Source organism: Bufo gargarizans, chromosome 4 (assembly GCF_014858855.1).
Source record: "Bufo gargarizans isolate SCDJY-AF-19 chromosome 4, ASM1485885v1, whole genome shotgun sequence".
NCBI lineage: Eukaryota > Metazoa > Chordata > Amphibia > Anura > Bufonidae > Bufo > Bufo gargarizans.
In genome coordinates, this window is record NC_058083.1 from 29,560,709 (window position 1) to 29,704,887 (window position 144,179).

A 144,179-nucleotide genomic window follows, 5' to 3' on the forward strand; every position below is an offset into this window, starting at 1 on the left:
ACGAGAGTAGATATATAACTAAATAATACAAATATAAAAGAGTAATAAATACAGATGCAGCCGAGCTAAACTTGATGGTTAACGCATTAAGTAAATAATAGGAAGAGAAAGGTAACTAACATTTCAATGGATTTCAATGGCTTTTGTCACGAGAAAACCAAGATAAGACTGTGCCATGTGTTATCAGAGTCAAGTTTAGCTCGGCTACAACTGTACATTGAAACACAACTCAAAATTCTCCTGTACAATGTCTTCTTATGACCCTTATATTGGACTTTGTGTTGAGTTCTGGTCTCAGTAGAATAATGTAACATTTGGGAATGAAGATACAGCCCAGAAGTCCAGCACTGGAACATGAGATGGCAAAAACTTCCACAGCCACCATGTACTTCCCCTTGGTGCTGAGGTAGGCCGGGATGAAGGAGATCCACACACTGCAGAACACCAGCATGCTGAAGGTGATGTACTGAGCCTCATTGAAGGTGTCTGGAAGTCTTCTGGCCAAGAAAGCTACAATAAAGCTCATCATTGCCAGAAATCCAATGTAGCCGATGGACAAGTAGAAAGCAATGGCAGATCCCTCAATACATTGTAAGATTATCTTTCCAACCTCTATTCCAGTGTTATAATCTGGGAATGGTGGAGAATAAAACAACCAGAGGACACAGATCAAAACTTCTCCAGATGAACCTATAACAAGTAAGGATGTGGAGAGGTGTCTCTTCATCCACTGCCTCAGTGTCCTGCCTGGTTTAATGGCTTGAAAAGCCAAGACTACAGTCACTGTTTTAGCTAAGACTGAAGAAACTGCAAGGCTAAAAATGATTCCAAAAGCCACTTGTCGGAGGAGACATGATATATCTGAGGGACGTCCAATGAATAAGAGAGGACATAAAAATGAGAAGATGAGTGAGAGGAGAAGTATGAAACTGAGATTCTGGTTATTGGCTTTCACAATCGGAGAATCTTTATTTTTTATAAATATCCCAACACAACTATAGTCACAAGGCAAAATGTAAGATTTATAATAATTAGAGATGACCCCAGTGTGTCTCCATAAGACAGGAATTCAATCGGTCTTGGAACGCAGGAATCTCTTCTTCCATTTGACCAGTGATCGTTAGGACACACTAAGCATGTTCCCATATCTGCAATCAAGAAATGATTATATTTTACCATTGTCAATTTGGCAGAAATGTCAATTTATAGTAGTAGTCATGACATTACTGGCCTGCGGGAAACAGCAAGAAGGCCACGGTGCTACATCCAGCGCCACTGCCTTCTCAAACAGCTGATCGGCAGAATTCCCGGGTGTCGGACCCCCACCGATCAGATGCTGATGATCTCTGCAAAGGATACATGACCAGTAATAAAAAGCTACAGAACCCCTTTAATGACCCACATTTGTGTCCTTTGAGGATGTAGCCAGGTTTTCTCATTTGCCTCTTTGCATTGGGGCTCCCAGATTCTTTGAACCTTTTCCCTTATAAAGCTTCATGAAGTTTTGCTTTTTAATAGGATTAGATGAACTTTCCCATGGTGCTGAGCTGGATTAAATATCCTTTCATTACATGTATTTATTTATTTATTTTTTATCTCAAAAGGAAATTTTAATTGTGATACTTATTTTATGACTATAATGAAGTGTTCTGATAGTATGTGATCGGTTGTTGGGATATTTGGAGAGGACATCTGGACACTGCACTGCGGCCCTTCAATAGCTATACATAATTTTTACCAAACCTAATTATATGATAATTCCCCTGTTACACGGGCGGCTCAAGCTCACTGCTGCTGCTTTACATCCTAATCTTCACCAACCAATGACTAGCAACCAGTAGATATTTAAGGCACCTTCCCTGGTAGGTGTGCCTACCTCTGCCTGTTTCTTGATTGTTTCTCTGTTGCCTAACCTGACCTGTGCATGATTTTTCATATTGATCCAGTGCCGCTTGCCGTGACCTTGGTTATGGTTCTCAAATTTGCATGTATTCTGCCTGTCCTGACCTTGGCCTGTCACTGACTATGAGTTTGATTGATCTCTCGGTGCCCTGAACCAGTGTCTCTGACTCCCAAAAGTCAGCTACCCAACCACATTGGGATTATTCCAGAAGGTAGCGGCCTGGTGGTTCCCTGCAGTGAAGTCTAAATCCCTGTTTGGGGATAAAGTGTAAATACCTGCGGACTGGCTGGATAACACCCTTAGATCTAGCCCAAAGTCAAACCGGTTGGTTGGTACAGTGTTTCCACACCAACTGCCATAACATTCCCTTGATTACAATTTCTTTGTATTTCATGGCCAGTTTTTATACTGACATGTTATGGTGTTAGAACAACTGGCCCATTTACTCACATTTATCTTAGGATACATATACATTTATCAGCAGTTGCTTCATTAGGTTGGTGATAAACATCTACTGTCAACAATAGCAGATCTATTCATTGTCATCATGGTAAAATGTGTGCAAATCCTCATGCATCCATGTGTCTGATTCATTTTGATAAAGGTAATGTTTTTGACAATGGTGCAGGACAATGTTGCCTATTTGGGTGTAATAACGGCACCTGCCGAGCTGAAACCTCTCTCTGAAATCACAGTGAAGTATTGACAAGACAATTCAGCAATAGCAAAGTGGGCTACTTCTAGTCACTGTTTCAATTTTCCTCCCCAGAAGTCCATGGGGTCAGGAAATAGTGTTGTACTGATATCCTTTGCCCACCGCTGCCTCACTCCTTCCTGTAGGCACAGGCACTGCACTACTCACAGTGGCCCCACTCCTCTTCCTTCCACAGCTCTGGTTCCACCCACCATGGTCTTCTGCGAGCCAATCCTACTTTAAAGGCTTCCAGGCCTGCTCTATAGTGCACATGCATGCTTACTCTCAGCCTCTTGAAAGGTCAGCAGTGCACGTCCAAATCCTTTCCCACCCTGTCCCTAGGTATTTAAGTTGCCCTCCCCTCTGAAAGGGAGCTTGAGTTTTAGGTTTTCTAGTCTCTAGTAAAACCCTAAAGTGTATTTTCTGTCTGACTACCCATTTACCTTACTCCAGCTTGACTACTGACTCTGACTTCTATTTGCCTTCCCTGACCTAAACCTGTTTCTTGGATTACCCTACTGCCACCTCTCCTGATCTCAGCCTTGTCTCATGGATATCCTTGTATGCTGCCTGCTCTAACCTTGGCCCATCTCCTGACTACACATATTACCTGATCCTTCAGTGCTTTTCACTGGTGTGTCCGACCCTGTTGGTCAGCCACTAAATGCACTAGAACTAACTGAATTGGTAGTGGTTTGGTGGCTCCTCCTTAGCAAAGTCCGGATCCAGGGGTTAAAGAGTGAATACCTCAGGACTAACAGGATCATGCCCTTAGTGTTACTCCTAACCAAACCGGCTCATTGGTAAAATGGATCCACACCCACTGCATGTTAACAGAGTATGTGCTGGAGGAAGGGCACACACAGTCATGTAGACAACGAGACAATTTAAAAAAAATGTTATGTACTTAAAACTGTACAGATGGCTAGAAGTTACATAGTTAATACGGTTGAAAAAATATATAAGTTCATCAAGATCAAGTGTGAATATCATATAGCATAATAAAATATGAGTAAAGACGTGGAACTGTGCAACATTTTAAAAATGAAACAGTTTTTACAGACAAATGGCCAAAAGCACCAAAGCCATAGAGAAGAATTACATTTCTGTGAAGGTGCTGAACTGGGCAACATTTTCAAAGCGACAGATTTTACAGAGAGCTGAGAAGAAATACTGCTGCCATAAAGGACAATAACAATTTAGACAAATCACACAACTGTGCAACCTGATTGAGAAGAGGACAGTTTTATACAGAAAGCCGACCAGAAGTATTATTGTCATGTAGCAGAATTACATTTGAGTGAAGGCATGGAACTGCGTGAAATCTTAAAAACTAGACAATTTTTATATACAGCTATTAATGCCACATTTATAGCAGAATTACATTTGGGTGGTGGCGCCACTTGCCTCACTGAATACCCGTTATAAACAGTATACTGGAGGCTGGACCAGATCTGGTACAATGATAGCACACTGGGCCATTTCCAGCCACTGTCCCAATCTGCCTCCCAGAAGTCCACAGAAAGGGCACAGTCATTTCGAAAAGGAGATAAATTAAAAGGAAGTCCATAAGAAACTTACCAGTCCGGGTTTCGGCGGTGCTGGAGCTACGCCCCGCTGGTGACGCAACAGCATCCTTAGCAACAGGATCCAATACTCTGTTTCTCCTTGCAGCTGCCGTGTGCTGGGGGCTATTAGCAATGGGCTGAATGCTCAGCTGCTCTATTACTGTGTGCTAGTGTTTCTGACTAATGGAGCTCCGAGTAATGGACCTATCAGGTTCTGATCCAGGGACTTGTGCTCTATTTAAACCTGTTCCTGGCCATACACCAGTGCAGTGATAGTCTCTGACTCACTAGCTGTGTTCCTGGTTCCTTGCTTCTGTGCTTATTGGATTGCTCGTTCCTCTGACTCTTCTGACCACTCTCTGTATCTGGTTTGGTACTCCATAGCTTGTCTGGTTCTGACCCATGTATGTACGACTCTGGTATTTTGTTTGTCTGTCTTGTTTGTTAGTGCATCTCTGCACTTAAATAGCGTAGGGACTGTCGACCCGTTGCGGTCTAGCTATATAGGGCTTCTACTGCAAGTAGGTAGGGACAGCGGGCTGGGTTCCCACCTTCTAACTGAGTCTGTCATGTAAATTTCACTAATATAGCTACCAGCAATGGCCATAAGAACATTGCAAAAGCATTATAACCATACCTTTATGTCATCTGGATGTGTTTTCATGTCCAGGAAAAGCACTTTTATTCCTATGTAAAACAGCCTCCAAGTTCCCATTGGGCAGGCTTTCCTGACAGTGCCTAAGTCGGCCACATTTCCCCGCTGTCTGCTATTCCCCTAACTTCCCAAGGCTGCCTCCCCCGACATCACAGTGATGCAGGGAAGAAGCCTTGGGTGGGTGGGGAGAAGGCCTTTCTAGAAACACACTGATATTGATGCACTGAAATGTGCTGAACAGGAGCAAAATTGCAACTAGTTTGTAAAAAAAAAAGGGCAAATGCACAGAATATCCAGCAAAACGTGTGCTGCTGGAGGTACTGTGCATATGCCTATAAAACACTAACTATTGATGGTGAGGTTTTATGAATAAAGATAAAAAGGCTAGCTACTCATGCACAGAATAAACATATATCTTTGGAGGCTCTGCAAGATATTTGTGATTGCAGTGCATTACATGAACAGCTCTAGATGCCCTCACTGTAAGGTAAACACACAGAACAATGCCCCTATGTTCTCCTCCTCTACTGATAAAACCCTGACATTTCTACCTATTAGTTCAATCTACCAAACTAAGTATGTCCCTATACTATCCCTGCAATACCCTAAGATGGCTGCTTGAGTTTGTCATTGGGGTCTGCCGAGTCAGACAGACTCATGTGACACAAGTTCACAATGGCATCTGTGCTTCAGACATACCACAGAGCCTGATGGGACAATGTCTATCCAGCCACATGATAGGCTGTCTGCAAAGCCCGCCAGCCAGGGCTTCTCCCAGTCATGTGATCTGTCTTCCCCATCCTCCCCGCTCTATTTCTCTTGCATTTTAACAATAAAATGGCAATCACTGTTTTGGCAATTCCTAAAAAGCTAATTGCCTAAACTACAGATTTGTTTGGCAGAAGAATTTTTGTGAAATTTATATTGAATCTGAATAATTTACAATCAATTCCATCTTCACTACTTTTATCCCTTTTACAAAAAACCTTCTATGGAGAATGATAAAAATATGGATTCCTCTATATGATATTCATATTAAACACCTGGAGGAATGGAAACTAGCAAAATGGCACCTTCCAAAATATGACTGATCTACCCGACATACAGATGTAGCCAATGTTATCTTGACTGGCTTAACGCGTTAATGCAACAAAATGACATTACAGTGATCTTGTTACAGTGACCCTCCTGGCATGCCCGGAGCCAGGATAATGTTGGCTACATCTGAACACATCTTTTTTTTCTTGCAATAGAGCTCAAAATGAATGTTGTCTGATCGGTGCTAATGCCCATCTTGTAGATTTGTACTTTCATGTGAAATTGTCCCTACTCACCAGTCTGGTTGGAGATCTCGCCTTCTGCACAGGGGGCACAGTAGTAGCAGCATTTCGGTTTTCCTTCCAGTAGGACTTTCCAGTATCCATGGAGGCAACTCTCACTACAGATGGAACGCGGTGTCTGGAAAATTCATATACACATATACATATTTAATGCTTGCCTTTTGAGACATAAATGTACTCTCCCTTTTTTAATATAAAAACCCCAGATATTGGGACCTGTAGAGGAATCCATACTCATCCAGTCCCTGCTACTCAATTATGGCCCTCTGACATCCAAGCTGTCTGCACTGCACTTCTGGTCCCAGACAATTACTGGTCTCAACAGTGATATGTCCCAAAGTGGCACATCACTGCTGGTTGATGTACTGCTTGGAGATACAGTTGCAAGAAAAAGTATGTGAACCCTTTGGAATGATATGGATTTCTGCACAAATTAGTCATAAAATGTGATCTGATCTTCATCTAAGTCACAACAATAGACAATCACAGTCTGCTTAAACTAATAACACACAAATAATTAAATGTTACAATGTTCCTGTTGAACACACCATGTAAACATTCACAGTGCAGGTGGAAAAGTATGTGAATCCCTAGACTAATGACATCTCCAAGAGCTAATTGGAGTGAGGTGTCAGCCAACTGGAGTTCAATCACTGAGATGAGATTGGAGGTGTTGGTTACAGCTGCCCTGCCCTATAAAAAACACACACCAGTTCTGGGTTTGCTTTTCACAAGAAGCATTGCCTGATGTGAATGATGCCTCGCACAAAAGAACTCTCAGAAGACCTACGATTAAGAATTGTTGATTTGCATAAAGCTGGAAAGGGTTATAAAAGTATCTCCAAAAGCCTTGCTGTTCATCAGTCCACGGTAAGACAAATTGTCTATAGATGGAGAAAGTTCAGCACTGCTGCTACTCTCCCTAGGAGTGGCCATCCTATAAAGATTACTGCAAGATCACAGTGCAGACTGCTCAATGAGGTGAAGAGGAATCCTAGAGTGTCAGCTAAAGACTTACAAAAGTCTCTGGCATATGCTAACATCCCTGTTAGCGAATCTACGATACGTAAAACACTAAACAAGAATGGATTTCATGGGAGGATACCACAGAGGAAGCCACTGCTGTCCAAAAAAAAACATTGCTGCACATTTACAGTTTGCACAAGAGCACCTGGATGTTCAACAACAGTACTGGCAAAATATTCTGTGGACAGATGAAACCAAAGTTGAGTTGTTTGGAAGAAACACACAACACTATGTGTGGAGAAAAAGAGGCACAGCACACCAACATCAAAACCTCATCCCAACTGTGAAGTATGGTGGTGGGGGCATCATGGTTTGGGGACTGCTTTGCTGCGTCAGGGCCTGGTCGGATTGCTATCATCGAAGGAAAAATGAATTCCCAAGTTTATCAAGACATTTTGCAGGAGAACTTAAGACCATCTGTCCACCAGCTGAAGCTCAACAGAAGATGGGTGTTGCAACAGGACAACGACCCAAAGCATAGAAGTAAATCAACAACAGAATGGCTTGAACAGAAGAAAATACGCCTTCTGGAGTGGCCCAGTCAGAGTCCTAACCTCAACCGGATTGAGATGCTGTGGCATGACCTCAAGAAAGCGATTCACACCAGACATTCCAAGAATATTGCTGAACTAAAACAGTTCTGTAAAGAGGAATAGTCAAGAATTACTCCTGACCGTTGTGCAAATCTGATCTGCAACTACAGGAAACGTTTGGTTGAAGTTATTGCTGCCAAAAGAGGTTCAACCAGTTATTAAATCCAAGGGTTCACATACTTTTTCCACCTGCACTGTGAATATTTACATGGTGTGTTCAATACAAACATGGTAACATTTAATTCTTTGTGTGTTATTAGTTTAAGCAGACTGTGATTGTCTATTGCTGTGACTTAGATGAAGATCAGATCACATTTTATGACCAATTTGTGCAGAAATCCATATCATTCCTGTCACAACCAGACAGCTGAGAAGCTCTGACAGAGGCCTTTCAGAACCTCCTCCTTGAGTTTCTGTGTTGTGGTATTCAGCTCCTCCTCTCGTTAGCCTCTCTCAGCTGTCATGTGTTGCACTAATTGCTTCCCTTTAAATTCTTCCCCAGAAGGCTTTTCTGGGCGGCTTATACTACTTCCTGGAGTGTGTGTGCACGCTGACTCTGTCCTCCTGTTTGCTTCAAAGCTAAGTGTTACCTTTATCTGTTATTTTCTGTTTGCTGGATCCCAGGTGACCCTGACTCCCTCCGTATCTTGTGTAGGGAGCCGGTGGTCGTGTCCCCTCACTATTGTAGGGTGCTCAGGGCTTTATAGTCAAGGTTCGTGGATATGCAAACCTCCACCATTTCGGATCTTTGCATAGGCTGAGCAGCCAGGGAAAGTGCCAGGTCTTCTGCAGGGGTCTCCCTTGGTTCCTTAGTTTTTGGATCCAGCGAGTCGTTTATACATGTTGCTTTGCCTTGTTTCCTGTACACCGTCCGTGACATTATAAGCCGCCATAACCGTCTCAAGCATGGATCCGGTTTCACTTTTGGCTGAACGCCTTCAGGGTCTTTCATTGGAGGTAGCTGATCTCCGTAAGACTTTTTCTCAGCTTCAAGTGACCGGTTCAGCTTGCGTTCATGGAGTTTGTTCTGAGCCTAAGATCTCGCTCCCGGATACGTTCTCCGGGGGTAGTGAGAATTTTGTGCGTTTTAGAGAGGCTTGCAAACTCCATTTTCGCCTTCTTCCCCACTCCTCTGGTGATGAGGAACGGAGGGTGGGGATCATTATATCGCTGCTCAGAGGTAACGCTCAGTCCTGGGCCTTTTCGCTGCCGGAGGGGGCACGGCCTCTCCGTTCAGTGGATGAATTCTTTTTAGCCCTGGGTCAGATATATGATGATCCGGATCGTATTGCTCTGGCTGAGTCTAAACTACGTCTATTATGCCAAGGTAAACAATCCGCAGATATATACTGCTCAGAATTTCGGAGATGGGCAGTTGATACTGGTTGGAATGATGCTGCACTCCGAAGTCAATTTTGCCATGGTCTTTCAGAGGGATTGAAAGATGCATTTGCCTTTCATGAGAGGCCTATTTCTTTGGACTCTGCTATGTCTCAGGCCGTTCGTATTGACAGGCGTCTTAGAGAGAGAGGAGAGATGTCCCCTTCCTGTCATACTCAGTCCCAGGACAGTGCAGCGGTCCCGTTCTGTGCGCAGGGGTCTCAGTCGCCGTCAGCCCCTTCTGAGCAGGAGCCCATGCAGCTGGGGTTGATTGCTTCTGACAATAGAAGATTCAGCCCGCATGGGAGGGTTTGTTTTTGTTGTGGAGGTATAAATCATTTGGCAAATATTTGTCCCTCTAGGAGATTCAGGCAGTTTTCTGGGAGTAATAAAGAAACAAACAGGAAAAAATCTTTTAAAAATGTTCCGTCTGTTACTATTGGCAGGGTTGAGGCGGAAATTGAAGGTTTTCCATTTGCTTGTAGTTCCCGTTTTGTCCTGCCGGCTAGGGTGGCGCTAGAGAGCAAGAACATTTTTTGTGAGATTTTTGTGGATAGTGGAGCAGCGGTTAATCTCATTGATAATCAATTTGCGATAACTCATGGTTTCCAGGTGCGCACTTTGGGAAAGGATATTCCTGTTTTTGCTATCGATTCCGCTCCACTTTCTCAAAATCATTAAAGGGCATAGTTCACAATATCCGTTTAATTGTGAGTGATGCTCATGTTGAGGATGTGTCATGTTTCGTCCTTAGCGGTTTACCCACCCCTCTGGTGTTGGGGCTGCCCTGGCTCACTAAGCATAACCCCACCATTGATTGGCAAGCGAGGCAAATAAATGGTTGGAGTGACTTTTGCAGAGAGAATTGCCTCATGACATCTGTTTCTGAGGTTGCTACTAAGACTGTACCATCTTTTCTCTCTGAATTTTCAGATGTCTTCTCTGAGAGTGGAGTTCAGGATTTGCCCCCGCACAGGGAGTACGATTGCCCTATTAATCTCATCCCAGACGCCAAGCTGCCTAAATCTCGTTTATACAATCTTTCCCAACCTGAGAGGATCGCTATGCGTGCTTATATCTCTGAGAGTCTGAGAAAGGGACACATACGACCCTCGAAGTCACTTGTTGCCGCTGATTTTTTCTTTGTTAAGAAAAAAGATGGTTCTTTAAGACCTTGTCTGGATTTCAGGGAGCTGAACAATATCACAATTCGTGACCCTTATCCGCTTCCTCTGATCCCGGACCTATTTAACCAGGTTGTTGGGGCTAAAGTCTTTTCCAAATTAGATTTAAGAGGGGCATACAACCTGGTCAGGGTCAGAGAAGGGGACGAATGGAAGACGGCCTTCAATACCCCTGAGGGCCATTTTGAAAATTTGGTTATGCCTTTTGGTTTGATGAATGCCCCAGCCGTTTTTCAGCATTTCGTGAACAGCATTTTTTATCATTTGATGGGAAAATTAGTATTGGTGTATTTGGATGACATTTTGATTTTTTCTCCCGATTTCAAAACTCATAAGGAACATTTACGTCAGGTCTTGCTCATCCTGCGGGAGAATAAATTATATGCGAAACTGGAAAAATGTGTGTTTGCGGTTCCAGAAATTCAATTTCTGGGGTTTCTTCTCTCCGCTTCTGGTTTTCGCATGGACCCCGAGAAGGTCCGCGCTGTGCTTGAGTGGGAGCTTCCTGAGAATCAAAAGGCGCTGATGCGTTTTTTGGGCTTTGCCAATTATTACAGGAAGTTTATTTTGAATTATTCTTCTATTGTTAAACCACTCACTGATATGACCAGAAAGGGGGTAGATGTTTCTTCTTGGTCAGTAGAGGCGCGTAAGGCTTTTTCTGATATCAAGGAGAGTTTTGCTTCCGCTCCCATCTTGGTGCAACCTGATGTTTCTTTACCCTTCATAGTTGAGGTTGATGCTTCTGAGGTGGGTGTGGGGGCGGTCTTGTCTCAGGGTTCCTCTCCTGCCAATTGGCGACCGTGTGCCTTTTTCTCAAGAAAACTCTCCTCCGCAGAGAGAAATTACGATGTGGGAGATAGGGAATTGTTGGCCATCAAGTTGGCTTTTGAGGAATGGCGCCATTGGCTAGAGGGAGCCAGACACCCTATTACCGTATTTACTGACCATAAAAATCTGGCCTACTTGGAGTCAGCCAAGCGTCTGAACCCGAGACAGGCCAGATGGTCGTTGTTCTTTTCTAGGTTTAATTTTGTTGTCACGTTCCGCCCTGGAGTTAAGAATGTGAAGGCAGATGCCCTGTCACGTTGTTTTCCGGGAGGCGGGAATTTTGAAGACCCGGGTCCCATTTTGGCTGAAGGTGTGGTGGTCTCTGCTCTTTTTCCTGAATTGGAGGCAGAGGTGCAGGCAGCCCAGTCAGAGGCTCCTGATCTTTGTCCTCCTGGGAGGTTGTTTGTGCCTCTCGCTTTAAGACACAAGATTTTTAAAGAACACCACGATACGGTCCTTGCTGGGCACCCGGGGGTAAGAGCCACACTGGATCTCATCGCTCGGAGATTCTGGTGGCCTGCGCTTCGTAAGTCGGTTGAGGGTTTTGTGGCAGCCTGCGAGACTTGCGCTCGTGCCAAAGTCCCTCATTCACGGCCATCAGGTCCTCTCCTTCCCTTACCCATTCCTTCCCGTCCTTGGACACATCTGTCCATGGACTTCATAACGGACCTGCCTCGTTCCTCGGGGAAGACTGTGATTCTGGTGGTGGTGGACCGTTTTAGCAAAATGGTGCATTTCATCCCTTTTCCTGGTTTGCCCAATGCTAAGACGCTGGCGCAGGCATTTGTTGATCACATTGTCAAATTGCACGGTATTCCTTCAGACATAGTCTCTGATAGGGGCACGCAGTTTGTTTCCAGATTCTGGAAGGCTTTCTGTTCTCGCTTGGGGGTTCGGTTGTCATTCTCTTCTGCTTTCCACCCGCAGTCGAATGGCCAGACAGAGCGCGTCAATCAGAATCTGGAGACATATCTGCGTTGTTTTGTGGCGGAGAATCAAGAGGATTGGTGTTCTTTTTTGTCCCTTGCTGAGTTTGCTTTAAATAACCGTCGTCAGGAGTCCTCTGATAAGTCACCATTTTTTGGTGCATATGGGTTTCATCCACAGTTTGGGACTTTCTCGGGAGAGGGGTCTTCTGGTTTACCTGATGAGGACAGATTCTCCTCGTCTTTGTCATCTATTTGGCAAAAGATTCAAGATAATCTAAAGAGCATGAGTGAGAGATATAAGCGTGTGGCTGATAAGAGACGTGTGCTTGGTCCGGACCTGAATGTTGGTGATCTGGTGTGGTTGTCTACCAAGAATATCAAATTGAAGGTTCCCTCCTGGAAGTTGGGTCCTAGGTTTATTGGGCCTTACAAAATCCTGTCTGTCATCAATCCTGTTGCATACCGTCTTGATCTTCCTCAGACTTGGAAGATCCATAATGTTTTTCATAAGTCCTTATTGAAACCTTATGTTCAACCCATTGTACCCTCGCCTTTGCCTCCTCCTCCGATTATGGTTGATGGGAATCTTGAATTTCAGGTCTCTAGGATTGTGGATTCTCGTCTTGTCCGCGGTTCTCTTCAGTACCTTGTTCAGTGGGAGGGGTATGGTCCTGAGGAGAGGATGTGGGTCCCAGTGACGGACATTAAGGCCTCTCGTCTCATCAGGGCTTTCCATAGGTCCCATCCTGAGAAGGTGGGTTCTGAGTGTCCGGAGTCCACTCGTAGAGGGAGGGGTACTGTCACAACCAGACAGCTGAGAAGCTCTGACAGAGGCCTTTCAGAACCTCCTCCTTGAGTTTCTGTGTTGTGGTATTCAGCTCCTCCTCTCGTTAGCCTCTCTCAGCTGTCATGTGTTGGACTAATTGCTTCCCTTTAAATTCTTCCCCAGAAGGCTTTTCTGGGCGGCTTATACTACTTCCTGGAGTGTGTGTGCACGCTGACTCTGTCCTCCTGTTTGCTTCAAAGCTAAGTGTTACCTTTATCTGTTATTTTCTGTTTGCTGGATCCCAGGTGACCCTGACTCCCTCCGTATCTTGTGTAGGGAGCCGGTGGTCGTGTCCCCTCACTATTGTAGGGTGCTCAGGGCTTTATAGTCAAGGTTCGTGGATATGCAAACCTCCACCATTCGGATCTTTGCATAGGCTGAGCAGCCAGGGAAAGTGCCAGGTCTTCTGCAGGGGTCTCCCTTGGTTCCTTAGTTTTTGGATCCAGCGAGTCGTTTATACATGTTGCTTTGCCTTGTTTCCTGTACACCGTCCGTGACAATTCCAAAGGGTTCACATTCTTTTTCTTGCAACTGTATGTCACCTTTGAGGCCACTCAGTGGAAGCTGAGGATATAGTGACCCTGTCCATGAAGGAAGTTGACATATAGAGACCAAAAGTCCAATGAAGAGTCCTGGAGCGAGGGAGTCAGACCCGAGCAATGGTGACTAGATGAGTATAGATTTCTAAGCAGGTCCCAATTTCTGTGAGTTACATAAATACACAACTGACAATACTAGCTAATTCCTCAGGCCGATGTTAAAAGCTGAGAACTTTGCCAATATCTTCCAGTCAGGAACATATCGGAGCCCCTCATGCACCACATCACGGTGTCTCAGCAAGCATGGGGTCCTACCACTAAACTACCTGTGTTGTGTGAACAAGGTCTGAACAGTGCTAAAAATCAACTCACAGCCAGACTCTCACATGCCTCCACGGTGGTATCAGCAATGCACTGTGCTGAGAGTTGGTTTATAGCAATGTTCAGACCTTGTTTACACACCACAGGTAGTTTAGTGATAAGACCCCATGCATGCTGAGACACCGTGATGTGGTGCATGAGGGGCTCCGATGTGTTCCTGACTGGAAGATATTGGCAAAGTTCTCAGCTTTTAAAATCGGTTTGAGGAATTAGCTAGTATTCTCAGTTACGTATCATTTTGGTGCATTTTTTGCAGTGATTTTTGTATTTATATATTTTTTCATCTGCACAATGTATCATTTTGTGTAAGATATCCTTGTGGTGCATGCGGTCCGCCCCTGCACTCTCCATTGTATGCATTTTTTGCTGGGGATTGCTGTTATCTGCGGACCGCATGCAGAGGAATTACTCACCCGGTTATAGACACGCTACAGTGTTTGGGTTTGGAGCATTTCCACCTGTTTAGGCTACTTTTTTCAGTGAGTTACATAAATAAAATAAAACAAAAATCTGGAAACGCCTTTAAGGTGTGTGATATTTTGCTCATGGGAGCAGTGCTAGCCAATCCAGGAGTAGGGCTGGATAAGCAGGACATGTCCTAGGCTAGTTTCACACTACCATTACCATTCTCCACTAGGCTGTTCCAGCAGAGAACAGCATAATGGAGTTCTCTGTTTTTTGGTCCGCAAACTATGTATCGTCAAAATATGCATACCGGCAGTGTACTGTACATGTCATCATGTTCTTTCTCCCTTTTATAGAAGTGTCCTATCCTTTTCTGCATAACGGACAAGTGTAGCACTTTTTTTTACTATTATTATTTTTAGCAGAACTGCAGCACTGAAATACTGTGGGTTGTCTACCTTTTTTGCAGACTATTGAAATGAATGTGCCCGCATTTGAACTGCTAAAAATGTGGATTAGATGTGGAAGGAAATCCGATGGTGCGCATAAGGCCTTAAATAACAAGGAAACTATGTCTTGCAGATGGAAGCAAAATACAGTAGAAAACATAGAACATACATAGAATGTGTCGGCAGATGAGAACCATTTGGCCCATCTAGTCTGCCCAATACACTGAATACTATGAATAGCCCTTGGCCCTATCTTATATGAAGGATGGCCTTATGCCTATCCCATGCATGCTTAAACTCCTCCACTGTATTTGCAGCTGCCACTTCTGCAGGAAGGCTATTCCATGCATCCACTACTCTCTCAGTAAAGTAATACTTCCTGATGCTCTTCTCTGAACTCTTTCCAAAATATCAATATCCTTCTGGAGATATGGTTTCCAGCAGTGATGGCCAGTTCGCAGTGTTTGCCAGCAAACACATGCGGGCTGCCATCTTGACTCACCTGTCCGTCTGAAATCAAATGCGGTCACCGGGAGCAGGCAGTTCCGAGAACAGCCCAATAAAGGCCCCCGGCGGCTGTTCTCGGAACTGCCTGCTCCCGGTGACCGCATTTGATTTCAGACCGGCTCCCGGCACAGGCACAGGTAAGGGTTTACCTGTGCATCGCCGGACGGGTGAGTCAAAATGGCAGCCCGCATGTGTTCGCTGGCGAACACTGCGAAACTGGCCATCACTGGTCTCCAGTACTGCGCACAGTACTCCAAATGAGGTCTCACTAGTGCTCTGTAGAGCGGCATGAGCACCTCCCTCTTTCTACTGGTAATGCCTCTCCCTATACACCCTCAGCCTTGCTAGAATTTCCTGCTGCTCTATGACATTGTCTGCCTACCTTTAAGTCTTCGGAAATAATGACCCCTAAATTCCTTTCTTCAGATACTGAGGTTAGGACAGTATCACTGATTTTATATTCTGCTCTTGGGTTTTTACGTCCCAGGTGCATTATTTTGCACTTATCAACATTACATTTTAGTTGCCAGATTTTTGACCATTCCTCTAGTTTTCCTAAATCCTATTCCATTTGGTGTATCCCTCCAGGAACATCAACCCTGTTACAAATCTTTGTGTCATCAGCAAAAAGACACACCTTACCATCGAGGCCTTCTGCAACTTCGCTTATAAAGATATTAAACAATATGTGTCCCAGAACAGATCCCTGAGGTACCCCACTGGTAACAAGACCTTGGTCTGAATATACTCCATTGACTACAACCCTCTGTTGTCTGTCCCTCACCCACTGCCTAATCCATTCAACAATATGGGAGTCCAAACACAAAGACTGCAATTTATTGATAAGCCTTTTTATGTGGGACAGTATCAAAAGCCTTGCTAAAGTCTAGATAAGCGATGTCTACTGCACCTCCGCCATCTATTATTTTAGTCACCCAATCAAAAAAATCAATAAGATTAGTTTGACATGATCTCCCTGAAGTAAACCCATGCTGTTTTTCATCTTTCAATCCATGGGATTTTAGATGTTCCACAATCCTCTCATTAAGTATGGTTTCCATTAATTTCCCCACTATTGATGGCAGGCTTACTGGCCTATAGTTGCCCGATTCCTCCCTACTACCTTTCTTGTGAATGGGCACAACATTTTCTAATTTCCAATCTTCTGGGACTTCTCCCAGCCATATGGTGTCATCTTCAAGCGGATCCGTCCCCATTGACTTACATTGTAAGTCGGAACGGATCCGCTCGCCTCCGCACGGCCAGGCGGACACCCGAACGCTACTTGCAGCGTTCAGGTGTCCGCTCACTGAGCGGAGCGGAGGCTGAGCGCTGGCAGGCGGATGCATTCTCAGTGGATCCGCCTCCACTGAGAATGCATTAGGGCCAGACGGCTGCGTTCAGGGCCGCTCGTGAGCCCCTTCAAACGGAGCTCACGAGCGGACTCCTGAACGCAGGTGTGAAAGGAGCCTAAATCTGTTCATGGTTTTGCTAGTTCAACACTAAGCTCTTAATAGCTTTGGGTGTAAATTCAAAAGGAATTGGTCATGGAATGCTAAGTACCCCAGAAAAAATTAATGTTCACAATTTAGAAATACCTGTAAATGACGAATATTATGTATGTTCCTAAACTATAACATTTATATAATTTTAACAAAGTGAAAAAAACAGCAGAGACTGTACACACGGACAAAATAAGGAGATTTAACAAGCCAGGCATCTCTAACACCAGTCTTGGTCTGAAGTGCTGTAGCATGAGATACCTCAAAATAATAAAAAAAACTGAGATGAGCGAATTTCTTGAAATTGGTCATAAAATTTGATTTGGGTCATGAGATGAGGAAATCTTTTCGACACTAACGGGATTCTAAATGAATCTCACAAAATTTTTCTTCCAAATGAATGATAATTGCCTAAATAAGCGCTGATCATTTTACTTTCAAAATTAAGTACAATAAAGAGGGAAACAGGACAAGGAGTATGAGGATGAAAATATTTTCTGGTCTATTAGGCTCTCTTCTAGCTGTGAAGCTCAGTCACTGATGTGAAAAGATGTGTTTGCCAGACACTGATTGTAGACATAAGCCAGCCATCTTAGGTTCTTGCAGGGACAGTGAAGTTGAGTTAGGTAGATTAAACTACTAGGTAGAAATTCAGGTTGTATCAATAGGAAGTGCATAGGGACAGTTACTGTACTGGGACTGGATGTCTTACGGGGGGGGGGGGCTGTTCATGGCTAGCACTGCAGACACAAAGACCCTGCACTAAGATCATTCAAAGAGACAGTTGTCACAAGGTAGGGGGAAGGGAGGAACACCAGAATGACAACAGAAGGAAAAAGACCAGAAACTAGGCCTCATGGCTAGAAAAAAGGGTAGAGATCACCACCTAGGAAACCCTAAACCTAGCCCTGACTCCTGTCAGAATGAATAGACCCTGAAGGTGGGAATGTTCATACACCGGAAACCTAGGCCTTAAAAACCCTGGAAAGCACTACGAGTAGTGACTGGGTCTGAGACCACTGGTTCCTTCCCAGATGAACGAACCAGCGTCTCCCTGAGGCCTAGTAAACAACGAGCAAATGGTAAAAACAAAATACAAAGACAAGTACACTTATCTTCAATAGAAAATGGATGAGCAGGAACACAGATGAGGAACTCACACCAGCACTTCTAACTCCAGGCAGATAATATCAACCGCATGGTAAGAAGTGTGAGTCCAGACTAAATAGAGATCAGTAATGACCACAAGCTACACCTGGGATAAGAGGTGTGGCCATTACTAACAACAACACTGCAACAAGTGGAATACAGAGAGACTGTCAGATAACCTCACGTGCCGCCAGTCTCTCAGAGCTTCTAACCTTTGTTATAGGAGGGACCGTGACAACAGTACTCCTATTTTCTGTGCATGAGTCAGCCTTTTTTTTTCCAACAATCTGTTAGCTGCTTCAATTAATAAGTGTTTTACAGACATATTCTGAGAACCAATGTTGCCTTTTTGTTTCCAAAAAACATCAGCAATTTTGAGAATATAAAAAAATTGCACAATTCAGTGCATTTTAGGGCATCAATATCAGCATGCATTGTGTTTATAGAAGAGCATGTTTATTTTAACCAGTTAATTACAAAAAAATCTGTTACATTTTTCTACTATTTATAGTTGCACAATTCAGTGTATTTTAGCACGTCAATTCCAATGTGCAGTGTGTTCGTAGAAACGGACGTTTAATTATGCTTATATTAACTACAAAAAACTGTTACAATTTTGCTACTGATTATAATTGCACAATTCATTATATTTTAGTGCATCAGTACCAGTGTGCAGAGTGTCCATCGAAGGGCAAGTTAAATTGAGGTTGTGTAGAATGTGTAGAATGTGTAGAGTGTATGTAGAATGGCACATTTTATTGACCCTATGGTAATTACAAAAAAAGCAAATCCAATTTTGGTACCGTTAATACTTTTCAAAATTCAGTGTGCAGTGTATTTGTAGAAAGGATTGTTTGATTGTCTGTTAATTACAAAAAAAAACATTTGCGATTTTAATACCATTTATACATGAGAAATTTTAACGCATTTTTGGTGCGTCAATACCAGTGTGCATTGTGTTCATAAAAGAGCCTGTTTAAATGAGTTTGCGTGAATAAAAAAAAGTTTCAGTTTTGTTACCATTTAAAATTGCACAATTCAGCACATTTCAGTGTGTCACTACCAGTGTAAAGTTTGTAGAAGGGAGCATTTATTTGCGCCTGTGTTTATTACTAGAGATGAGCGAATTTTTTAAAAATTTGATTCGGCCAGTTCGCCAATCTTTAAAAAAAAAATGGTTCGATCTGAATTTATTTGCGGCAAATCAAATTAAAAAACAGCCATTTACTGGCTGCAGAGAGCCTTTTTGGTGTTGTAGAACACTGTGACTTGCAGTAACACGCATAGGGAGTCTGCTGTGGCAGTGAAATAATACTGTGAGTCAGTATGACATGCAGATGACAGGCGTCACTCTTAGAATCACTGCACACTTCACTTATTTAGGCAGTCACAGGGCCAAAATTGACCAAATAACTATGAACTCAGCCTTACAGGTCGATGTTAGCGCCAAGAAGAAGAGATCTCCTTTTACACCCTCGTCATCTGATTCCACATAGATGTCTACAAAACCTGTTCTTTTAAACACTTACATAAGTAGAGCCCCACAGACAGAGTGGAGAGGGTGTCAACCATAAGTTTGTCTTGACATTGCTGATTATTTTGCCCTTCCTCTGATCCGTCAGAACAATAACCCCCAAAAAACGGATCCTGTCTGTGGAGCATCCAGCTTCACTCGGTCAGCATTTGGTCAGTATTCCATCAGTATTGCTAATGCCAAAAAAAAAAAAACAGGAGTGGATCCAAAACAGAGATGACACATGAATAGAATATCTGCATGTCTTCTGTGCTTAGTACCCACTCCTGCTTTTGGCTACCAAATCACAAGCCAATTCTGATGGGACCACACAGGCATTACAGCTGCTACATGGAAAGGATCCGTTGTGCGTCTAATTTTTCCTTCCTTCTGACAGATCAGAAGAAGTGTCAAATAAATGATGATGTCAGCCAAATAGTGGCCCAATCATGAAGTGGGGAGGTTGGGAACAGCATGAGAAGTCCACAAAGTGGCCCTATGACATAGTGGTGACGTGGAAGCAGCATAAGGAGACCACAGAGTGGCCCAATGACAGAGTCTGGAGGTGGAAGCAGCATCTGGAGAAGGCCACAGAGTGGCACAATGACAGTGTGGAGGTGGTGGCAGCATCAGGAGGTCACAAAGTGGCACAATGACAGAGTGTGAAGGTGGCAGCAGCATCAGGAGGAGGTCACAGGTTGGCACAATGACAGTGTGGAGGTGGCAGCAGCAGAATCAGGAGGCCACAGAGTGGCACAATGACAGTGTGGTGGTGGCTGCAGCAGCATCAGGAGACCACAGAGTGGCAAGGTGACTTAGTGTGAAGGTGTAAGCAGTATCAGGAGACCACAGAGTGGTAAGGTGACATGGTGTGGGGGTGGTAGCAGCATCAGGAGACCACAGAGTGACCCGGTGATAGAGTGGGGAGGTGGCAGTAGCATCAGGAGACCACAAAGAGGCAAGGTGACATAGTGTGGAGGTGGCAGCATCATGAGGAGACCACAGAGTGGCAAGGTGACATAGTGTGAAGGTGGCAGCAGCTTTAGGAGACCACAGAATGACCCAGTGAAAGAGTGGGGAGGAACATGGCAATCCGAGTACCAGCTGAAGATTGTGGGTGAAAGAAGGAGCACTTGGCATCAGATGTGTGGCATTAGGCAGGTGGCAGCATCAGAATAGTAGCTGAGGCAGATAGCCAGAAGAAACCGGTTTCTTTTGTCAGTGTTGGTGTGGCACCATGGATGATCTACTCTGATGCATCAGGCATTGGTGGGTGGAAATCCTGGCTGATCCACGCCTGATTCATCTTGACAAACGTCAGTCTCTCGACATTTTGGGTAGACAGGCAAGTTCTTCTTGGGGTAACTATGGCCTCTGCCGCATTAAACACCCGCTCTGATGCCACACTACTGTCTGGGCAGGACAACTTTTCCAGGGCAAACTCGGCTAGTTGCGGCTTCAAATCCCGTTTGGCTGCCCAGTAGTCCAGCGGATCTTCAATGTGGGGTGTCAGGGTGCTGTCCAAGTATGCCACCACCTGCTGGTTCAAGTCCTGCTCCAGGTCTAGCTGCTGCTGTTGGTGAGTAGTTTCTTCACTAGGCAGGTGAAGAAAGCTGCTCATCAGCGACTCAACTCAAATTGCTGCTGATGGAGCTGGAACTGTTCCTATCCCCCACCCTGCCACAGCAGCCATGGCAGAGGAACGTGAGTGTAGAGCCCCCCCCCCCCCACCCCCCCCCCGTCAGACCTATATTTGCTGCTTAGCAGTGCAGTTATCTGTTTTTGCCATGTATAATATATATTTTCCAGTCAGCGGTGCTGTTACCGTATATGTTTTAAAGCTTTTTGTGGCGTGTATTACCGTAAAAAGAAAAAATATATTTGCCGGTCAATGGTGCAGTTATCTGTTTTAAAGCCATTTTTGCCGTGTATTAGTTGCAAACCAATAATATATTTGTCGGTCAGCGGTGCAGTTATATGGTTGGAAGCCTTTTGTGGCGTGTATTACTGTAAATAGAAAAAATATATTTGCCGCTCAGCATTGCGGTTATCTGTTCTAAAGTCATTTTTGACATATATTAGTGGCAAACCAAAAATAGAATAGAAGTTGGAGGGCACTCAAGTATCTGGTCACACAGAGTACTCTAATTTATGGTAATATAAACACATTTATTGACTAAAAATTTAAATTGATAAAAATACACATAAAACACACCGTACTGCTAACGGATCAAATATCCTATGTAGTAACTTGTAGAATATTAAATTAATGTGCAGTTGATATTTGTAGTGCCCTTAATCAAAAACCAATAATCATTTCTTTTGAAATGGTTTGTTCAGAGAACGATGATAAACATCTGTTATTGGTTGAAAGAAGCAGAAAAAGATCCTGAATATTGGTAAGTATAATATCTTAATTGTTCATATTGTCAATTATAGGTTCTCCACAATAATACACATTTCTATTGCTGATTCATTTAAAAAATAAAGAATAAAATAAAAATTGATGCAAAGAAAATAAAATGTCGTCTAATTCAGTTTTGTGCATGTATATAGGATCAGCTGGACCCAATGCTGAGTGTAGGTTCAGTTCTTAGATAGCAGACAATGGGTCAGTCTCTGATAATGCTGGTCTGAATTGAAGCGTTCCGCTGTTGCTCATATATTTGGCGGGTAAATGCAGACGGCAAGATTCATATGTATTAAACCATATTCAGTGTGTGGCCACAGCAAGTATACATGAATCACTGATATATTTATAATAGAGCAGCGTCAGTAATAAAGTTGTAACATGTTTGTAACTTGATACTCCATATGGTATTCATAGAGACCTGTATATAGGAGACCGCTGTATAGAGAAATTACAGTCTCTTATAAATCACCTCGATATTGGTTGAGTGGCAATAGTAACAATTCATAGTGTGTATGGCAACACGTAGTAATGATAATGGTTACGGGACCAATAGTGATGAGCGAGCATGCTCGGCCGAATACCTGTTCGGCTAGGGCATCGCTATCCTCGGCATGTGTTCGAGCGCCATGCTCGAGTCTCCTTCCCGCACGTTTTGCGTCTGCTAAACAGCCAATAAACACGCAGGTAAGTACTGCCATCACTGTAATGCCAGTAGCCATGTTGGCTGCTGGCATTACAGTGATTGGCTGGCCGGTGTTGTGTCATTCTGGTGGACCTTGTCAAGATGTGATTCTCCTCTAGCTGCTTTCACACACCATGGAATCCACCAATCAGCAGCCTCACACACAGTAACACACCTCTTCAAATGCTCCAATCACTATCCTGACACTTTGTACTATATGCATGTCCTGACTCATCTATATTAAAATACAAGGACCCGCCCACATTTGCATAATTCATGCTCAGTGTCCTGTGTGTTGAAAACTGCTGTATCCAGCTAGTAGTCCTAGGTGATAGAGAGAGACGAGAGGGGGGGGGGGGGGGGCCTTGTGCTTAGGAGGGCTGTGCGCTTATGTGATATGGGGGCTCTGTGTTCAGGGGGCTGTGTGCTTATGTGATAGGGGGGCTCTGTGCTTAGGGGGGCTTTGCGCTTATGTGATAGGGGGGCTGTGCTTAGGGGGGCTGTGCTTAGGGGGGCTGTGCGCTTATGTGATAGGGGGGATCTGTGCTTAGGGAGGCTAAGCCCCCTAAACACAGAGCCCCCCTATCACATAAGTGCACAGCCCCCCTAAGCACAGATCCCCCCTATCACATAAGCACACAGCCCCCCTAAGCACAGATCTCCCCTATCACATAAGTGCAAAGCCCCCCTAAGCACAGATCTCCCCTATCACATAAGCACACAGCCCCCTAAGCACAGAGCCCCCCTATCACATAAGCACACAGCCCCCCTAAGCACAGATCCCCCTATCACATAAGCACACAGCACCCCTAAGCACAGATCCCCCTATCACATAAGCACACAGCACCCCTAAGCACAGAGCCCCCCTATCACATAAGCGCACAGCCCCCCTAAGCACAGAGCCCCCCTATCACATAAGTGCGCAGCCCCCCTAAGCACAGAGTCCCCCTATCACATAAGTGCACAGCCCCCCTAAGCACAGATCCCCCCTATCACATAAGCACACAGCACCCCTAAGCACAGATCCCCCCTATCACATAAGCACACAGCCCCCCTGAACTCAGAGCCCCCTATCACATAAGCACACAGCACCCCTAAGCACAGAGCCCCCCTATCACATAAGCACACAGCCCCCCTGAACTCAGAGCCCCCTTTTCACATAAGCGCACAGCTCCACTAAGCACAGATCCCCCCTATCACATAAGCGCACAGCCCCCCTAAGCACAGATCCCCCCTATCACATAAGCACACAGCACCCCTAAGCACAGAGACCCCCAATTACATAAGTGCACAGCCCCCCTAAGCACAGAGCCCCCCTATCACATAAGCACACAGCACCCCTAAGCACAGAGCCCCCCTATCACATAAGCACACAGCCCCCCTGAACACAGAGCCCCCCTATCACATAAGCGCACAGCACCCCTAAGCACAGAGCCCCCCTATCACATAAGCGCACAGCCCCCCTAAGCACAGAGCCCCCTATCACATAAGTGCACAGCCCCCCTAAGCACAGAGTCCCCCTATCACATAAGTGCACAGCCCCCCTAAGCACAGATCCCCCCCTATCACATAAGCACACAGCACCCCTAAGCACAGATCCCCCCTATCACATAAGCACACAGCCCCCTGAACTCAGAGCCCCCCTATCACATAAGCACACAGCACCCCTAAGCACAGAGCCCCCCTATCACATAAGCACACAGCCCCCCTGAACTCAGAGCCCCCTTTTCACATAAGCGCACAGCCCCCCTAAGCACAGATCCCCCCTATCACATAAGCGCACAGCCCCTCTAAGCACAGATCCCCCCTATCACATAAGCACACAGCACCCCTAAGCACAGATCCCCCCTATCACATAAGCACACAGCACCCCTAAGCACAGAGACCCCCTATTACATAAGTGCACAGCCCCCCTAAGCACAGAGCCCCCTATCACATAAGCGCACAGCCCCCCTAAGCACAGATCCCCCCTATCACATAAGCACACAGCACCCCTAAGCACAGATCCCCCTATCACATAAGCACACAGCCCCCCTGAACACAGAGCCCCCCTATCAGATAAGCGCACAGCCCCCCTAAGCACAGATCCCCCCTATCACATAAGCACACAGCACCCCTAAGCACAGAGCCCCCCTATCACATAAGTGCACAGCCCCCCTAAACACAGAGCCCCTCTATCACATAAGTGCACAGCCCCCCTAAGCACAGATCTCCCCTATCACATAAGCACACAGCCCCCTAAGCACAGAGCCCCCCTATCACATAAGCACACAGCCCCCCTAAGCACAGATCCCCCTATCACATAAGCACACAGCACCCCTAAGCACAGATCCCCCCATCACATAAGCACACAGCACCCCTAAGCACAGAGCCCCCATATCACATAAGCACACAGCCCACCTGAACTCAGAGCCCCCTATCACATACGCGCACAGCCCCCCTAAGCACAGATCCCCCTAAGCACAGAGCCCCCCTATCACATAAGCGCACAGCCCCCCTAAGCACAGATCCCCCCTATCACATAAGCACACAGCACCCCTAAGCACAGAGACCCCCTATTACATAAGTGCACAGCCCCCCTAAGCACAGAGCCCCCCTATCACATAAGCACACAGCCCCCCAAAGCACAGATCCCCCCTATCACATAAGCACACAGCACCCCTAAGCACAGATCCCCCCTATCACATAAGCACACAGCCCCCCTGAACACAGAGCCCCCCTATCACATAAGCGCACAGCCCCCCTAAGCACAGATCCCCCCTATCACATAAGCACACAGCACCCCTAAGCACAGAGCCCCCCTATCACATAAGTGCACAGCCCCCCTAAGCACAGAGCCCCCTATCACATAAGTGCACAGCAGCCCCCCTAAGCACAGAGCCCCCCTATCACATAAGTGCACAGCAGCCCCCTAAGCACAGAGCCCCCTATCACATAAGCACACAGCCCCCCTAAGCACAGAGCCCCCCCATCACATAAGTGCACAGCCCCCCTAAGCACAGATCCCCTATCACATAAGCACACAGCCCCCCTAAGCACAGATCCCCCATCACATAAGCACACAGCACCCCTAAGCACAGATCCCCTATCACATAAGCACACAGCACACCTAAGCACAGAGCCCCCCTATCACATAAGCACACAGCCCCCCTGAACTCAGAGCCCCCTATCACATACGCGCACAGCCCCCCTAAGCACAGATCCCCCTAAGCACAGAGCCCCCCTATCACATAAGCGCACAGCGCCCCTAAGCACAGATCCCCCCTATCACATAAGCACACAGAACCCCTAAGCACAGAGACCCCCTATTACAAAAGTGCACAGCCCCCCTAAGCACAGAGCCCCCCTATCACATAAGCGCACAGCCCCCCTAAGCACAGATCCCCCCTATCACATAAGCACACAGCACCCCTAAGCACAGATCCCCCCTATCACATAAGCACACAGCACCCCTAAGCACAGATCCCCCCTATCACATAAGCACACAGCCCCCCTGAACATAGAGCCCCCCTATCACATAAGCGCACAGCCCCCCTAAGCACAGATCCCCCTATCACATAAGCACACAGCACCCCTAACCACAGAGCCCCCCTATCACATAAGTGCACAGCCCCCCTAAGCATAGAGCCCCCCCTATCACATAAGTGCACAGCAGCCCCCCTAAGCACAGAGCCCCCCTATCACATAAGTGCACAGCAGCCCCCTAAGCACAGAGCCCCCCTATCACATAAGCACACAGCCCCCCTAAGCACAGAGCCCCCCCATCACATAAGCACACAGCCCCCCTGAACACAGAGCCCCCCTATAACATAAGCGCACAGCACCCCTAAGCACAGAGCCCCCCTATAACATAAGCGCACAGCCCCCCTTAGCACAGAGCCCCCCCTATCACATAAGCGCAAAGCCCCCCTAAGCACAAAGCCCCCTTCCAACACACAGGACACGGAGCATGAATTATGCAAATGTAGGTGGGTCCTTGTATTTTAATATAGATGTGTCAGGACATGCTGTCATGGTCTTACCTTCTTGCTGTCCTCCTTCGTTTGACATGTGCTGGCGGCCATCTTTGTTTCTGGGTTTCTTGTAGCCTCCCACCCTGCGGCTTCTCCACTGGGAGGAGCTGGATGCCAGCTCATATATATAGGAGGTCTGTGGCTTCAGTTCCCTGCTTGGTCCTCCTGTGTTCACATGCTTCTAAGACTGCTGCTGCTTCTGGTTCCTGATCCTGGCTTCGTCTGACTACCCTTCTGGTTCCTGATCCTGGCTTCGTCTGACTACCCTGCTGGTTCCTGATCCTGGCTTCGTCTGACTACCCTGCTGGTTCCTGATCCAGGCCTTGTCTGACTACCCTGCTGGTTCCTGATCCAGGCTTCGTCTGACTACCCTTCTGGTTCCCGACTTCTGGCTTCGCAAGACCCTGCTTCGGTTTAGCCATCCGCTTGGACTTTTGCCTTATGGCTTGACTTTCAATAAAGCCTTCTTATTTTCACTATCTCTTGTTGTACGTCTGGTTCATGGTTCCTTGACACATGCATATAGTACAAAGTTTCAGGATAGTGATTGGAGGATTTGAAGAGGTGTGTTACTGTGTGTGAGGCTGCTGATTGGTGGATTCAGTGGTGTGTGAAAGCAGCTAGAGGAGAATCACATCTTGACGATGTCCACCAGGATGACACAACACCGAAACGCGTCATGCTATATAATCCTAGTCAGGGAGAGCAGCGGGTAGGAAGGGAAAGGCAGTGTAGGGAGCGAAATTCTCAGTTATTATTCGTAGAAAGCTTTTCAAGGACCCAAAAGTCCTTTTAAGGACTACTGTGTGTGTGTTTTAGAGCAGCAATATATTTTTACCTGCGCTAAATAGATTCAGGGACATCCGCGCTGAGGAAGGGACAGATAGTGCAGGGAGAGAAATGTGATGCTTTTACTACCAAAAGCTTTTCAAAGACCCCAAAGACTACTGTGTGTGTTTGACAGCAGCAAGATATTTTTCTTTAATACCTATTAGTGACATATACTGCACATCATCCGCAGACTGTCATTTTGCGTAAATTCAAATAATCTGGCCCTAATCTAGTGTCCATAGTGTGTTGTTTTCTGTGACATATAAAGTACGCCACCCGAAAACTGTATCTATAGGGCAAATTCCAATAATCTGGGCCTAATCTAGTGTCCATATTCTGTGTGTTTCTGTGACATATACTGTCCTGCATCTGAAAACTGAGTTTGTATTGCAAATTCCAAAAATCTGGGCCTAATCTAGTGTCCATAGTGTGTTGTTTTCTGTGACAAATACAGTAGAGTTGAGCGGACACCTGGATGTTCGGGTTCGATGGGTTCGGCCGAACTTCACAAAAAAGTTCGAGTTCGGCCCCCGAACTTGACCCCGAACCCGAACCCCATTGAAGTCAATGGGGACCCGAACTTTTGAGCACTAAAATGGCTGTAAAAATGTCATGGAAAGAGCTAGAGGGCTGCAAATGCCAGCAAAATGTGGTTAAGAGCATGGCAAGTGCTCTGCAAACAAATGTGGATAGGGAAATGACTTTAAATAACATAAAATACGTAAAAAAATAATACATAAAATCTTGATCTAGGAGGACAAGGTCCATATGGAGTAGGAGGTTGAGGAGGCGGTGGATGTAGCGGTGTAGGTGGAAGCGGTGGTGGATGAGGAGGAGGTAGCCTACACTGCTTTTTTTTTTATTATTTTATTTTTTTATTAGGGTACACCCCAAAACATATAAATAACCTGTGATAACTTCCTCCAGTCGTGCTAAACACACATTCAGACAATACACTGGCTGCAGGGAAGGCCAGCACCTCCAAAGCGTAAAGGGCAAGCTCAGGCCATGCGCCCAATTTGGAGACTCAGAAGTTGCAGGGGGCAGAACCATCAGTCAGTTTGTGTAGGCGTGTGCAAACATACTGCCCCACCATGTTGCACGTCCCAGTGATGTCCACGATCCAAATGGATATCTGCTCTATCAACTTTCGATGTTCTTTTCTGTGCCTACCATGTTGATCACGGTTAGCGGCGAATCAGGGTTCCACCCCAGAGAGGGAGCGTGAGAAAGAGAGACCACATCCAAGGGAGATCAATGGATGAAATTTAAATTGTGACTGAGCGGAAATGTGGGAGAAGCTATTAAAACGGGAGAATTGAAGGAAAGGAGGGGGCGTGCGGCAATTACCCACTAACAACTCGGGGTGTTAGTGACGATAAATAACAATACAGGACTCTTAAGATGGACTGTTATTGGAATGATTAATAAAAAATTATAGGGACCATCACTGGGGTATTTAGGATTTGGAAACGTTAGACAGTAGATGCCCCGCTGCCGCTTTGTTAACTCTAGATAACTTCTGCCTGATAGCATATCCCTGTGACGTCCACCATCCATTTGGATATCTTCTCTATCAACTTTCGATGTTCTTTTCTGAGCCTACCATGTTGATCACGGTTATCGGCGAATCAGGGTTCCACGCAGGAGAGGGAGAGTGCGAAAGGGAGACCTCATCCAAGGGAGATAAATGGATGAAATTTAATTTTAATCTAGCGGAAATATGGGAAACGTTATTAAAGCAGAAGGATCGAAGAAAAGGGACAATTAAAGACGAAGTTTAGAAATTTAAGTCTCTGTCACCTATGCAGAGTAGGGGTTTTTCATCGCCAGAAATGGCTTAATGTCACCCACCAATGGAACAGATTATTTTTAAAAATTTCGGTCCTTGTCGCCTATGCAGGTGTGTATTCACGTCAAAAATTGTAAAATGTCAACCCAAGAATGTAACAGAACAATTTGTCAAATTTATGCACACATACTGCCCCACCATGTCGCACGTCCCTGTGATGTTCACGATCCAATTGGATATCTGCTCTATCAACTTTCGATGTTCTTTTCTGCGCCTACCATGTTGATCACGGTTAGCGGCGAATCAGGGTTCCACCCCGGGAGGGAGCGTGAGAAAGAGAGATCACATCCAAGGGAGATCATTGGATGAAATGTAATTGTGATCGAGCGGAAATGTGGAAGAAGCTATTAAAACGGAAGAATTGAAGGAAAGGAGGGGGCGTGCGGCAATTACCCACTCCCAACTCGGGGAGGTAGTGACGATAAATAACAATACAGGACTCTTAAGATGCCCTGTTATTTGAATGATTAATTAATAATTACAGGAATGTCACTGCAGTATTTTAGATTAGGAAACGTTAGACAGGAGAGGCCCTGCTGCCGCTTTGTTGACTCTAGATAACTTCTGCCTGATCGCAAGTCCCTATGACGTCCACCATCCATCTAAATATCTTCTCTATCAACTTTCGATGTTCTTTTCTGCGCCTACCATGTTGATCACGGTTATCGGCGAATCAGGGTTCCACGCTGGAGAGGAAGCGTGAGAAAGGGAGACCTCATCCAAGGGAGGTTAATTGTTTCAAATTAAATATGATAGAGTGGAAATATGGGACAAAGTATTAAAGCGCAAATGTGGGACAACTTGTTAAAGTTTAAGCATTGAATGAAAGGAGGTGGCGCGCATCAATTAACCACTTCAACCCCCCTAGCTGAAACACCTTTAATGACCAGGCCACTTTTTACACTTCTGCACTATACTACTTTCACCGTTTATTGCTCGGTCATGCAACTTACCACCCAAATGAATTTTACCTCCTTTTCTTCTCACTAATAGAGCTTTCATTTGGTGGTATTTCATTGCTGCTGACATTTTAACTTTTTTTTGTTTTAATCGAAATTTAACGATTTTTTTGCAAAAAAATTACATTTTTCACTTTCAGTTGTAAAATTTTGGAAAAAAAACGACATCCATATATAAATTTTTCGCTAAATTTATTGTTCTACATGTCTTTGATAAAAAAAATATGTTTGGGTAAAAAAAAAAAGGTTTGGGTAAAAGTTATAGCGTTTACAAACTACGGTACAAAAATGTGAATTTCCGCTTTTTGAAGCAGCTCTGACTTTCTGAGCACCTGTCATGTTTCCTGAGGATCTACAATGCCCAGACAGTGGAAAAACCCCACAAATGACCCCATTTCGGAAATTAGACACCCTAAAGTATTCGCTAATGGGCATAGTGAGTTCATAGAACTTTTTATTTTTTGTCACAAGTTAGCGGAAAATTATGATTTATTTATTTATTTTTTTCTTACAAAGTCTCATATTCCACTAACTTGTGACAAAAAATAAAAACTTCCATGAACTCACTATGCCCATCACAAAATACCTTGTGGTGTCTTCTTTACAAAATGGGGTCACTTGTGGGGTAGTTATACTGCCCTGGCATTTTAGGGGCCCAGATGCGTGAGAAGTAGTTTGCAATCAAAATCTGTAAAAAATGACCGGTGAAACCGAAAGGTGCTCTTTGGAATGTGGGTCCCTTTGCCCACCTAGGCTGCAAAAAAGTGTCACACATCTGGTATCGCCGTACTCAGGAGAAGTTGGGGAATGTGTTTTGGGGTGTCATTTTACATATACCCATGCTGGGTGAGAGAAATATCTTGGCAAAAGACAACATTTCCCATTTTTTTATACAAAGTTGTCATTTGACCAAGATATTTATCTCACTCAACATGGGTATATGTAAAATGACACCCCAAAACACATTCCCCAACTTCTCCTGAGTACGGCGATACCACATGTGTGACACTTTCTTGCAGCCTAGAAGCGCAAAGGTGCCCAAATTCCTTTTCGGAGGGCATTTTTAGACATTTGGATCCCAGACTTCTTCTCACGCTTTAGGGCCCCTAAAAAGCCAGGGCAGTATAAATACCCCACATGTGACCCCATTTTGGAAAGAAGACACCCCAAGGTATTCAATGAGGGGCCTGGCGAGTTCATAGAATTATTTTTTTTTTGGGCATAAGTTAGCGGAAATTGATATTTTTTTTTTTTTCTCACAAAGTCTTACTTTCCGCTAACTTGGGACAAAAATTTCAATCTTTCATGGACTCAATATGCCCCTCAGCGAATACTTTGAGGTGTCTTCTTTCCAAAATGGGGTCATTTGTGGGGTGTTTGTATTGCCCTGGCATTTGAGGGTCTCCGCAATCATTACATGTTTGGGGTTTCTGCTATTCTCCTTATATTGAGCATACAGGTAATGAGATTTTTTTTTCCGTTCGGCCTCTGGGCTGAAAGAAAAAAATGAACGGCACAGATTTCTTCATTCGCATCGATCAATGTGGATGAAAAAATCTCTGCCAAAAAAAAAAAGGAGGGGAAAGGCGTCTGCCAGGACATAGGAGCTCCGCCCAACATCCATACCCACTTAGCTCGTATGCCCTGGCAAACCCGATTTCTCCATTCACATCAATCGATGTGGATGAATAAATCATTGCCGGGATTTTTTTTTTTTATATATACAAAGTGTTTGCCAAAGCATATGAACACCGCCGCCTCCTCAGCTCATATGCCTCGGCAAACGTATCTTTTACTGCAGAGGAGAAATCTCGTCTTGCAGCGCCGCATACACCGACTTGTGTGTAATCTGACAGCAGCGCAATGCTTCTGTCAGAATGCACATCAGTGCTGCAGCTAGTCGATCGGTTGGTCCACTTGGAAGGTAAAAAAGAAAAAAACAGGCCGCAACGCAATAAATTTTATTAACTTTATAATAACTTTAGAACAGAACATATAAACTTTATTTAACTTTTGAAACTGAACGTTAACTTTTTTGCTTACTGGTGTTTTTTTTTTTTTACCTTTATAGGACAAACCTCTCCTTCCCCATGGGACAATGTGCAAAGCGCAAATCGCCCAAAGATGTGGCGAAGTGCGTTATGCACTTTGTCCCAGGTGAAAGGAGAGGTTTGCAGCAGCTGTGTGTGAATGGGCCCTAATAGCCCTGTGTGCCTGTCGTGGTGAGATGCAATCCCTATGCTAGGTGTACCTGTGTGTGGTACTTCCAGAAACACTCTCCAAAGCATAGGGCAGGGTGGTGAGGGTAGTCAGGACAGAAATAGCGGGTGTCACGCCTTATTCCACTCCTGCTACAGACACAACATCTTTTTCGGGGTGACGGTTGGGTTGAGGTACCAGGAACAACACTGGGGAAATGTCGCTCGTGTAGACGGCTAACTACACTGGTGGATGGGGCCACGGAACCTCCTGGGTACAAGAGGTTCTCGATGATCTCTTCCTGAAATTTGAGGAAGGATCCTGTTCTCCCAGCCTTACTGTAGAGAACAAAACTATTATACAGAGCCAATTGAATTAAATATACAGACACCTTCTTATACCAGCATCTGGTTCTGCGGGAAACTAAATACGGAGACAACATCTGGTCATTGAAGTCCACCCCTCCCATGTGAAGGTTATAGTCGTGGACTGAGAGGGGCTTTTCAATGACACGGGTTGCTCGCTCAATTTGGATTGTCGTGTCTGGGTGAATGGAGGAGAGCATGTAAACGTCACGCTTGTCTCTCCATTTCACCGCGAGCAGTTCTTCGTTACACAAGGCAGCCCTCTCCCCCCTTGCAAGACGGGGGGGAAGCCCGCGCGACTAGTTCGCGCGGTGCCACAGCAGCCAATCTGTTCTAGAAACAAATGCCTGAAGAGGGCCACACTTGTGTAGAAATTGTCCACATAAAGATGGTACCCCTTGCCAAATAAGGGTGACACCAAGTCCCAGACTGTCTTTCCACTGCTCCCCAGGTAGTCAGGGCAACCGACCAGCTCCAGGGTCTGTTCTTTTCCCTCATAGATCCAAAATTTGTGGGTATAGCCTGTGGCCCTCTCACAGAGCTTATACAATTTGACCCCATACCGGGCGCGCTTGCTTGGGATGTATTGTTTGAAGCCAAGGCGCCCGGTAAAATGTATTAGGGACTCGTCTACGCAGATGTTTTGCTCAGGGGTATACAAATCTGCAAATTTCTGGTTGAAGTGGTCTATGAGGGGCCGAATTTTGTAGAGCCGGTCAAAAGCTGGGTGGCCTCTGGGACGGGAGGTGGTGTTGTCGCTAAAGTGCAGGAAACGCAGGATGGCCTCAAATCGTGCCCTGGACATAGCAGCAGAGAGCATGGGCATGTGATGAATTGAGTTCGTGGACCAATATGACCGCAATTCATGCTTTTTGGTTAGACCCATGTTGAGGAGAAGGCCCAGAAAAATTTTAATTTCGGAAATTTGGACTGGTTTCCAGCGGAAAGGCTGGGCATAATAGCTTCCCGGGTTGGCGGATATAAATTGTGTGGCATACCGGTTTGTTTCTGCCACAACTAAGTCCAAGAGCTCCGCAGTCAAGAACAGCTCAAAAAATCCCAGGGCCGAACCGATCTGAGCTGTCTCAACCCGAACTCCAGACTGGGCGGTGAAAGGGGGAACTACTGGTACGGCTGAAGTTGGGGACTGCCAATCAGGATTTGCCAGCACCTCAGGGATTCTAGGGGGTCTACGGGCCCGTCTGTGCGGTGGCTGCGACGGGGTAACTAATGCATGTGCCACCGTACCAGCTTCAACTGCCCTTCTGGTGCTCGCCACTTCACCATGTTGTACGGCAGTGCTGGTACTAGGTCCAGAGAGGGCTTTGCTGCTGGTGTATGCCTCACCACGTAATCCGACAGCGCCAGCCCCTCTCTGCTGCCCTTGAAGCGGATCCTGCGCAACCTGTGGTTTAGCGACACGGGGCCGGGTACGCCTGGTGGTATCAGGGACCTCAACCTCCTCCTCCGAACTTTGGGTCAGAGAGCCACTGCTTTCTACAGGTTCATATTCTGACCCGCTGGATTCGTCAGATGAGGGTTCCCATTCCTCATCCGACTGGGTCAGAAGCCTGTAGGCCTCTTCAGAAGAATACCCCCTGTTTGACATTTGGGCAACTAAATTTAGGGGTATTCCCTGAGACTACCCAAGAAAAAAAGCAAGCCTGTCTTACAAATGGGAGGCTAGCGAAGTACCGGAGGCCGCTGCGGTTGATAAAAAGTGATTGTGCAGTGATCAAAAAAAATAATTATTTTTTGTCACTGCGGTGGGCGGGCGTGGGTGAACGCACGTGTGGGCGACCAATCAGGCCTGATCGGGCAAACACTGCGTTTTGGGTGGAGGGCGAGCTAAGGTGACACTAATACAATTATAGATCTGACTGTGATCAGTTTTAATCACTTACAGATACTATAAAAGTACAAAAGCTGATTAGCGATACTCTAATCAGCGAATCAGTGACTGCGGTGCGGTGGGCTGGGCGCTAACCGATCCCTAAACTACCTAACCAAGGGGCCTAAACTATCCCTAAAACCTAACAGTCAATACCAGTGAAAAAAAATGTGACAGTTTACACTGATCACTTTTTTCACTTTCACTAGTGATTGACAGGGGCAAGAAGGGGTGATCAAGGGGTTAATTGGGGTGCAGGGGGGTGATCTGGGGCTATGTGTAGTATTTGGTGCTACTCACTGTGAAGCCTGCTCCTCTGCTGGAACCAACCGACGAAAAGGACCAGCAGAGGAGCAGGGAAGCCATTTAACACATCATATTTACTAATATGATGTGTTATCTGGCTTCTGATTCGTTTTTTTAAAAATCGCCAGCCTGCCAGCCACGATCATTGGCTGGCAGGCTGGTGATGTGACCCCCCTCGAACTTTTGCTGGCTCGCGTTGCGCATGCGCGGGCCGGCTAAGCGTGTCATCTCGCGTCTCGTGAGATGACGCGTATATGCGTGACTCTGCGCAGCGCTGCCGCCTCCGGACCGCGATCCTGCGTTAGGCGGCCGGAGGCGGTTAAAGAAGAATCAAATTTCGATGTTCTTTTCTGAGCATACCATGTTGATCACGGTTATCGGCGAATCAGGTTCCACGCCGGAGAGGGAACATAATAAAGAGAGACCTCATCCAAGGGAGATAAATGGATGAAATTTAATTTTGATTGAGCGGAACGGCCCGCACTTTATGCAGCAGCTCTGACATATCGGGGAAATTTTTAAGGAATCTCTGCACCACCAAATTCAGCACATGCACCAGGCAAAGGATATGTGTCAAACCGGCTAGTCCCAGAGCTGCTATGAGATTTCGACCATTATCGCACACCACCAGGCCGGGCTTGAGGCTCAATGGCACCAACCACTCATCGGTCTGTTGTTCAAGGCCCGTCCACAGCTCCTGCGCGGTGTGGGGTTTGTCCCCCAAACAGATAAGTTTTAAAACTGCCTGCTGTCGTTTACCCCTGGCTGTGCTGAAGTTGGTGGTCAAGGTGTTACGCTGACCGGATGAGGAGGCGGTAGAGGATGAGGAAGCAGAGTAGGAGGAGGAAGCAACAGGAGGCAAACTGAAGTGCCCTGCAATCCTCGGTGGTGGAAGGACATGCGCCAAACTGCTATCCGCCTCAGGCCCAGCCACCCCTGCATTTACCCAGTGTGCTGTTATGGAGATATCACGTCCCTGACCGTGCTTACTGGTCTACATATCCGTAGTGAGGTGGACCTTGCCACAGATGGCGTTGCGCAGTGCACACGTCAGTTCATGTAGGTGTGTATGCCCCAACATGTCGTACGTCCCAGTGATGATCACGATCAGAGATCAATGGATGAAATTTAATTTCGATCGAGCATAAATATAGGAAAAGTTATTAAAGCAGCAGAATTGAAGGAAAGGAGGGGGCGCGCGGCAATTACACACTCCCGACTTGGGGAGGTAGTGACGATAAATAACAATACAGGACTCTTAAGATTCCCTGTTATTGGAATGATTAATAAAAAATTATAAGGAATGTCACTGGGGTATAACGTTAGCAAGGAGAGGCCCTTCTGCCGCTTTGTTGACTCTAGTTAACTTCTGCATTAATGTCACCCACCAATGGAACAAATTATTTTTTTAAATTTCGGTCCCTGTCACCTATGCAAAGCAGGGATTTATTCACATCAAAAATTGTAAAATGTCAACCCAAGAATGTAACAGAAAAATTTGTGAAATTTATTAACCTGTCTATTAGGTAGAGTAGAGGGTCTATCACAGCCAAAAATTGTTCAATGTCACCCGAAAATGTAACAGAAAAAATAGTGAAATTTATTAAGCTGTCAACTAGGTAGAGCAGTGGTATATTACAGCCAAAAATTGGTTAATTTCACCCAAAATTGTAACAGACAAATTAGTGCAATTTTTTTTTTTTTTTTTTACCGGTTTACTAGGTATAGCAGTGGTTTTTCACACCCAAAAATTGTTGAATTTCAACTGAAAATGTAACTGACAATTTTTTTTTTTTTTACTGGCCTACTAGGTATAGCAGTGGTACATCACACCCAGAAATTGGTGAATTTCACACAAAAATGTAAATGACAATTTATTTATTTTTTAACCGGCCTACTAGGTATAGCAGTGGTACTATACCCCAAAAAATTGGTGAATTTCACCCAAAAATGTAAATTACAATTTTTTTTTTTTTGTAAACCTGTCTACTTATTATAGCAGTGGTACTATACACCCAAAAATTGCTGAATTTCACCAGAAAATGTAAAATGATATAAAATAAAATACGTACAAATAAAAAAAATAAAAGATTTATGAGGTGGAGTTCCATATGGCGTAGGAGTTTGAGGAGGCGGTGGACGTAGCGGTGTAGGTGGAAGCGGCGGTGGAGGAGGACGAGGTAGCCAATACAGGTAATTAGTTTTAATATTTTTTTTTTAAATTAGGGTACACTCCAAAAGAGTGTGAAACTTCCAAAATACAAGAATGAGCAATTGCGCTGCAGTATAAAAATGGCTGGTTAGTGCCGGTATATATGTCTATTCTGCACAAGGTACAGACAAGTCCTGTGGGATCCATGCCTGGGTCATTTTAATGAATGTGAGCTTGTCCACATTGGCTGTGGACAGGCGGCTGCGCTTGTCTGTGAAGACACACGTTCAGATAATACACTGGCTGCAGGGCAAGCCAGCACCTCCAAGGCGTAAAGGGCAAGCTCAGGCCATGTGTCCAATTTGTTTGGAGACCCAGAAGTCGAAGGGGGCGGACCTATCAGTCAGTACGTGTAGGAGTGTGCACACATACTGCTCCACCATGTTGGTGAAATGCTGCCTCCTGCTAAGACGTTCCATATCAGCTGGTGGTGCTGGTTGTTGTGGCGTGCTGACAAAGCTTTTCCACATTTTGACCATGCTAACCCTGCCTTCTGAGGTGCTGGTGGTGCCACAGCTGCGTTGGCGACCTCTTTCTCGTCCTCTGCCTTCGCCTTGTGCTTCCACTGTGCCCCCGCTGTCAAGTGGGAATGCCACCAGCATTGCGTCTACCAGCGTGCGCTTGTACTCACGTATCTTACGATCACGCTCCAGTGAGGGAATTAAAGGGACTCTGTCACCAGTTTCTGACCCCCACTTTTAAAAATATGGTTCTGTGCATGGAGCCCTTGTGATTACTATTGTGGTGTTATAAGCTAAATCTGCAGGCTCATTTAGTTAAAAAAACGTTTTATCTAACCTGTCAGTCATCTTGTTAAGGTGCCCAGGGCGTTGCTCATGGCTTGAAGATGAGCGAAGTGCGCACGCGCGGGATCTTAGAAAAGAAGGAGGGGGGAGTGAGGGAGAGCCGGAGGCGTGGGTACAGGGTACAGTCTCAGGGCCCTTTAAGGTGTTGCAACTCACGTACCAGGTGAGGAATGCCAGAGTGGTGTAATGTCTCTGTGTGGTAGTAGGTATAGCGTCAACAGTGTCTCCTACCTGGGTATGACTGGACTCCTGGATCCTGGCTCACTTGCAATCAATGAGTGTGTTGCTAGTAGGAGTAATTGTGGAACTTGGCAGCAATGAATGAGATCCAGACTTGGAATATAATTCAACTTGTCTTTACTGAAGGCAGCATAAATCCATACAAGATACAGCAATAGTCTTGGGTCCCAGTCTTGGCAATGTATGGCAGGGATCAATATCTCTTCTGCTCCTATCATGTGCCTGGAGAATATGGCAGGAATCTATATCTTCTGCTCTGTCTATCTTCTGCTGTGTTAGGGACTGACTAGCTGAGGAGGAATTTGTCTTCTCCTGGTCTCTGGATGTTACTCACTGTTATGCTCACAGGGGATGCTTCTTCCTGGAGTTCTGGAAGTGCTGCTTGCTGGTCACCAGTTGAGGCTGAAGGGCTCAGACTGGAAACGGTGATGTCACGGCCACGGTTATGGCCGTGACTCCTTGGGAGCCGCATACTGTTGCCCACGGTTTTTGTGTTGTTGTTTCAGCCGCAGCTTGAGGCGTCATGTTGTTGGCCTCAAGTGCGGTTGCCCCAGACAACAGCTATGTGTGCGGTTCCCTTGGAGTTGTGTGCATCTTTGTAAGCACTTGTAGTTTGTCTGTGTGCACTCTGTGTTGTGTGTGGTGTGCACTGACATCCGTTCCTTCACTGTGGCTGCCCGTGGCAATGTTTGGTTGATTGTGTACATGTGGTGGCAGTGTCCCGGCCTTTGGGCTGACTCCCAGGACACGGTTGCCACCCATGTCATTGCCTGCGGCAACAGCCACAGTGTGTTTGTTGAGTTGGACACTTCCTCTTTAAGTTGGTGTTTTCCCTTCTGTGGTGTTGGAAGGGTTAACTCCCTTCCCAGTGTGTGTGTGTGTCACTGGGTGTGTCCGACTGTGGGGTGTGGCTTCTTGGCCTATAAAGCCTTAGTGTTTGGCATGGCTCAGGTGGTTGCTTCAGTCATGCTTTGCTGGAGCAGCCTCCTGTGTTTCCCATCTGCCAGTGAGAGCCACCCCTGTGGTCATACTGTCACGGCTGAGGATGGGGGAAACCCTCAGCCGTGAGATGCCAGGTGTTGTAATGGCTACTCGGCCATGAGAACAGGATAGGGCGCAGGTCACCTCCTCACGCATCCCTAACCTGACCCTAACTCCTACCTGCATGGGCCGACCTTGATGGTAGGAGGACCCATGCGCAGGAACCTCGGAGCCCTGACTTACCCTCCGCAGGTCCCTGAGCTAGGAGCTGGGTAAGACGACCTACTCCTCCTAGGCACGGACGAGCAGGAGTCTCAATGGCCAAGCTGTTGGGAAAAGGGGAACACAAACAGCAATACGGGAATGGCAGGCGAACGAGAAGTTCCACCAACCTGCCACAGCCTTGCTGACTGGATCCCTAAGCAGACAGGAATCCAGAACCGTATGCTGCACCAAATACATAGGAAGGTCCCAACAGAATATAACATACTACATAAACACACAGGCAAACTTAAACATAGCGACAATACTTTGTTTAAGTTTGCCTGTGTGTTTATGTAGTATGTTATATTCTGTTGGGACCTTCCTATGTATTTGGTGCAGCATACGGTTCTGGATTCCTGTCTGCTTAGGGATCCAGTCAGCAAGGCTGTGGCAGGTTGGTGGAACTTCTCGTTCGCCTGCCATTCCCGTATAGCTGTTTGTGTTCCCCTTTTCCCAACAGCTTGGCCATTGAGACTCCTGCTCCTCCGTGCCTAGGAGGAGTAGGTCGTCTTACCCAGCTCCTAGCTCAGGGACCTGCGGAGGGTAAGTCAGGGCTCCGAGGTTCCTGCGCATGGGTCCTCCTACCATCAAGGTCGGCCCATGCAGGTAGGAGTTAGGGTCAGGTTAGGGATGCGTGAGGAGGTGACCTGCTCCCTATCCTGTTCTCATGGCCGAGTAGCCATTACAACACCTGGCATCTCACAGCTGAGGGTTTCCCCCATCCTCAGCCGTGACAGGTGATCTTTGGTCTCAACCGAGACGAGATCCTGGTTTGGGATCCCTATTTCTGGGAGCTCCTACTTGCACAGTCTTCCCCTTGCAGGGAGAGCTGGAACACACCAGATCTAACTGGTTTTTCCCTCCCTTGCCGCAGGGCGTGGGAAACTCCACTTCCCTTAAGCAGGGGGGACAGAACAGAACTGGAATGTTCCATTCTGAATGGCCATAACATTAAAGCTATGCCTACCAACGATGCTGCCACCTGCTGGTAGACCTGAAACATTACAAAGGAAATATAACATTTAAAATGGTTTCATCTGCACAGTTGTGAATGACATGAGGGAAATCACATCAGATGACAATAATAATGCTCTTAGCAGATTGTTGTGGGTTAAAAGCGTTTAGTAACCCCACTCTGGGATGTTAAAGAGACACTGCAGCATGTAATCGCTCATGTGTGCCAGGCTGCCCAGAGGCAATGAATGTCCTCTGTGGGAGGTGTATCGTCTGTGTCCTCTGTATCCCCCCATCCATGCACCAGTGATGGCCATGAGCTGGTCTGGGTGCCAACTTGCTGTGAACAAGGTTTCTCCTCCATCTCCTCCTCCTCATCCTCCACCTCGTCATCCTTCAGAACTGTGCCCTGGCTGGACAATTGTGTACCTGGCGATTGTGGGTGCAGGAACCCACCCTCGGAGCCACTTGGGAATGACTGGCCAGAAACCCTATGAAATGATCCCTCCTCCTCCTGTGCCAAATCCTCTTCTATCATCGCCAGCAGCGTTTTTTCAAGGAGGCATAGAAGTGGGATAGTAACTCTGAGAATGGCCTTATCGGCATTGGCCATGTTGGTGGAGTACTCGAAACAGCTCAACAAGGAACACAGGTCTCGCATGGAGGGCCAGTTATTGATGGTGAAGTGGTGCTGTTCCGCAGAGCGACTGACCCGTGCGCGCTGCAGCTGAAACTCCACTATCGCCTGCTGCTGCTCGCACAGTCTGGCCAGCATGCTCAAGGTGGAGTTCCACCTTGTGGGCATGTCGCATATGAGGCAGTGAGCGGGAAGGCCGAAGTTACGCTGCAGCGCTGACAGGCGAGCAGCAGCAGGGTGAGAACGCCGAAAGCGCGCACAGATGGCCCGCACTTTATACAGCAGCTCTGACATATTGGGGTTATTTGTAAGGAATCTCTGCACCACCAAATTCAGCACATGCGCCAGACAAGGGATGTGTGTCAAAACGGCTAGTCCTAGAGCTGTTACAAGATTTCGCCCATTATCGCACACCACCAGGCCAGGCTTGAGGCTCACTGGCACCAACCACTCATCGGTCTGTTGTTCAAGGCCTGTCCACAGCTCCTGCGCTGTGTGGGGTTATTCCCCCAAACAGATACGTTTTAAACCTGCCTCCTGTCGTTTACCCCTGGCTGTGCTGAAGTTGGTGGTGAAGGTGTTACGCTGACCGGATGAGGAGGCGTTAGAGGATGAGGAAGCTGAGTAGGAGGAGGAAGCGACCTGCAATCCTCAGTGGTGTAAGGACATGCGCCAAACTGCTATCCGCCTCAAACCCATCCGCCACTGCTTTTACCCAGTGTGCTGTTATGGAGATATAACGTCCCTAACCGTGCTTACTGGTCCACTTATCTGTAGTGAGGTGCACCTTGCCACAGATAGTGTTGCGCAGTGCACACCTGATTTTTTCCCCCACTTGGTTGTGCAGGGAAGGGATGGCACACCTGAAAAAGTTGTGGCAGCTGGGCAGGACGTACTGTAAAACAGCCACTGCCATAAGGCTTTTAAAACTCTCCATCTCCTCCAGACAGAATGACAGCATTTCAAAGTACAGTGATTTTGAAATGCTGGCATTCAGGGCCAGGGATCGTGGGTGGGTAGGGGGGTACTTCCTCTTCCGCTCCAGTGTTTGGGAGATGGAGAGCTGAACGCTTCCGTGGGACATTGTGGAGATGCTTGGTGACCCAGATGGTGGTGTTGCTGGCAGATCCTCTGTTTGCGGGGTGGAAGGTGGCACTGTCACTCCAGAGGTGGATGAAGAGGCCGAGACTGCAGCAGAAGAGGAAGCAGGAGGAGCCAGAGACCTTTCTTGGTTTTTGAGGTGTCTACTCCATTGCAGCTCGTGCTTTGCACTTAGATGCCTGGTCATGCAGGTGGTGCTCAGGTTGAGAACATTTATGCCTCGCTTCAGGCTCAGATTGCACAGTGTGCAAACCACTCGTGTCTTGTCGTCAGCACATTGTCTGAAGAACTGCCACGCCAGGGAACTCCTTGGAGCTGGCTTTGGTGTGCTCGGTCCCTTGTTGTGGTGGGCAGTAGCAGGCGTACTGTCTAGTGGACGGCCACTCCGCTTTTGCACCCTGCTCCCTCTTCTGCTGTGCTGGTGGCTCTGTGCGACCACCGCCTCTTCCCCTGAACTACACAGGTCACTCGCATTACCTTGTTTCCATGTGGGGTCAAGGACCTCATCATCCTCCACATCATCTTCCACCCAGTCTTCACCCCTGCCCCCCTTGACGGTCTGCACACTTTCGAAAGCCACAGCAGTTGGCACCTGTGTTTCGTCATCATCTGAGACCAGCTGCGATGGTCCTCCCATGTACTCATCTTGAAACATAAGTGGTTGGGCATCAGTGCACTCAATCTCTTCCACTTCTGGGGCAGGGCTTGGTGGATGGCCCTGGGAAACGGTGCTAATCATCAAAAAGCAGAAGAGACTGCTGCATGACTTGGGGCTCAGACTGCTTGGCTGATTTGCAAGGGGGTGAGGTGAAAGACTGATGGACATCGGCTGCAGGTGCCAACTCTGATCTTTCAGCAGGAGACTGGGTGGGAGACAATTTGAAGGAACTGGAGGCACTGTCAGAAACCCAATCTACTATCGCCTGTACTTGTTCTGGCCTCACCATTCGTAGAGCCACATTAGGCACGACCAAATACCGCTGCAGGTTCTGTCGCCTACTCGCATCTAAGGAAGGGGTTTCACTTGTGCATGTAGCTGGCACAAATCGACCACGTCCTCTCCCTGCAACAGGAGATCCACCAGCAGCACCACGACTGGGGCCACGTCCCTTATTTGACGCTCTCCTCATATTTATCAAATTTAGGATCTTGCCCTAAATGGGTGTTTTATTAATAGCAGAATTGAACCACAGTATGTAAAGAGTGTATCTCACACGTACAGATCCAGACTTTGCCGCAATGAAAGATTTTTGCCCAAAATGGGTGTTTTTTTTTAATAGCAGAATAGAACCACAGTATCTAAAGGGTGTATCTCACAATGACATATGCAGCAAAGGCTGCAAAATTAAGTTTTTGGCCCAAAATGGGTGTATTTTTAATAACAGAATATGACAGCAGTATATAACTCTTGAATTTTACACGTGCAGATGCAGTGAGGGCTGTAAAATTATGTATTTTGCCCAAAAAGGGTGTTTTTTTAAAACCCAGAAAATTATAGCTGTATTTCTAGCTTAAATTACACACTGACTTATGCTGCAAAGGCACCAGATGTAGGATATTGCCAAAAACTGATGTTTTTTTAAAACCAGATTATTATTGCAGTATTTCAAGCTTGGATTTGAATGTCACAAAAGCAGATATGCAGTGCTGGTGCACTGAGCTTGCATAAAATGGCCGCCGCCGCCGCCCACCTAACAGACGGATAAAAGTTATTTTTCTCTGTCACTGGGCTCAGGGCAGGGTAAAAAGGTTGTGCACTGCACCCACACAACTAAATCTATGTAGATCGCTGAGTTCAATTGGAGTTCTGATTAAAGATTCTGTCCTATTCTCTCCCTCACAGCAGCAGCATCCTCTCCCTACACTAAGCACAGCAGAGTGACGTGCAGCGCTACGTGACTCCAGCTTATATAGAGGCTGGGTCACATGATGCACTGGCCAATCACAGCCATGACATTAGTAAGCATGGTTGTGATGGATTCTAAGGTCACACAGTTAAACGCTTGTTGATTGGTTGCTCTGAAGCCTTTCAAAAAGCGCTAAGAAATCGCCGAACACTGAACCCGAACTTTGACTGAAATGTTCGGGTTCAGTCCAGGGACCAAAAATCCAAAAGTTCAGTATGAACCCGAACTTTACAGTTTAGGTTCGCTCAACCCTAGTTACTGGATTTCGGAATATGACAGAAAATGTTGGAAAAGTCTGAAAAATCTTACCTTCCATTTGACATTTTGGGTGGTAAATATTTGGAGATGTTCTTGTCTTTTATGTGAGTAGATCAGATGATGTAAGGCATAAGCCACAATATACACTGCAGAGTACACACTGAATGTGTAACGGAAATTGTCTACATCATACCGGGAGCGATCCACGTTACCTAGAACATCTCTTTCATTACATGGTCTATTATCTAAATACTGTTCAGAGCTGCAAGAAAGATGATCATACCATACTTCAAACATCAGCTCAACCCCTGGATATTTTAGAGGACCGGCTGTGAGTATTTATTCCTGTAAACCTGGAATCCGTCCCTTTTTGAAGAGTGAACTGCAAAGATCCATGAAATGTAGTAAATAAGATTAATCTTTCAAGAAAAATAACTAAGAGCATGATTACAACTCTTCCAGGATTTAAATCAACTGACAATATTGAGTCCAATGACTCTAAGCCATATGAGCTACCAACATATATAATCACATTGCAGTGAATCTTCTGTATTTGAAATAACACCTTCCTATAGGCCATAGATGTTATGAAATAGGCATACTTACTGACATACCTAATCCTTTAGTGATTTTCACTGGTGTGTCCGACCCTGCTGGTCAGCCACCAAATGCACTAGAACTATCTGAATTGGTAGTGGTTTGGTGGCTCCTCATCAGCAAAGTCCAGATCCAGGGGATAAAGAGTGAATACCACATGACTAACAGGATCATGCCCTTAGTGTTACTCCTAACCAAACCAGTTCATTGGTAAAATGGATCCACACCCACTGCATGTTAACATAGTATGTGCTGGAGGAAGGGCACACACAGTCATGTAGACAACGAGACAATTTTAAACAATTTTAATGTACACAAAACTGTACAGATGGCTAGAAGTTACATAGTTAATACAATTGGAAAAAGACATAAGTCCATCAAGTTCAACCAAGTGTGAATATCATATAGCATCATTAAATATGACTAAAGACGCGGAACTGGGCGACATTTTGAAAATGAAACAGTTTTTACAGACAAATGGCCAAAAGTACCAATGCCATAGAGAAGAATTACATTTCTGTGAAGGTGCAGAACTGGGCAACATTATCAAAATGACAGATTTTTCAGAGAGCTGAGAAGAAATACTGCTGCCATAAAGGACAATAACAATTTAGACAAATCACACAACTGTGCAACCTGTTTGAGAAGAGGACAGTTTTATACAGAAAGCCGACCAGAAGTATTATTGTCATGTAGCAGAATTACATTTGAGTGAAGGCATGGGACTGCGTGAAATTTTAAAAACTAGACTATTTTTATATACAGCTATTAATGCCACATTTTTTTTTTTTTTAAAGATTAATGCCACATTTTATAGCAGAATTACATTAGGGTGGTGGCGCCACTTGCCTCACTGAATACCCGTTATAACAGTATACTGGAGGCTGGACCAGATCTGGTACAATGATAGCACACTGGGCCATTTCCAGCCACTGTCCCAATCTGCCTCCCAGAAGTCCACAGAAAGGGCACAGTCATTTTGAAAAGGAGATACATTTAAAGGGAGTCTATAAGAAACTTACCAGTCCAGGTTTCAGCGGTGCTGGAGCCACGCCCCCTGGTGACGCGACAGCATCCTTAGCAACAGGATGCAATACTCTGTTTCTTCTTGCAGCTGCCGTGTGCTGGGGGATATTAGCAATGGGCTGAATGCTCAGCTGCTCTATTACTGTGTGCTAGTGTTTCTGACTAATGGAGCTCCGAGTAATGGACCTATCAGGTTCTGATCCAGGGACTTGTGCTCTATTTAAACCTGTTCCTGGCCATACACCAGTGCCAGTGATAGTCTCTGACTCACTAGCTGTGTTCCTGGTTCCTTGTTTCTGTGCTTTTTGGTTGCTCATTCCCCTGACTCTGGCTTTGGTACTCCATAGCTTGTCTGGTTCTGACCCATGTATGTACGACTCTGTTATTTTGTTTGTCTGTCTTGTTTGTTAGTGCATCTCTGCACTTAATCAGCGTAGGGACTGTCAACCCGTTGCAGTCTAGCTATATAGGGTTTCTACTGCAAGTAGGTAGGGACAGCGGGCTGGGTTCTAGACTAAGGACTCACTGTCCATGTTTGTCCCCACCTACTAACTGAGTCTGTCATGTAAATTTCACTAATATAGCTACCAGCAATGGCCATAAGAACATTGCAAACACATTATAACCATACCTTTATGTCATCTGTTTTTTTTTTCTTCTATGTCCAGGAAAAGTACTTTTATTCTTATGAAAAACAGCCTCCAAGTTCCCATTGGGCAGGCTTTCTTTTGAAAGTGCCTAAGTCCGCTACAATTCCCCGCTGTCTGCTATTAGAGTTGGCCTTGCGGTTCGCCCGGCGGTCATTTCACAGATAGTTTTGCTCATTTGCGATTCGCCAATCATGCGAACATATGGCGATGTTCGCATGCACCATATTCTTTTGCATTGCGCTGAACTTTGACCCATGACACATCCATCAGGTGGGACAGGACAGCAAATTGAGACATTTCTGCACATGGACACACCCCCACCCTATAAAAAGAACCTGATCTGGCAGCCATTTTACATTCTATCTTTTGCCAGTGTGGAGAGAGGCTGCTTTGTGGAGCAGGGAGAGGCTGTTAGGGACACCAAATGCTATCTGATAGGGCCGCAAAAGTCCTTTTAAGGACGTATAGATGTGCCATCAATAGGTGTTATATACTGAGGAGTGTGATATACTTATAATATAATTTCTAACATAGAAAGTATATTATGGTGCATTTTGTATTGTGCAGCAGTTGTATGCGGTTCTGCTGCGATACTGCAGCTATATAGAGGGACAAACGCTATTGGAACAAATAATTGTAACGGCTTCGACATACCTGCTTCCACAAAATACTAATTGATGGGTGCATCATACCTGCCTATACAAAATACTAATTAAGGGGTTATATATACCTGCTTCCGCAAAATACTGATTTAAGGGTGCGATATACCTGCTTCTACAAAATATTGATTATGGGGTTCAATATAACTGCTTCCACAAAATACTAATTGAGGGGTGTGATATTCTTGCTTCCACCTAATACCGATTCAGGGGTTCTATATATCTGTTTCAACAAAATACTGATTGAGGAGTGCGATATACCTGCTTCTACAAAATACTGATTAAGGGGTTCTATATACCTGCTTCCACAAAATACAGATTTAGGGGTGTGATATCCCTGCCTACGCCAAATATTGATTGAGGCCTGCCATACACCGGCTTCCACAAAATACTGATTGATGGGTGCGATATACCTGCTTTCACCAAATATTGACTTAGGGGTTCTATATACCTGTTTCCACAAAATACTGATTGAGGGGTGAGATATACCAGCTTCTACAAAATACTGATTAATGGATTCTATATACCTGCTTCCACAAAACACTGATTGAGGGGTGTGATATACCTGCCATTGTGCCTTTTCAGAACTGTAAACAGTTATATCTACTTATTCTAGTTATGATGAATAGTTTATAGTCACTTTTTGGTATGGACTTCTGGGAATTAGACTTCGTTCAGAGGAAGTTGTGTTTTTGTAACCAATATTCAATCGTCATTTAGACACTTAGAAGATACACACCACCTGTGGTAGTAGAGGCTTCATTGTGTTTCTTATCTGAACATAAATTCCACAATGTGAGAAGTGTCAAGATGTTCGTCTGAGTCTATATGATAGTTGGTTCATGTATCAAATTTTGTCCCTCAGCTCTGAGATAAGGCTTCCAGATGGCAGATATATGTAGTGTTGAAGATGTCAGGCATATATGAGTTAACCCTTAATGGTTTGATGCTTATAGCTTATACAACAGTGCCACCTAGGTATGAATAGGTAACACTACACCAGTAGACAGAAGTGCATTCTTGTTAGTGTTATGATGTCACATTCCTTATCAATGTACACGCCTATCCGACAATGATTGGAGAGTTCCAAACTAGGAAGGTGTGTTCATCTGATAAGTTTTTGGTTAATAAACCACACACCAAAAATGAAAAAAAGCAAGGATAAATAAAGAAGAAGAGGAACAAAGAAAGGGAGCCGGGAGAAGGATTTGGATTATCAGAAAACTCTTGAGAGCTGACTTCTTCTAGACTCTGCCTATCACCTACCTTCTCTGGTAATGTATGATTTTATGTTGTATATTATTGATAAATTGATTCGCTTGATATCTAGCCAAAATCCCCATTTTGTGTGGATATAGTCTTAAGGTGCTGTTCATTTACGATGCATATAACTGAATAAAAGATCTAGTATTGCATAATATTCTTGTGTTGGTTGCATAGTGTTGGTTGAATAGTACTGCATATCATTGTGTATCATTGAAATTTGCATTGATTAATTTTTGATTGTATTTTAAATTATTGTATAATAAATCATTTATATTTTTGCATAGATGCTTGTACCCTGTTCTTACTGATTGCACAAAATAATTAGGTTCTCGATTAAACTCTTTTGAGGTGTTTAAATGTCCACCTCGCGGATCAATGGCATTTGAATAATTTTTCTTTTTATCTATTTTTTTTTTTTTATATATACATAAAGCATTTGCTTTATATCCCCGACACTGCTTACACCAAATATTAATTTAGGCCTGTGATACACCGGCTTTAACAAAATACTGATTGAGGGGTGCGATATACCTGATTTCACCAAATATTGATTATGGGGTTGATTTTGGGGCCTGTACTGGCCTACAATAAAATTTTTATACAGTGACCGACTAATGTACCTGCAGCTAAATAATCACAAGTTTTTTTCTGTACGGTTAATGCCGAATTTTTGGGGCCTGTACTCCAGTGGCCTACAGTAAAATTTTTATCCAGGGACCGCTTAATGTACCTGCAGCCAAATAATCACAAGTTCTTTTCTGTCCGGTGAATGCCTAATTGTTGGGGCCTGTACTCCAGTGGCCTAAAGTAAAAAATTTCTAGACTCCAACAAGGCAAATTTTTGAGAGTTTTCCTTTAAGATGCATAAAAATCACCCCTGATTAAAATACATATTTTTGTGTGGGATTTTTTGCGAATGATCCCCCGCTGGTATGTCACTGTCCATGTCGTGAGACTATTTGTGCACTTCTAGTAAGTATTTGGTAATATGACCTGAAGGTTTTTAAGGTTCACCTGCCATTAAAGTCAATGGGGCCCGCTACGAACGTGCGGTTCACGAACATTTGACCCTGGCCAATGTTCGACCATCACTATCTGCTATTCCCCTAACTTCCCAAGGCTGCCTCCCTGACATCACAATGATGGTATTGGTATTAGTTGGCGTTTGACTGACTGTGGGGTGGACAGGTGTCTTTAAAGAGCTTAGACAAGTTACATTAATGAGTGGGTAGAGGTGGACTTTTTAAAAGGCACAGTAACAGGTCTTTGAGAGCCAGAATTCTTGCTGTTTCTCAGGTGTTCAAATACTTATGTGCAGCAGTGCAAGACAAATAAATTCTTTAAAAATCATACAATGTGATTTACAGATTTTTTTATTTATTCTGTCTCTCAGAGTGGTAATGCAACTACAATGTGAATTTCAGACCCCTCCATGATTACTAAGTGTGAGAACTTGCAAAATCGCAGGGTGTTCAAATACTTCTGTTCCTCACTGTATATGCCTATACTATCCCTGCAATACCCTAAGATGGCTGGCTTGAGTTTGTAATTGTTGTCTGCCAGGCCAGACAGACTCATGTGACACATGTCCTCTCACATCAATGGCTAAGTTCACAATGGCATCTGTGCTTCAGACATACCACAGAACCTGATGGGACAGCCAATATCTATCCAGCCACATGATTGGCTGATAAGCTGTCTGCAAAGCCCACCAGCCAGGGTTTTTCCCAGAGTCATGTGATCTGTCTTCCCCATCCTCCACGCTCTATTTCTCTTGCATTTTAACAGTAAAATGGCAATCACTGTTTTGGAAATTACTAAAAAGCAAATTGCCTAAATTATGGATTTGTTTGGCAGAAGCATTTTTGTGAAATTTATATTGAATCTGATTAATTTAAAGTCGATTCCATCTTCACTACTTTTATCCCTTTTACAAAAAACCTTCTATGGAGAATGATAAAAATATGGATTCCTCTATATGATATTCATATTAAACACCTGGAGAAATGGAAACTAGCAAAATGGCACCTTACAAAATGTGACTGATCTACCCGACATAAATACCATAATGTTAAAAGCCAATACCCCTTATTACAAATGAAAGAATAATCAAAAAGAAAAATTCAAAACCTCATATGAGATAGCTATTCCAATATCTGATAATTGTAGATCGATGGACAGACATATAGTGGGTCCAAGGTAGGGGCAATGTACCTAATACTGGCCCTGATGCTGTCGCCCTGCCTGCAAACGGAATAGCTGCCCCGATAGGGGCAATCCTGTGTCTCGTACCTCCTGATAGCCCTTAGATGACACTGACACGGGGAAGGAATTCCAACGATGTGGAATTAGGGCCCTAAGTTAGGATCCAAACTAAACTAAATACAACAAAACAACAAACAAATATATAACCCCTGGTGTGGTGACAGGAACCACCCAATATAGTAAGTGAAAACAAAAGATAATGCAACAAACTTAGAAAAAGTGTCCGTATGTATAATCCTAATTGATCCTACGCATTTCGCCTAGTTGATATCAGGCTCCTCAGGGGACATTCCAAACTTTACAGATCCCTATCACCGTAATTGTCACCAGAATTCAAAGGAAATGAATAAATAAGAAATTTTAATCTACTGATATCAAAGTCATCACTATTATACAGGATGCTCAGTAGAATGCTGTCACGGGTAAGGAAGGTAGAGAGGAAGTGCACCCCCTAAACTGCCACCCTCAACCCTGTCCCTGCCTACTTGCACCACCGGCCCTAGGTGACGGGGCGCAACTGGGCGACGGTCCCTGACCTACGTAAGTGTAGAGCAGAGCGAAAAGAGCAAGAGAGGAACAAACAGCAAAGGCAGAAGGCGGTACACAAGACTAAGGCAAACGGATAGACAGGGAGGTAGATAAGACAACAGTACCCAGTGATGGGAAAGGCAATGGTGGGTCAACTAGCCGAGGTCGGTCCGGGAGGTCACGTCAATACAAGGAATGAGGCAGGAGACAAAATCCGAGAACGAGCCGAGGTCAAATCCGAGAGATAGCGTAGGTACCAAGGAAGCGGGCAATGCGAGGTCAGGAAACAAACAAGGTCAATACCAGAGGTCAAGTAGGAAGCAATAATAATAGTACTCACAGCCCTAGAGACGAAAATCACAGGCAACCTGTAGCCAGCAGGCCGCCTGTATTTATAGTGGGGAGTGAGGGTCATGTGACGTGGCCAGCGTCACATGAACGACAGACAGACAAGTCGAGTACTGAGTGATCAGCTCGGCGCTCAAGGCAGACCTAGGAGCAGGGAGCCTCCCAGATAGCAAAGCCGCCCTAGGAACGAGGCCAAACACAGATCCTCGTTCCTGAAGCTAAGCAGCAGGTCTGCGGCTGATGGGAGACTTCGTTGCCCCGTTACAGTACCCCCCCTTTTACGAAGGGCCACCGGACCCAAGCATTGTGGACGAAGTTTCTCAGGTTGTTCCCGGTGAAACTTAGCAACTAACTTGGAAGCATGAATCCTGGACACAGGTACCCAGGACCTCTCCTCGGGTCCAAAACCTTTCCAGTAGACCAGGTATTAAAAGGAGTTTCTAACCTTTCTAATATCCATGATTCTAGAGACGACAAATTATTCCTGACCTTCAACCTCCATAGGTGGAGGAGGTTTTTTAGGAGGAACCACTGGCGACACATATTTCTTGAGTAAAGACTTATGAAACACATCATGTATACGAAGCGAGTTGGGTAGTTTTATACTAAAAGACACAGGGTTAATAGCCTCAATAATATTATATGGTCCTATGAAACACGGAGAGAATTTTCGAGAACAATGTTTCAAAGAAAGATTCTTAGTCGACAACCATACTTTATCGCCGAGTATGAAATTTACTCCCTTGGATCTTTTCTTATTGGCATGTCTATGCTGAAACTCCTAGGCCTTTTTTAGGTTCGCCAGACTGTGCACAATCTAGAGGTGAAAGTATCTGCCTGTGGGTTGAGTGAGAACGCGGAGGAATTAGAGCTAAAACGAGGATGAAAACCACTATTACAAAAAAAAGGAGATACTCCTGTGGACGAATTAACCCGATTGTTGATGGCAAACTCTGCCAATGGGAGATATCTCACCCATAAAAGCTGATTGTGCGATACATAATACCTCAGGAAAAGTTCCACTGCCTGATTTAACCGTTCCGTCTGCCCATTAGTCTCTGGATGGAAAGCAGACGAAAAGGATAAAGAGATGTCGCATCTTTGAGAAAAAGCTCTCCAGAATCCGGAAACAAACTGAACGCCCCTATCAGAGACAATATTTTCAGGGACACCATGCAGGCATACCACGTGTTCAATAAACAAGGATGCTAAGGTTTTTCGCATCAGGGAGCTTACTTAAAGGAACAACATGCACCATCTTGCTAAAACGGTCAACCACTACCCAAACCACTGGGCAGGTCAGAAATAAAATCCATGGAAATGTGTGACCATGGTTTGCAGGGAATGGGTAGTGGTTGTAGTTCACCAGCGGGATGTTTTCTCGGGGTCTTAGATCTGGCACATACCTCACAAGCCAAAACATAAGATCGTACATCCTTAGACAAAGTAGGCCACCAGAAGGACCTCAGTAGCAATTCTTTAGTGGCAGTGATGCCTGGATGACCACACAGAACAGAGTCATGACACTCACCCATAAGACGAAAATGAAAATGCTAGGGAACAAACAACTTATCTGAAGGAGTTTGAGGAGGAGCAAGTTGCTGAGCTCGTTGAATTTCAGAGGAAAGATCCGAGGATATCGCTGCCACAAAGATGCTTGCCGGTAAGATGGGTTCAGGAGGAGTGTCAGGAGGTTGGATGGCATTAAAACTCCGGGACAAGGCATCTACTTTAATATTTTTACTTCCTGGCCTGAAAGTGACAAAGAAGTTAAAATGAGTAAAAAATAGAGCCCACCTAGCCTGCCTAGGATTAAGGCGTTTAGCCGCCTCAAGAAACACTAAATTCTTATGATCAGTGAGGACCGTAATACAGTGTTTAGCCCCTTCTAAAAAATGCCTCCGTTCTTTAAATGCCCATTTTATGGCCAGTAACTCGCGGTTTCGAATGTCATAATTTGCGAGAGAAGAAGGCACACGGTCTTTAATTTGTGAAGTTGGAAGACCCCTGGGAAAGAATGGCCCCCACATCATCCTCCGAGGCATCCACCTCCACCACAAAAGGCTCCTCAGGATTAGGATTAATCCAACCACCTGGATCGGGGTGGACAATTTTAGTATTGAGATCCCTACCCGTTCAACAAATTTGAGATCAACAAAACTAAATGCTGACCCAGAATCCACAAAAGCACTTCCTGACCTATTTAAAACCCCCAAGGAAATTGAGACAGGCAACAATAGTTTGCTTTTTACTACCTCTGGGAATACCTTGTCCTTGGATCCCTCTGACTTGGATGATCTTCCGGAAGAAGAAGCTTTGGGACATTGACGAACCCAGTGGTCGGAATCGCCACAATAAAAACAAGGGCCACGACGGCAGTGTAGTTCTCTTCACGTCATCCCGAGCTGCATGGGTTCGTCCAACTGAGCCTCCATCTTGGGTTCGGTAGGAGAAGTCTCAGGTTTGAGAAGGGGGTGAGGAGAAAACAAATGCTCCCGCTCTCTCTCTCTTATATGTCTGTCTAATCTGATGGCTACGGTCATGGTCTCCTCTAAAGAGTCAGTACTGGGGTAGCAGACCAGCATATCCATCAACCTCTCTGTCAACCCTGCTCTAAATTGGGATTTGAGAGCAGGTTCATTCCAGCCCGAGGGAAAGCACCACTTGCGGAACTGGGTGCAATAATCTTCCACGAGCCGCTCTCCCTGGGTAAGGGCCTTTAGATTAGATTCAGCCACAGATTCCCGGTCAGGCTCATCGTAAAGGACCCCTAGTGCCTGGAAAAAGAGGTTGACAAAATTGAGACAAGGGGAGTCAGACGGCAAAGAAAAGGCCCACTCCTGGGGGTCCCCTTGAACCAAAGAGATGATAATCCCAACCCTTTGTGGGTCAGTGCCCGAGGAGTGAGGTCGTAGTCGGAAATAAAGTCTGCAGCTCTCCCTGAAAGCTAAAAAATTCCGGCGGTCACCCGAGAACCGATCAGGTAATTTAATATGCGGTTCTACCTGAATAGCGGCGGGAGCGAGAATGGGGGGTGTCTAGGTGGTCTCCTGTACCTGTAACCTCTCTCCTAATTCTTGCACAATCACTGGCAAATCATAAATCAATCACAGATGAAAACCACAGGCAACCTGTAGCCAGCAGGCCGCCTGTATTTATAGTGGGGAGTGAGGGTCATGTGACGCGGCCAGCGTCACATGACCGACAGACAGACAAGTCGAGTACCGAGTGATCAGCTTGGCGTCAAAGGCAGACCTAGGAGCAGGGAGCCTCCCAGCTAGAAAAGCCGCCCTGGGAACGAGGCCAAACACAGATCCTCGCTCCTGAAGCTAAGCAGCAGGTCTGTGGCTGATGGGAGACCGAGTGCGCCTTCGTCGCCCCATTACAAATGCACCATTAAATATACTAAGGCTACACTCCAGAGGTGTGTATATACAGTACATATTAAAAGTTTGGACACACCTTCTTATTCAAAGAGTTTTCTTTATTTTCATGACTATGCAAATTGTAGATTTACACTGAAGGCATCAAAACTATAAATTAACACATGTGGAATTATATACATAACAAAAAAATGGGAAACAACTGAAAATATGTCATATTCTAGGATCTTCAAAGTAGCCACCTTTTGCTTTGATTATTGCTTTGCACACTCTTGGCATTCTCTTGATGAGCTTCAAGAGGTAGTCACTTGAAATTGTTTTCACTTCACAGGTGTGCCTTGTCAGGTTTAATAAGTGGGATTTCTTGCCTTATAAATGGGGTTGGGAACATCAGTTGCGTTGTGGAGAAGTCAGGTGGATACACAGCTGATATTCCTACTGAATAGACTGTTAGAATTTTTATTATGGCAAGAAAAAAACAGCTAAATAAAGAAAAACGAATGGACATCATTACTTTAAGAAATGAAGGTCAGTCAGTCCAAAAAATTGGGAAAACTTTGAAAGTGTCCCCAAGTGCAGTCACAAAAACCATCAAGCGCTACAAAGAAACTGGCTCACATGCGGACCACCCGAAGAAAGGAAGACCAAGAGTCACTTCTGCTGCGGAGGATAAGTTCATCCGAGTCACCAGCCTCAGAAATCGCAGGTTAACAGCAGCTCAGATTAGAGACCAGGTCAATGCCACACAGAGTTCTAGCAGCAGACACATCTCTAGAACAACTGTTAAGAGGAGACTGTGTGAATCAGGCCTTCATGGTAGAATATCTGCTAGGAAACCACTGCTAAGGACAGGCAACAAGCAGAAGAGACTTGTTTGGGCTAAAGAACACAAGGAATGGACATTAGACAAGTGGAAATCTGTGCTTTGGTCTGATGAGTCCAAATTTGAGATCTTTGGTTCCAACCACCGTGTCTTTGTGCGACGCAGAAAAGGTGAACGGATGGACTCTACATGCCTGGTTCCCACCATGAAGCATGGAGGAGGAGGTGTGATGGTGTGGGGGTGCTTTGCTGGTGACACTGTTGGGGATTTATTCAAAATTGAAGGCATACTGAACCAGCATGACTATCATAGCATCTTGCAGCGGCATGCTATTCCATCCGGTTTGCGTTTAGTTGGACCATCATTTATTTTTCAACAGGACAATGACCCCAAACACACCTCCAGGCTGTGTAAGGGCTATTTGACCATGAAGGAGAGTGATGGGGTGTTGCGCCAGATGACCTGGCCTCCACAGTCACCGGACCTGAACCCATTCGAGATGGTTTGTGGTGAGCTGGACCGCAGAGTGAAGGCAAAAGGGCCAACAAGTGCTAAGCATCTCTTGGAACTCCTTCAAGACTGTTGGAAGACCCTTTCAGGTGACTACCTCTTGAAGCTCATCAAGAGAATGCCAAGAGTGTGCAAAGCAGTAATCAAAGCAAAAGGTGGCTACTTTGAAGATAAAACATAACATAAGATCGTACATCCTTAGACAAAGTAGGCCACCAGAAGGACCTCAGTAGCAATTCTTTAGTGGCAGTGATGCCTGGATGACCACACAGAACAGAGTCATGACATTTACCCATAAGACGAAAATGAAAATGCTAGGGAACAAACAACTTATCTGAAGGAGTTTGAGGAGGAGCAAGTTGCTGAGCTCGTTGAATTTCAGAGGAAAGATCCGAGGATATCGCTGCCACAAAGATGCTTGCCGGTAAGATGGGTTCAGGAGGAGTGTCAGGAGGTTGGATGGCATTAAAACTCCGGGACAAGGCATCTACTTTAATATTTTTACTTCCTGGCCTGAAAGTGACAAAGAAGTTAAAATGAGTAATAAATAGAGCCCACCTAGCCTGCCTAGGATTAAGGCGTTTAGCCGCCTCAAGAAACACTAAATTCTTATGATCAGTGAGGACCGTAATACAGTGTTTAGCCCCTTCTAAAAAATGCCTCCGTTCTTTAAATGCCCATTTTATGGCCAGTAACTCGCGGTTTCGAATGTCATAATTTGCGAGAGAAGAAGGCACACGGTCTTTAATTTGTGAAGTTGGAAGACCCCTGGGAAAGAATGGCCCCCACATCATCCTCCGAGGCATCCACCTCCACCACAAAAGGTTCCTCAGGATTAGGCTGAACCAAGACTGGGGCCACTTGAAAACAATTTTTGTAAAGTCTCAAAGGCCTGACAGGCCTCCAATGACCAGTTGACAAGATCAGACCCTTTCTTAGTTAAATCAGTAAGGGGCTTAGCGATAACAGAAAAATTCTTTATGAGTTTACGATAAAAGTTGGCGAATCCTAAAAAGCATTGAAGTGCCTTTAAGGAGGATGGTCTTACCCAGTCTTGGATAGCTTGAACCTTACTGGGATCCATTTTAAATGAATGTGGAGTAAGAATGTACCCAAGATAGGAAATCTCTTGAACTCCAAACACACATTTCTCCAATTTAACGGACAGATGATTCTCCCTGAGGATTCTAAGAACAGATCTGATGTGAGATACATGGGTATTCCAGTCAGGTGAAAAGACAAGAATATAATCAAGATAAACAATCATAACTTTGCCGATAAGTTCTCTAAAAATGTCGTTCATAAAGTTATGAAATACAGCTGGGGCATTACATAGACCGAATGGCATAACAAGATACTCAAAGTGTCCCTCTAGGGTATTAAAGGCCGTTTTCCATTCATCACCTTCCTTAATACGAATCAAGTTATAAGCCCCGTCAAATCGAGTTTAGAAAACCAAGAAGCACCCAAGATCTGGTTAAATAAATCCGGAATCAACGGAATGGAATATTGATTCCTAATAATAATTTTATTCAAGTTTCTATATTCAATGCAGGGCCTGAGACCACCATCATTCTTCTTAACCAAAAAGAACCCAGCTACCAAGGGCGAGGTGGAGGGCCTAATATGTCCCTTCTTAAGACTCTCATGGCAGTGCGTTCAGGACCAGAGAGATTGTAAATGCATCCCTTAGGAAACTTGGACTCGGAAACTAACTCAATAACACAGTCATAAGGCCTATAGGGAGGGAGAGTGTCGGTCTCAGCAGTGGAAAAAACCTTATGAAAATCAGCAAAAAAGTGGGGAATTGCATCAAAAGAAACTCCAGCTTGAACTACAGTTAAGCAAGAACTACAGTTGGAACACCATCTCTCTAACTCGCCCGAACTACAGTTTATGATTGGATTATGTTGCTGAAGCCAGGGCATGCCAAGTACTACTTGTACCGGAAGATTCTCTAAAATGAAAAAAGAACATTTCTCAGAGTGGCAGACCCCTACAGACAGGGTAATCTCGGGAATACAGAGTTTTATCATGCCCCCCAGGAGGGGAGTAGAGTTGATAGCAACCACCTGGATCGGGGTGGACAATTTTAATATTGGGATCCCTACCCGTTCAACAAATTTGAGATCAACAAAACTAAATGCTGACCCAGAATCCACAAAAGCACTTCCTGACCTATTTAAAACCCCCAAGGAAATTGAGACAGGCAACAATAGTTTGCTTCTTACTACCTCTGGGAATACCTTGTCCTTGGATCCCTCTGACTTGGATGATCTTCCGGAAGAAGGAGCTTTGGGACATTGACGAACCCAGTGGTCGGAATCGCCACAATAAAAACAAGGGCCACGACGACAGTGTAGTTCTCTTCACGTCATCCCGAGCTGCATGGGTTCGTCCAACTGAGCCTCCATCTTGGGTTCGGTAGGAGAAGTCTCAGGTTTGAGAAGGGGGTGAGGAGAAAACAAATGCTCCCGCTCTCTCTCTCTCTCACTCTCTCTCTCTTATATGTCTGTCTAATCTGATGGCTAAGGTCATGGTCTCCTCTAAAGAGTCAGTACTGGGGTAGCAGACCAGCATATCCTTCAACCTCTCTGTTAACCCTGCTCTAAATTGGGATTTGAGAGCAGGTTCGTTCCAGCCCGAGGGAAAGCACCACTTGCGGAACTGGGTGCAATAATCTTCCACGAGCCGCTCTACCTGGGTAAGGGCCTTTAGATTAGATTCAGCCACAGATTCCCGGTCAGGCTCATCGTAAAGGACCCCTAGTGCCTGGAAAAAGAGGTTGACAGAATTGAGACAAGGGGAGTCAGACGGCAAAGAAAAGGCCCACTCCTGGGGGTCCCCTTGAACCAAAGAGATGATAATCCCAACCCTTTGTGGGTCAGTGCCCGAGGAGTGAGGTCGTAGTCGGAAATAAAGTCTGCAGCTCTCCCTGAAAGCTAAAAAATTCCGGCGGTCACCCGAGAACCGATCAGGTAATTTAATATGCGGTTCTACCTGAATAGCGGCGGGAGCGAGAATGGGGGGTGTCTAGGTGGTCTCCTGTACCTGTAACCTCTCTCCTAATTCTTGCACAATCACTGGCAAATCATAAATCAATCACAGACGAAAACAACAGGCAACCTGTAGCCAGCAGGCCGCCTGTATTTATAGTGGGGAGTGAGGGTCATGTGACGCGGCCAGCGTCACATGACCGACAGACAGACAAGTCGAGTACCGAGTGATCAGCTTGGCGTCAAAGGCAGACCTAGGAGCAGGGAGCCTCCCAGCTAGAAAAGCCGCCCTGGGAACGAGGCCAAACACAGATCCTCGCTCCTGAAGCTAAGCAGCAGGTCTGTGGCTGATGGGAGACCGAGTGCGCCTTCGTCGCCCCATTACAAATGCACCATTAAATATACTAAGGCTACACTCCAGAGGTGTGTATATACAGTACATATTAAAAGTTTGGACACACCTTCTCATTCAAAGAGTTTTCTTTATTTTCATGACTATGCAAATTGTAGATTTACACTGAAGGCATCAAAACTATAAATTAACACATGTGGAATTATATACATAACAAAAAAATGGGAAACAACTGAAAATATGTCATATTCTAGGATCTTCAAAGTAGCCACCTTTTGCTTTGATTACTGCTTTGCACACTCTTGGCATTCTCTTGATGAGCTTCAAGAGGTAGTCACCTGAAATTGTTTTCACTTCACCGGTGTGCCTTGTCAGGTTTAATAAGTGGGATTTCTTGCCTTATAAATGGGGTTGGGAACATCAGTTGCGTTGTGGAGAAGTCAGGTGGATACACAGCTGATATTCCTACTGAATAGACTGTTAGAATTTGTATTATGGCAAGAAAAAAGCAGCTAAGTAAAGAAAAACGAATGGACATCATTACTTTAAGAAATGAAGGTCAGTCAGTCCAAAAAATTGGGAAAACTTTGAAAGTGTCCCCAAGTGCAGTCACAAAAACCATCAAGCGCTACAAAGAAACTGGCTCACATGCGGACCACCCGAAGAAAGGAAGACCAAGAGTCACCTCTGCTGCGGAGGATAAGTTCATCCGAGTCACCAGCCTCAGAAATCACAGGTTAACAGCAGCTCAGATTAGAGACCAGGTCAATGCCACACAGAGTTCTAGCAGCAGACACATCTCTAGAAAAACTGTTAAGAGGAGACTGTGTGAATCAGGCCTTCATGGTAGAATATCTGCTAGGAAACCACTGCTAAGGACAGGCAACAAGCAGAAGAGACTTGTTTGGGCTAAAGAACACAAGGAATGGACATTAGACCAGTGGAAATCTGTGCTTTGGTCTGATGAGTCCAAATTTGAGATCTTTGGTTCCAACCACCGTGTCATTGTGCGACGCAGAAAAGGTGAACGGATGGACTCTACATGCCTGGTTCCCACCGTGAAGCATGGAGGAGGAGGTGTGATGGTGTGGGGGTGCTTTGCTGGTGACACTATTGGGGATTTATTCAAAATTGAAGGCATACTGAACCAGCATGACTATCATAGCATCTTGCAGCGGCATGCTATTCCATCCGGTTTGCGTTTAGTTGGACCATCATTTATTTTTCAACAGGACAATGACCCCAAACACACCTCCAGGCTGTGTAAGGGCTATTTGACTATGAAGGAGAGTGATGGGGTGTTGCGCCAGATGACCTGGCCTCCACAGTCACCGGACCTGAACCCATTCGAGATGGTTTGTGGTGAGCTGGACCGCAGAGTGAAGGCAAAAGGGCCAACAAGTGCTAAGCATCTCTGGGAACTCCTTCAAGACTGTTGGAAGACCCTTTCAGGTGACTACCTCTTGAAGCTCATCAAGAGAATGCCAAGAGTGTGCAAAGCAGTAATCAAAGCAAAAGGTGGCTACTTTGTAGAACCTAGAATATGACATATTTTCAGTTGTTTCACACTTTTTTGTTATGTATATAATTCCACATGTGTTAATTCATAGTTTTGATGCCTTCAGTGTGAATCTACAATTTTCATAGTCATGAAAATAAAGAAAACTCTTTGAATGAGAAGGTGTGTCCAAACTTTTGGTCTGTACTGTATATAGCAAAAGATGTTGCTTATTTAATAGTAGTAGCTGATATCTAGATAATATACCTTTGTAAAATCAATAGCCCAGTTCAGAACGTGTGCATATATATTTTCAGTAGCCTGGGTCAAACGCCAAATGTCTGACCAACACATCACTAATATATTCAATAAAGAATCCTTTAACAGAACATATGATATATATATCCATAGACAGGATTAAACACATTTGTTTTCATGTTACCAAATGATTTAAACAGAGAGTTAAATATGTCCCCCATGGACCCCTTATGAAAGCATGATAAGCCAGATACTGGTGTATTACACTGGTCAGAGTAGCGGTACTTGCGTGCCCAAATCCATGCTTATATGAAGCTCGAGAGACCGCTCCTCCCTATTACAACCACAGGTTAAGAGAATGAGTCCTCAAGATCCCATCAGGATTATTGGTACATTTGACTCAGAGTCTCAACAAATTCGAGACATCTTGAGTCGCTATTGGTCACTCATCAAGACTGACCCTGACCTAACGGCTGTATTACCTAAGAATCCGGCTATTACGTTCAGACGTGGCCGCAGTGTAGGGGATACACTGGTTCATAGTCATCTAGACCCTCCAGATACTAGCACATGGTTATCCAATAGACAAGTGGGCTCTTTTAAATGCGGCAAATGCAAGGCCTACACATTTATATCCTCAGGGAAATAGTTCAGAGGATAAGTCATTTGATACCCGCAGCTTTGCAAACTGCAACACTAATGGAGTTATTTATTTGGCTTAATGTGACTACGGACTCAAATATGTAGGAAAAACCAAAAGGATCTTTAAGAAAAGAATCTTTGAAAATATTGGGGATATCCAGAATAGATGGGATAAGCCCATTTCTAGACATATATGGGCCAGCCATGTACGGTCCAATAAGGTCATTCACAGAGTATCTAATAGGGGTGGTGATTTTGATAAACTCCTAAAGCAAAAAGAGGCCAGATGGATTTTTATGCTTAATACTGTGGCACCCGCTGGACTCAATGAATCCATTGAATTTGCGTGTTTTCTCTAGGGGCCTTCTATATCTAAATATTTTTGGATCTATTGATTATCAACATCTTTCATACTCTACTAAAGGTGATTGGGAGGTGAACCTCTCCTAATAGATCCCCAATTTTTCCTGCAGCCAATAACCCTTATATGACATCATCAGTAGTCTACCAGCGCAGGGGGTACCATATGGCTATATTACTGGCTTGTCCCACTAAATCCCTCTTGTTATCAGATAGGGTATTATTTGCCTTCTTTACTAAAAATGATGATACGATCCACAGCAGATCCTGGCTTTCTGCACTATAGGGTCTGGCCATTAAATGTGGGCGTTACCATTTGACGGTCACAATATGTATTTATATATAAAACATAATGGGCAACCCTAAACTGCCATTATCCATAATACTACCTTGCTTTGTCTTTTATAGGACTTGGCTAAAAAAAATGTGGGCGTCACCATAAGTTGGCCACATTATCTATATAAAATACAAAACAATGAATTGACAATATGATATGTAGTGTAAGTTGATTATACTACTAACTGTGTATCTATTTATCTAATTTGTCCTCCCAATTTTCATCAGCTTTTAACTTAGCCTTTCCTATTGAGAGCGCTTTATTCAGCCGGCTGATGCGGTCATGTGATCGGCAGCAAGATCACGTGATTGCGGATGACGTCAGACAGCACCCGGAAGTAAGGCTTAAAAAGGGTGTACGCCAGCAGCGTCTTGCTGCTCCATCCATCTGACCAGTTCATCTTCGCCTGGGGTCCGGGATACATCTATATTCCTGCATAATACACTCAGCTGACATCGTAGGACATCTAAGGGACTCCCCCTTTGCTTCCCTCTATCCTTCTCGGAAACGTGTTAATACACCAGTATCTGGCTTATCATGCTTTAATGAGGGGTCCATGGGGGACATATTTAACTCTCTGGTTTTCTTTGTAAACCCTAGAAATGGTTGTGCGTGAAAATCCCAGTAACTGAGCAGATTGTGAAATACTCAGACCGGCCCGTCTGGCACCAACAACCATGCCACGCTCAAAATTGCTTAAATCACCTTTCTTTCCCATTCTGACATTCAGTTTGGAGTTCAGGAGATTGTCTTGACCAGGACCACAACCCTACATGCATTGAAGCAACTGCCATGTGATTGGTTGACTAGATAATCGCATTAATGAGAAATAGAATAGGTGTTCCTAATAATTCTTTAGGTGAGTGTATATCACTATATTCTAAATATTTGCAAATTCTCGAAGTGCCAATATTCGTGATTAATATACGTGTCACGGCTGGACTTGGGGAAACCCCCAGCCGTGCGGTGCCAGGAGATGGTAGGGTTACCACTTGGCCAAACAACACAGAATAAGGGAGCAGGTCACCTCCTGTTGCGTCCCTAACTCTGACCCTGTCTCCTACCTGCATGGGCCGACCCTGATGGTAGGAGGGCCCATACTCAGGAACCTCGGATCCCTGCTGACCCTCCGCAGATCCCTGACCTAGGAGCTGGGTGAGACGACCTACTCCTCCTTGGCACGGAGGAGCAGGAGTCTCAATGGCCAAGCAACAAGGGGAAACAGAAAACACCTTATGGCAGTGACAGGCAAACGCAATCAACACAACACTCACCTGCCACAGAACAACACAACCAGGAACCCATGTGCAGGTGCTGTTTGTTCAGGACACCAACAATGACAGCACACACAGACATCACACAGGGACCCAGACCATAAGCTGCAATGATACAGAAACCCCACACACACCTAGATAACACCGAATAACAAAGTTTTATGACCAGAAGGGAGGCCCCCACTGGTAGATGGTAATATACAGGAGGCTGCTCCAGCCATGCCTGGCTGAAAACAACCTACTGAGCCCAGCCAGAGAACGAGGCTTTATAGGCCTAAGTGGCCACACCCACCGGTCAGAACACACCCAGTGACATCACACACACTGAGAAGAGAATTAACCCTTCCAAGCACCACAGGAAAGGGAAAACACCAACTTAAAGGGGAAGTACACACAATACATAAAACACACCAACACACTCACCTGTTACCGCCAGCAACGGCATGCGTGGCAACCATGTTCTGGGGAACAGCCAGCAGGCCGAGACCCTGCCAACACATGCACACAGCAACAGACGTTGCCGCGGACAACCGCAGGTAAAGGAAGGTGTCTCCGTGCATACAACACATGACCTAGTGCACCACAAACAGACAAAGGGAGTGCACATAAAACACGTTGCCAAGGGCAACCGCACGCATGCCTGTTATCCGCGGCAACCGCACCTGAGGCAAACCACTAAGGGCCCCCAGCTGCGGTTGACACAACACCAAAACCGCGGGTAACTGCATGCGGCTCCCAAGGAGTCACGACCATGACCAAGGGTCGTGACAATACGCTATTCGAATATTCACGCCCAACTCTAATAGAGGCCAGAAGTCCAATAAAAAGGAGTCAGAACCGAGCAATGGGGGCTAGATGAGAATAGATTTCTAAGCAGGTCCCAATTTCCGTGAGTTACATAAAAAAAATTATAAAAAAAATGGAAACGCCTTTAAGGTGTGTGATATTTTGCTCATGGGAGCAGTGCTAGCCAATCCAGGAGTAGGGCTGGATAAGCAGGACATGTCCTAGGCTAGTTTCACACTACCATTACCATTCTCCACTAGGCTGTTTCAGCAGAGAATAGCCTAATGGAGTTCTTTGGATTCAGCATACCCAGATGTTACTGCAATGCCTGCTGGCCCCATTTACTATAATGGGATCCAGCGGAGATCCAGCCACTACCTGGCAAATATACGGAGATTCGGCTGGACAAAAACACTGCATATATACAGTACAGACCAAAAGTTTGGACACACCTTCTCATTCAAAGAGTTTTCTTTATTTTCATGTCTATGAAAATTGTAGATTCACACTGAGGGCATCAAAACTATGAATTAAGGGGGGCGGAGCTAGCGCCGGATGGAGATGGCTGCATAGTTCACAGCTCTCCTAAGAGGTCTGCTCATAACACCAGCTACCAGAAGCATTTTTGAGCGAGAATGGTTAAAATTGGTAACCCAAAGCAAGGTGAACATTCCACCACTTCTAAAACTCAAATTCCTCCTGGAGATATGGAGAAATTCCTTAAAAAAGCTGCCGCAACGGTTGCACAGAGAGAAGCCAAGATGGCGCCGACACCACAAGCAAAGGCGCAGAAGCGTGCTCCGGTTCTCTCTGAGGGAGAGAGTGAAGCAGAGGAACCGCAAGCTAGCAATGATCTTCCCCTCACCAGAAAATATCTGGATCGAGCCCTGAGCAGGGTTATGGAACCCATCCTCACGGAAATCTCTGCGCTCAGACAGGAGGTAGAGCACATCGGCGATCGGGTTGAAGTCGTGGAGTCACTCCAATCTGCGTCACTGAACCACCAAGCCGCAACGACAGATGCCCTAAACCGGTGCTCAATTTACCTGAATGGGCTTCACAATATGATCGAAGATCAAGAAAATAGAGGGCGCCGCAACAACTTAAGGATCCGCGGGATACCAGAAGCGATATCACCAGGTGACATCCCGGCAACTGTCCTCACTATCTGCAGCTCTCTACTGGGGCCTGACTTTCCACGAGAAGTGACCATAGAACAGGCGCACAGGGCTCTCCGCCCGAAACCCAAGCCCTCTGACCCACCCAGAGACATCATTTGTAAGTTTCTAAATTTTCCGGTCAAGTCCGCCATTTTAGAGGCAGCTCGCAACGCTACAGATTTATCATATGGGGACTCTAAACTTGAAATATACCAAGATTTGGCCCCCTCTACCTTGAAGAAACGCCGAGCACTAAAGCCCTTGACCGATTGGCTCCGGTCTAATAAAGTCCTTTATCGCTGGTCTTATCCATTTGGACTTTCATTCTCCTTCTCTGGGAAAAAAGTATTCATCACCTCCTTCACTGACCTGTATGCTACCTACGACATCCTAAATATTGACCCATTACCAATTGAGAACTGGGAGCTCTATCAAGACCTGAAGGATCTTCCGGAACTGCCCAGAATAGTTCCTTTTGAGGTCCCACGCACTCCGAAGAACTCCAGATCCAGGAAAAGAGGATTACCGTTTACACCAAGAAGCCTCTCCCAAGACCATTAGCCTAAGACTCAGGAGTTTCTTCTCATTATGACTGGGACTTTTTATTGCTTTCCCATTGCTCTTTTCTCTCCTGAGTAGGTCCCGGAATGCTTATCCAATAGCCTGTTATTATAGGCAATGCTGCTTAAATGTTTATTCCTGTTTATTCCTGTTTAAGTGCTCAGGAAGACTCTCTCTCTTTGACAATTTAATGGCCCTAGCTGAGGTGTTATATGACCTCTTTCTCGGTCACAAGACCACATTTCCCCCTCATGAATGTAGCATATGCATATATGCTTAGTTCCTTATCGTTTGTTATTTCTTGTTCTGTTCCATATTCTCACCCTGTTTCTTCCCCAAGGTACGAGACACTCCTTTCCATTACATGTGATCGTGGCTGCACTCTGATACTTGCTGCATATTTAGAGATGGGAATGCTTGACACCTTTTTACTCTCTTGGAGGAGACATCACCAGCATAGAGGTACTTGCACCTACACTTCACAGTATGGCTGACATACACATTGCTTCTTACAATGTCAAGGGCTTTCACTCCCCTTCTAAAAGGAGTCAGGTCTTTGCCATTCTAAGGAAAGCCAAGGCTGAAGTGGTGTTCCTCCAAGAGACACACTTTCGGTTCAATCGTTACCCCAACATGCAGTTCTCCTATTACTCTGATTGGCACCACTGTGGGGGTTATTCCTCAGCTTCATGTGGGGTTAGCATAGGCTTCAACAGAAAGATCCCATTTAAGCTCTCAGATCAAGTCCTGGACCCAGAAGGGAGGTATATGCTGATTAAGGGATTCATTGGCCAACAAATGTATACCTTCATCAACATATATAGTCCTAACACCAACCAACCCCAGTGGTTAGCTAATCTTGTCCCAATTGTCAACCCTTTCAAAGAAGGGATTGTGATAATGGGGGGAGACTTAAATGTGGCCCTATTCCCTCAACTAGATATATCTTCACGCAGATCTTCCCATTCAGGCAAATCCCTCAAATTTATCAGGAAGAAACTATGGGATCTTCACCTGGTCGACTCATGGCTGCTCCCTTCACCCCAATTCCCTCATCTTCTACTCTCCGGCTCACGACACATATCACCGGCTGGACTACCTGTTCATCTCTAAAGAACACCTCCACCTCTGCAACTCAACATCAATAGGTTCTATTCATCTATCAGACCATTCCCCTATATTTATTAAGATACTAGCTCCCTCTAAAAATCCTACATGTTTTAATTGGCGGAATGGAGAATTCTCCTATTGAGGAATATTAGACTCCACTTCAGTGAGTCTGCAACATTGTGTGCGTATAGTAAACAGTTCAAAGCAATGTAGCTGTTTCGCTAGTTGCAATAGTGTTGAAAGAGCTACTGGTAAGTACAGCGGCGTCCCGCTGTATATTCGGCAAGCGATCGCTATGAAGGCAATGTTTATCTTACCCGGCGGTCTTTTAGCTGGACAATACACCCTCGACTCGGCTCGTTTTGCTTCTGAGGTCCCGGTCTCAAGGGTTGCTGCTTTAGGTTTGAATCTTGGCGCCACTTGGATTTGTTTGGTCCACGTGTTTCTGGCGTTTCTGATGACGTAGTGGATAAGTTTAAATAGATCCTTTTTGTACTGCAGTGTCCAGATCGCCGGAGTTATAAGCCTTGCTTTCCTTAAGGGGGGGAAATGTGTACCAGATGCGTTTCGGGGATTTATAATGTTGACCCCTTCCTCAGTGGTTGACATCCCCCTTCTTTTCTCCTGTTTTTATAGTGGTTAAAGCATGTATGAAAGACTGGTCTGGAATATTGATTTTTCAGGATTGGATCCAAAGTGTATTGCTTTTCAGCTTGGAATTAAACATATCATTAAATAACATATTTACAGATGATATAACATAAAATACCTATATATAATTGGTCTCCATGTATCCTGGAATCGACCAATAGAAAAAACGCATCAATGCCGCATGCGGTTTCGGTGCGTTTTTGATGCGTTTTTTCCAAAAATTCGATTTTCATAAGTATTTCATCAATACAATTCATTACATACCTTCTATAATCATTTAAAATCATTTAAAAAAGAAAATGTTTAAAACATTTAAAATTTGTTCAAATTTTTCAAAACTTCAAGTGGGCATTGTTTCTAAAGTCATAATAATAGCAATGCATGGGGACTCTACAGACATATTAAAGGCTGATTTGTTTATTCCTTCCTCTTTCTAAATCATAGTGGAATAATAGTAGAATAACAAGGTGGAGACCAAGTGTAGAGGAGAAACTGGACCAAATTTATAATATAGTCCAGTTAATCATCGACAGATGGTGTCCACCCTATAGGAAACCAAATAGTTCGAAATCCGCATTCAGTCCCAACGGTTGTAAGGTGTTAAGTTCGTATATTCGTTTTGTTTCTAACCGTGACATTTTTTCTAAATGGTTTCCACCTCTCCAATCCCTCTTTACCCTATCGATGGCTGTGAATCTCAGTCCTGAGGGATCTTGGTTATGTACTGTTTTAAAATGAAACGATAGTGAGTGAGTTTCAAATCCCTTCTTTATATTGCTAATGTGCTCTGCAATACGTTTTTTAAGTGTCCTTTTGATTCTCCCTACGTATTGGAGTCCACATGGGCATTCAATGACATATATCACATTTTCCGTGCTACAAGTGAGAAATTCATCAATTTTATGGCTATAATTGTTTGTTTTTGATGTCACTACAGTTGTTTTTTTAGGAAACGAAGTAATTTTACAATTATTGCATCTTCCGCAACGGAAAAACCCTTGGATATTTGCCCAAGATTGGACCGTAGTAGTACATGTAGTCTTTTTCTGAATAGTAGGGGCTATTTTAATATTTAAATTAGGGGCTTTAGTAAATACTATTTTAGGTTTAGATGGTATTATAGTATTTAGTATTTTGTCTCTTTTCAGCAAATGCCAATGTTTGTGGATATTTTTTATATGGCAAGAAGAAGGGGACTCGTTAAACCAATTTTTAAACGATATTAACAATAATGAGTGGAATTTGTCTTTTACAGGAAAAACTAGCAAAACATCATTAGAATTTTTAGATTTAAAAATCTCCAATAAAGATGGCAGACTACAATGTACAACCTTCGTTAAACCCACAGCCTGTAACAGTTATATTTTATTTAATAGTTGCCATCTACCCAATTGGCTAATTAATATCCCACAGGGACAATTGAGAAGAGCCAAACGTAATTGCACACAGGATGAGGAATTTAAAAAAGAAGCCAAGACCATGACTGATCAATTTTTGGAAAAAAAATATCCCAAAGAAATCCTAGATGCGGCCCTTAACAAAGTAATAGAGATGGACAGGCAAGAATTTTTTGGGGAAAGAAAAGTTGTGAGAATTGAAACCACAGATTCTAGTCTACCCTGATTTTACCTTTTAATGGAGAGTTTGGGAAAGTACGATCTATTATCCACAAACATTGGCATTTGCTGAAAAGAGACAAAATACTAAATACTATAATACCATCTAAACCTAAAATAGTATTTACTAAAGCCCCTAATTTAAATATTAAAATAGCCCCTACTATTCAGAAAAAGACTACATGTACTACTACGGTCCAATCTTGGGCAAATATCCAAGGGTTTTTCCGTTGCGGAAGATGCAATAATTGTAAAATTACTTTGTTTCCTAAAAAAACAACTGTAGTGACATCAAAAACAAACAATTATAGCCATAAAATTGATGAATTTCTCACTTGTAGCACGGAAAATGTGATATATGTCATTGAATGCCCATGTGGACTCCAATACGTAGGGAGAACCAAAAGGACACTTAAAAAACGTATTGCAGAGCACATTAGCAATATAAAGAAGGGATTTGAAACTCACTCATTATCGTTTCATTTTAAAACAGTACATAACCAAGATCCCTCAGGACTGAGATTCACAGCCATTGATAGGGTAAAGAGGGATTGGAGAGGTGGAAACCATTTAGAAAAAATGTCACGGTTAGAAACAAAACGAATATACGAACTTAACACCTTACAACCGTTGGGACTGAATGCGGATTTCAAACTATTTGGTTTCCTATAGGGTGGACACCATCTGTCGATGATTAACTGGACTATATTATAAATTTGGTCCAGTTTCTCCTCTACACTTGGTCTCCACCTTGTTATTCTACTATTATTCCACTATGATTTAGAAAGAGGAAGGAATAAACAAATCAGCCTTTAATATGTCTGTAGAGTCCCTATGCATTGCTATTATTATGACTTTAGAAACAATGCCCACTTGAAGTTTTGAAAAATTTGAACAAATTTTAAATGTTTTAAACATTTTCTTTTTTAAATGATTTTAAATGATTATAGAAGGTATGTAATGAATTGTATTGATGAAATACTTATGAAAATCGAATTTTTGGAAAAAACGCATCAAAAACGCACCGAAACCGCATGCGGCATTGATGCGTTTTTTCTATTGGTCGATTCCAGGATACATGGAGACCAATTATATATAGGTATTTTATGTTATATCATCTGTAAATATGTTATTTAATGATATGTTTAATTCCAAGCTGAAAAGCAATACACTTTGGATCCAATCCTGAAAAATCAATATTCCAGACCAGTCTTTCATACATGCTTTAACCACTATAAAAACAGGAGAAAAGAAGGGGGATGTCAACCACTGAGGAAGGGGTCAACATTATAAATCCCCGAAACGCATCTGGTACACATTTCCCCCCCCCTTAAGGAAAGCAAGGCTTATAACTCCGGCGATCTGGACACTGCAGTACAAAAAGGATCTATTTAAACTTATCCACTACGTCATCAGAGACGCCAGAAACACGTGGACCAAACAAATCCAAGTGGCGCCAAGATTCAAACCTAAAGCAGCAACCCTTGAGACCGGGACCTCAGAAGCAAAACGAGCCGAGTCGAGGGTGTATTGTCCAGCTAAAAGACCGCCGGGTAAGATAAACATTGCCTTCATAGCGATCGCTTGCCGAATATACAGCGGGACGCCGCTGTACTTACCAGTAGCTCTTTCAACACTATTGCAACTAGCAAAACAGCTACATTGCTTTGAACTGTTTACTATACGCACACAATGTTGCAGACTCACTGAAGTGGAGTCTAATATTCCTCAATAGGAGAATTCTCCATTCAGTTAAAATACTGAAGCTTCACAAATAAAGACTGGTCAAGTTTGGAGATTCTGATATCTAAATAAATAAAAGACATTAACAGAACTATTATTTGAATGAACTTCTACCAGAGTGGAGAAATAATGAAATAATTTATTTATTCTGGGATCGATGTGTATGTTAGCTATTTAATATAATCTTAATACCATTTTTAGAACCAAAATTCTGTTTTATTGCTTATCTACTTTATCGATTATTAATTCTATTGCATTTCACTTGCTATATCAATTTTATTGTATTTTACATGTATTGTTGTAATAAAGATCCCTATACTTAAGAGAGTGCCCCACTTCTATCTATTATTTATTCCACTTTTTCAGACTGGGTGTCGTCTGTTAGTGGGAGCACCTCTGGCAGTCCCCCCCTCCTTCTAGTGCGACATTATTTTATATTATGTTTTAATTGGCGCCTAAACGAGACCTTGTTGGGATCCCAAGAATTGATGGACCAAGCTTCCAAACACCTAGCAGATTATTTCTTACAGAATGAAAATGCAGATATTTCTATTAATACCCTGTGGGATGCCCATAAACCAGTTATTAGGGGTCACTTTATTAGTATGGGCTCTTTTAAAAAGAAATCGCAAGAGAAAGCCATAGATGAGGTCCTCAAAAAAATACAAAGTCTTGAGTCTTGCCACAAATCTTCCCTCTTAAACTCACAGCTAAAAGAACTCTCTGAATATAGAGCGAAACTCCAATCCCTCCTTTCATCTAAAACAGCAAAGTATTTTATGAGCATACAACATAAGTTCTTTGCTCATGGAGATAAGGCTACAAAATTTTTGATGAACAGGATCAAGGGAAGGAGGTCTTCGAACTATGTTCATCAGCTGTCTTCTCTGGATGGTAAATCGATCTTTTCTATTTCCCAAATTGCTGAGCAATTCCGGGATTACTATAGTAACCTCTATAACCTTTCTCCCACAGAACCTACTGACAAACGTACTTCAGTTATTGGAAGCTTCCTAGACTCATCCAAAATATCACATCTCTCATCAGAACAGAAATTAAAACTAGAAGCCCCTTTTTCCATTTTAGAACTTAAGAACGCAATGTTACAAATGCCAGCCGGAAAAAGCCCAGGTCCAGACGGACTTCCTCTTACATATTATAAAGCCTTTCAGGGAATTCTCCTCCCCCGCCTTTTGAAGGTCTGTAACCAATCCTTGTTGGGAAGCCCACTTTCAAGAGACATGACCATGGCACACATTACCATTATACCAAAAGAAGGGAAAGATCCCAAACATTGCTCCAACTACAGGCCCATATCCCTCCTAAACATAGACCTCAAGCTCCTAGCCAAGATGTTAGCAAACAGACTAGCCTCTCTTCTCCCTATCTTCATACATGGAGACCAGGTTGGCTTTATTCGCGCAAGAGAGGGCAAAGATAACACATCCAGAGTGATAAATGTCATCTGTCATGCCAAGAGACTTTCCTCCCCTTTGCTCCTCCTTAGTACTGACGCGGAGAAAGCGTTTGATAGGGTAAACTGGCAATATTTAAAGCTGACTCTTCAGAGATTTGGCCTTCCTGGTCCCTTCATAAAGGCAACTTTTGCCATGTATGAACAGGCGTCAGCAAGAGTACAAATAAATGGAAGCCTATCTGCCCCTTTCTTGATAAGCAATGGGACAAGACAAGGCTGCCCCCTCTCACCCCTTCTATTTATATTGGCGCTAGAACCCCTTCTTGCTAACATAAGGAGAGACGAGGAGATCTCAGGTCTATGTTTGGGAGGCAGGGAGCAAAAAGTTGCTGCATTTGCGGATGATGTTCTCATGATGACAAACAACCCTAAAGTTTCCCTACCACGAATTCAATACCACCTAAATAGCTTCAGCTCAGCTTCAGATTTTAAAATCAACGCGGGCAAATCCCTAGTCTTTTGCATAGGGGTACCCCAATCTACAAAGAACCAGTTGATGGTAGACTCACCCTTTAATTGGTCCTCACCTACTATCACATACTTAGGGGTCAAACTCAGCCCTAATATTCAAGATCTCTTTTCTCTCAACTACACCCCTTTAAGGACATGCATATTTGAAGCTATAGACAAACTGGCGCAATCCAATCCAACTCTCTCGTGGTTCGGTCACAAAAACCTCCTCGCATCCCTAATCCTTCCGCGGCTAACTTACCTACAACAGGTATTGCCCATCACGGTCCCCAGACAATATTATGAGCAAATAGCCAAAAAGTTTAGAACCTTTATTTGGAACAGCAAAAAGGCAAGACTGTCGTATTCTCTGCTTACTAGACCCAGACATGAAGGAGGGATCGGCTTGCCAAACCCAGAAAACTATGGTAGGGCTATTCTTCTAGCCCGAGTAGTGGCATGGTTGCGGCCCTCCCCTCATTCGCTCTTAGTGGAAGCGGAAGTAGATATTTTAAAGAGATCCCCCAGGGCATTACTCCTTGGTTCCCAAACGATTATCCCAAGTCAATTTGCCCATTACCCATTAATAAAAGCTGCGCTAGAGGCATGGAAATGGTTCTTGTCCTCACATGGTACTATTCCATTTCCCTCCCCTCTTCTGACGGTAAAAGACATCATAGACACTGCCCCTTCCACCTTAAGATCTGCTACCTCCCAAGGGCTTAAATCCTCATTTTTACAAGTAAATGCCCTGGCACTACCTTCAGGTGAGTGGTTGGACCATCAATCAATGAACGCCCTTCTAAATCCTCGCCCATGTGATACCTTTACCATTACATACCTCAGAGCATATCTAAAACAGCACATAAATATAGGGGACTTACATCGTTCCATAGTGTGGTTTGAATCGATCATCTCTTCTCACTCCCCTCCCAAGAAACTCATCTCGATGATTCATAGCAAACTCCGCTCGCCACCTATGCTCGTTAAACAGTCATTCATCATTGGTTGGGAAAGAGATCTAAATATTGTTATTCCGTTTAACAGTCTTCCCAATCTCCTGAGTTCTCCCCATGAGACTTCCCGCTGCGTTCGGATTCAAGAGAATAATTATAAGATTCTCACCAGATGGTATAATACTCCGGACAAAACATCACTATATTCCAACTCTGCCTCAGACGTATGCTGGAGGTGCCAGGGGGAGAGGGGTACATTCTTCCACATATGGTGGACCTGCCCTATTATCCACAAATGGTGGACGGATATATTTGCCCATTCAAACAAGATTTGTGGGACCTCTATCCAAATTTCCCCACAGTTGGCTCTCCTTTCCCTTCCTTTAACTGGTCAAATGGTGAAACTTCCATATGTGTTTGCCCAAATGCTTATAGCGGCGCGCCTTTTGCTCCCCAAACACTGGCTTCAATCCCACATCCCAACCGTAGAAGACTGGATCCAAAAAATAGATCAAATCCATAGGTTTGAAGAACTATCTTCTTGGGAAATGCGAGCTCATAGCACCTTCCTGAAGAAGTGGCTTCTCTGGTCAGATTTCAGAAACCCCCAAAAGTGAACTGTTATCCTACACAACAACATTTTACTGCAGACTTAGGTGACTAACCTCTACACTACTTGATTCTCCTTTAGGAAGTCTCTACTTTAGTGACTAGGGGAGACGGGAACCAATCCAGTGAGACAGAATAACGTTCATAAAATTAGTCCCCCTCCCCTCCTTTGACGTAAATTGAGCCCTGTCTGATTCGAACCCTACATGCCTCAATACAAAGGCAAGTGTTGTCCCAAAGCCAGGTTGAGCTAATTTAATAGTATTTAATAGTATGTTATTCATTCTTCAGCATAAGGCTATATCACCTGACAATGTAATGCTTATTGTTGTTTTGAATATGCAACCTGAACCAATGCTGTACTTCTAAGTGAAAATGTATAGTACTCATCTCTAACTCTGAAAAGGCCTGCGTGCCTCTGCCTTGGTACCCTGTTACCCTCTGTTTATTGTTGGTAAACCAATAAAAACATTAAAAAAAAATATATATATGAATTAACACATGTGGAATTATATACTTATCAAAAAAGTATGAAACAACTAAAAAATATGTCATATTCTAGGTTCTTCAAAGTAGCCACCTTTTGCTTTGATTACTGCATTGCACACTATAGGCATTCTCTTGATGAGCTTCAAGAGGTAGTCACCTGAAATGGTTTTCACTTCACAGGTGTGCCCTGTCAGGTTTAATAAGTGGGATTTCTTGCCTTATAAATGGGGTTGGGACCATCAGTTGCGTTGTGGAGAAATGAGGTGGATACACAGCTGATAGTCCTACTGAATAGACTGTTAGAATTTGTATTATGGCAAGAAAAAAGCAGCTAAGTAAAGAAAAACGAGTGGCCATCATTACTTTAAGAAATGAAGGTCAGTCAGTCCGAAAAATTGGGAAATCTTTTAAAGTGTCCCAAAGTGCAGTCACAAAAACCATCAAGCGCTACAAAGAAACTGGCTCACATGCGGACCGCCCCAGGAAAGGAAGACCAAGAGTCACCTCTGCTGTGGAGGATAAGTTCATCCGAGTCACCAGCCTCAGAAATCACAGGTTAACAGCAGCTCAGATTAGAGACCAGGTCAATGCCACACAGAGTTCTAGCAGCAGACACATCTCTAGAATAACTGTTTAGAGGAGACTGTGTGAATCAGGCCTTCATGGTAGAATATCTGCTAGGAAACCATTGCTAAGGACAGGCAACAAGCAGAAGAGACTTGTTTGGGCTAAAGAACACAAGGAATGGACATTAGACCAGTGGAAATCTGTGCTTTGGTCTGATGAGTCCAAATTTGAGATCTTTGGTTCCAACCACCGTGTCTTTGTGCGACGCAGAAAAGGTGAACGGATGGACTCTACATGCCTGGTTCCCACCGTGAAGCATGGAGGAGGAGGTGTGATGGTGTGGGGGTGCTTTGCTGGTGACACTGTTGGGGATTTATTCAAAATTGAAGGCCTACCGAACCAGCATGGCTGCCAAAGCATCTTGCAGCAGCATGCTATTCCATCCAGTTTGCGTTTAGTTGGACCATCATTTATTTTTCAACAGGACAATGACCCCAAACACACCTCCAGGCTGTGTAAGGGCTATTTGACCATGAAGGAGAGTGATGGGGTGCTGAACCCAATCGAGATGGTTTGGGGTGAGCTGGACCGCAAAGTGAAGGCAAAAGGGCCAACAAGTGCTAAGCATCTCTGGGAACTCCTTCAAGACTGTTGGAAGACCATTTCAGGTGACTACCTCTTGAAGCTCATCAAGAGAATGCAGAGAGTGTGCAAAGCAGTAATTAAAGCAAAAGGTGGCTACTTTGAAGAACCTAGAATATGACATATTTTCAGTTGTTTCATACTTTTTTGATAAGTATATAATTCCACATGTGTTAATTCATAGTTTTGATGCCTTCAGCGTGAATCTACAATTTTCATAGTCATGAAAATAAAGAAAACTCTTTGAATGAGAAGGTGTGTCCAAACTTTTGGTCTGTACTGTATGTGCTGGGTAGCAGCCAGATCTCCATTGAATACCATTGTAGTTAATAGGACTTCCAGGGAGAGATGGGGTAGATAGATAGATTAGAGCATCATGGACAACATGTATATATCTATCTACCCCATCTCTCCCTGGAAGCCCTGCATTCTTCTCCCCCTCCAGATATCTGCATTGTATAGGACCAGATTACTGTATGTTTTTCATGAATCTAAAGGATATGAATTTCTATGTCAAATCAACAAAGATGAAGCAGAGCTGCATTCGTTTTGTGGGGTAAGTTTACCAGCAGTTCTATGTAACTCCAGAACACATGGTGCCTTCAAAAAAGACTACAAACTCTGCTCTGCTGGATCACAGTGTAGGTGCCTGTCAGCCCCTTCCTGTTGAAGTCTGCACTGAGCTGTGTGACACGAAGCCCTGTGTGTAGCCAAGCCTAGCAGCTAAAGGCTTATTCAGCAGCCTGACCTGTGATTGATGATCCGGGCTGCGCACTGGAGGTGTTACACACCAGAGTTATGTTACTACACTCCTCTACCCCACTACTATCTTCTAAGAGCTTGTATATTGTCATCGGATGTAATTTAAATTATGTCTTTACAAATGTGCATCTAAAACCATGTTAAATACAATTGTTCCTTGTAATTTTCCAGGTTCACCAGCAGGTGGCAGCAATGCATTGGCCAGGTACAAGTCCTAGTTTAGCATAGCTAATCTGGAATGGTTTATTCCAGCTTAGCTCCCCCTCTGTGAGTGAAGTGGGCTGTTCCCACATCCTGCCGCATGGGTGGAGAAGGAAGTTAGAGTTTAGTGTAGCCCACCCCTCTGCTAGTGGTAGGGTGTGTGTGTGTGTTAGGAGATCCCCTGTATAGGCAAGACAGCAAAGATCTTGTCTCGGCTGAGACCTGATCACATACCCAGACCGAGCACCTGCAGCCTTAGCTGGATAAAATGAAGCAGAAAACCACAGACAACCTCCAGACTTACAGGAAGAAAGCATCCCCTGAGAAATCATCTGTTAAGTCCAGAGACCTAGGACAAGCCATTCCTCCTCAGCTAGTCTGTCCCAACAAAGCAGAAGCTACAGAAAAGTGCTTAAGATTAGTTCCTGCCACAATTACAGAGCTACTAAGCAGACGACTCATCCTGCAAGCTCACATTTTAAAGAGCAGAAGCAATTATTTCCTGCCAATCATTGCTAACACCTGCTGGGACCAGAGACCAAAGCTGTATACTGCTTGGATACAAGTTATCTTCAGTAAAGAAACATTTCAACTATTTCTAAAGGTCTGGACCTCATTTCTGCTGCAAAATTCCTCTATTACTCCTACTATTACTACACTTAAATTGATTGCGAGTGAGCCAGGAGCCAGGAGTCCAGCCGTACCCAGGTAGGAGACACCGTTGACACAATTATCACCACCCTACAGAACCATTATAGGCCATTACACCACTTTGGCATTCCTAATCTTGGACGTGTGTTATAACACCTTGGAAGGGCCCTGGGGTAGTACCCTGCGCACGCTGCAATTGGCGTCCTGACAAATACAGACTATTATCCACCCGTCTCCTGGCCCACTGCATAAGTGGCGTTAGCGTACCCGTTCCTGGTTACGGCAGAGGCAGCCGCCGAGGACCCCGCCAGCAGCCGATGACCGTACCTGTGTCATCACTGAGGGGCGGGGAACTGATCCCGGGGTCAGAGCCAGGGACACTTTCTTAGTTTTGCAGGATATTATAGACGTTTCAACCCGCATTTTGCACAGATTGCAGATCCGATCAAGGAACTCCTGAGGGGGCATCCCAAAAAGAGTCCAAAGACTCCTATCCCTGTTGAATGGAATGAGGAACGGGAGATTGCCTTCCAGCTCCTAAAGAAGAAGCTGACCGAACCCCCTGTCCTGGCTTACCCAGATTATCAGAAGCCGTTCCACCATTATACAGATGCCAGCAAGAGAGGCCTGGGAGCCGTGTTGGCTCAGGTGCAAGACAACAAAGAGAGGGTGATTGCCTACGCCAGCAGATCCCTGAAGGGAGCTGAGAAAAACGATCAGAACTATAGTTCCTTTAAGCTGGAGTTCCTTGCTTTAGTGTGGGCTGTGACTTAAAAATTCAAGGACTACCTTGCTGCCACTCCATTTATCGCCTTCACTGACAACAATCCCCTGGCGCATCTGAATACAGCCAAGTTAGGGGCTCTGGAGCAAAGATGGGCCTGGCCAACTATGACTTCACTGTGAAATACCGGGCAGGCCATTCAAATGATAATGCTGATGCTCTGTCTTGGCTTCCCACTACAGAGGCCCCAGACGAACCAAAGGATGCCTGGGAAAAGTAGAGATGCCAGCGTTTTATAACAAGTTTGCTCAGCAAGATAATGTTCACACTGAACACAACTCAGCTGCTGATCCCTCTCCACCGAATAATCCTGAGTCTAGAGGCGAACAAGCAAGGTGGGTTAAGCTCCAGTCAGAAAGTAGAGTCCTTGGTGAACTGCTCGACTTCCTTACCAGAGGAAGAACTTCTGAAAGAGTCCGCAGGAAGAGTGCAGACCCAGAACTATTGAAATTGTGGAGACATCGCCACCAACTCTTCCTTCAAAAAGGACTGTTGCTAAGAAGGAGCCTGAATCCAGTGTCCTGCGATAGGGTGTACCAGATCCTCATACCACGTTGAGATGCCAGTCTGGTGTTAGAGATGTATCATAACCAGTCCGGACACCGGCAAGCAGAAAACTGAGGCCACCATTCGCAGAAGGTTCTATTGGATTGGGATGAGAGAAGAAATTGAAAAATGGTGCCGGGAATGTACTGCCTGTGCAGTCGGGAGAAGTGAACGCCATGACCAGAGAGCGCCTCTCCATCCTATAGTGAGTAAAACTCCCTTGGAGCTTGTTGCCATAAATCATGTGAAGTTGGAGCCAAGTCGCTCAGGTTATACCTTTGCCATGACCATTATTGATCACTTCACTAAGTTTGTTGTAGCAGTGCCCGTGAAGGACCTGACAGCCAAGACTGCGGCAGAAGCATTCTAGAAGCATTTCCTCCTGCCCTACGGCTGCCCAGAGAAAATCCTCACCGACCAGGGGTCTGCGTTTGAATCACAGTTGTTCCAGGAGATGTGCCTGCTACATAATTGCCAGAAGGTCCGGACCACAGCCTATCATCCGCAAGGTAACGGACTCTGTGAAAAGATGAATTAAACTCTCATTGAAATGTTGAGAGCAGTACCCCCTGAGACAAGGGGTAATTGGCCTACTCTGCTGCCACAACTTATGTATACATATAACAATACAATTCACTGTTCCACCGGGTACACGCCCTTCTACTTGATGTTCGGCCGTCAAGGGAGGCTGCCTGCCGACCACTCCCTGGATGTACAAGTGCCTGATGTTATCAACCCACTACCAAAGACTGATTGGGTGGTGGAGCATCAAAGACGTCTCCTTAATGCCAAGGAGATTGTTCGGGAGCGCATGGAAAGTGCCCGAGATCGACAGCAGAAAGACTATGACCTGGCTGCTCATGCAGAACCTCTAGTTTTGGGAGACATGGTGTGGCTGAAGAATAACCACCGAACCAGTAAACTGGACAGTAAGTGGGAAAGGACTCCCTACGTCATAACTGCTATTATTAATGCCGAGGCCCACATTTATCAAATTTCCAGGGAAGGTAAAGGCTCCCAAATTGTACACAGGAATCATTTAAAACCCTGCATAGAAGAAGAAACTGCAGCAGGGGACATTGAGCCAGAGTCTCCTGTGCCCGAGTTGTCAGCCCAACCTGTTGATCCTATGCAGGCTGTTGAAAACCTGTTACATGACAAAGAGCCACTTCATTGGTTCCTCACACCCTGGTTGAACTTGGTGGTACCGGCTCCAGTTCCTGCTAATCCTCAACCCCAGGATGACCGGTCCCAGGGTGTACTTGAAAGGGCTCCAGAGCCTGTGGATTCCTCTGGCCCCCCTGAATCAAGGCAGGAAGAACCTCTGCCAGTAAGAAGGTCCACGTGGCCTACTAAGGGGCACCCACCTGTGAGATTCGGAGACTACATTGTGGACCAGAGTAGCTCCTCCCTGGAAACCCCTGTTTAACTGTCTACAAGACCCGGGTACGGACTCATTTTGTTCTTTTGAGCCTCCAGGAACTTATGTTATTGTTATAATTTTCATTATTATGGACTATCCTGGTTATTCCTGATATGCTGTACCAGGTGAGCACCCCTGTTCCCTGTTCTATCCTGCATGAAGTGAACATCACCCCTTTTCCACCGCACTTGTTACTTTGCCAGCGGAGCTGCTTGATATATTTATGCTGCAAAAGTAGTGATTATTGTATATGCCTGCTTTGCATTTTTTGTCTTTCAGGTTGCAGTCTCCAGCTGGGTGGGCCCCCTATGTTGCGCCAAGGACGGCCAACCTCAAAGCAGCGGCGTATGTAGTGTCCCACTAGGTAAATGTGGGCACTACACAAGGGTCAATATGCCCACGTTATTCTCCACCTCCTGTGGAGCATGGTCATTGTATTTTATACGGTATTTTGTATTACATTATAGTGTGTATTTTCCTGTTATCTCCTGTACCAGGCCTGTTAGGGGTAGTTCCTCCTCCTAGACAGTAGAGGGAGCTAGGGAACCCCTAGTATATATAGTTAGGCCCAGACAGGAAAGAGTCAGTTCAGTTTAATCCAGGAGGTTAGTTAGTGCAGTCTAGCCTGCCTGAGTTCCCTGAGCAAAAGTAAGCTCAGAAGTTGCATCCGTCGGAAGGCTTTGCCTCCTAAAGTTCCCTTACAAGTACAGTGCAGAGCCAAGTTTATTCCAGCCAAAGAGAGAGCTGAAGGGCAGAAGGATATTCTACAGCAAGAAGACATATACCAGAGGAAGGTTTCCCTACCTGAGGATAAAGCCAGCAATAGGGCATACGGGTCTTGCAGAAATCCAGACAGGAACTGAGGAGAAATACAGCCTGATCTGTAAGTGTTATTCCCTCTGAGTACCTTGCAAGGACTTTGCCTGCCGTTTTATACAAAGCCTGCCTGTTACAACCTTTTACATGTGGAACTGACTAAAGACTGTAAATAGTTGAACTGTTCAGTAAAATGAAGTTCTGGTTCACTGCAACTTGTGTTCCTCAATTATTACTACAATAAATCAGTGTGCCACCGTTACCGACACTGGCGTCACAAACTTAAAGGGATCTTGCCACCGGCACATTAAACCTGCAACACCCAGGGCACCTCACCTACCACCCGGCCTGGTCCCTATACATAGAGAGTGCCCCAGAGGATCCATGTGCCAGCCTCTCCATCACTGCTGTACGCCGGCCCAGGGTATTTAAAAACCGTGAGTACCAAAAACACCCTGGGTTAGTAACTACCCCTGTGACCTCACATTCGCTCACCCTGCAGGGCTGCGTACTGCAATGGGTAAGTATTTTTAAAGGGGTTATCAAAACTAAACTTTTTTAACAGACCTTTTCAGTTTGGCTGGACCAGCGGTGGGGTTCATACTTACATGATCCCTGCTGCTGGATCCCGGCAGCATCACTCCATGGCTATCAGGTCCCGGGTCTCTGGGAATCAATACCCTATTGACAGGTGCCATTTGACCTCTGCAGCCAATCACTGGTACATCACCGTGATGCCCATCAACAGGATCTTCATTCCGAGAGACCTGGTACCTGCCGAGGCAGCCATGGAGAGCTGCAGCTGGGATCTAGAGGTGGGGTCCAGGTAAGTATGAACCCCACTATGGTCCAGCCACACTGAAGAGGTCTGTTAAAACGTTTTAGTCTTGGATAAACAGATGACAGTTGTTAATGTGTAATAAAGAATAAGACACTAAATTCACCTGGAGAAGTTGTGATTTCCAAATAATTGAGCTCTCATTTATAAGAAACTGATGATGACCTTTGTCTTCATGGAGATGTCCCACTGTTTGTTTCCACACGGTTTCGTTAGCAAATACGTGATAATTTACCAGATCAAATCTTGTCGGAAAGTTTCCTTTCTCATCAAGGTAAATGGAATCTCCACCAGAAGTTATAAACTGAACTCTTCTTAAATATTGGTTCAGCTAAAGGCAATAGACATGAGTCTGAGTCTGACATATTGATTTGTGCATTTTGTTACAGTAATCATATTCCTAGGAGTCTCTAAAATCTTTCCAAACCTTAGATTTCACAATAATTGTTAAACATTGATAATGTCTCCTAATGAGCAGTATAGCTCTCTCCGGGTATGGTACTGTGTCTCTTCTCTACTAATCCCCTCAATCTAATAGACTTGGTTGGATCTGCTTCATGGTGATTAGTCTGCTTCCTCAAGAGTCTACTCTGGTACTATATGCAGTTATTCCATACTCTCTCTTTCTGGTTCCATACTCTGCATTATAACACCTCTCCTGCCCCTTCCCTCAGTGGTTCGGCAAACTGCTCTTCAGCACTTAGCAGTAAAACACTGAGCTCTGCATGGGACTGCTGTGATGGTTGGCATCACCCCCAGTAATGCTGTCAGGGTAGGGTGGTGCCCTCGTTAACAAGTGGATTACAAAACTGTTATCAACATAAGGGCCAAAAACAAATGAGTGGCAAAATGGGGCACGTATGTGGGGCCACCATGTTGGGCAACCATGCAATCTCCTAATTTTCTGCTCCTCTCATTGACTAAGTAAATTTTATTAAATGAGGTATCCTTGCTTTAGTGATAGTGAGGGTTACAGCAAACAGTCACACAGAATTATGTGTATTACTAGTGTTACTGGAGTTTGGAATATGACAGAAAATGTTTGAAAAGTCTGAAAAATCTTACCTTCCAGTTGACATTTTGGGTGGTAAATATTTGGAGATGTGCTTGTCTTTTATGTGAGTAGATCAGATGATGTAAGGCGTAAGCCACAATATACACTGCAGAGTACACACTGAATGTGTAACGGAAATTGTCTACATCATACCGGGAGCGATCCACGTTACCTAGAACATCTCTTTCATTACATGGTCTATAAGATGAATACTGTCCATAGCTGCAAGAAAGATAAGTATACCATAAATCAAACATCAGCTCAACCCCTGGATATTTTAGAGGACCGGCTGTGAGTAAATATTCTTGTAAACCTGGAATTCTTCCTTTGTGAAGAGTGAACTGCAAAGATCCATGAAATGTTGTAAATAAGATTAATCTGTCAGGGAAAATAACTGAGAGTATGATTACAACTCTTCTAGGATTTAAGTCAACTGACAATATTGGGTCCAATGACTCTAAGCCATATGAGCTACCAACATATATAATCACATTGCAGTGAATTTTCTGTATTTTGTATAACACCTTCTTGGTGGCCATAGATATTATAAAAGGGGCAGAATTACTGACAGATTCTCTATAAGCTATGCAGACCCCGCTCCGTGTTATTACATTGTAGAGGTCCATGCCGGCTCGTTGGCTGCTCTCATCGTCTACTGTCAACATCCCCACCCAGCTCCAGCCAAAGTTCTCCAGTAGGAGGACAATGGCTTCATACTGAGTGGACCCATCAGGGACTGTGCGATAGAAATAAGGAAACAGCAGCTTGTTACTGAAGATGGGATCCATCGCTCCATAGCTGATCTGTAGGGAGAAAACAGGACAAGAAAACATCAAAGAAATGTGAGAATTGTGTGTTATCAAACTAAGAATGAGATGTGTATCCAATGGAGGCAATCCTCGGGTCAGACCCTAAAGTTATCTATACACATTAATGTCTGCCTGGGTTTGGTTTACCTCTAGTAGCAAGACTGGAGGTAAAGTTAGGTTACAGGAGACCCAATTACAACTTAGAAAGCAGATTAAGGATGATTTACCTGATTCTGAACTTATCAGATTCATTACCAATTTCACAAACATCCTGCTCTCAAACTAATCTGAAGTTTTGTGGATTTACTTCAAACACATAGCGCCAAAACGCTACCAAGGCCATTTTACTGGGGAAATTGGTAGGGGAAGATGAAAGATCACATGACCCTGGAGGGATGGGGAAGGAGGGTGCTAGCCCCGATTGGCTGAGAGGTTGATGGGCAGCCTGTCAGCCAGTCAGAGGGCAGCATTCTGTTCTTTTGCTCAGAATGCCAGAGACGCTAGTCAGTTACAGTGTGTGCGGTAGGTAAAGTATAGGGACAGTATAGGGACATAAATAGGTAGATTCAGGGTTTTATCAGGGAAAGCAGAGGAAGGGACGGGTCATTCAGAGAGGTCTGTGTCATATAGCTGCTGCCAGTGATAAGTTCATGCTGCACTGCAAAATCTGCAAGCAAGTAAATCCCACAACAACTATTTTTTATTTTTTTTCTGTAAATGGACAGCCTGCCTTTAAAAACAATTCAAGTTTCTACAGTTGATATGTGTTTTATAGGCTTATTGCTGGCACCTCCGACATCAGGAGCAAACATTCTGCTTAAAATGCTGAGCATTTTCCCCTTTTTATTCTCAAAACCTGTTTTAATTTAGCTACCATATACAAAAAAAAGCTATGGAACTCCAATTATACAAAAATATATATCAATCTTTATTTAATAATAAATAAAAATATATATATATTCTGAAGAAAAAAAGGCAAGATGGATATTGATACAGAGAACCTTGCAAGGGGCGTTATCCCCAATATAGTGACCCACGTCTACAAAATATACGATGAAAATAAATGGCGCTACGGAGCGTATCATTACCAAGATGATGAGATAAAACATCTCCAACAATCCCCAATAGATCATACAAGAACATCAATATGTTCAGTTATTTAATAACAAGATTGCCCCATAGGCCCCCAGGTATGTGGAATAAGCACAGTATTGCATTGGCCGTGTCATTGCTGAACAGGTCACTAAATGCAGATGTCAAAAGTATCACAAATAACAACTGCAACCTGCACTAGCATCAAAATAGTCATCTGTACAGCAGCGCTGCAAATGTATTATATTATATCTAGATACCAGGCATTACTAGCGAGTAACAATAATTTATATTCCTGTTTTAGTTAACGTATTATATTGCATCAAGATACAGAGCATTATTATATAATAGGTTATGCTGCAATAAAAGTATTTTTTACCAGTTTCAGATTTGCAATATCTCTTGTGGTTCAAAAGTTATCAACACAGAAAGTTCCAAACTTTTGAGCCTTCAGCTCTGTGTTCAGCACCAGGGACAACACCCTGAACAGGACAAATAGCTGTGCATCACAGGGAAGGTTCCTGGTTGTTGTTGTAAAAATTCGATCAACACAGATCCATCATAACAGTGTGTCATCCACAGATCCCCCATAACAGTGTCATCCACAGATCCCCCATAACAGTGTGACATCCAAAGATCCCCCATAACAGTTTGACATACACAGATCCCCCATAACAGGGTGACATCCAAAGATCCCCCATAACAGTGTCATCCACAGATCCCCCATAACAGTGCGTCATCCACAGATCCCACATAACAGTGTGTCATCCACAGATCCCCCATAACAGTGCGTCATCCACAGATGCCCCATAACAGTGTGTCATCCACAGATCCCCCATAACAGTGTGTCATTCACAGATCCCCCATAACAGTGTCATCCACAGATCCCACATAACAGTGTGTCATTCACAGATCCCCCATAACAATGTTATCCACAGATCCCCCATAACAGTGTGACATCTACAGATCCCCCATAACAGTGTGTCATCCACAGATCCCCCATAACAGTGTGTCATCCACAGATCCCCCATAACAGTGTCCTCCACAGATCCCCCATAACAGTGCCATCCACAGATCCCCCATAACAGTGTCATCCACAGATCCCCATAACAGTGTGACATCCACAGATCCCCCATAACAGTGTGTCATCCACAGATCCCTCATAACAGTGTGTCATCCACAGATCCCCCATAACAGTGTCCTCCACAGATCCCCCATAACAGTGTCCTCCACAGATCCCCCATAATAGTGTCATCCACAGATCCCCCATAACAGTGTGTCATCCACAGATTCCCACATAACAGTGTCCTCCACAGATCCCCTATAACAGTGTGTCATCCACAGGTCTCTCATAACCGTGTCATCAACAGATCCCCATAACAGTGTCATCCACAGATCCCCATAACAGTGTGACATCCACAGGTCCCCCATAAAAATGTGTCATCTACAGGTCCCCCATAACAGTGTGACAATCACAGGTCCCCCATAACAGTGTGACATCTACAGATCCCCCATAACAGTGTGACAGCCACAGGTCCCCCATAACAGTGTGTCATCCACACATTCCCCATAACAGTGTGTCATCCACAGATCCCCCATAACAGTGTGTCATCCACAGATCCCCCATAACAGTGTGACAGCCACAGGTCCCCCATAACAGTGTGTCATCCACACATTCCCCATAACAGTGTGCATGCGCAGCATTATCTCGATTCACTGCTATGTTTCTAAGAAGAGCAGAGCCAGTGATCAGCTGTTATCAGAACACTCATAGCATAATGGAGGATGACCGCGCATGCACACTGTGCTCTCCCTTCACCTCAAGGGCCCGATGGGACAACACCTTTTTTTGCAGATTGTGGTTTTATAAACTGCACCATGGAAAAGCAGAAGAGCCCAGGCCATTCATAACGTGGGGTCCATGTCAACAAATTCCATTGAAAATGGGAAGGACAAAATAAAGAATTTGCCGTGAGTTTCCATTTGTTAGTCAATTCTCTTGACCAATCCTTGACACACACAGAACGCAATCTACTGTCTGGGGAAATGTTTCCTCCATGTATTCCACAGCCAGAGTACTTTGTCATTCCTGCCCGAGCACCTTGCAGATATCTGTTCAGTGATGTAATTTCTGGATACAATGTTTATGATATCTTTAATATCCGGTATGACGGCCGTCTTCCAAGACCCTGTAATGAACCTATTTCCATATCTGTAGCAGAATCAAACGATCCTCTTACTTACAACAAATGTTGGTAGCATTAAAGATTGTCCACATGCCTGGTAATATCCATACATGGACCTCTCTTCATTTGTTTGTTTTGTTTTAACATATCATATAAGACTACATATGTGAGATATGATTGATAATATTCTCATGTGTACTATCCTCCCTTATGTTTTAAAAATTGGAAAAACCAATAAAATTACTTTAAAAGAAAGAAAATGGGAAGGAATGAAAATCCATGGCAACACTGCATCAAAAAGTCTATTATAAAATTAGAAAGAAGAAAAAAAAAACACATCCAAAAAAACTGATGCAATTCTGCATTAGGTTTATTAAGCAGAGAAAATACTCTGTGTGAACATACCCAAAGAGGCTGCAGGATCAGCAGCTTACAGTGGAAAGGCTAAAGAGATATAATGTGGCGTTCTACACTCAGCTGCTGTGGTTACAACCGCTGTCCGTGCCTACAAAGTTCTGTCAAACTGCTTGTCCAATATATCAAGATTTGGGGCCCCTACTTTCAATTTTGGCCAGGGTCTCACTTTGTCTAAAACCGGCCCTGCATGCAGCCAATCAGCAGACAGCCAGTCCCTGTGATGTCACAGCCCTATAAATAGCCTCAGCCATCTGGGATTCTGCCATTTTCCAGCGCACTTAGTGCAGGGAGAGACATCAGCAGGCGCTAGGGACAGTGCTAGAAAAGACTTCATTGTGCTGAAAAAATTATTTACATGTTTAGGGAAAGATTATTCATGCTGTAGGGAAAGGATAGGGAGTAGAGTTGAGTGGACACCTGGATGTTCGGGTTTGACGGGTTCGGCCGAACTTCACAAAAAAAGTTCGAGTTCAGGACCCGAACTAGACCCCGAACCCGAACCCCATTGAAGTCAATGGGGACCCGAACTTTTGAGCACTAAAAAAGCTGTAAAAATGTAATGGAAAGGGCTAGAGGGCTGCAAATGGTATCAAAATGTGGTTAAGAGCATGGCAAGTGCTCTTCAAACAAATGTGGATAGGGAAATGACTTTAAATAACATAAAATACGTAAAAATAAAAAATAATAATCTTGATCTAGGAGGACAAGGTCCATATGGAGTAGGAGGTTGAGGAGGCGGTGGATGTGGCGGTGTATGTGGAAGGGACGGTGGAGGAGTTAGCCTACACTGCTTTTTGGTTTTAAATTTATTTTTATTTTTTTAAATTAGGTTACACCCCAAAACATTGGGAAATATAACCTGTGATAACCCCTCCAGTCGTGCTAAACACACGTTCAGACAATACACTGGCTGCAGGGCAGGCCAGCACATCCAAGGTGTAAAGGGCAAGCTCAGGCCCTTTTGAAGACCCAGAAGTTGCAGGGGCTGACCCCTGTCAGTCAGTTCGTGTAGGCGTGTGCACACTTACTGCCCCACCATGTTGCACGTCCCCGTGATGTTCACGATCCAATTTGATATCTGCTCTATCAACTTTCGATGTTCTTTTATGCGCCTACCATGGTGATCACGGGTGGGGGGAAATCAGGGTTCCAGGCCAGAGAGGGAGCCTGAGAAAAGGATACCACATGCAAGGGAGGTCAATGGATGAAATTAAATGTAATCGAGCGGAAAGTATTGAAGCATAAGCTTCCAAGTTAAGGAGGGGGCGCACAGCAATTACCCACTCGGGGAGGTAGTGACGATAAATAACAATACAGGACTCTTAAGATGCCCTGTTATTGGAATGAGTAATAAAAAATTATAGGGAATGTCACTGTGGTACTTTTGATTTGTAAACGTTAGCCAGTAGAAGCCCTGCTGTCACATTGTTGACTCTAGCTAACTTCTGCCTGATGGCACGTCCCTGTGATGTCCACCATCTATATCTTCTCTATCAACTTCCGATGTTCTTTTCTGAGCCTACCATGTTGATCACGGTTAGCCACGAATCAGGGTTCCACGCTGGACAGGGAGCGTGAGAAAGAGAGACCACATCCAAGGGAGGTTAATTGTTTCAAATTAAAAATGATAGAGTGGAAATATGGGACAAAGTATTAAAGTGTAAATGTGGGACAACGTTTTAAAGTTTAAACATTGAATATAAGGATGTGGCAGCGCATCAATTATTGAAGAATTTCAGAAATTTTATTCCCTGTCACCTATGCAGAGCAGGGGGTTCTATCCAGGCAAAATTAAAAAATTATCACCTGACAATGCAACAGACGATTTTTTTAAATTTATGTTCCTGTCACCTATGCAGAGGTGCCCCAGTGACATCCACCATCCATTTGGATATCTTTTCTATCAACTTTCGATGTTCTTTTCTGAGTCTACCATGTTGATCACGGTTATTGTCGAATCAGGGTTCAACGCCAGAGAGGGAGCGTGAGAAAGAGAGACCACATCCAAGGGAGATGAATGGATTACATTTTTTTGGGATCGAGCGAAAATGTGGGAAAAGCTGTTAAAGCGCAAATATTGAACAAATTATTTAAGCGCAAATGTGGAACAATTTATTAAAGCGCAAATGTGGGACAAATGATTGAAGCGCAAATGTGGGACAAAAAAAGTAAAGCGCAAATGTGGGACAAATTAGTAAAGCGCAAATGTGGGACAAATTAGTAAAGCGCAAATGTGGGACAAATTATTGAAGCGCAAATGTGGGACAAGATATTGAAGCGCAAATGTGGGACAACTTGTGGGACAGAATTTCAGAAATGTTATTCCCTGTCACCTATGCAGAGCAGGGGTTTATTCACGTCCAAAATTGTAAAATGTCAACCCAAGAATGTAACAGAAAAATTTGTGAATTTCTTTAACCTGTCTACTAGGTAGAGGAGGGGTATATAACACCCAGAAATTTGTGAATTTCTTTAACCTGTCTACTAGGTAGAGGAGGGGTATATAACACCCAGAAATTTGTGAATTTCCCCTGAAAATGTAACAAACAAATATTTTCTTTTTCTTTACCTGTCTACTAGGTATAGCAGTGGGACATCACACCCAAAAATTTGTGAATTTCACCCGAAAATGTAACTGACAAAGTAGTGAAATGACGGAAAATAAAATAAAAAAATTTGATTTATGAGGTGGAGTTCCATATGGAGTAGGAGTTTAAGGAGGAGGTGGACGTAGCGATGTAGGTGGAAGCAGCGGTGGAGGAGGGCGAGGTAGCCAACACTGGTTTTTGGTTTAAATTTTAATTTTTTTAAATTAGGGTACACTCCAAAAGTGTGTGAAGCATCCAAAATACAAGAATGAGCAATTGCGCTGCAGTATAACAATTACTGGGTAAGGCCGGTATACATGTCCATTCTGCACAAGGTAATGACAAGTCCTGTGGGAGCCATGCCTGATTCATTTTAATGAACATGAGCTTGTCCACATTGGCTGTGGACAGGCGGCTGCACTTGTCTGTGATGACGCCCCCTGCCGTGCTAAACACACGTTCAGAAAAAACACTGGCTGCAGGGCAGGACAGCACCTCCAAGGCATAAAGGGCAAGCCATGTGCCCAATTTGGATACCCAGAAGTTAAAGGAGGCAGACCCGTCATTCAGTACGTGTAGGTGTGTGCACACATACTGCTCCACCATGTTGGGCAAATTTTGCCTCCTGCTAAGACGTTCCATATCAGCTGGAAGGCCGAAGTTACGCTGCAGCACTGACAGCAAGAGCAGCAGCAGGGTGAGAACGCCGAAAGTGTGCACAGACGGCCCGCACTTTATGCAGCAGCTATGACATATCGGGGTAATTTTTAAGGAATCTCTGCCCCACCAAATTCAGCACATGCGCCAGGCAAGGGATGTGTGTCAAAATGGCTAGTCCCAGAGCTGTTACGAGATTTCACCCATTATCGCACACCACCAGGCCGGGCTTGAGGCTCACTGGCACCAACCACTCATCGGTCTGTTGTTCAAGGCACGTCCACAGCTCCTGCGCAGGTGTGGGGTTTGTCCCCCAAACAGATAAGTTTTAAAACTGCCTGCTGTCGTTTACCCCTGGCTGTGCTGAAGTTGGTGGTGAAGGTGTTACACTGACCGGATGAGGAGTCGGTAGAGGATGAGGAAGCGGAGTAGGAGGAGGAAGCAACAGGAGGCAAACTGAAGCGCCCTGCAATCCTCGGTGGTGGAAGGACATGCGCCAAACTGCTATCTGCCTCATGCCCAGCTGCCACTGCATTTGCCCAGTGTGCTGTTATGGAGATAGAACGTCCCTGACCATGCTTACTGGTCCACGTATCCGTAGTGAGGTGCACCTTGCCACAGATTGCGTTGCACAGTGCACACCTGATTTTTGTGCAGTGAAGAGATGGCTTGCCTGAAAAAGTAGCGGTTGCGGGGCACGACGTACTGTGGGACAGCCACTGCCATAAGGCTTTTAAAACTATCCATCTCCACCAGACGGAATGACAGCATTTCAAAGGCCAATAATTTTGAAATGCTGGCATTCAGGGCTACAGATCGCAGGTGGGTAGGGTGGTACTTTCTCTTCCTCTCCAGTGTTTGGGAGATGGAGAGCTGAACACTTCCGTTGGACATTGTGGAGATGCTTGGTGACCCAGGTGGTGGTGTTGCTGGCAGATCCTCTGTTTGCGGGGGGGCAGGTGCACTGTCACACCAGAGGTGGATGAAGAGGCCGAGACTGCAGCAGAAGAGGAAACAGGAGGAGCCAGAGACTTTGCTTGGTTTTTGAGGTGTCTACTCCACTGTAGCTCGTGCTTTGCACTTAAATGCCTGGTCATGCAGGTTGTGCTTTGGTTGAGAATGTTTATTCCTCACTTCAGGCTCTGATTGCACAGCGTGCAAACCACTCGTGTCATGTCATCTGCACATTGTCTGAAGAACTGCCACACCAGAGAACTCCTTGGAGCTGGCTTTGGTGTGCTTGGTCCCTTTCTGCAGTGGGCAGTAGCAGGCGTGCTGTCTAGGGGGACGGATGCTCCGCTTTTGCACCCTGCTCCCTCTTCTGCTGTGCTGGTGGCTCTGTGCGACCACCAAATCTTCCTCTGAACTACATAGGTCTCTCGCATGATCTTGATTCCATGTGGGGTCGAGGACCTCATCGTCCTCCACATCATCTTCCACCCAGTCTTTACCCCTGTCCTCCTTGTCGGTCTGCACACTTTCGAAAGCCCCAGCAGTTCGCACCTGTGTTTCGTCATCATCCGAGACGTGCTGCGATGGTCCTCCCATGTACTTGAAACATAAGTGGTTGGGTATCGGTGCACTCAATTTCTTCCACTTCTGGATGGCCCTGGGAAACCCTGCTAACAGAGTCATCAAAAAGCAGAAGAGACTACTGCATGACTTGGGGCTCAGACTGCTTGGCTGATTTGCAAGGGGGTGAGGTGAAAGACTGATGGACATCGGCTGCAGGTGCCAACTGTGGTATTTCAGCAGTAGACTGGGTGGGAGACAATATGTAGGAACTGGAGGCACTGTCAGCAACCCAATCTACTATTGCCTGTACTTGTTCAGGCCTCACCATTCGTAGAGCCTCATTAGGCCTGACCAAATACCGCTGCAGGTTCTGTCGCCTACTCACAACTAAAGAAGGGGTTTCACTTGTGCGTGTAGCTGGCAGAGATCGACCACGTCCTCTCCCTGCAACAGGAGCTCTACCAGCAGCACCACGACTTGGGCCACGTTCCTTATTTGACGCTCTCCTCGTATTTCTCAAATTTAGGATCTTGCCCTAAATGGGTGTTTAATAGCAGAATAGAACGTCAGAATATAAAGGTTGGATCTCACACGTACAGATGCAGACTAGTCCGCAATTAAAAGTTTTTTGCCCAAAATAGGTGTTTGTTTAATAAGTGAATAGAACCACAGTATGTAAAGGGTGTATCTCACACGTCCTGATACACACTAGGCCGCAATTAAAGTTTTTTTTACCAAAATGGGTGTTTTTCAAATAACTGAATAGAACCACAGTATGTAAAGGGTGTATCTCACAATGACATATGCAGCAAAGGCTGCAAAATAAACATTTTTGCCCAAAACGGGTGTTTGTTTAATAACTGAATATGACAGCAGTATATAACCCTTGAATTTTACATTTGCTGATGCTGCAAGGCCAGAATTTTTATTTATTTTTTTCCAAAAAAGGGTGTTTTATTAATAGAAGGAAATAACCACAGTATCTAAATGGTATATCTCACACTGACTGATCCAGATTAGGCCACAATTAAATTTGTTTGCCCAAAATGGCTGTATTTCAAATAACAGAATAGAACCACACTATTTAAAGGCTGTATCTCACACTTACTGATCCAGACTAGGCCGCAATTTAAGTTTTTTGCTCGAACTGGGTGTTTGTTTAATGACTGAATATGACAGCAGTATATAACCCTTGAATTTCACACGTGCTGATGCTGCAAGGGCTGTAAAATTGTGTATTTTGGCAAAAAAGTGTATTTTTAAAAACCTAGAAAATTATGGCTGTATTTCTAGCCTAAATTGCACACTGACTAATCCAGATGTTGGCTATTGCCAACAAAATGTGTTTTTTTACTAACAGAATATGAAAGCTGTATATATTAAGCTTGAAGTTCACACATGCAGATCTGTAAAATAGTAGATTTTGCCAAAAAAGGTTGTTTTTAAAAACCCAGAAAATTATGGCTGTATTTCTAGCTTAAATTGCACACTGACTAATCCAGATGTTGGATATTGCCCAAAAACTGTGTTTTTTTTACAAAAAGAACATTAAGGCTGTATATAACCCTCGAATTTCACAAGTGCTGATGCTGCAAGGGCTGACAAATTGTGCATTTTGTCAAAAAAGTGTGTTTTTAAAAACCCAGAAACTTATGGCCGTATTTCTAGCTTAAATCGCACACTGACTAATCCTGCAAATGCAGCAGATGTAGGATATTCCTAAAAAAAGGTGATTTTTTAAAACCAGATTATTAGTGCAGTATTTCAAGCTTGGATTTCAATGTCACAAAAGCTTAGATGCAGTGCTGGTACACTGAGCTTGTATAAAATGGCCTTCGCCGCCCACCTAACTAACAGATGGATAAAAGTTATCTTTTTCTGTCACTGGGCTCAGGGCAGGGTATAAAGATTGTGCGCTGCACCCACACAACTAAATGTACGTAGATCGCTGAGTTAGATTCGAGTTCTGATTAAAGATTCTGTCCTATTCTCTCCCTGAAATCCAGCAGCATCCTCTCCCTACACTAGTAACAGCAGAGTGATGTGCAGCGCTACGTGACTCCAGATTATATAGAGGCTGGGTCACATGCTGCACTGGCCAATCACAGCCATGCCATTAGTAGGCATGGCTGTGATGGCTTCTAAGGTCAGACTATGTCATAGGGCCACTAGTGGACTTCTCATGCTGTTCCCACCCTTCCCCAATTCATGACTGTGCCACTCTTTTGCCTTTCGGCCTGGCTGACATCATAATGTATTTGACCCTTCTTTTGATCTGCCAGAAGGAAGGAATAATGAGACGCACAACGGATCCTGTCTGTGTAGCAGCTGTAAGGCCTGTATGGTCCCATCAGAATTGGCTTGTGATTTAGTAGCCAAAAGCAGGAGTGGGTACAAAACATAGAAGACATGCAAGTATTCCATTCACGTGTCATGTCTGTTTTGGATCCACTCCTGTTTTTTTGGCATTAGCAATACCGATGGATTACTGACCAAATGCTGACCGAGTGAAGGCGGATGCTCCACAGACAGGATCCATTTTTTGGGGGTTATTGTTCTGACGAATCAGAAGAAGGGCAAAATAATCAGTGACGTCAACACAGACTTACTGCTGACCCCCTCTCCACTCTGTCGGGGGCTCTACTTGTATTAGTGTTTAATAGAACAGGTTCTGTAGACATCAATGTGGAATCAGCTGACGACGGTGTAAAAGGAGTGCGCTTCTTCTTGACACTAACATGGACCTGTAAGGCCGAATTCACACGTCCGTGGAACACGGTCCATGAGATCCCAGCCTGAAGTCCTGCTGAGTGCAGAAGCTTTGTGCCTCCGCTGCTGTGCAGTAATACACTGGTATAGATCATACAGGTGCATTACTGTACAGCAGAAGTGGCACGAAGCGCACGGCGTCATAGCAAACAATGATACCCTGTGCTCCTGCACTCAGCAGGACTCCAGGCTGGGATCTCACGGACCGTGTTCCACGGACGTGTGAATTCGGCCTAAGGCTGAGTTCATACTTGAGTTATTTGGTCAGTTTTGGCGCTGTGACTGCCCAAATACGTGAAGTGTGCAGTGATTCTAAGAGCGATGCCTTTCATCTGTGTGTTATAGTGACTCACAGTATTATTTCACTGCCACAGCGGACTCCCTATGCGTGTTACTGCAAGACACAGTGTTCTACACCACTATACAGGCTCTCTGCAGCCAGGAAATAGCTGTTTTTTTAACATAATTTGTCGCAAATAAATTCGGATTGAAGCAAATCTTTTTGGGAAATTTAGCAAATCAAATTTTTTTGCAATTCGCTCATCTCTAGATAAGACAAATCGGACAAAAAATTGTATTAAGAAGTTTGTTCAGCTCTACAGCACAAGCTTACTACCATAGACTATAAGCCCTTCTTTCAGAACCAACGTTTCTACGAAGAATGAGATCAGGCGGGATTCCTACCTGGTACCTGGTACCCTGATGGCCATGAAAGAATTAGAAAAGGAGTACTAGAGAGGAATTCATGGATTTATGGGTGCCTCCGCTGGACACTTGTCCCCTCTGTCAGCCACCAGACCCAGAATGCTCAATGCTGGCCCAATCAGGGGCTCAGGTTATTTATACAGCTCCTAGCTTGTGGTTCTTCAGCTTTATATTATATTTATGCTGCACGGTTTTGTGTTTGGTCTTCACTCACGTTCTGGGGCCACATACTGTTATATGGAGACTCATTCATCAGACTGCCAGATAGAAAAGCCTGATTGGTCACTCCACAGAATATGTGTCCCTGGCTCCAGAGTCTAGTGGCACCATGCTTTACACCACTCCATCCAAGCATTGGACTGGGTGTTGGAAGGCTTGCACACAGCTGCTCGGCTATGGAAACCCATGTATGAAGCTCCTGGCAAAGTACAGTTTTTGTGCTGAAGTTAATTCCAGAGTAGGTTTGTATTGGGGTCAGCAGAGGGTTAGTGACTTTTATGAAGTATATGCCTCAGTGCTCAGCGACTCCATTCTCCAACTTTACGTGGTCTTCACTGCTGAGTGCTTTGGTTCCCCTTTGCAATTATATCACTCATTGAGATTGTTGTAATATCTAGGTGGGGGGAGGACATTTAGGGAACTGACTTGTGGCAGCAGTGGCCTCCGATTACAGGACCGCACTGAACTTCAGGAAGCTCTTTGGAGCCATTTCAAAAGTCATCTCTTTTATAGAGCAAATACAGAATCTTAACGGTCAATAGGTACAAATATGCAAATGAGCTCAGCCCAACCTGATAACCGGCCGCTGCTCTGTGCTGATGAGGGGTAAGAGCCCTGAAATAATGCTGTCTACAGGACTGTCTCTGGTTGTAATGGAGTGTTAGAGAGAGCCACTGTGGATACATTAACATAGATCTAGCAAGGAGAACCATACATTTCAGGTTTTTTATTACTGGACATATTGAGGGACAATACAGTACAGATGTAGTAAAGTTAACATCATGATTTATGTGTTATCTAAACTAAATGCGTTAAGCAAACACCTTCAATTGCTTTTCAATGGCTTTTGTATATTGGTTTCTACATTACAGTAAATTGGGGTTTCTACTTGAGTTCTCCATAGTTTGGACACTCTGTAAAACCTTTGAAGGTCTCCTTCACACATCATTCGATACAAAATAAATGAAAAAAACAGCGACTTTGGGCTGCTATGCTCTCTTCCAGGTGAAACATCTTTAAAACTGGCCTAAGAAAAAGCCATGTGAACAAAGCTAACCCACAGTGGTTGTATTTGATTACCTTATGACATATACAGTGCTGCCCATAATTATTCAATTTTGACTTAAAGTTACTTTTATTCAACCGGCAAGTCATTTTTGGATGGGAAATGACATCGGCGTCTCCCAAAAGATAATAAGACGATGTACAAGAGGCATTATTGTGGAATAAAAACATTTCTCAGCTTTTATTTACATTTGAGCAAAAAGTGTCCAGTCCAAAATTATTCCTACCCTTCTCAATAATCAATAGAAAAGTCTGTATTGGCTATTACAGCAATCAAACGCTTCCTATAATTGCAGACCAGCTTTTTGCAGGTCTCCACAGGTATTTTTGCCCATTCATCTTTAGCAATGAGCTCCAAATCTTTCAGGTTGGAGGGTCTTCTTGCCATCACCCTAATCTTTAGCTCCCTCCACAGATTCTGAATTGACTTCAAGTCTAGACTCTGTTGTTGTCTGCTAACCATTTCTTCACCACTTTTGCTGTGTGTTTTGGTCATTGTCCTGCTGAAATGTCCACTGGTGCCTAAGGCCAAGTTTCTCTGCAGTCGTTGAGACTCCTCATGTATTGCTCTTTTTTCATGGTGCCGTTTACTGTGATTAGGTTCCCTGGCCCATTGGCTGAAAAACACCCCCAAAGCATTAGGTTCTCACCACCATGTTTGACAGTGGGGATGGGGTTCTTTGGGTTGAAGGCTTCTCCTTTTTTTACGCCAAATGAAGGAAACATCATTGTGACCAAACAATTCAATTTTTGTTTCATCTGACCATAAACACAGAAGACCAGAAGTCTTCTTCTTTGTCCAGGTGAGATTTTGCAAAGGGCAAGCAAGCTTTTGTGTGCCTTATCTGGAGAAGTGTCATCCTCCTTGGTCTGCATTGTGCAGTGTCCATTAGATTGTCTGCCTTGATAAATTGCCACCAACAGCGCCCAGATTCTCCAGGATGGCCATGGTGGTGATCCTTGGATTCTTTTTCACCTCTCTAACTATTCTCCTGGCCAGCACAGGTGTCACTTTTGGCTTCTGACCACGTCCTCTGCGGAACATCTTGTATTTTTTGCTCAAATGTAAATAAAAGCTGAAAAATGTTTTCTTTTTTTTCCCCCCACAATAATGCCTCTTGTACATTGTCTTATTATCTTTTGACAGACACCTATGTCAATTCCTTTCAAAAAATTACTTGCTGGTTGGATAAAACTAACATTAAGTCATAATTTGCCAGGAGTATGAATAATTATGGGCAGCACTGTATGTTTGCAGGTAAGTTTAGCTGTTCTATTTTCATGCTTTATCATCTCTATTATAAGGATTTTACTATTTGTTTTTAGATGTTTTTCAGCAGTATACTGTAACAATGTTACTGGGCAGCAAATCCAACCAGGGGCAACATCTGCATGGAGTTTGTATGTTCTCCCTGTGTATTGCCAGGGTGTGACTGACTCCCTTGTTCCACAACCTTCCCTGCACCTTCAGTCCACTGTATAAGAAAAGCATATTGCACGTGTTTGTCCTTTTTTTACCTGAGGATAGCCATAGATCCCAGTTATCTCCGCTATGGACAAACTGGAGGAAGACATCAAGTGTCCGATAAAAGCCACCACGTTCTTCTCATCACAGCTGTAGTTAGGGACGGCTTCTTCTCGTCCTGACAGTATACTCAGTACACTCTGTACAGCTTTGTGTTCTAACACACCGGAGTCATAGATCTTGTATCCCAGAGTGATATTAGGTAAGAGGTCAGATCTTGTGTTTATTTCTTCTATGGCGAACATGAAGACCAGGAGATGTCTCACCAAATGAAGAGAGGGCCTACAAGATGTATAAACATGATTACAGTATATTGATCATGTGTCTGTATACCAAAGCCATGGATATTATTTTTTTTCTTTTCCATGCTCCATATTTCCACACCCAAAGTTGTAGCCATAGATCTATGCAAACAGTGAGGATACATTTAGAAACATCTCTTTCAGGAGCAGATAGACATTATTAAATTTAGAGGTACCTTGTTGCAGAAGAAATGCAACAATTACATAGTTACATACTTAACATGGTTGCAAAAAGACATAAGTCCATCAAGTTCAACCAAGGGATAAGTGGGGAAGCAAATTTTTGAAAAAGGCAAGTGAGACACAGATTTCTGCACATTTTTATAAGAATTACCGTATTTTTCGCCCCATAAGACGCACTTTTCCCCCCCAAAAAATCGGGGGGAAATGCCCCTGCGTCTTATGGGGCGAATGCTGACAATTTAACATCGCTGGATGCGATGTAGCGTGAGCTGGGGCCGGGGAGGGACTGGGAGGAGGAGCTGGGGGCCGGGAATAGCGGCGGGGCGGTGCAATCAGTGTAGTATAGCACCGCCCCGCCGCTCCAGTATACTAATATTAAATGTCTTAGTCGATTAAAATGTATTAGATATGCCCCCTCACTCCTATATTGATAATCGAACCTTAAATCCTCATACTAGGTGCTGTAATGCAGGCTGGGCGGGCGGCAGCGTAACTCCGATGTCACGTGCCTGCGCCGCCTACTTTATGAATAAAGCAGGCGGCGCAGGCAAGTGACGTCAGCGAGTGACGCGCCGGCCGCCCGGCCTGCATTACAGCACCTAGGATGAGGATTTAAGGTTCGATTAGCAATATAGGAGAGAGGGGGCATATATAATGCAATTTAATTGAATAAGACAATTAATATAAGTATACATGCGGCGGCGGCGGCGGCGGCGGCGGGGGGGGGGGGGGGCTCTATTGGATGATCGAGCTGATGGCACAGTTAAGGGGGGGGGTCTGTGGATTCCACTGTTATGGGCTGGGGGGCTGTGGATGGCACTGTCATGGGCTGGGGGGCTGTGGATGGCACTGTTATGGGGTGGGGGGGTCTGTGGATGGCACATATGTAACAGTGCCACCCACAGATCCCCCCTGTAACAGTGCCATCCACAGATCCCCCCTGTAACAGTGCTATCCACAGATCCCCCCCCCTGTAACAGTGCCATCCACAGATCCCCCCCTGTAACAGTGTGTCAGTCATCCACAGATCCCCCCCATAACAGTGTCCGTCATCCACAGATCCCCCCCCCATAACAGTGTCCGTCATCCACAGATCCCCCCATAACAGTGTCCGTCATCCACAGATCCCCCCCATAACAGTGTCCGTCATCCACAGATCTCCCCATAACAGTGTCCGTCATCCACAGATCCCCCCATAACAGTGTCCGTCATCCACAGATCCCCCCCATAACAGTGTCCGTCATCCACAGATCCCCCCATAACAGTGTCCGTCAGCCACAGATCCCCAGTAATAGTGCCACCCACAGACCACCATTAGTTCCAAACCCACCAAAAGCACACCTTTTGGTTAAAAATTTTTTTTTTCTTATTTTCCTCCCCAAAAACCTAGGTGCGTCTTATGGGCCGGTGCGTCCTATAGGGCAAAAAATACGGTAATGTTATTTACTTTTAAGAATGTATCCAAGTCCTTCATAAAACTGCCCACTGTTATGTTGTGACCACATTTTGAGGTAGACTATTCCATTGTCACTACCAGAGCTTTGAGACCTTCTCACAGCTCTGTTTCTCCACCCCTGTGATGATGTCACTACTAGAGCTTGGAGGAGTTCCCTCTGCCCTGTTTCTCCGCCCCTGTGATGAGGTCTTTACTTTCTGTTTCCTTCCTCCCAGCTGTCCCTCCTGTGTTTGATTTTGCTGCCCTTAAATCACCCCTCCTCCTTTGTAGAGGTGCGGATTATACTTTTCTTTTGAGCTGTATCTCTCGCTTGAGTAACTTCACCTGTGTGATATATTTTCACTAGATCTGTGTTCTGCTGAAGCAAGTACTTCGGATATTGTCTGCTGACTTTGGATCTGTTTTCACTGCAGCCGCAGCTCCTTCAGTTAAGTGTTCAGACTTTGTGTGTTTCTGTTTCTTTGCTGACTGGATCCGAGGCGACCCCGGTTCCGTCCATATACTGAGCAGGGCACCGGTGGCCGTGCCCCTTCCACTATTGTAGGGGTTTCAGTGGTCATCAGCCTTAGGTACGCGGGCATGTCTCGATCCACCATATGGATCTGGACATGTGCATAGCAGCTTAGGGAGAGCTTTTAGGGTCTGACAGGGGTCACCCTTTATCCTCCCTAGTTTGGGTCCGGTCAGTTGCTATTCACTGTGTAGGCTCTTGTTGCTCACTTACAGTCGTGACATCCATAGATTCACAGTTCTTACAGTAAAGAAGCCTTGACCTCTCTGGAGACTGAACTTTTTCTTCTCCAGTCGCAGGCAGTGCCCACTTGTCTTTTTAGGGCATTTTACATGGAATAGCTTTTCACCATATTTTTTGTATGGCCCATTTATATATTTGAATAGGTTAATAATGTTACCCCTTTAGATGTCTCTTCTCAAAACTAAATACATTTAATTCTTTTAATCTTTCCTAAGACCCTCCAGGCCCCTCAACAATTTAGTCGCTCTCCTCTGTACTTTTTACAGGTCCAGGGCATCTATTCTATGGACTGGTGCCCAGAACTGAACTGCATATTTCAGGTGAGGCCGCACCAACGCTTTGTAAAGTGGTAAAAGTGGTAATATTACATCCCTGTCCCGCGAGTCCATGCCTCACTTAATACATGAAAATATCCTGCTAGCCTTACAAGCAGCTGATTGACATTGTATGCTGTTATTTAATCTACAATCTACAAGTACACCCAAATCCTTTTGGAAAAGTGATTCTCCCAGTGTTACTTCCCCTAGGACATATGATGCACGTAGATTATTACTACCCAGATGCAGAACTTTATCCACATTGAACTTCATTTGCCAAGTTGATGTCAAAGTCAGCTTGAAGTTTTTGCACATCTTCCTTAGAATGCACAGTACTACATAGCTTGGTGTCATCTGCTAAAATAGAAATTGTGCTCATAATCCCATCCTTGATATCATTAATAAATAAATAAATAATAGAGGACCCAGCACTGAACCTTGGGATACACCACTTATAACCCGGGACTTATAACTCTCTGGACGCAAACTATACTTTCTAAGCTTATAGACCTTATTGTACCTATTAAACATCTACGGGAGACAGTATCAAATGTCTTTGCAAAATGCAGAAACACTACCTCCACAGCCGCCTCTCTGTCCAGGCTTCTGCTCACCTTCTCATAATCTCAAATCAGGTTAGTGTGGTTATCACTAACAATATTATTTATAGTCACATACTCCTCGATATCGTCCCTTAAGAGTCCTTCACACATTTTACCCACAATAGAAGTTTAACTGGTCTATAATCACCTGTGGAGGACCTAGAGCCGTTTGGCAACACATTTGCCTTATACCCGTCATATGGCACTATACCAGTCCCTAGAGAATTTCTAAAAATTATGACAGTGACACAGCAGTAACTGAACCGAGTTCTGTAAGAACTCTTGGGTGTAATCCATTTGGACCTGGAGCCAACCTAATAGTAATGTTAGTTAACTTAGCTTAGAAACATAGAGACATAGAATGTGTCGGCAAATAAGAACCATTTGGCCCATCTAGTCTGCCCAATATACTGAATACTATGAATAGCCCCTGGCCCTATCTTATATGAAGGATGGCCTTATGCCTATCCCATACATGCTCAAACTCCTCCACTGTATTTGCAGCTACCACTTCTGCAGGAAGGCTATTCCATGCATCCACTACTCTCTCAGTAAAGTAATACTTTCTGATATTACTTTTAAATAGGGTTGAGCTAACCCAAACTGTAAAGTTCGGGTTCGTACTGAACTTTAGGATTTTTGGACCCCGGAACCAAACCCGAACATTTCAGTCAAATCGCGGGTTCAGGTTCGGTGTTTGGCGATTTGTTCACGCTTTTTGAAAGGCTGCAGAGCAGCCAATCAACAAGCGTTTAACTGTGTGACCTTAGAAGTCATCACAGCCATGCCTACTAATGGCATGGCTGTGATTGGCCAGTGCAGCATGTGACCCAGCCTCTATATAAGCTGGAGTCACGTAGTGCCGCACGTCACTCTGCTGTGCTTAGTGTAGGGAGAGGATGCTGCTGCTGTGAGGGAGAGAATAGGACAGAATCTGTGATCAGAACTGCAATTGAACTCAGCGATCTACATAGATTTAGTCGTGTGGGTGCAGTGCACAATCTTTTTACCCTGCCCTGAGCCCAGTGACAGAGAAAAATAACTTTGATCTGTCTGTTAGTTAGGTGGGCGGCGGCGGACATTTTATGCAAGCTCAGTGCACCAGCACAGCATGTGTGCTTTTGTGACATTCAAATCCAAGCTTGAAATACTGCAATAATAATCTGGTTTTAAAAAAGCACCTTTTTTTGGCAATATCCTACAACCGGTGCCTTTGCAGGATTAGTCAGTGTGCAATTTAAGCTAGAAATACAGCTATAATTTTCTGGGTTTTATAAAATACACTTTTTGGGCAAAATACACAATTGTACAGCCCTTGCTGCATCTACACAAGTGAAATTCAAGCGTTATATACAGCTGTCATATTCTGTTATTAAAAAAAGTAATTTTGCAGCCTTTGCTGCATACGTCATTGTGAGATACACCCTTTAGATAATGTGGTTCTATTCTGCTATTAATAAGACACCCCTTTTGGGCAAAAATCTTTAATTGCAGCATAGTCTGCATCTGTATGTGTGAGATACACACTTTACATACTGTCATTATATTCTGCTATTTATAAAACACCCATTTAGGGCAAGATCCTAAATTTTAGAAATATGAGGTGAGGGTCAAATAAGGGACGTGGCCCAGGCTGTGGTGCTGCTGGTGGAGCTCCTGTTGCAGGGAGAGGACGTGGTCGATCTGTGCCAGCTACACGCATAAGTGAAACCCCTTCCTCAGGTGCGAATAGGCGACAGAACCTGCAGCGGTATTTGGTCGGGCCTAATGCGGCTCTACGAATGGTGAGGCCTGAACAAGTACAGGCAATAGTAGATTGGGTTGCTGACAGTGCCTCCAGTTGATTCACATTGTATCCCACCAAGTCTCCTGCTGAAAGACCACAGTTGGCACCTGCAGCCGATGTCCATCAGTCTTTCACCTCATTCCCTTGCAAATCAGCCAAGCAGTCTGAGCTCCAAGTCATGCAGCAGTCTCTTCTGCTTTTTGATGACTCTGTTAGCAGGGTTTCCCAGGACCATCCACCTAACCCTGCCCCAGAAGTGGAAGAGATTGAGTGCACCGATGCCCAACCACTTATGTTTTAAGATGAGTACATGGTAGGACCATCGCAGCACGTCTCGGATGATGACGAAACACAGGTGCCAACTGCTGGGGCTTTCGAAAGTGTGCAGACTGAAAAGGAGGGCAGGGGTGAAGACTGGGTGGAAGATGATGTGGAGGACGATGAGGTCCTCGACCCCACATGGAATCAAGGTCATGCGAGTGACCTGTGTAGTTCGGAGGAAGAGGCGGTGGTCACACAGAGCCACCAGCACAGCAGAAGAGGGAGCAGGGTGCAAAAGCGGAGCGGCCTTCCCCTAGACCAGGCATGTCCAAACTGCGGCCCTCCAGCTGTTCCAAAACGACAACTCCCAGCATGCCTGGATAGCTTACAGCTATTTGGGCATGCTGGGAGTTGTAGTTTTGCAACAGCTGGAGGGCCGCAGTTTGGACATGCCTGCCCTAGACAGTACACCTGCTACTGCCCACCACAGCAAGGGACCGAGCACACCCAAGCCAGCTCTAAGGAGTTCCCTGGGGTGCCATTTCTTCAGACAATGTGCTGACGACAAGACACGAGTGCTTTGCACGCTGTGTAATCAGAGCCTGAAGCAAAGCATAAACATTCTCAACCTGAGCACAACTTGCATGACCAGGCATCTAAGTGCAAAGCACTAGCTGCAATGGAGTAGACACCTCAAAAACCAAGAAAGGTCTCTGGCTCCTCCTGCTTTCTCTTCTGCTGCAGTCTTGGCCTCTTTATCCACCTCTGGAGTGACAGTGCCATCTGCCACCCTGCAAACAGAGTATCTGCCAGCAACACCACCATCTGAGTCACCAAGCATCTTCACAATGTCCCACGGAAGCATTCAGCTCTCCATCTCCAAAACACTGGAGCGGAAGAGGAAGTACCCCCTTACCCACCCGCAATCCGTAGCCCTGAATGCCAGCATTTCAAAATTACTGGCCTTTGAAATGCTGTCATTCCGTCTGGTAGAGACGGAGAGTTTTAAAAGCCTTATGGCGGTGGCTGTCCCACATTACGTTGTGCCCAGCCACCACTACTTTTCCAGGCGTGACATCCCTTCCCTGCACAACCAAGTGGGGGACAAAATCAGGTGTGCACTGTGCAACGCCATCTGTGGCAAGGTGCACCTCACTACGGATACGTGGACCAGTAAGCACGGTAAGGGACGTTATATCTCCCTAACTGCACACTGGGTAAATGCAGTGGCAGCTGGGCCTGAGGCGGATAGCAGTTTGACGCATGTCCTTCCACCACCGAGGATTGCAGGGTGCTTCAGTTTACCTCCTGTTGCTTCCTCATCCTCTACCGGCTCCTCATCTGGTCAGCGTAACACCTTCACCACCAACATCAGCACAGCCAGGGGTAAAAGACAGCAGGCAGTTTTAAAACTTATCTGTTTGGGGGACAAACCCCACACCGCGCAGGAGCTGTGGATGGGCCTTGAACAACAGACCAATGAGTGGTTTGTGCCAGTCAGCCTCAAGCCCGGCCTGGTGGTGTGTGATATTGGGCGAAATCTCATAGCACATCCCTTGCCTGGCGCATTTGCTGAATTTGGTGGTGCAGAGATTCCTTAAAAATTACCCCGATATGTCAGAGCTGCTGCAAAAAGTGCAGAACGTCTGTGTGAGCTTTTGGCATTCTAACCCTGCTGCTGCTCACCTGTCAATGCTGCAGCGTAATTTTGGCCTTCCCGCTCACCGCCTCATATGCGACATGCCCACAAGGTGGAACTCCACCTTGCATATGCTGGCCAGACTGTGTGAGCAGCAGCAGGCGATAGTGGAGTTTCAGCTACAGCACGCACGGGTGAGTCGCTCTGCGGAACAGCACCACTTCAGCACCAATGACTGGGCCACCATGCGAGACCTGTGTTCCTTGTTGCGCTGTTTCGAGTACTCCACCAACTTGGCCAGTGCAGATAACGCCGTTCTCAGCGTTACTATCCCACTTCTATGCCTCCTTGAAAAAACGCTGCTTGCGATGATGGAAGAGGATGTGGCACAGGAGGAGGAGGAAGAGGGATCATTTAGTAGGGTTTCCGGCCAGTTATTTACAAGTGGCTCCGTGGGTAGGTTCCTGCACCCACAAATGCCAGGTACACAATTGTCCAGCCAGGGCACAGTTCTGGAGGATGACGAGGTGCAAGATGAGGAGATGGAGGAGCAGGAGCCTTGTTCACAGCAGGGTGGCACCCAGACCAGCTCATGGCCATCACTGGTGCGTGGCTGGGAGGATACAGAGGACACAGATCATACACCTCCCACAGAAGACAGCTTTTCGATGCCTCTGGGCAGCCTGGCACACATGAGCGATTACATGCTGCAGTGTCTCTGCAACGACCGCCGAGTAGCCCACATTCTAACTTGTGCTGATTACTGGGTGGCCACGCTGCTGGATGCCCGTTACAAGGACAACTGTACCGTCCTTAATTCCCTCACTGGAGCATGATCGTAAGATGTGCAAGTACAACCCCTTTACGTCTTGGAGGTGCTGGTCTGCCCTGCAGCCAGTGTATTATCTGAACGTGTGTTTAGCACGGCAGGGGGCGTCATCACAGACAAGCGCAGCCGCCTGTCCACAGCCAATGTGGACAAGCTCACGTTCATTAAAATGAACCAGGCATGGATCCCACAGGACTTATCTGTTCCTTGTGCAGAATAGACATGTATACCGGCCTTATTCAACCATTGTTATACTACAGCGCAATTGCTCATTCTTGTATTGTGGATATTTCACACTCTTTTGGGTGTACCCTAATAAAAAAAAAATTAAACCAAAAAACTGTGTTGGCTACCTCGTCCTCCTCCACTGCCGCTTCCACCTACTCCGCTACGTCCACCGCCTCCTCAAAATCCTATTCCATATGGACCTCCACATCATAAATCAAGACTAATTTGTCTGTTACATTTTCGGGTGACATTCCACAATGTCTGGCTGTTTGACCCCTACTCTACCTAGTAGACAGGTTAATAAATTTCACAAATTTTTCTGTTACATTCTTGTGTTGACATTTTACAATTTTTTTTACGTGAATAAACTTCTGCTCTTCATAGGTGACAGGGACTTAAATTTCTAAAATTCGTCTTTAATTGGCTCTTTCCTTCGATCCTTCTGCTTTAATAATTTGTCCCACATTTCCGCTTCATCCCATTGCAGCCATTGACCTCCCTTGGATGAGGTATCTCTTTCTCACGCTCCCTCTCCGGCGTGGAACCCTGATTCGCCTGATAACCGTGATCAACATGTTAGGCGCAGAAAAGAACATCAAAAGTTGATAGAGAAGATATCCAAATGGATGGTGGACGTCACAGGGACGTGCGATCAGGCAGAAGTTATCTAGAGTCAACAAAGCGGCAGCAGGGCTTCTCCTGGCTAACGTTTCCAAATCCAAAATACCCCTGTGACATTCCCTATAATTTTTTATTAATCATTCTAATAACAGGGCATCTTAAGAGTCCTGTATTGTTATTTAACGTCACTACCTCCCCGAGTAGGGAGAGGTTAATTGCCGCGCGCCCCCTCCTTAACTTGGAAGCTTATGCTTTAATAACTTTTCCCATATTTCCGCTTAATCAAATTAAATTTCATCCATTCATCTCCCTTGGATGAGGTCTCTCTTTCTCACGCTCACTTTCCTGCGTGGAACCCTGATTCGCGGCTAACCGTGATCAACATGGTAGGCGCAGAAAAGAACATCGAAAGTTGATAGAGAAGATATCCAATTGTATGGTGGACGTCACAGGGACTTGCGATCAGGCAGAAGTTATCTAGAATGATACTAAAAATGGGATAAGTCAGCACTCACACTATGGCGTCAGATAATTAATTTATTAATATGAGTATATATATATATATATATATAAATTAGATGATTAAAATATATGAAAAATAAATTTGAATAATGGCAGCATACGTATTGACAACAGCAGCATTAATAAATAGCAGCAATCCAATGTCACAATAATAGCAGCAATAGTGGGTCACCAAAATGTTCCCAATACAAATCGATATAGATCGAATGGATTGGTGAGTATACCAAATAGGATAATATAAGTAATACAAGTGAAAAAATAATGAAAAATAGTGAAAAAAATTGTGAAAAAATGGTGGTGAATATAAAATAAGGTAAAAAATATAAGTATATAAAAGTCTCCAACACAATTCCAAAAATGAGTGTGTAGTTATCTTGATAATAAATATCCACAATAATCCTGGTCACACGTGATTGGTGTAAAAGAAACTCCAAAAATAAAATTGATATTTAATAATATCTAATGCATTGATTGTTTGTATTGATATATATATATATATATAAATATATATAGATGGCAAATGCGTATTGGCGTTCCAACTCACTATATAGATCTTAATTGTTGACTTTGGATTGTAAGCCAATACATGTAATTTGTCTTGCCTCCTTCTGTATATTCCGGATTGAGCTGCTGCCAATTTGTCCCAAGAGGTAAATAGTGCAATAGGTGCGGAGGGCCTATAGCGTCTCACTGCACGTATCACTTGTATATATTGGTGTATATAGTCATAAAGATAACAATTGCGTCTTGGTGTTCCAATTCGCTAAGTATAACTTGGGATATAAGCCAGTAAATATAGTTACTCTTACCTCCTTCTGTATATTTCAGAGTGGGCTAATATCAGATTGTCCCAGGAGACGTGCGATGCGAGTGGAGCGGAAAGTGCCGCCGTGTCTTGCTTCACGTGTCTTCCACTGGCAGCATCCAAGTATCGCGATGATTCAGGTGAGACTTCCGCTTTCTCTTTGTTAACGTAGTCTCAATGATAATAGGTAGCAAAGATCTGAACAATTGGAATCAATGTTCAAATTTTGTAAACTTAAGATTGCATGGTCATGCTTTTTGAGTTGTTTGTAGCGGAGGCATTACAAAGATGTCCAATATGAATCTACCAGACGCGTTTCGGGATGATTCCACATCACTTCCTCAGTGGTCATACTTGGAACTTTGAACCTCCTTCTTTTATATCCTTCTAGATCCTCCCTAAGGTTTGGTAACTGGATAAGAATCCAGAATTGGCTTACATCAAAATGGATGCTGTGATTTTGATGCGATATTGTTGCGGTTTTTCATTTGTATATGTGTTTTTTTGTATAATAGATACATCATGCTGCGGTAAATAACTGTATGTAATAAAAATTCGATCTGACATCCAGAACTATATAAATGTATAACATTTCCATAAAAATAGATATATAACCTTTTATTATATAAAATATCTCTAAAATAAAAGTTAAAAAATAAATAATATTTTATAGTCTGTATTAGACTAACCATTATAATTTTTGGAAAAGGATAGATTTCAATATTAATGAATAGCGTCTGCTCAAAGATGTATTTTATCTCATCCTGTTGTAAGGTATTGAATAATGAAATCATACAATAGACCCTGCGTCTATATGTCATATTAGAAGCCAACATTATCTTGCATCCACATGGATGCTGTGATTTTGATGCGATATTGTTGCGGTTATTTGTTTGTATATGCGTTTTTTTTATATATAATGAATATATCATGCTACGATAACTGTATGTAATCGAAATTCAATATGACATGCAGAACTATATTAATTTATAGCGTTGTCCTAAAAGTAGATGTACAACCATTATTTTATATAAAATAATTATAAAATCTTGCAAGGTCCATGAGTGGTTACCCATTAAATTGATGGAAAAAGATAGAAGCCAGTAAGAATGGATGGAATGTCTAATCAAAAGTGTACTCTATCTCATCCTATTGTGAAATATTTGATTTAAAAAAAATAATAAAATCGTGCAATATAACCTGCGTCTATATGTCATATTGTTGTAATGTCTATATATGAGATATATGAGTGTGATTTGCTACTGTAGATGTCTCAGCCTGATGATTAAATCATGTATAGAATAGCCTGTTCTATATCTAATTAGTATCCATTTGCTTCAAAGAAACAATTGATCTGGGCTTGTAAGTCGCACTTGAAACATTAGATGCTAACAGGATAGTGTTTTAAATATGAAGGGGCAGATATTGTATCAATGAGATACTGGACTCATCATATATCAAGAGGGTGAGTCGTAGAAGTAGGAAGAGGTCCCAAACCAGAGGGAAGGTCACAGTGCCGGTAAACGGCCAGAGACATGTAATCCACCATCGGAGATCGGGCATCGACCTAAAAGAAAACCAAATAGTTCTCATTCCGAATTCAGTCCAAATGGTAGAAGGGACCCGAATTCATATATCTGTCTAGATTCTGCTCTAGACATTTTTTGAATAAAATTGCCTCCTCTCCAATGTTTGTTAACCTTTTCTAATGCCATACATTTTATATTCAATGGGTTGTTATTGTGAGCCTCTTTAAAATGCTTCTAAAGAGAGTGTTTTTAGTAGCCTTTTTTGATATTCGCTATATGTTCATTCATTCTTATTTTAAGGGTTCGCTTTGTACGGCCAATATATTGTCGATTGCACGGGCATTGACTTAAATATATCACTCCCGAAGAATTACAGGAAATGCAATCTTTGATTTCCCATATAAAAGAATTTTGGGTAGAGTGGACCTCTAAGATTTTACGTGGTTGGTTATTCATTTTGCATCCTATACATCTACCGTATTTGTAGAATCCTTTCATATTCATAAAAGTGCCTAATGTCTTTCTTAATCCTATTTGGGACTAATGGAGCTATCTTCAAACCCAAATTGGGGGCTTTTGTGAAAGTTATCTTTGGTGCATGAGGCAGGAGGTGTCCTACTGTCTTATCACTTAGAAGATGCTGCCAATGTAATTTAATTATTCTCTGTAATTTCTTATAATTATCGTTGAAGGGGAGAATAAACCTGATATCCAAAAATTGATGTTGAGTTCTTTCTTGTTGTTAATCATTAAAGAACGATTTTATTTCTAGTTTTCCTACATTATCCAATGCTTTATCTATAGATTCTACAGGGTAGTTTTTATTTACAAAGTAGGATTTCATTTTAGTAGCCTCACCTTCAAATTGATGATCATCTGAGGTGACAACTAGAAAATTGAATAAAATTATTTGTCGCCGTAGGTTTCTGATAAGTGCTACAATAATATTTGTTAGCACGTTTGTTTATCAATAGATCTAAAAATTCAGTCTGATCTTTGATGTTTGAAGTAAAAATTAGATTCATGTCATTGATGTTTAATAATTTTAAAAATTCTTCCAGTTGTGACACTCCCTGTTTCCAAATAAAGATGACATCATCGATATGACGCCGCCATAGAGCCAGGTCCACCCCCAGTCTAGGTTCATTGTGGGAAGATTCCCACTCAGCCAAGAATAAATTGGCGTAGCTGGGGGCGAACCTAGTCCCCATGGCGGTGCCACGTCTCTGTAAGTAATAGTTGCCCTCAAAGTAAAAATAGTTGTGTTCTTAAATATATTTAATGCCTTCCCGTATAAAATTGATCTGATAATATGTGTGGTATCTTTAATGTAAGATTTGGTCTTTTTTACCAATGGTTGGAGATGAGTATCTATATATCTTGATAGATTAGAGGTAATAGAACCTATCCCAGAGACTATGGGACGGCCAGGAGGATTCTGTGGGTTTTTATGAATCTTGGGCAGACAGTAGAAGGCTGGTAGCCTTCCCTGTGTGCCCATGATGTGGGCACACAGGGAGGGAGGGAGGGGTGTGTTAGTCTATTCTCATTTTAGGCAGCTTGCAGTGAAGAGCATAGGAGACGCAAATAGCGGCATGGTCAGTCAAAGTGGAACGTAGTGAGCGGCCCAGTCACATATTACTGATATATCGACCTCTATCAAGTGTAATAGAAACCTCTAGTATAGCCACCAGCAGAGTTATCACGCAGATCTCTGGGCTAAGTGTTGACCTGAGGTCATGTAGTAACCAGCATCAACCCTAAAAAATACACACAGATTACGCAGAATTCTGTGTTAAGTGTCGATTTGGGGTTGCGGAGCAGCCAGCAGCAACCTTAAAGAGGCAGTAACATTGTTTCTACAATTGCAACCCTTTGTATAGGGATTAAATAGGAGTTGTCCTCCCACATTGATACAAATGCTATATAGATGGTGGAGCCTCTAACAAGGGGACTACAGGAAGATTTATCAACAATATAGCAAAAATAGTGGCAACCATCCCCATGAATAAAGTTGGGTGACATTAACCAACTAGGGGTTCATATAGAATTAATTAGATCCCATATCATGATAGTTCCAATTGTAATACACCCAAGTCCATGCACCCCAAAAGCATTGAATAGTAAGGAGTGGGTTGGAGTCGGCAACCAGTAGTGATACAAATAATCACCTCACACCTCACTGCATACTGATATTATGCAGTGATAACATTTATTTATTTTTTTGTGTGTTTGTTTTTAAATGAACTTAATAAAGATAAGATTTTAAACAAGTTAGAGACCCCTAAAGGGATTTTTGGTCCTATAGATATTTGATAAAATATTTCTTTAAACATATATTTCTAATACATTTTTGTATACCTATATAGGTAAAAAACTTATCAACTTTTGCAGTTGGGGCATACTTGAGGCCTTTATTTAATAATGATATCTGTGAATCAGTGAGTGTGGTTTCGTGAAATGTTATAAATTTATATAGTTCTGGATGTCAGATTGAATTTTTATTACATACAGTTATTTACCGCAGCATGATGTATCTATTATATCCAGTGGAAGACACGTGAAGCAAGATGCCGCGGCACTTTCCGCTCCACTCGCATCGCACGCCTCCTGGGACAATCTGATAGTAGCTCACTCTGAAATATACAGAAGGAGGTAAGAGTAAACTATATTTACTGGCTTATATCCCAAGTTATACTTAGCGAATTGGAACACCAAGACGCAATTGTTATCTTTATGACTATATACACCAATATATACAAGTGATACGTGCAGTGAGACGCTATAGGCCCTTCGCACCTATTGCACTATTTACCTCTTGGGACAAGTTGCCAGCAGCTCAATCCGGAATATACAGAAGGAGGCAAGACAAATTACATGTATTGGTTTACAATCCAAAGTCAACAATTAAGATCTATATAGTGAGTTGGAACGCCAATACGCATTTGCCATCTTTGTGACTATATATATATATATATATATATATATATACAGTACAGACCAAAAGTTTGGACACACCTTCTCATTCAAAGAGTTTTCTTTATTTTCATGACTATGAAAATTGTAGATTCACACTGAAGGCATCAAAACTATGAATTAACACATGTGGAATTATATACATAACAAAAAAGTGTGAAACAACTGAAAATATTTCATATTCTAGGTTCTTCAAAGTAGCCACCTTTTGCTTTGATTACTGCTTTGCACACTCTTGGCATTCTCTTGATGAGCTTCAAGAGGTAGTCACCTGAAATGGTCTTCCAACAGTCTTGAAGGAGTTCCCAGAGATGCTTAGATCTTGTTGGACCTTTTGCCTTCACTCTGCAGTCCAGCTCACCCCAAACCATCTCGATTGGGTTCAGGTCCGGTGACTGTGGAGGCCAGGTCATCTGGCGCAGCACCCCATCACTCTCCTTCATGGTCAAATAGCCATTACACAGCCTGGAGGTGTGTTTGGGGTCATTGTCCTGTTGAAAAATAAATGATGGCCCAACTAAACGCAAACCGGATGGAATAGCATGCCGCTGCAAGATGCTGTGGTAGCCATGCTGGTTCAGTATGCCTTCAATTTTGAATAAATCCCCAACAGTGTCACTAGCAAAGCCCCCACACACCATCACACCTCCTCCTCCATGCTTCACGGTGGGAACCAGGCATGTAGAGTCCATCCGTTCACCTTTTCTGCATCGCACAAAGACACGGTGGTTGGAACCAAAGATCTCAAAGCACAGATTTCCACTGGTCTAATGTCCATTCCTTGTGTTCTTTAGCCCAAACAAGTCTCTTCTGCTTGTTGCCTGTCCTTAGCACTGGTTTCCTAGCAGATATTCTGCCACGAAGGCCTGATTCACACAGTCTTCTCTTAACAGTTGTTCTAGAGATGTGTCTGCTCCTAGAACTCTGGGTGGCATTGACCTGGTCTCTAATCTGAGCTGCTGTTAACCTGTGATTTCTGAGGCTGGTGACTCGGATGAACTTATCCTCCGCAGCAGAGGTGACTTTTGGTCTTCCTTTCCTGGGGCGGTCTGCATGTGAGACAGTTTCTTTGTAGCGCTTGATGGTTTTTGTGACTGCACTTGGGGACACTTTCAAAGTTTTCCCAATTTTTCGGACTGGCTGACCTTCATTTCTTAAAGTAATGATGGCCACTTGTTTTTCTTTACTTAGCTGCTTTTTTATTGCCATAATACAAATTCTAACAGTCTATTCAGTAGGACTATCAGCTGTGTATCCACCTGACTTCTCCACAACGCAACTGATGGTCCCAACCCCATTTATAAGGCAAGAAATCCCACTTATTAAACCTGACAGGGCACACCTGTGAAGTGAAAACCATTTCAGGTGACTACCTCTTGAAGCTCATCAAGAGAATGCCAAGAGTGTGCAAAGCAGTAATCAAAGCAAAAGGTGGCTACTTTGAAGAACCTAGAATATGAAATATTTTCAGTTGTTTCACACTTTTTGTTATGTATATAATTCCACATGTGTAATTCATAGTTTTGATGCCTTCAGTGTGAATCTACAATTTTCATAGTCATGAAAATAAAGAAAACTCTTTGAATGAGAAGGTGTGTCCAAACTTTTGGTCTGTACTGTATATATATCAATACAAACAATGAACGCATTGGATATTATTAAATATCAATTTAATTTTTGGAGTTTCTTTTACACCAATCACATGTGACCAGGATTATTGTGGATATTTATTATCAAGATAACTACACACTCATTTCTGGAATTCTGTTGGAGACTTTTATATACTATTTATATTTTTTACCTACCAGCATTTTTTTCACCATTTTTCATTATTTTTTCACTTGTATTACTTATATTATCCTATTTGGTATACTCACCAATCCATTTGATCTATATCGATTTGTATTAGGAACATTTTGGTGACCCAAAATTGCTGCTATTATAGTGACATCAGATTGCTGCTATTTATTAATGCTGCTGTTGTCAATACGTATGCTGCCATTATTCTAATTTTTTTTTCATATATTTTAATCATCTAATTTATATATATATATATATACAGTGGGATGCGAAAGTTTGGGCAACCTTGTTAATCGTCATGATTTTCCTGTATAAATCGTTGGTTGTTACGATAAAAAATGTCAGTTAAATATATCATATACGAGACACACACAGTGATATTTGAGAAGTGAAATTTAGTTTATTGGATTTACAGAAAGTGTGCGATAATTGTTTAAACAAAATTAGGCAGGTGCATAAATTTGGGCACCACAAAAAAGAAATGAAATCAATATTTAGTAGATCCTCCTTTTGCAGAAATTACAGCCTCTAAACGCTTCCTGTAGGTTCCAATGAGAGTCTGGATTCTGGTTGAAGGTATTTTGGACCATTCCTCTTTACAAAACATCTTTAGTTCATTCAGGTTTGATGGCTTCCGAGCATGGACAGCTCTCTTTAAGTCACACCACAGATTTTCAATTATATTCAGGTCTGGGGACTGAGATGGCCATTCCAGAACGTTGTACTTGTTCCTCTGCATAAATGCCTTAGTGGATTTTGAGCAGTGTTTAGGGTCGTTGTCTTGTTGAAAGATCCAGCCCCGGCGCAGCTTCAGCTTTGTCACTGATTCCTGGACATTGGTCTCCAGAATCTGCTGATACTGAGTGGAATCCATGCGTCCCTCAACTTTGACAAGATTCCCAGTCCCTGCACTGGCCACACAGCCCCACAGCATGATGGGACCACCACCATATTTTACTGTAGGTAGCAGGTGTTTTTCTTGGAGTGCTGTGTTCTTTTTCCTCCATGCATAACGCCCCTTGTTATGGCCAAATAACTCAATTTTAGTTTCATCAGTCCACAGCACCTTATTCCAAAATGAAGCTGGCTTGTCCAAATGTGCTTTAGCTCACCTCAAGCGGCACTTTTTGTGCTGTGGGCGGAGAAAAGGCTTCCTCTGCATCACTCTCGCATACAGCATCTCCTTGTGTAAAGTGTGCCGAATGGTTGAACGAGGCACAGTGACTCCATCTGCAGCAAGATGATGTTGTAGGTCTTTGGTGCTGGTCTGTGGGTTGACTCTGACTGTTCTCACCATTCATCGCTTCTGTCTATCCGAGATTTTTCTTGGTCTGCCACTTCGAGCCTTAACTTGAACTGAGCCTGTGGTCTTCCATTTCCTCAATAGGTTCCTAACTGTGGAAACAGACAGCTGAAATCTCTGAGACAGCTTTCTGTATCCTTCCCCTAAACCATGATGGTGAAAAATCTTTGTCTTCAGGTCATTTGAGAGTTGTTTTGAGACCCCCATGTTGCTACTCTTCAGAGAAAATTAAAAGAGGAGGGAAACTTACAATTGACCCCCTAAATACTCTTTCTCATAATTGGATTCACCTGTGTATGTAGGTCAGGGGTCACTGAGCTTACCAAGCCAATGTGAGTTCTAATAATTAGTTCTAAAGGTTTTGGAATCAATAAAATGACATGCACCTGCCTAATTGTATGCACCTGCCTAATTTTGTTTAAACAATTATAGCACACTTTCTGCAATGGCGGCCAGATAAGGTTTATTTATAAGGTAGGGGGTATGTCCATGTGCTGAAATGTCTCAATTGGCTGTCCTGTACCACCTGATGGATGTGTCATGGGTCAAAGTACGTCACAATGTAAAAGAATATGGTGGGCGTGAATATCTCCATATGTTCGCATGTTCAGCGAATCGCGAACACGCAAAGTTTGCCGCAAAACGACCGCCAGGTGAACCACAAGGCCATCTCTAATTACTAAATACTATCTTTTTGTTTTTAATGATTTTGGCCACTTCTGCTGAGTACCACAGTGGTCTCTTCCTTTTTTTGCTTTTACTAACTAGCCTAATGCAATTTTCTGTTGCCTTCAATAGTGCCACTTTTAAGTAGTCCCATTCTCCTGGACTCCATTGAAACTGTTCCAATCTGACAGGGACTCGTATACCACTAATCTAATTTTAGAAAAGTCTGTTTTTCTAAACTCTAAAACTTTTGTTTTTGTGTGGTGTGACTCAGTCACTGTACTTATAGTAAACCACACTGACTGGTGATCACTAGTAACATAGTACATAAGGCCTGTTATCCTGCAAGTTGATCTAGACTCGAGGAAGGCAAAAAAAAATATAAAATAGATCCCAAACTTTCCCCTACAGTAATATCAGATACCAAATTCCCATTTGTGAATACTAAATCTAAAATGGCCTCCTTCCGGGTTGGCTTCTCAACTACTTGCTGTAGAGCTTGGACCATGTCTGCAGTTAGCCAGCTGAGTATATTACTGGATGTACTAACAGCCCTGGCACCACCGATATCAGCTCCCTATTATTTTGTATATACAGAGCTAAAGAACCCATTTAGGAACTCTGTCTTTTCCCTATCTTCAGTGACCATCCCCCCTTTACCATTATCTAGGGGCCTTTCTGCTCTGACCTTGTTTTTTTTTTAGCATTTATATAGTTAAAGAATGTTCTGGGATTTGTTTTGCTCTCTTTTCTCCACCTGCTGTTTTGCCTGTTGTCCATTTCATATTTTTTTCTGATTTTATTAAGCTCTTTGTAATTTTCAAAGACAACAGCTGACCCACAGATTTGTATTATTTACAGTCAGATCCATAAATATTGGGACATGGACACAATTCTAACATTTTTGGCTCTATACACAACCACAATGGATTTGAAATAAAAAGAACAAGATGTGCTTTAACTGCAGACTGTCAGCTTTAATTTGAGGGTATTTATATCCAAATCAGGTAAGCGGTGTAGGAATTATAGCAGTTTGCATATGTGCCAATGTAACATCCCAGAGTATGTCACTAAACTCTGTCTTCCTGCTACAACATGTCAAGTGTATATTTATTGTCATCTTGTGTCATTCAACTGTGCATTTCCTGTATATGTATTTTCCAGGCCTGTATTATGTATTTGTTGTCATTTCCCTTTCCGCCAGCAGGTGGCAGCAATATGTAGCAGACCATAGCCAGATAGTATACCTAGCCTGGAATATCCCATTCCAGTCTAGCCTCCCCTGTGTGAGCAGAAGTGGGACGTTCCCATGTCCTGTCTCATGAGGAGGACAGGAAGTTAGTTAGTGTACCAGCCACCCCTGCTGGGGTAGGTTGTGTTAGTAGGAGCTCCCAGAATCAGGGATCCCAACCCAGGATCCAGCCTCGGCTGAGGCCAAGGATCCATCTTCCCAACCTGAGTCATCTACCTCAGCTGGTGACAAGCAAGCAACCCTCCAGAACTTCAGATCTCCCACTACAAGCAGAAGACAGACAGAGCAGAAGATAAATACCTGCCAGATTCACTAGGCATATGATCAGAAGCAGAATATATATAGATTCCTGTCACATATTGCCAATATCTGCTGGGACCCAAAAGTCTTATGCTGTAACTCGTATGGATATCTGTTGCCATTAACCCCTTAAGGGGTCCTGTTGCCATGGGAACCTTTCCCGTCTGCCACAACTTCGCAGACGGGGAAGGGTAATCACGGGGCTGAGAGGGGCTGTCGGGGGACTCTCTCCCTCTCCATCGGGGGGCTGCAAAGGCACAGCAGCCCCCCGATGGAGAGGGAGGGAGCTCCCTGACCGATGACAGTTAACCTTTTCCATACAGCGGTCCGTATGGACCGCGGTATGGAAAGGGTTAAACGGCTGACATCTGCGCAGATGTCAGCCGTTTATACCAGGGTGTCAGCAATGTGCACATTGCTGACACCCTGGTATAACTCACTAGAAGCCAACGAATTTTCAAGGGGAGGCGGGCGAGGGATCGCGATCCCGCCTGCCGCACCACCCGCCTCCCACAACGCCCCCACTGCCTGCGACACCCCGCCGGCATAAAATCGTGCAGGGGTGCAGGGGGGGATGAAAAATCTCTAATTTAGGCACTCAAAAGTCTGAATTGACTTGAGGTTTGCTGCGATCGCCGACACGGGGGGTCACATGACCCCCCCTGTCGTTGTGACAGGATGCCGGCTGAATGATTTCAGCCGGCATCCTGTTCAAATTAACCCCTGGGGCGCCGGAATCTGCATTTAAAGTTAGGACGTACCGATACGCCCTGAGTCCTTAAGGACTCGGGAAATAGGGCGTACCGGTACACCCTGCGTCCTAAGGGGTTAAGTAAAGACAAGTTGGATTATATCTCCTGTCTGGATCGCCTTCATTTCTCAATCACTCCTACTAACCACACTCAATTTTATTGCAAGTGAGCCAGGATCCAGGAGTCCAGCCGTACCAAGGTAGGAGACACCGTTGACACTACACAGAGACATTATCCCCCTCTGGCATTCCTCACCTGGTATGTGAGTTATAACATCTTAAAGGGCTCTGCTACAGTACTTGCGCAAGCTGCAATTGGCGTCACAAACTACTACACTTATATACTGACCCACTGCATAGCTGACCCACTGTACCAGTGTCCTGCTCATTGCATTAAAGTGGCGTCACGAACAGGATACGGATTGAATTGCGTGCTGTCCCTGATAACAGAACCAGATCCAATTGTGTATGTGAACGGATACCATCACATGTTTCACAGTGCTGTGAGTTCTGCAAATTGTGTAAATACCTTGAAAAGTGACTTTATTGCTGTGTTGCTGTGCCAGAAAGCGCTGGACGTGCGCTCCAGCATTCAAAGAGTTAATTTGTTATTGTTAAATTCGCCATATTCGCAAAATGGTGCTTCATCTTCAGGCCCAGAAGTGGGGAAAGAAAAGAACACCCTCTCAAGAGCGCAAAAAGGCTGAATACGCCCCCCAGAAGCAGGAAAACCTAGTTACTCCCCCTCAAGAGTGCAAAGATATCGAATACGCCCCCCTGGAAGTGGGAAAAATAGAGACTGCCCTCCATGAACTTGTTATTGGGAACCGAGGTGATAAAGACTCCTCCCTCTGCGCCCCACCCTTAGTTCTGGCAGTTTGTGTGGTCAAGGGAGAAGCCGCCATGGCCTATCCGCGCCCAAAGTGGAACGAAATGTCCATCGGCGGAGAGCCAGTGTACCCCGAGTACCCTTTGGAGATACAAATCTCACAGTTATTGAAACGCCGCGGACCTTCCATCTTCAGTACTAGCCCGGAGGCAGTGGATTCCTCCCTGGTCAAAGACCCTGCGTCTCCTACCTTGGCCAGTATCCCAGAGGATCCTGAGAAGTCTGCCGCTGAAGTCCCGGTTCCTGCTTCAAAGAGCCCAGACCTGATCGAGGTCCCGGAGGCCGTGGATCCCTCCGCCTTGTCAATCGCCCCTGCGGAAGACGACGCGTCTGTGAAAATGGATGCAGCACCCATCACCACAGACAAGTCGCTGGCTGAGACGAGGATGGCACATCCAGATGGCATCCAGGAGACACCAGAACCGGCTGCCCGGCCGTGACTACAGGTAGGAGCTGCCCTGCTCCCTGAGGCCCCTGCCCAGTCCGTGTCTACCCCTGCACCGCGTCCTGCGACCCCAGCCAACATCACCAGGCCCGAGCCTGCCCCGCTGTCGATACCTCCTGGTGTGGCGAAGGCGGCAGGTGCTTCCACTTCGCCGCCCAGCTACGCCAAGTTACGGAGCCTTAATCCTGAGGTGCCCCATGAGATCACGGCATTTGCCCAGACCGCCTGGGAGTACAAGTCAGCGGTCAAGGAATGGGTTAAACAAGTGATTTATAACCCCCAGCCAGGAGACCCCAAGTTGACAAGGATAACCGGGACTGTGTTGTGGTTCTCTGTAGAACGGGGAGTCGGGTTCCTCCAGGACAACTATTCGGGCACCGAGGTCTTTGTAGGCTGGCCTTCCCTGAAAAGGCACTAATCTCTATGTGGGGGACCAGATCGAATATACCCCCATGCGGTCCATGCAAGGACTCTTTGCCGCCGGTGTCACTTTATTGGACAAACCGCTCTCCCCTACCGTCACCCCAGAGACCTGGCAGGTGTCTTCAAGAAGCCCCAGATGGTCGCATGCAGTTTAGAGAGAAGCCCCAACCTGAGCCTGCACCCCTCATACTGGATTTGTCACCACCACCAACCCTGAGGGTAGGACAGATCAATAATTCTGTCTTGACCTTCAACCCTAAAGTGCAGCCTTATCTCAAGCCACCATATCTTCTACCTTGGAAGCTGCCCCAGGCAGCTGTTCCAGCCCTTCCTGAGCCCCTGCAGCCAGAGGTCCTATCCCCCTCTGTACCGGCTGGAGATCCCGAGCTACAGCACGTCACAGCAGCTTTCACCAGGCTGTCAGCACAGCCAGTTCCTGAAGCCACCAGCAGAGGGCAGTGGCGCACAACCACGGCAGCTACCATGAGCTACCACCAGAGGCAGGAACATCTTCTCATGAGGTTTAGCAGCTCTAGCAGCGATGAGGAGCTGGACACCTACCTGTAAAAGGTGTCCCCTTTAAAGCAAAGTAAAAGTATTCATCAGTGACTTTTGGGAGCCACTTCATGGACTGATTTCCTGACAGGTGAGGACCTGTTGGCAGTTGTTGTGTGATTTTAACGTTTTTGTTACAGGCTGCCTGTTTTTGTCCTCATCCCCCCAGCAGCACTTAACCCCCTCATGTCTAAGTTCAGTGTTTTATCCCCTTTCTCAGGTTACTTGATAGCCTTTTGCCATCATATGACATTTTAACCCTTTGGATTACAATTAACTTTTACCCTGTGGATTACAAATTGACTTTTATCAGTGTCCAGAGGATTCTACAATTTAAAGCACTTCCAGGAAACAGGACTCAAGTTATTGTTGAGCCTATCCTCGTATTAAAATGTGCACTATTATATAAAATGTTTTATTGCAACGTAAAAGTTTGCAACTCAAACGTGATACCTGAGCTCTTTGTGATTCTATACTGTAATAATTTCGCACTATTGTACCAGTTTACAAATTTTGTAACGTTTAAGATAGCATGCCCATTGTGTGTATTCTCTGTCTAGGTGCCACAATGTGAATTTATGCACTGTTTGTCATGATTGCACTTAACTATTGCATTTAACAAAAATGTAGCAACTTACTTAAAGTGTGCCTTTTTACAGCTCTTGTTCCCTCCCCTTTGTACGGACTGTCATCATAGAGACATTGCATACTAATGGCCTACACCCTGGTAGGACCAAATGGTAAGTCCAGGCAGATCCAGTTACTTCACTGGTACCCCTGCTGCTTCGGGAATCGTTAGAAGCCCTAGGCTGCTCCTTCCGGCTTGTTAACTGTTCAGGATTGTTCCCATCCTAAAGTGTCTCATTTCCAGGAGCGCACAGGATTAAAGGCCCTCCTCCTGTGACTTGCCAGAAGACACGGAGACGATAACCAGGGTGCCTGGTTTGATGCTTGGGTCTCCCATTGACTTTCATTGTATTAAATTGTACTTGAGCACCCGCAGTATTCGGCCGAGCACTCAGATGTGCCTAGCATAGCTATGCTCAAGCCAAACAGCAGTTCGGCCAAGCATGCTTGCTCAACACTATTACCCAGTGTATCACAAACAGTAGCATTTCCAACAAGCTCTGTATCATTAGAAATTACCAGATCCAACAGAGCATTGCCCCTAGTGGGATCATCTACAAACTGGCTCGTAAAGTGGTCCTGCAGCAAGTTGACGAATCTTCTCCCCTTTGCAGTTGAGCAGAACCATGAACTTACTGAAAAAAGTGGCCTAAACGGGTGAAAATGGTGTGGCTCACAGCTTTATCCTACCTCACAGTGCATTGGTGATACCACTATGGAGGCATGTGAGAGTCTGGCTTTGAGTTTGTTTCTAGCACTGTTCAGATCCTGATCACACACCACGGGCAGTTGAGTGGTAGGACCCTATCCGTGCTGAGACTCCGTGACGTGGTGCATAAGGGGCTCCGATATGTTTTTGACTGGAAGATAACTGCAAAGTTCTCAGCTTTTAAAACCGGCCTGATGAATTAGCTAGTACTGTCAGTTGTGTATCATTTTGGTGCATTTTTTGCAGTGATTTGAACAGAACCATGACCCCAGACAATATCTGGGAAGTTAAAATCTCCCATTATGACCACTGTACCAGCCTGGGTAGCCCGCTTTATTTGGTTATACAGCTGAACTTCTATCTACTCTGCAATGTTAGGGGGGTCTATAGATTACACCAAGTAATATTTCTTTCAAAGTTTATTCCTCTTTCTAATTCAACCCATAAGGTTTCAACATCCTCGCTAGTGATGGACAAACATCGACCAGGACGTTTCGCGAATGCGCTTTTGTAATCAAATGTTCGTGAACTGCGCGTTCACGGTGGGCCCCATTGACTTTAATCACAGGCGAACCTTAAAAACCTTCAGGCCATATTTGCAGGTCCCAAATACTTACTAGAAGTGCAAAAATAGTCCCACAACATGGACAGTGACATACAATTCCCACAAAAAATATGTATTTTAATCAGGGGCCATTTTTATGAGTCTAAAAAGGGAAACTCTCAAAAATTTGCCCTGCTGGAGCCTAGAATTTTTTTATTTTAGGCCATGGGAGTACAGGCCCCAAAAATTAGTCATACGCCTGACAGAAAAGAACTTGTGATTATGTGGCTGGAGGTACATTAGGCAGTCACTGGCTAAAAATTTGACTGTAGGCCAGTAGAAGCCCCAAAAATTTGGCATTAACCTGACAGAAAATAACTTGTGTCTCATGATGTGGTTCACCGTGACGTGGTTTGTGCCCCCTCTCAGGCGGTATCGTCTCCCTGTGGGTATTCAGGTCTGTTGTGCCCTTGCGTTCTGGCTACGGTGTTCCGTGGTTGCTAGGGGCAATGTCCTGTATCGCAGCTTCTTTGCTGCAGTTTCTTGTTTACCCCTGACCTGATTAGGTACCTCCCTTGGTTCTGATGGGGTTAATCTCCCTCTTCAGTTCCTGGGTGTGTGCTTTTAGGTGCGCTCGTTAGGCTGTGAATTCTGTCTTTGGGAGTGGAGGTTCAGGGCTCAGTCTGCATAGCTTGTGGTCAGTTTTGTTAATTCAGTCAGTTCCTGTTCTTGTGTGCATTCTGGGGGTCAGTACTGTTAATTCAGGCTGTCCAGTACCCTGCTATGTTTCTGCTCTTCCTGTTCATGCCAGGCCATGCCAATTTCTTGAGGGTGTCTGTACCCTGCTATGTCTTTGTTCATGTCTGTCCTTGTCCATGACCGGTGGGTGTCATGCCCTTTTGTCCCTGTCATGTCTGTCTAGGTTTTGCTTTGCCAGGTTTTGCTTTTACCTTTGTCCTTCCATCTACGGCTCGGTATGTCCCGCCTGGTTCTACATTTTTGTCTTCTGTTCCGTTCCATGTCTTGTACCTCACTTTGCCTGTTCATGTTTCTATGCTATGTTCATGTCATGATGGCTGCGCTCCTAGTCGGTTCCTGTTGGCTCCAGGTTCACGTTCGGTAGAGGGTTCCATGTCTTTCCCAGAAGGGGAATGCCCTTTATTTGTGATGCCTTGTCCACGCTTTGCTCGCAATGCTTCCTGAAGGTAACCCTGGGACCTCTGACATGTGACATTGTGATTATTTGCCTGGAGGTACATTAGGCTGTCACTGGATAAAAATTTTACTGTAGGCTACTGGAGTACAGCCCCAAAAATTAGGCATTCACCGGACAGAAGAGAACTTGTGATTATTTGGCTGCAGGTATATAAGGACGGTCACTGGATAAAAAAATGTTCTGTAGGCCAGTACAAATACATGTGAAATACATATATTTAAAAGAACTAAAAATATTAAATTGGATTAAAAACATGGCTAACGAAATCCCCCCTCTTGAATCAACCACAAATGATAATAGGCGGAATTTGATTACACAAGGTCGTCACAGGTGTTGAATTCCTTTGAGGCCCCAAAATTAGCCATTCACCTGACAGAAAAGAACTTGTGGTTGTGTGGCTGGAGGTACATTAGGCAGTCACTGGATAAAAACTGTACTGTAGGCCAATACAAATACATATGTTTAAAAGAACTACAAATATTAAATTGGATTAAAAACTTGGCTAACGAAATCCCCACTCTTGAATAAACCACAAATGATAATAGTTAGGTGAAATTTGATTACATGTGGTCGTCACAGGTGTTGATTTCCTCTGAGATCCATTCCCCATTCATTTTTAGAAATGTGAGGTAGACCACACTGTCGTGAGCTAGGCGAGTGCGCTTATCGGTCACGATCCCTCCTGCTGCGCTGAATGTCCTTTTGAATAGGACACTTGACGAGGGGAAAGCCAAGAGTACCATGGCAAATTGTGCCAGCTCTGGCCACAGGTCAAGCCTGCCCACCCAGTAGTCCAGGGGTTCCTCGCTTTTCAGAGATTCCACATCGGCCGTTAACCCGATGTAGTTGGACACCTGTCGGTCTAGGCGTTCCCTGAGGCTGGATCTGTGAAGGTGGCTGTCGATAGGTTGGCTGCAAGAATGATCTCGTATTCGAAGTGACTAACACATCTTCAAAATGCCCTCTTCTTGCAGGCGCAGTAGGGATTGGTACCCACACCTGTTTCGCAGTGGGAGGAAATTCTTCTGCCATTGTCCGCTACAGCAGAATGCAGCATCTCTCGCAGCAAGGCCTGGAAATGCTGCATTTTGACAGCCCTCTTTGATGCTGGTAAAATGTATGCTATTTTGTGTTTGTACTGGGGGTCTAAGTACGTTGCCACCCAGTACTGGTCCTTGACCTTTATTCTTTTTATATGAGGGTCCCTCTTCAAACACTGGGGCATAAAGGCCCCCATTTGCACTAAATTGGAAGCGGTGGAGCACCCTGGTTCCTGCTTGTCGCCAAGGAGAATGTTGTCCTCGGTCTCCTCCCACCAGCCACGGACAACACCAGGGATCCCCGAAAATTTTAAATCCTGCTCTTCTTGCTCCTCCTCCTCCTCACCCCAGCCACCATCCTCCTCTCACTCCTCTTCAAACTCCTGCTGACTTGTCTCATATGGATTTGCCACCACTGGGAATTAATTCAGCATTGCAACTTCCTCATCTTCCAGCTCCTGCTCCTTGATGACTTGATCAATGACATGACGCAATGCACGCTCCAGAAAGAAGGTGTAAGGTACAATTTTACTGATGGCGCTCTGGCTGCGACTGATCAGTTTGGTGATCTCATCAAATGGCCGCAGAAGTCTGCATGCATCGCGCAAGAGCAGCCACTGCGAAAAGAAACCAAGCTCCCCAGAACCTTTCCCGCCGCAGAGTTCGTACAGGTAGTCATTAATGCACGTTTCTGCTGTAGCAGCCTATCAAGCATATACAAGGTGGAGTTCCAGCGCGTCGGGCAGTCACAAATCAGACGTCTGACGGGCAAGTGGTGTCGCCGCTGAACGTCAGCAAAGCGAGTCATGGCCGTGTGAGATCTTCTAAAATGCCCAAAGATTTTCCTGGCCTGCCACAAGACTAATCGCTGCACGACTAAGTTCAGGATGTGTGCCATGCACAGCACGTGTGTCATTTTGCCCTGTTTCAGCACGCTCAGCAGATTGGCACCGTTGTCACACACCAATATACCAACTGTCAAATTGATTGGGGTTAGCCACTGATCGGCCTGTGACCGCAGAGCTGAAAGCAGTGCACGAACGGTGTGGCTCTTGGCTTCCAGGCACAACAGCTGCAGCACAGCATGGCAACATCTCACCTGGAACGTCAAATAGGTTCTGGGGAGCTTGGGGGGTTCAGCGGAACAGGCGGTAGTGGTGGGAAAGGAGGAGTCAGCCAAGGAGGACACGGAGGATGGAGTAGGAGGAGGAGAAGAAGAGGCAGGCCTGCATGCAATCCGGCAATAACACCAAATCCAGTGGGCAGTAACAGTTATGTACCTTCCCTGCCAGCAGGGGCGTCGCTAGGTTGAAACATTCGGGGCCTGGGCGCTGGATGTTTTGTCCCATGCCCCAAATGTCCTGCCTGCCTGCTAGATACAACTGTATTGCTGTACACAGAACCGCAATACAATTGAATCTAATACACTGGGAAGAGATGAAGGACCTGTGATGACATCACAGGTCATGTGATCAGCAAAACAGGATGTGATAGGATGACCTGGATGATGTCACCATCATGTGACCAGTGCAGGATTGGACTGGAGTGAAGAGAAGGAGCCTAATGGTGATGTCTGTACATGAGGAGAGGTAAGTGAAGGGATAGGCAGAGCAATGCTGGGAGTTGTAGTTATTTAACTGGGATGTATGTTAGGGCTGAAGGGAGGGATGTTATTGACATGGAACTGTGTGTTGGAGGTGGCTGGGGGAGGGAGTGATGTTATTTACATGGGATATTTATGTACATGGGACTTAATGTTTAAGCTACGTTCACACTTGCGTTTGGGGATCCGCTTGTGAGAGCCGTTTCAAGGATCTCACAAGCAGCCCCAAATGCATCAGTTTAACCCCAATGCATTCTGAATGGATGCGGATCCATTCAGAATGCATTAGTTCGGCTCCGTACGGCCCCCAGTTCCGTTTTGGAGGCGGACCCCAAAATGCTGCAAGCAGCGTTTTTTTTGTGTCCACATGGCCTTGCGGAGCCAAACAGATCCGTCCTGACTTACAATGTAAGTCAATGGGGACGGATCCCTTTGCATTGACACAAAATGGTGCAATTGTAAACGGATCCGTCCCCCATTGACTTTCAATGTAAGTCAGGACGGATCCGTATTGGGATTTAGAAATTCAAATCTAATACAAACGATTCGGTCCTGAACGGATGCATTTGTTTGTATTATCGGTGCGGATCCGTCCTGTACAAGTACGAACGCAAGTGTGAAAGTGGCCTTAGGGGGTGATGTTTACGTGGGATTGTGCGTTGGAGGCGGCTGGGGAGGGGGTGATGTTATTTACATGGGACTGTATGGTAAAGGGAGGATTATAACTGCAGGGGGCACTGCAGATCCAGGGGACATTATAGCCGGTCTTTTTACTACTGGGGGCTCTATAGGAGGGTCTTATAGATCCACCTTATTTCTACTAAGCGCACTATGGGGGCCTTATTACTACTAAGGGGTCTGTAGGGAACTTTATTACCACTGGGGGAACAATAGGGGGCCTTATTTCTACTGGGGGCTCTGTGAGGGTATTATTAATATGGGAGGGCTCTTCTAATAATGGGGACATTGTTGAAGAGCTTTATCACGGTTGGGGCAGTGTTACTAACGAGGGCATTCTAGAAGGGAATTACTATTGGTGGAGCACTATTACTATGGGGGGCAGTAATGTTTATTCAGGATAGTATTTGGGGGTAGTGGGGGGGCAGGGGCGTAACTAAAGGTTCATGGGTCCCGGTGCAAGAGTTCAGCTTGGTCCCCCTTCCCTCAGTGCTTTGTGTGCCTTCTTATGCGGAACAAGTGTCTTTGGGCCCCTTCAGGCTCCTGGGCCCAGTAGCGACTGCTACCTCTGCACCCCTTATAGCTACACCCCTGAGGGGGTGGGCATAGCAAGCAGCAGGATAACACCGTGGGGACTCCAGTTGGGGGATAATGATAGAATGTGAGGAAGCTAAGATGTCTGTGTGTCACACTCTGCAGAGACGAGGCGGCTTTTGTGCCCCGGATCTTTTGAGACCTTAGCAACGCCTCTGCCTGCCAGTGTTTGCTAGACCACATGTCTGTGGTATATAAAAAGTCTACACACCCCTGTTAAAATGTCAGGTCTCTGTGCTGTAAAAAAAATGAGACAAAGATAAATAATTTCAGAACTTTTCCACTTTTAATGTGACCTATAAACTGTACAACTCAATTGAAAAACAAACTGAAATCTTTTAGGTGGAGGGAAGAAAACAAAAAATAAATAAAATAATGTGGTTGCATAAGTGTGCACACCCTCTTATAACCGGGATGTAGCTGTGTTCAGAATTAAGCAAACACATTTAAAATAATGTTAAATAGGAGTCAGCGTACACCTGTCATCGTTTAAAGTGCCTCTGATTAACCCCAAAAAAATTCAACTGCTCTAGTTGGTCTTTCCTGAAATGTTCTTAGTCGCATCCCACAGTAAAAGCCATGGTCCACGGAGAGCTTCCAAAGCATCAGAGGGATCTCGTTGTTAAAAGGTATCAGTCAGGAGAAGGGTACAAAAGAATTTCCAAGGCATTAGATATACCATGGAACACAGTGGAGACAGTCATCATCAAGTGGAGAAAATATGGCACAATAGTGACATTACCAAGAACTGGACGTCCCTCCAAAATTGATGAAAAGACGAGAGGAAAATTGGTCTGGGAGGCTGCAAAGAGGCCTACAGCAACATTAAAGGAGCTGAAGGAATATCTGGCAAGTACTGGCTGTGTGGTACAGGTGACAACAATCTCCCGTATTCTTCATATGTCTGGGCTATGGGGTAGAGTGGCAAGATGAAAGCTTTTACTTACGAAGAAAAGTATCCAAGCCAGGCTGCATTTTGCAAAAACACATCTGAAGTCTCCCAGAAGCATGTGGGAAAAGGTGTTATGGTCTGATGAAACCAAGGTTGAACATTTTGGCCATAATTCCAAAAGATATGTTTGGCCCAAAAACAACACTGCACATTACCAAAAGAACACCATACCCACCGTGAAGCATGGTGATGGCAGCATCATGCTTTGGGGCTGTTCTTCTTCAGCTGGAACTGGGGCCTTAGTTAAGCTAGAGGGAATTCTGAACAGTTCCAAATACCAGTCAATGTTGGCACAAAACCTTCAGGCTTCTGCTAGAAAGCTGAACATGAAGAGGAACTTCATCTTTCAGCATGACAACAACCTAAAGCATACATCCAAATTAACAAAGGAATGGCTTCACCAGAAAAAGATTAAAATTTTGGAATGGTCCAGCCAGAGCCCAGACCTGAATCTGATTGGAAATCTGTAAGGTGATCTGAAGAGGGCTGTGCACAGGAGATGCCCTCACAATCTGACAGATTTTGAGTGTTTTTGCAAAGAAGAGTGGGAAAATCTTGCCAAGTCAAAATGTGCCATGCTGATAGACTCATACCCGAAAAATACTGAGTGCTGTAGTAAAATCAAAAGGTGCTTCAACAAAGTATTAGTTTAAGGGTGTGCACACTTATGCAACCATATTATTTTATTTGTATATATTTTCTTCCTTCTACCGAAAAGATTTCAGTTTGCTTTTCAATTGAGTTGTACAGTTTATAAGTCACATTACAGGTGGAAAAAAATTCGGAAATGATTTCTCTTTGTCTCATTTTTTTACATCACAGAAACCTGACATTTTAACAGGGGTGTGTAGACTTTTTATATCCACTGTATCTTGGCACCAACACTGTGTGCCAGACATATATTAACTTGACGCTGAACGTGGCCATATAGCTCAGGGATGCCCTTCTGGGATAAATATTTCCTTCTGGGGACCTTCCATTGCGGTGTGCCAATGGCAACAAATTTTCTAAAGACCTCCGAGTCCACCAATTTATATGGCAGTAGTTGGCGGACTAGCAGTCCCAACAAGCCAGCGGTCAGCAGTTTGGCAAGAGGATTATCCGGCGTCACCATTTTTTACGTTCGAATATTTGGGCCACAGAAGCCTGCCTTGTGCCAGATGAACACGACAATGTCACAGTGGAAGGTTGAGTGGAGGACAAATGGGAGGAGAAGAGGCATGACGTGGAGCGCCAAGAGTGTAGTTCTGTGGGTTCTGACGGTGTTGCTCCCACTGGGCTCGGTGATGGGAGGCCAGGTGCCTTCTTAAGGCGGTCATCCCTAGGTGAGTGTTGGGCTTATCGCGACTCATGCATTGACAACACAGGCTGCAGATGGCAACACTATTGTCAGCAGCTGACACGTTAAAAAATACCCACACTGTGGAGCCATGTGCTGGCGTCCTAGGAGTGCCAGATGTGACCGTTCATGTTGGATGGCTCGCTCCAGATACATTTGCAGTCTGCTTTTTGCCTCCTGTGCACTGCGAGTTCTGCCTGCTTCTCCTCCTTTTCCTCTCTATCTGCTGCTCCGTCTCTCCCTATGAACTCCCCTCCTTTTCCTCTCTTGTGGGCACCCACATGACGTCCATTGACACGTCATCCTCGTCACCTTCACCACCACTGACATTATAGGTCAGTTAACTATATGATCTTGGTCATCAGTTCATAGTGGCTCAGCAAATGAGCATTTAAATGCTGGTCAAGCAGTCATTGACCAGCAGGGTTGTTACATAAGCGGGGTGATAAGAGAGCTGTCTGCCTTTTGAGGTGGTCAGCCACAGTAACCTCACTTAAGTGGGCAATGACTATACTTAAGTCTGGCACTCTACTGGTCACTATCATTGTATTGTGGGGGAGAGAGTGCACATCTCCCCCACTGGTTCAGCAGTCAAATGTATTCAGCCGATGCAGCAAACAGTTGCTTTTAAAATGTTTTCTGAGGCTCACAGCCCATTTTACAATGTGGAATAGAAGTATAGTAAATCTGGGTCAAGATTGATTTAGAGCCAAGTTTGGCTTTTCTGAATTTTGTAGTTAAAACACCTACGCCCAGATTGGGCCTTTGTGGTTTCAAACTTTAGGTATATCAAAACCCAGTATTTTGTGAAGGCAGGTATATGAAAAAACTCAATCAATGTTTTGTGGAAGCTGATATATGGCAGGCCTCAATCAGTTGTTGGTTGAAGCAGGTATATCACCCTCAAACAGTACCCATATTTTTTGCTCTATAAGACGCACCTGCCCATAAGACGCACCTAGGTCTTTGAGGAGGAAAATAAGAAAAAAAATATTTTGAACCAAAAGGTGTGCTTTTGGTGGGTTTTGAACTAATGGTGGTCTGTGGATGACACTATCATGGGGGATCTGTGGATGATGCACTGTTATGGATCTGGGGAGGACACACTGTTATGGGGGATCTGTGGATGGCACTGTTATTGGGGGATCTGTGGATGGCACTGTTATGGGGGGATCTGTGGATGGCACTGTTATGAGGGGGATCTGTGGATGGCACTGTTATGAGGGGGATCTGTGGATGGCACTGTTATGAGGGGGATCTGTGGATGACACTGTTATGGGGGCATCTTGGCTATATATGTGTCACCCACAGATATCCCCCATAACACTGTCCCTGTGTACAGTAAATAGTGACCGTAATACATGTGGGGGCCGGCAACTGGTGGCCCGGTGCAGTCACTGTACTCTAATACACCGGCCCCGCACACACCAGTATTCAGATGTAAACTGTAGGCAATTGATATGTTAACTGTAGGCAATCAGCATACCTTAGTACTCACTATTGAACGCCCGTACTAGCAAGCAGGCTGGCCGGTCACACACTTCCTCATGGCGCATGCTCCGCCTGCTTCATTAATAAAGTGGACGGAGAATGCGCCATGAGGAAGTGAGTGACTGGCTAACTTGTCTGCAAGTACTGGCATTCAATAGTGAGTACTGAGGTATGCGGATTGCGCTACCTTGTAGCTTAAATATGGATTGCCTACAGTTAACATACCAATTGCCTACAGTTTTCATTTGAATACTTGTGTGTGCGGGGCCCAGTGTAAGAGTACAGTGACTGCACTGGGCCCCACTGTGAGTTTCCTCCAGCCCTTCCTCCCTCCCCTCTGATACAATGCAGACTGCGCTGTGCAGCATCACAGCCTGCGATGTAAAAATGGCAGCATTCGCCCCATAAGACGCACTGCCATTTCCCCCCCACTTTTGGAGGGGGGGGGGAGTGCGTTTTATAGGGCAAAAAATACGGTAATTTTGTGGACGCAGGTATATGAAAAACCTCAATCACTATTTTGTGGAAGCTGATAGATTTCAGCCCTCAATCAGTATTTTCTGGAAGCATACAAATGCACTATAACAGGGGTAGGCAACCTCCGGCTCCCAGCTGTTGTGAAACTACAACTCCCAGTATGCATACTTGCTCTGCTCTTCTAAGAACTCTCATAGAAATGAATGGAGCATGCTGGGAATTGTAGTTTTACAACAGCTGTGAGACGGAGGTTGCCTACCCCTGCACTATAATATACTTTCTATGTTAGAAAGTATATTGTAAATATATCACAGCCATCAGTATATCACACCTATCGATAGCACAATGTTACCAGTCCTTATAAGGTCTTTTGTGGTTCTATTAGCTAGCGTCTGGTGTCCATAAGTTCTAACAGCCAGTCCCTGCTCCAAAATGCAACTTCTAGGTACACTGGTAAAAGATAGAATGTAAAATGGCTGCCAGATCGGGTTCTTTGTATTGGGTGGGGATGTGTCCATGTGCTGAAACATCTCAATTGGCTGTCCTGTCCCACCTGATGGATGTGTCATGGGTCAAAGTTCAGCGCAATGCAAAAGAATATGGCGCATCTAAACATCGCCATATGTTCGCATGTTCTGCAAATTGCGAAAACACAAAGTTAACCACAAGGCCATCTCTAATCCTCACCATCCGCACTCACAATTACCTACAGTGAGGTCCATAAATATTAGGACATCGACACAATTCTAAACTTTTTAGCTCTATACACCATCACAATGGATTTGAAATTAAACAAACTAGATTTGCTTTAATGGTAGACTGTCAGCATTAATTTGAGGGTATTTACATCCAAATCAGGTGAACGGTGTAGGAATTACAACAGTTTGCATATGTGCCACTTGTTAAGGGACCAAAGATAATGGGGCAATTGGCTTCTCGGCCGTTCCATGGCCGGTGTGTGTTATTCCCTCATTATCCCAATTACAATGAGCAGATAAAAGGTCCAGAGTTCATTTCAAGTGTGCTCTTTGCATTTAGAATCTGTTGCTGTCAACTCTCAAGATGAGATCCAAAGAGCGGTCACTATCAGTGAAGCAAGCCATCATTAGGCTGAAAAAACAAAACAAACCCATCAGAAAGATAGCAAAAACATTAGGCGTGGCCAAAACAACTGTTTGGAACATTCTTAAAAAGAAGGAATGCAATGGTGAGCTCATCAACACCAAAAGACTCGGAAGACCACTGAAAACAACTGTAGTGGATGACCGAAGAATTCTTTCCCTGGTGAAGAAAACACCTTTCACAACAGTTGGCCAGATCAAGAACACTCTCCTGGAGGTAAGTGTATGTGTGTCAAAGTCAACAATCAAGAGAATACTTCACAAGACTGAATACAGAGGGTTCACCACAAGATGAAAACCATTGGTGATCCTGAAAAACAGGATGGCCAGATTAGAGTTTGCCAAACGACATCTAAAAAAGCCTTCACAGTTCTGGAACAATATCCTATGGACAGATGAGACCAAGATCAACTTGTACCAGAGTGATAAGAAGAGAAGAGTATGAAGAAGGAAAGGAACTGCTCATGATCCTAAGCATACCACCTCATCAGTGAAGCATGGTGGTGGTAGTGTCACGGCGTGGGCATGTATGGCTGCCAATGGAACTGGTTCTCTTGAACTTGACCCGAACTTGACCCCGAACCCCATTGAAGTCAATGGGGACCTGAACTATTGAGCAATAAAATGGCCTTAAAAAAGTCATGGAAAGGGCCAGAGGGCTGCAAATGGCATCAAAATGTGGTTAAGAGCATGGCAAGTGCTCTGCAATCAAATGTGGATAGGGTGATGACTTAAAATTAGAGATGTCGAGAACATAAAATTTTCCGTTCGCGAACAGCAAACGCAAATTTCCGCAAATGTTCACGAACGGGCTAACCGGGCGAACCGCCATAGACTTCAATAGGCAGGCGAACTCTTTCTGGCCACAATAGTGGTGGAAAAGTTGTTTCAAGGGGACTAACACCTGGACTGTGGCATGCCGGAGGGGGATCCATGGCAAAACTCCCATGGAAAATGACGTACTTAGTCGGGTTTTAATCCATAAAGGGCATAAATCACCTAACATTCCAAAATTGTTTGGAATAATGTGCTTTAAAACATCCAGTGTGTGATTACGATCAGGTATGATGTTGTATAGATCAGGTAGTGTAAGAGTTACGCCCGCTTCAAAGTGACAGAGCAAACAAGGTTGAATACCAAGCTAGCCATGTCCCGTTCCTTGTCCTCACTGACATCATTGAAGGTCTCGTCCTCCACCCAGCCACGTACAACACCAAGGGTCCCCGAAAGGTGACAACAAGCCCCCTAGGACGCCTGCTGTGGTTGGTCTTCCACCTCCTCAAAGCCACCTTCTTCCTCTGACTCCTCTTCTTCAGACTCCTCTCTCTGCGTTGCCGCAGGTCCAGCAATTGACGATGAAAAGGCTGCTTCTGGTGGCGATGGTGACCATAACTCTTTCTCTTCATGCTCATCTACGGTCTGATCCAGCACTCTTTGCAGGGCACAGTCCAGAAAAAATGCATATGGGATGAGGTCGATGATGTTGCCTTGGGTTTGACTGACCAGGTTTGTCACCTCCGCAAAAGGACGCCTACAGCCATTGTGCATGAGCGTTCAGTAACGCGGCCCAAAAATACCCAGCTCCGCAAAGGCTGTCCTCTTTTTTTTTTTTTTTTTTATTAAAAAAACCTGTTCTTACCAGTTTAATCTCAGTTTTTTCCCATATCAGGGCCGGTGTATGGAATAGATTTTAGGAACCGAGAGATGGAAAAAGGTGGTTGGTCGGTCCTCTTACTTCCAATTTGGGGCACTGCGTGTGCGCCGTGCAATATACTGTGCCACCCTATATGAGTGGTGTGTTAAGTAGTACTATTGCTATCAGTTTATTCCCTGTTACATCCCCTATCAGGGGCCGGTGTATGGAATAGATTTTAGGAACCGAGAGATGGAAAAAGATGGTTCGTCGGTCCTCTTACTTCCAATTTGGGGCATTGCGCGTGCGCCTTGCATTATACTGTGCCACCCTATATGAGTGGTGTGTTAAGTAGTACTATTCTTATCAGTTTAATCCCTGTTACGTCCCCTATCAGGGGACGTGTATCGAATAGATTTTAGCCAACCGCAAAGAGTTGTCAATAGTTGACACACTCATGACATAAATATTATTCCTCTATGCGTCAATCTTGGTGTAGTGATGACTGTGCTCGTGCGCACGTTTGGGAGATTGCAGGCGATGGGGGTTTTTAAAAGCCTATGGTCATGCTGAGGTAGTTCAGTGACAGTTAAGTGACCCAGAAAACTATGATTCTGCAGTGTGGGCCCATTAAAGCCTACTAGGCCAACAATGATCACCTTAGATGATCACAAAGAAAATTAATGTTTTTTCTATGCAAAATGATCCAGCCGATCGCTTTTGGTCTGTTCACAATGAAGCAACAACTTTGCCAATGCCAACACACTCATAGAGGTGATCGCTTCATTGTGATACGCAAGCCCCTTCAACACAACAAGGTAACGATCACGAAGGGGAATTGACACATGTATGTGCCTTTTTTTTTGTTTTGTTTTGTTTTTGCAGCCACAGTGCAGCACCAGAGGACCGAAAAATTAGGCATGTACACATGCCTGAAAAATTAGGGATTGTTGCAGCCGATGCTGTTGCAGAGGCCAGAAAAATTTATGTTTTCCAGGCAGAAAGTGCACTAAAACATTGCGGCTTGAACCCTAGTTGGTGGTGGAGTAGTCATGCAAGTCATCCGGCATGCAGAGATTAAAGACAGCAGTGTGTGGACCATTTTTAGCCCAAGGCATCTAATCTCATCAGGCCTTTTTTAGTCAAATGCATCCCCCACTGTCAGTCCCTTCGGGATCCATGCCTCATTCATCTTAATAAAGGTTAGGTAATCTACACTTTTTTTACCTAGGCGACTTCTCTTCTCAGTGACAATACCTCCTGCTGCGCTGAAGGTCCTTTCTGACAGGACACTTGTCAAGCTTGCACACCCAGTAGTCAAGGGGTTCATCGCTCCTCAGAGTGTCGATATCTGCAGTTAAGGCGAGGTAGTCTGCTACCTGTCGGTCGAGTCGTTCTGAGGGTGGACCCCGAAGGGCTGTGGCGATGCGTAGGACTTAAAAAGCTCTGCATGTCCTCCATCAATAATAGGTCTGTAAAGCGGCCTGTCCTTGCCAGCGTGGTCGTGGTAGGAGGAGGATTACTTTCACCTCTTCCCCTGTTAGATTCCCGTTGTGCTGTGACATCTCCTTTATAAGCTGTGTAAAGCATACTTTTTAACTTGTTTCGGAACTGCTGCATCCTTTCCGACTTCCAGTAATTCAATAACATTTCAGCCACTTTCTGCTTATACCGGGGGTCTAGTAGCATGGGCACCCAGTACAGGTCGTTCTCCTTCAGCCTTTTTATACGAGGGTCCCTCAACATGAAGACCCCATTTGCACAAGGTTGGATGCCGAGCTACTCATGTCCCGTTCCTCGTCCTCACTGATCTCATTAAAGGTCTTTCTTCCCCCCAGTCACGTACAACACCACGGGTACCAGATAGGTGACAAAGAGCACCCTTGGATGCTTGCTGTGGTTGGTCTTCCTCCTCCTCAAAGCCACGGTTCTCCCCTGACTCCTCTTCCTCAGACTCCTCTTCCAGCATTGCCGCAGATCCAGCAAGCGATGATGATAAGACTGTTTCTGGTGGTGATGGTGACCACAACTCTTCCTCTTCACGCTCATCTATGGCCTGATCCAGCACTCTTCACAGGGCACACTCCAGGAAGAAAACAAATGGGATGATGTCGCTGATGGTGCCTTCGGTGCGACTGACTAGGTTTGTCACCTCCTCAAAAGGACGCATGAGTCTACAGGCATTGCGCATGAGCGTCCAGTCACGTGGCAAAAAAAAATACCCAGCTCCGCAGAGGCTGTGCTAGCACCCCGGTCATACAAATACTCATTGACGGATTTTCTTGTTGGAGCACGCGGTCGAACATTAGGAGTGTTGAATGCCAACGGGTCGGGCTGTCGTAAATCAAGCGCCTCACTGGCATGTTGTTTCGCCGCTGAATATCGGAAAAGTGCACCATGGCTGTGTAGGAAGTGGAACGCCTGAAATGGCCACACACCTTCCTGGCCTGCTTGAGGATGTCCTGTAAGCCTGGGTACTTATGCACAAAGCGTTGTATGATCAGATTCAACACATGTGCCATGCACAGCACAGGTGTCAACTTGCCTAAATTCAATGCCGCCAACAAATTGCTTCCGTTGTCACACACCACTTTGTCGATCTCCAGTTGGTGCGGAGTCAGACACTGATCCACCTGTGCGTTCAGGGCAGACAGGAGTGCTGGTCCGGTGTGACTCTCTGCTTTCAGGCAAGTCAACCCCAAGACGGCCTGACACTGTCATATCCAGGATGTGGAATAGCCCCTGGAGAGCTGGGGGGGTTCAGTTGATGTGGAGCAAGACGCAGCAGTAGAAGAAGACTCAGCCGAGGAGGTTAGCAAAGAGGATGGAGTAGGAGGAGTAGAGGAGGTGGCAGCAGGCCTGCCTGCAAGTGGTGGCGGTGTCACCAACTCCTCTGCAGAGCCACACATTCCATGCTTGGCAGCCATCAGCAGGTTTACCCAATGCGCAGTGGACGTGATATACCTGCCCTGACCGTGCTTTGCAGACCAGGTATCAGTGGTCAGATGGGCCCTTGCCCCAACACTGTGTGCCAGACATGCCATGACTTCCTTTTCCACAATAGAGTACAGGTTGGGGATTGCCTTTTGTGAAAAAAAAAATTGTCCGGGTACCTTCCACTCCGGTGTCCCAATAGCTACAAATTTTTTGAAGGCCTCAGACTCCACAAGCTTGTATGGTTAAAGCTGGCGGGCTAAGAGTTCCAACAAGCCAGCTGTCAGACGCCGGGCAAGGGGGTGACTCTGTGACATTGGCTTCTTACACTCAAACATTTCCTTGACAGACACCTGACTGTGGGCAGATGAGAAGGAACTGCTGAAGGTGAGAGGCAGAGTGGCGGGTGGTTGAGAGGGGGCAAGGAGGACAGCAGTGGTTGATGTGGCTGAAGATGCTGGACCAGGAGGAGGATGGTGGCATTGAGTTTGTGTGCTGCTTGTACTCCTCCCGTGTTGATCCCATAGGCGTTTGTGATGTGAGATCATGTGCCTTCGCAAAGCAGTTGTACCTAGGTGGGTGTTGGACTTTCCACGACTCAGTTTCTTTTGACACAGGTTGCAAATGGCATCGCTGTTATCAGAGGCAGAGACACAAATGCCACACTGCTGAGCTTTGCAATGACGGCATTCTGGTGGTGGCAACAGCATGCGTTGATTGGCGTGCTGTCTGGCTGACCCCGGGTGCTGATACATGCTGTCTGACTGTGCCACTAGCTCCATGCGATGACCACCCCCTGCTTCCAACTTGTCTCCTCCTTCTCTCTGTCTCCCCATCTGAACTTTCCCCCTGTTCTTCTCTTCGAGCGTGAACCCACGTGGCATCTACGAACACATCATCATCATCAACCGCTTCACTTGTATCTGACAACTCAGCAAAGGAAGCAGCAGCGGGTACAACATCATCATCATCATCACACCGTACGTCCATGTGTGTAATGCTGCCTGACTGAGACATATCCCTGTTATCTACATCCTCTGGCAATAATGGTTGCGCATAACTCATTTCTTCCAACTGATGTGTAAATAACTCCTGTGACAGATCAAGTGAAGCAGCTGTGGTGCTAGTGTTGGTGGTGTCGGTGGGCGGGCGAGTGGTAACTTGAGAGGTGCCCGAAGCTGAGCTGGAGGAGGATGGTGCGTCAAGGTTCCGAGCGGAAGCTGTAGAAGATTGGGTGTCCTGTGTAAGCCAGTCAACTATGTCCTCATAATTTTTCGAGTTCAGGGTACGTGGCCTCTGAAAACTGGGCATTATTCTAGGGCCAAAGGGAATCACAGCACCACGACCACGATGGCCCCTGCCTGTCATTTTTTATTTTATTTGTGGTACTATGCATGCAAGGTACTGTGCAACCCTATATGAGTGGTGGGCAGTGGGCACAGTACAGTCTGTGGGCCTGACACTCACTGGTAGGCAACTGCAATTATATTACAGAGAAAAAATTAATGACTTATCTGCAATGTGCTGTGCCACCCTATATGAGTGGTGGGCAGTGGGCAGTGGGCACAGTACAGTCTGTGGGCCTGACACACACTGGCAGGAAACTGCAATTATATTACAGAGAAAAAATTAACCGACTTTTATCTGCAATGTGCTGTGCCACCCTATATGAGTGGTGGGCAGTGGGCACAGTACAGTCTGTGGGCCTGACACACACTGGCAGGAAACTGCAATTATATTACAGAGAAAAAATTAAACAACTTTTTTATCTGCAAGGTACTGTGCCATTTGATATGAGTGGTGTGCAAACAGTGGGAGGGTCTGGGGGGGAGGGTATGCTGATTAGCTGGAATGTCTGCTGACTGAGGTACAGGGTCAAAGTTTGCTCAATGATGACCTATAGGGGGCGGAACGAACATCGCATATGTTCGCCCGCCGTGGCGAACGCCAACAAGCGATGTTCACCGGGAACTGTTCGCCGGCGAATAGTTCGGGACATCTCTACTTAAAATAACATAAAATACGTAAAAATAAAAAATAATAATCTAGGAGGAGGAGGTCCAGGAGGCGGTGTAGGTGGAAGCGGCTGTGGAAGAGGAGGTAGCCAACACTGGTTTTTGGTTTACATATTTATTTATTTTTTTGTTTAAATTAGGGTACACCCCAAAACATTGGGAAATATAACCTGTTATAACCCCCTCCAGCCGTGGTAAAAAAAACGTTCAGACAATACACTGGCTGCAGGGCCGGCGAGCACCTCCAAGGTGTAAAGGGCAAGCTCAGGCCATGTGCCCAATTTGTAGACCCAGAAGTTGAAGGGGGCAGACCCATCAGTCAGTACGTGTAGGTGTGTGCACACATACTGCTCAACCATGTTGCACGTCCCCGTGACGTCCACGATCTTCTTTATCAACTTTCGATGTTCTTTTCTGTGCCTACCATGGTGATCACGGGTAGCGGGAAATCAGAATTCCAAGCCAGAGAGGTAGCGTGAGAAAGGGATACTACATCCAAGGGAGGTCAGTGGCTAGAAATGTGGGACAAGTTATTAAAGTGGAAGGATCGAATAAAAGGAGGGGGCACGCGTCAATTAAAGACGAATTTTAGAATTTTAAGTCCCTGTCACCTATGCAGAGCAGAGGCTTTTCATCGGCAAAATGTCACCCACCAATGGAACAGACAATTTTTTTAAAATTTTAGTCCCTGTCAGCTATGCAGAGCAGTGGTTTATTCCGGGCAAAACTGGGCTCATGTCACCCACCAATGGAACAGACGATTTTACAAAAATTAGGTGCCTTTCAACTATGCAGAGCAGGGGTTTGTATATGTCACAACCAGACATCTGAGAAGCTCTGACAGATGCCTTTCAGAACCTCCTCCTTGAGCTTTCTTTGTTTTGGTTTTCAGTTCCTCATCTCGTTAGCCTCTCTCAGCTGTCTTGTAGTTGGACTGATTGCATCCCTTTAAATTCTTCCCTATAATGCATTAGTGTGCAGTTTATACAACTTCCTGGAGAGTGTGTGCATGCTGATCCTATTTCCCAGTCTTCTACAAGATAAGTGTTGTACATTCATTTGTGATTTTCTGTTTGCTGGATCCCAGGTGACCCTGACTCCCTCCGTGTCTATAGTAGGGAGCCGGTGGTCGTGTCCCCTCACTATTGTAGGGTGTTCAGGTGTTATATAGTCGAGGTACGAGGATATGCGATCATCCACCATTGGGGTGTTCGCATAGGCTGAGCAGTCAGGGAGAGTGCCAGGTCTTATGCAGGGGTCTCCCTTTTGTTCCTTAGTTTTGGATCCAATGAGTCATATATTCTTTTTGCATTGTCTTGTTTCCTGTACACCGTCCGTGACATTATAACCGCCAAAACCGTCTCAAGCATGGATCCGGTTTCACTTTTGACTGAACGCTTCCAGGGTCTTTCATTGGAGGTAGCTGATCTCCGTAAGACTCTTTCTCAGTTTCTAGTGACCGGTTCAACTTACATTCATGGAGTTTGCTCTGAGCCTAAGATCTCGCTCCCGGGTACGTTCTCCGGGGGTAGTGAGAATTTTGTGCGTTTCAGAGAGGCTTGCAAACTCCATTTTCGCCTTCTTCCCCATTCTTCTGGTGATGAGGAATGGAGAGTGGGGATCATTATATCGCTGCTCAGGGGTAACGCTCAGACGTGGGCCTTTTCGCTGCTGGTGGGGGCACGGCCCCTCCGTTCAGTGGATGAATTCTTTTTAGCCCTGGGTCAGATATATGATGGATCGTGTTGCTTTGGCTGAGTCTAGACTACGTCTGTTATGCCAGGGTAAACAATCCGCAGAGATATACTGCTCAGAATTTCGGAGATGGGCAGCTGATACTGGTTGGAATGATGCTGCACTCCGAAGTCAATTTTGCCATGGTCTTTCAGAGGGATTGAAAGATGCATTTGCCTTTCATGAGAGGCCTATTTCCTTGGACTCTGCTATGTCCCAGGCCGTTCGTATTGACAGGCGTCTTAGAGAGAGAGGAGAGATCTCTCCTTCCTGTCATACTCAGTCCCAGGACAGTGCAGCGGTCTCTTTCTGTGCGCAGGGGTCTCAGTCGCTGTCAGCACCTTCTGAGCAGGAGCCCATGCAGCTGGGGTTGATTGCCTCTGACAATAGAAGATTCAGCCCGCATGGGAAGGTTTGTTTTTCTTGTGGAGGTAGAAATCATTTGGCAAATGTTTGTCCCTCTAGGAGATTCAGGCAGTTTTCTGGGAGTAATAAAGAAACAAAAAGGAAAAAATCTTTTAAAAATGTTCCGTCTGTTACTATTGGTAGGGTTGAGGCGGAAATTGAAGGTTTTCCGTTTGCTTGTAGTTCCCGTTTTGTCCTGCCTGCCAGGGTGGCGCTAGAGAGCAAGAACATTTTTTGTGAGATTTTTGTAGATAGTGGAGCAGCTGTCAATCTCATTGATAATCATTTTGCGATAACTCATGGTTTCCAGGTATGCACTTTGGGAAAAGATATTCCTGTTTTTGCTATTGATTCCGCTCCACTTTCTCAGAAATCATTAAAGGGCATAGTTCACAATATTCGTTTAATTGTGAGTGA

At 44.7% G+C, this 144,179-nt stretch overlaps 1 pseudogene; it reads right to left on the reverse strand.

Annotated features, from left to right (window-relative positions):
• Positions 1-229: 229 nt before the first annotated feature.
• Positions 230-99,701, reverse strand: LOC122935148 (annotated as a pseudogene).
• Between the last annotated feature and the right edge of the window lie 44,478 nt (positions 99,702-144,179).